The 144,179-nt window shown below is 36.7% G+C and overlaps 1 protein-coding gene across 1 annotated transcript; it reads right to left on the reverse strand.

Moving 5' to 3' along the window:
* Positions 1 to 36,889: 36,889 nt before the first annotated feature.
* Positions 36,890 to 116,988, reverse strand: SYT10 (synaptotagmin 10). The gene is made up of 7 exons (XM_066258092.1): positions 116,337 to 116,988; positions 88,862 to 89,219; positions 71,745 to 72,312; positions 52,882 to 53,002; positions 49,505 to 49,676; positions 45,921 to 46,050; positions 36,890 to 42,873 (listed from the first exon to the last, which is right to left on the reverse strand). The coding sequence occupies exons 1-7, from the start codon at positions 116,485 to 116,487 to the stop codon at positions 42,802 to 42,804; spliced, it is 1,572 nt and encodes a 523-aa protein (XP_066114189.1). The 5' UTR covers positions 116,488 to 116,988; the 3' UTR covers positions 36,890 to 42,801.
* Between the last annotated feature and the right edge of the window lie 27,191 nt (positions 116,989 to 144,179).

The raw sequence follows: 144,179 nt of genomic DNA on the forward strand, positions 1-144,179 counted from the left end.
CCCCTACCAATATGTCACTTGCTACTCAATCATGATAACTGAGTTTGCATCTTATATGCATAGCCAAACAACTTTGTTTGACTTGTCATTTGCTTTTCTGATCTTTTGTTTTTTAAAAAAAAACAAAAAACAAATGCTTTTATTATCACTTCATATTCATCTTGAAATATCCTCTAATTTTTGTGAGCAGTTTATATCACTCAGGCTCTATCAACAACCTGTCAAAAACTTCCAGGTGACTAACAGGAGAAGTATTTGACTTCCATTGATACATACTTAAATCAACAATAAAAAAATGAGATAAGCTAATTATGAGGTAAGGAGGAGAATCCAGAATTCTTCATATGCCTTATTGTCTAGTCAAAAAAAAAAAAAAAAAAAAAAAAAAGACAAGTAAAAAACATAAAAAGGTAAAGAACAGAACCCAATAACTAGAAAAATCTGTAGTTCATGAAGATATACATGTTGATTTTAAATTTATTTGTTATAGTTACCATGAGCCAGGTACTTCTATATACACTGGTACCTTGAGATACAAACAGACAAACATACGAATTTTTTAAGATACGAGCTACAACTTGGTCCATACTTTAGTTCGAGATCTGAGCAAAATTCCGAGATACAAGTCGTGATTCTGGAAGCTGCTGCTAGTTGGTGCGTTAGCGCATGGGTGCAGTATCGGCAGTTTGATATATGAGTTGACTGACTTCTGAGCTCGGTTACAGAACGAATTAAATTCATATCTCAAGATACCACTGTATTAACTTAATTACAAAGTAATTTTTATCACAAATTAACTCATTTATTTCACAAATACTAACTCCATTCTCCTAACAAATCCATTTTACAAATGAGGAAGTTGAGGGATAGAAAAGATGAAAAGTCACAGAATGAGGAAGTGGTAGAGCCAGGATTCAAACCTCCAGAGTCTGTGTTCTTAATCACTAAACTGCAGTCTTTGAGACTTTGTATATAGGGAAACTTCAGTCTCAGTTTATCTTAACAGTCTCTGTTCTTAGCCTTTTAAAAAATGTATAAAGGGGATCAAATCTTACAAGTTCAGGAGGTAGATTCAATCTCTCAGAGCCACAGAGAAGTGAGGTGATTTGTCTAACATTGTCTAACATCTAGGCTGGGATTTGTACTTAGGCCTCTAAATTGTAAAGCAATTTTGAGAACAACTTAAATAATTCAGGATGCAATACAACTCTAGTTACTTAATTTCATCTTTGATCTTTTAGCTAGTCCCATTCCTGGCTATTCTATTCACTGTGGACCACCCATATGAAAAAGAAATTCTTTAAAAGTGGGGTGGGGTTAGAGAGGAGAAGCAGCTATGAGAATTTTGGCCTGAAGAGAATTCTGACAACATTGCCTCATTGGAGGTCCTCTGATACAGTCTATTCCTCTCTAATCTGCTTTGCTGGACTTGCTCATTGAATTGGCAAGACTATACTCAGCTATTCCGCTATAACAATTAAAACTCCCTCGTTCCAGTGGTGCAACACAATGACAATTTTTATTTCTTGCTTATATCACATTGAAGTGAAGGCCGGGCTTCACCTTTGACCAAAATTTCCTGGCAGTGTCCCAGTTTTGATCTTTGGAAGCCGTTTTTAAATTGTATCAGTTTTTGCCACCTTGAAAGGCTAGGAAATATCATAACCAAGTCCTTGCTTCTTTGTAGTTAGTGGTCTTTCCTTTACCTGATGTCTCTTCTCTCACATCTTATTGTAAGAAGCAAGAAGGAACCAGGAGACACTTTTGATACTTTTCCTAAAAATCTACCCAGCTAGACCACTGCTGGAGGTGTTGGAACACAAAGAAACTGAAGGTCATGTGCTTAGGATGGCTGAATAGGTACATAAACACCAACGGCCAAGAAACAGCAAGACCAGTCCGGTCTCTATCTCTGGACTTCTTTAAAATGAGAGAAAAATAGCCCTACATGCAGTTAATTATATAGTATAATTGCTGGATTTTGTTATTTCTGTTACATGCAGCTAAAATCTCATTCTCACTGATAGATAATATTGCTGTCATTTTTATTCTACTTCCAAGCTCTGACTAAAATGGTTTAAGGCAAGGGTCCCCAAACTTTTTACACAGGGGGCCAGTTCACTGTCCCTCAGACTGTTGGAGGGCCGGACTATAAAAAAAACTATGAACAAATCCTTATGCACACTGCACATATCTTATTTTAAAGTAAAAAAATAAAACGGGAACAAATACAATATTTAAAATAAAGAACAAGTAAATTTAAATCAACAAACTAACCAGTATTTCAATGGGAACTATGCTCCTCTCACTGACCACCAATGAAAGAGGTGCCCCTTCTAGAAGTGCGGCGGGGGCTGGATAAATGGCCTCAGGGGGCTGCATGTGGCCCGCGGGCCGTAGTTTGGGGACCCCTGGTCTAAGGTGATATGGTAACAGATTATATTGTCTATTAAATGAGACCTTGACATGGAAAACAAAAGATAAACCTATGTGTTTAACTACTGCTTTGAGTAGATTTATGGGGCAGGTCTCTTAGATGCATAATTCCTCATTTTTGCCGTGACAATAGTTCCCCCTTCCCCTTGGGGGGTATGTTCCAAGACCCACAGCAGAGAGTACTGAACCCTATACACACTATGTTTTCCTGTACATACATATCTATGATAATGTTTAATTTATAAATTGGGCACAGTAAGATATCAACAGTAATAATAAAATAGAGCAATTATAACAATATATTGTAATAAAAGTTATTTGAATGTGGTCTCTCTCTCTCTCTCTCTCTCTCTCTCTCTCTCAGGATGTCTAATTGTACTGTACTCACCTTTCTCCTTGTGATGATGTGAGATGATAAAATGGCGAAACTTCCTGACTCCATGTAAGCACCCTTACTTGTAGCAGACAGTTTGCTGTTACTTCTTTCAGGGGATCCCTTGCTGAAGTCTTTGTGTAGGCTCAGTGCTTCCTGGCTCAACATGTTGTCATCAATAGAACACCGTTTCCGTTCATGTCTTCTACTCCAAATTAATGCCTGCTCTATCTTAACTAAGCACTTTTCATACACTGTGGCTGTAACTTTTGCAGTCTGAGGTAAGAGAGCAAAACTAGCACGAATTTCTTTTTCCTTCTTCACAAGTTTATGTATAGACAGTCCGCTCTTACCATAAAGCTTAGCAGCTTCAGCCTAAGACATTTTTTGTTTCTTTATCAATTCAACAACTTTCACCTTTTCATGTAAAAGAAGCACTACAGCTTCCCCTTGGCAAGAAATTGCCAGCATCACCACTCTGGCACTTTGGGGCCGTTATTAAGTAAACTAAGTGTTACTTGAACACAAGCACTGCAATACCTCCACAGTCGATCTGATAAGCAAGATGGCTGCTGCTAAGTGATAAATGGGCTTGCAGAGCATGTAGAGCTGGAGATGCTATACAAAGGGGTGATTCCTGCTATGTGGAGGGTGGAGTGGAACCTTGTGAGAATCATGCTACACAACTTGGTGTGCAACTTAAACCTTAAGAATTGCTTGTTTCTGGAATTTTCCACTTCATATTTTTAGACAGTGCTTGACTGCAGGTAACAGAAACCACAGAAATAAAAACTGAAGATAATTGGAGATTACAGTAGTTGCAATCTGCCCACAGCTGCTAAATGGGTTCAACGTTACTTAAACATTACCACTTTTTACAAAGTAGAGACAGTGAAACAACTTTAAGTGAAAGGAGGTGTGAGGAATCTCTGTGTGACTAGAAGTTATCTGGTATTTAATGTGTTTCATAGTATAATTCAGTTAACTTTAAGATATTACATTTCTGTCAAAAGTTAAACTCAATATAAACATTTTTTGAAAGGTAAATAGAAAAGAGAAATATATTCAGAACTTATTTTAGGGAGGGCTATATGTTGTCATCTGACTTAAGAATGAGTATTTTGCTAATCATTAAAATAGTCTCAGTATACGTGAGTGGTTACATGTTCTATTCTGTCTGCTCTTGTTGTTTACTTTAATAAAAATCTATTACATAGAAGACTCATTCATACTATAAAAATATACATTTTACATAAACTTTTTTCTACTTGAATTTAAACACACTACTGCAAGACAGTTTTAAATGAGAATGATGAGAAATGAGTAGATTTTTTTGTTGTGATCTTTGTGACAGTGCTGCAATTTAGCTTTCAGAAGCTAAGAGGGAAGAAGCACGTGTGTACACACAACAGAGCAGGTGATGCACAACAGATTCAAGGAAGCATCCAGCATATTGGACGTACACTAGGCAATGGCCAGTGAGATATTAGTCACTGAAAATAGCTGTACTTTAGAGCTTATTCACATCCTATAGTCTGCATATAGACCTTCATATCTGAATAGAAAAAAAATATAAACAGATCTGAACATTAATACTGTTAATGAACATGCTTTAGAGTAGGTGAAGATTTGAGTGTTTGAGGACTTTCCTCTTACGTCCTATGCACCTTGAATAGTAGGTTTAGGCACCGGAAGACTGAATCTGAGGTGATACCTCTAAGCCAGGGGTCGGGAACCTTTTTGGCTGAACGCCACATATTTTAAAATGTAATTCTGTGAGAGCCATACAACAAACCCTGTACGTTAGGCATTATCCGATAAAAATTTGGTGTCCCGGAGGACAGCTGTGATTGGCTCCAGCCACCCGCAACCATGAACATGAGCGATAGGAAATGAATGGATTGTAATACATGAGAATGTTTTCTATTTTTAACGTTATTATTTTTTTATTAAAGATTTGTCTGTGAGGCAGATGCAGCCATCAAAAGAGCCACATCTGACTTGCGAGCCATAGGTTCCTGACCCCTGCTCTAAGATCCTAAAGTAGCTACCCTTTTTTTGGCAGGCTAACCATTCTCATGTTTTCCTATTAGTATTTTTGTAGGCTCAGAGCCCAACAATGGTTGTAATTTTCTTTTTCAATGGAGATGGTCATAGCTTGTATTATCTGAGAAAGGTGTTAGATCTATAGAGCTCACCTGCTCACTTCCTGCAAGTGATTCTTTAAGTCATAGTTTTTTACTGAACATAAAATTTCTATGGAATATTTGGAGGATAAAGCAGATCTTACAGAGAAGTGAGAATAAAATCAATCTATCAAAAAAGTCTGTCTTCAGTAACACTTAGTCTTCTTTTTAAGTTTTGAATTTTTCTGGATGACATACTATTGTTCATCTGTTGTGTCAGCTTTTGATTGACTCAATTTGAATAAATATGTGCAGTGCCTTATTTAGAAATATTTCAGCATAGTCATTAAAAGGTGTATGTTCTCTTGTTTCATAAAAGATAATTTTAAAATTTAAAGGTCATGAGTTTGAAATATTTAAATACTTTTTAAAGGCGCTTTTGCTGTGGGAGGCTTTGGAAAAGGGGCATGTGATGGTTAACTTTATGTGTCAACTAGACTGGACTATAAAGTAACCAGATAATTGGTCAAACATCCTGGGTGTTTCTGTGAGGATGTGTTTGAATGAAATTAACATTTAAATTGGTAGACTGAGTAAAGTATATTGAACCATCTGTCTAATATGGTTGGGCCTCATCCAGTCAGTTGAAGGCTTAAGTATTTTTAAAAAAGGTCAAACCTCTCATGAGTAATAGAGATTCTTTTCTCCCTGATGCCCTTCAGTCTGGGAAATTAGGTTTTTTCCTGCCTTCAGACTTGAACTAAGAATATTAGTTCTTTTGGGATCTCTAGCCTAGTGGCCTTTGGATTGGAACTACACCATTGGCTCTCCTGAGTCTCCAGTGTGCCAACTCACACTGCAGGTCTTGGGACTTGCCAGCCCATAACTGTACGAGCCAATTCCTTGTGAAAATTCTTTTTATATACCTTCTCATTAGTTCTTCTTCTCTGGTGAACCCTAACTAAAACAGGACATTCTATCCTTTGTTGTGTTTGGTTTCATAATTATTCTTGATCACAGGTGATCTGCATGTAGGTATACGGAAGCAGTCATTGTGTATCCTGCCTACATTCACTCAGTTGGACCAGAAGTACATAGTTCTATCTCCTTTAGTTGTGATCTCTGCCTCCAGTATAATCAGCTTCTATTTTGTATTTAGCCTTAAAAAGCTGCTTATATAATCTCTTACTTTCTGTATCTGGTCCTGTACATGCTCTGGAACCTAAGCAACATGGATGTCTTCTGTCTTGCTCATAGGAGACTGGAAACCTGAATGTTCTGTGGCACCATGAGGGTCAGACCTCCTTTCTGTCCAGTTCTGCTTCTTTTCTGACCAACATCACATTCTTACCTTATGGTTAACCTAGAAGTAAGTTTGGAGGCTGGCAAGTAATACGGAGATCTTTCCTGTTTCCCCAACACATGTCTTTTCTTTTTTTAATCAGTATTCTTGTATCCTCCCTCTCATTATAAAGGATTAAGTCATTTTTCTTACTTTTCCCTTGAGTTTAAGCTCTACTAATTTGGATTTGGTTAACACTTAGAGCGCCCCCTTCTTTTTCTATTGAACCAATAATCAGAATGGTAAAGGAATTTATTTCAAAGAAATCTTTACTAATTAAAATGAAAATCTTTAGCACATCAGAATAATATTACTCCCAGATAATACATTCCAACTCATGTGTATCTCTCTCTTGAACTTTAAAAGAATTTATCTATGCTACCCATCTTGGTATTATATGGAAATATGTTTTCGTACTGCTTATTTAACTGTCAAACTATTTTGATGGGAGGCACTATAATTAATGCTCCTTTGGATTTTAGACAATAGCAAAGTACAACATGCTAAAGAAATACAATATTTCTGGATTTGATTAGAGTTTTTTAAACTGCCTTACCTTTCCAGATCTTTTATGAACAAAAAGTTATCAGAGAAATTTAGAAGAAGTTTGAAATAGAGCTCATCTCTGCCTAGATTATGACCATATTTTGCCACAAAATATCTAGAAGAGATTCTCTATGTTCACTCATAATCGAGAATAAAATGATCACTGCCTGCTAAGAAAGATGTTTTAAAATGGACTGTTCAATAAAGATGTTAGAAAAAGAATTCACTACCCTGGTGAACTTAGATGTGGAAAGGAGGACTTGAGGTTAGTTTAAGAGTGGGCAGAAGAGATCTGAATTACTTTGTAAAAAAATAAAAAAGAGTGAGAAGCAGTATAAATTTTCAAGGTGATTCAAGAGAGAAAAGATGATTTGAGATAAAGAAAAAAATTAGATGATTTTAGACTGCAGCACTCCATGAAGTCATCAGTGAAAATATTTGCTGCAGCTGAGTGGTGAACTAAAGATATTTTGAGCAGAGATACTAACCACTCAAGTTGAGGTTCCATGAATGCAAATTTAGTCAAAAAGTATCTTGATAAAAATATACACACTGACACCTTATTAAGTGTGGAAATTGAGGCATAAACTGAGTTTCATGACTTGGCGGAAATAATGTGGGACAAGCATGGTTCATTTGGGCAGTGAAATAATCCATAATTTGAACTGATTAAATAGAAGTAGAGTTTAGCAAAAGATGTAACCTTGGGATATAAGCCCTCCAAAAAACTGCAGAAATCTTGGAAAGAGTTCTGGGATTCTACATGTTATGGATTTGGGAGTTTGAGACAATTTTCTTTAGAACATAAGAAGCATGCGTCCTAATATCTGGGTCATATACAATTAAAGAGTTATGGCCTTCTCTCTTTTATTTGTTCTTTTTGCTGACATTTGAGCTCTTAGTATTCTATCTCAATGGCAACTGTTGCCTCTACAACATAGTGGTGACATTACAACAGTGACATATTTGCCTAAAATAAAACTATATAAATATTTTCCATGTCACATGGGAAAAATTGAGCCTATACCTATAGCTATTCATTAATTTTTTTCAACAATACTTATATCAAAGCAATAATATATCAGGTAAAATCCATTGAAAACAGTCACTGTGCTAAGCCAATAGATGTATTGCTGCTTTGGATTGTCTGCAAACTGATGATATTGATGAGATTCAGGACATGAAAGGACAGAAAGCCAAAAGGTCCATCTTTCAACTCTAAACTAATCTCCTGACATAGTTTTAAGTTTGTTTTGCAGACCTGGAGGAGTGTGAGAGAACCCACTGGCTAAGCCGCCTCCACCTTGTAAAAAACTGCTATTGCTTAAGATCATTTTAATGACTCACTGCAGCTGGACAACTGAAGAAACAAACTACCCTCCTAGGCCTAACTGTCCTGGGACAAAAACCACGCTGCCTCTAGAGAACCAATAAAAACCACCCCCCACCTTGCTCAGTGCCAGCACTGTTCTCTTGGTGCCTGGTTCTTTTCACTCTTGGAAATTAACAAACTCTTCTGTTTCAGCCTTTCCACTGTTTGTGAATTCTTTCACAACCCATGTCTTTGGCCAACATAACAGGACACACTATCCCAAAATATGGAACCTTGAATATTGAATATGTTAACATGAAAACATTTGAGAAATAGCAGGTGCAGAAAGGACTTTCTGACTTTCTATTGAGGCAGGTCACAAGACCCTCAAATGAGAGGTGCCCTTCTTATATCCAAAAGAAAGAAACATCCTATTTCTGAAGATGAAGGGACACCAAGAAGAATCTCACCAGGCCTTGCTTAACTTTCCCCCAGTTAAGAGACCATGGTTCGCCCTGGCCGGTTGGCTCAGCGGTAGAGCGTCAGCCTGGCGTTCGGGGGACCCGGGTTCGATTCCCCGCCAGGGCACATAGAAGAAGTGCCCATTTGCTTCTCCATCCTCCCCCTCCTTCCTCTCTGTCTCTCTCTTCCCCTCCTGCAGCCAGGGCTCCATTGGAGCAAAGATGGCCCGGGCGCTGGGGATGGCTCCTTGGCCTCTGCCCCAGGCGCTAGAGTGGCTCTGGTCATGGCAAAGCGACGCCCCGGAGGGGCAGAGCATCGCCCCCTGGTGGGTAGAGCATCGCCCCTGGTGGGCGTGCTGGGTGGATCCCGGTCAGGCGCATGCGGGAGTCTATCTGACTGTCTCTCCCCGTTTCCAGCTTCAGAAAAATTAAAAAAAAAAAAAAAAGAGAGAGACCATGGTTTATACCCTTCATCTTATATTTCTTCACAGCTTTCCATTGTTCATCGAGCCTAGTATAAAAATGCTCACACAAGCCTATCCCTTAAAAACAGCTCTTGCAGTGGCCCTGGCCAGTTAGGTCAGTGGTAGAGCATTGGCCCTGCATGTGTAAGTCCTGGGTTTGATTACTGGTCAGGGCACACAGGAGAAGCAACATTCTGCTTCTCCACCCCTCCCCTTCCCCCTTCTCTTTCTCTTTCCCTCCCACAGCCAAGGCTCAAATGGTTCAAGTGAGTTGGCTCTAGGCCCTGAAGGTGGCTCAATGGCCTTGCCTCAGGTGCTGAAATGACTTGGTTGCCAAGCAACAGCACAACGGCCCCAGGTAAGCAGAGCATAGTCTGGTAGGGGTTGCCAGGTGGATCCCAATCAGGGCTCATTTGGGAGTCTGTCTCACTGCCTTCCAGCCTCTCATTTTAATAAAAAAAAAAAAAAAAAAAAAAAAAAAAGCTCTTGCAGTATTTTTTTTTTTGAGGTAGGGACTTTGGAAACCATATGTTTCCAGAGGTAGCTGCAAGATGGAAATGGGGTGATCAACACACATTGGACTGATGTGAGCAAGAAATAATCTTTATTAGATTAAACCATTAAGGTTTCAGGGTTTTTTTCTATTTATAGCCTAGCCAATCATGACTAAGTCATGTATGCTAAACCTTATAAAAGATGACACAAAAAGATTTATTAGAAATTAAAAAAATATACTTATGTAAAGGCATTTCCAAACATAAATCAATATTTTTTTACCAGTAGCTTTCCCCCTCCAAATATATTTTATTAGATAAATGATAGTAGATTAATGCCAGAGAAATAATAAGTTATTTTGAAACAGATAGGAGAAGTCTAAATGAATTTAAGAACACTGAATAAGGCAACATTAACTGTTATTATATTTAATTACATGGTAACCATTTTGGGGTTAACAAATTTGAGAAAATAAACCTTTGGCAGTTGGAACAAGTTTTCTTCTTTAAATAAGTCTTTTGAATTAAAAGACAAGAAAAAAAATACTGTTATAGTAGACAGTTACATTGAAAGTGCCAATAAACCAAAGTAGGAATCTGAGGAATACTTCTAAACCGAGTAAAACTAAATGAGTATGTCCTCAATGAAATTTATTATATATAAATTGATGACATTTTAAAATTTTCTCTATAAAATTCACCTGTAGAACCAATAAACTGAAAAAAATTGAGAAAGTGGAAGCAATAAGGCAGCTATCAACTTTAGTACACAGACCACTCTCTTTAAGTGAGCTAATGAATATGTGAGAGTCACACTCAGAGACTGGCAAACAGGAGAAGCTTTAAAATGTCTTTACCAGAAATGATGTCTAATAAACCTCCAAGGGCATTTTACTCAGTGTTCCCACTGGTAGAATATTAGTCTCTGCCAGGAAACTGTAAATTCCTGAGGCTGAGCCTTCATTTTGTTATCCTACAGATCATTGAGAGGACCTTATTAAGTGCCTTATTTAATCTGTATTGCATGGCTTGTTTGTGATTTTTCCCTTTTACTCGGTTATGAATTCCTTGGGGACTAAGTTGTACCATTTCATTTTCATCTTTGTGATCCTCATAGCACTTAACACTATATATCAGTACATAATAAAGTTCGAAAACTGTTCTGTTAAATTTGAGTGCTTTCTCCTCAAGGTAATTTTTTTAAATTAATTTTATTTATTTATTCATTTTAGAGGGGGGAGAGAGAGAGAGAAAGAGAAAGAAAGAGAAGGGGGGGAGGAGCAGGAAGCTTCAACTCCCCTATGTGCCTTGAACGGGCAAGGCCAGGGTTTTGAATTTCTTTTATTTATTCATTTTAGAAAGGAGAGAGAGAGAGAAGAGAGAGAGATAGAGAGATAGAGAGAGAGAAGGGGGGGAGGAGCAGGAAGCATCAACTCCCATATGTGCCTTGACCAGGCAAGCCCAGGGTTTTGAACTGGCAACCTCAGCATTCCAGGTTGATGCTTTATCCACTGTGCTACCACAGGTCAGGCAAGGTAATTTTTTTATAAAACATTTATACTTGGATGGGACTTTTTTTTTTTTTTTTTTGTATTTTCTGAAGTTGGGAATGGGGAGGCAGTCAGACACTTCCGCATGCGCCTGACCGGGATCCCCCCCCCCCCCCCCCGGCATGCCCACCAGGGGGTGATGCTCTGCCCATTTGGGGCATTGCTCTGTTGCAACCAGGGCCATTCTAGTGCCTGAGGCAGAGGCTATGGAGCCATCCTCAGCGCCCGGGCCAACTTTGCTCCAATGGAGCCTTGGCTGCGGGAGGGGAAGAGAGAGAGAGGAAGGAGAGGGGGAGGGGTGGAGAAGCAGATGGCGCTTCTCCTGTGTGCCCTGGCTGGGAATCGAACCCGGGACTCCTGCACGCCAGGCTGACGCTCTACCACTGAGCCAACCGGCCAAGACCTGGATGGGACTTATTTTATCGCAATGATTTACTTTGAAGATTAAGATGACTGTGAATTAAGCTAGAAGACATGGAAAACTTTAAAGTATACCTTCGTTAGGAATTTAACAGGATAATATATCTAGTATAGTATGGAAAAATGAACAGATGATATTTGGTACCTAGTCGTTTTCAGATTGTGTTTTATATGAGAGGATAAGGTCCTATTTGGGGGTGGGACCTTTTTAACAAATGGGGTGGAGGCCTTAAATATCATATGACTTTAAAAGGCCTGTATTTTTTGTATACAAATTTTAACAGTGATCAACATTAGTCTGTATCATTCAATAGAGAATAGTCAAGAAGCTATGCTAAACATTCCACTCCAGTAATTGAGCTTTTTGAATTCTCAAAGAGAAATATATATTCATTTCATTGGTTGCCTAAAGCTGATGTTTGAGGCAGAAAACCTTTCAGCAAAAGGCAGAAAGACAGTGAAGGCATTCTAAAAATTACTAATATTTTATTCTTTTATCTCTATGTCTTAAAAGTGTCAATCTAGCCTGAACAAGTGGTGGCGCAGTGGATAGAGCATTGGACTGGGATATGGAAGGACCTAGGTTCGAGACCCCGAGGTCGCCAGCTTGAGCACGGGCTCAACTGGTTTGAGCAAATGCTCACCAGCTTGGACTCAAGGTCGCTGGCTCGAGCAAGGGGTTACTCCATTTGCTGAAGGCCCGCGGTCAAGGCACATATGAGAAAGCAATCAATGAACAGCTAAGATGTCACAACAAAAAAAACCTGATGATTGATGCTTCTCATCTCTCTCCGTCCTGTCTGTCTATCCCTATCTATCCCTCTCTCTGACTGTCTCTGTAAAAAAAAAAAAAAAAAAAAAAAGTGTCAATATTTAATTCTATAAAGATTTTTCTTTTAATGCCCACCTGTTATATAATATAGGGCTGTTCATATGCATAGAACAAGCTTTTTTTTCTGATTTGGAATCTCTGCTTTAAAAATAGTTACACTCTAACAGTTTTTATAGATCTATAAAGCCTTTCTCAATTTCACTTCAAAATAGATCATTGATCTGTTTGACCATTCTATTAAGATAACATTTTGTCATCACTGGAATTATCAAAATTAGTCGTTGAAGTTGGAGAGGATCAGTATTGAAAATCTTGTCATTCATTGTCTCACTCAAAGACTAGCTATTCTCCTGAGGGTCAGGACAGGCCCAGCCTAGAATAAATTTTCTCAGCATCCAATTGCTCTAAGCTCAGAATAATAGAGGACTTTGGTATTTGAACAAGGAGTACAAATTTTCCCCAAGAGGCCTAACTAATATTACAACTTAAAAGAAACTTTCTTTAACAGTAGCTGTCTGAAGTTAGCAGACATCTCCCCTGAAATATTTCTCTAGTGAACGTCTAGTTATTATGAGGTCCTGTAATATTGGCCACCTTTGTCTTTTAGAAGGACTTCTCTCATATTAAAGTTAGACCTCACTCTACTTTACTGGTGAATAGGGCAGATGTAAATTTTCATCCAAATTGAGACAATTAAGAGTGAAGGGCACACTGTTATTTAATACACAGGAATCCCAGTCATAGACCAGTATTGTCTCAGGAAATACATGGTTGCCACACCAATAGAAATTCTTATATTATGTTTGGTTCTGCAACTACATGAATCAGCTTTTGTTGTTCCTTTTTTAAAAATTTATTTTATTTTTTTCTTCTTTTCCAAGTGAGAGGAGGGGAGATAGAGAGACAGAGTCCAGCAGGCACCCAGACTGGGATCCACCTGAAAACCCCCATCTGGGGCTGATGCTCTGCCCATATGGGGCCATGTTTGCAACCAAGCTATTTTTAGTGCCTGAGGTAGAGCCATCCTCAGCACCCAGGACCAATGTGCTTGAATTAATTGGGTCATGGCTGTGGGAAGAAAAGAGAGAGGGAAAGAAATAGAGAAGGGGGAAGGGGAGGAGTGGAGAAACAGATGGTCACTTCTGTGTGCCCTGACCAGGAATCAAATCTGGGACTTCCACATGCTGGGCTGATGCTCTACCACTGAGCCAACTGGCCAGGACCTGTTGTTTATTTTTTTGATTGTATACCACATTGGGAATTTCTGGACTGTATCAGATTGGGAGTTTCTCAAGGCAAAAAATTATCTTCATTTCATTTTGAAGAAATAGCAGAAAAGTCTGTTTTATTTATTCCACATACATCTGTGTGATAGAAATAAAGGAAAAAATATATATTTGCTTGTGTTTCCCTTTCCCTTTTTCCTCCAGCTACCCAAACTTTTCCTCCCCTTTGCGTCAGGTTTCTGAGGAGAAAGGCTGCCTTGTAGCTTGGTCAGCTAAAAGTCTTTGTTGTGCTTATAAGACCCTAAAAGTGGTGGCTATAGGCAGTGGTGGGATTCAGCCAGTTTGCACTGATTAGGTAGAACTGATACCTAATTTTTTGTTGAGTTTGGTGAACCAGTTGTTAAAATGGCACTTGTCACAATCAAATGTCAAAATAATCTAGAGATGTTTTATCTCAACATATGTACCCTGATTTATCAATGTCACTGCATTAAATTTAATAAATAAATAAAGCAAAAAAAAATGGCACTTGTGATCAGGGTGCTCTCTAAGGTGGGCGACTGGACAGCCGCCCAATGTGGAAATCACAAATTTACATTCTAAAGGAATGGGATCCCACTCCTACAGTGAAAAGATGGTTAAGGATAAATCACACAGCCAGTGATGCTCAGATAAAAGTGAAGACAATTGCTAAGTGAGGATGCTAATCAAGAAGCAATATGGAAATACCTTAAATTAACAGTTTTATTGTTTTTTTGTCAGGTCTTATTTAGTATTTTTTCATTAATATTTTAAAACTCTTATAATCTAGTTTTGTGTACCTCTTTTATTGTTCTTATTTAAGTATTAAATGCATGAAATAATAAACTACCTTTCAGTATATATTTTTTTATAGTTAAAATGGTCATTAGGGCAGGGAACTGGTTTTTAAATTATTTGAGTCCCACCACTGGATATAGGAGTAGGAACATTGGAAGAAGCTGAGAGGCTCTGGCATCACCAGCACAGGAAGTGTCAAAAAGAAATTTAGAGGATCTGAGATTAGAAATCAGGGGCTTAGTTAAATTTTGCAAGTAGGAATGACTTAAGAGATGTAAGTAACTGCTATTTAAAGCAGCACTTAGAAGGAGTTGGGAAAGTTTTAGTGTCTAATATGGAAAGTAATTCCAATACATTTTCAAGTGAACTGTAATAAAGGCCAGCAATATTCTCAGTATTTTATGGAGTTGGACTTCTATATCTTTTGAATGTAATAAGATACCCTAGTTTTATGTGTGTTTTACCTATTAAGCACATATTGAATAGCAGGCAATCTACTTGAAGAGGTGATGTTGAATAAGGTGTATGTAACAGATGATGCTTGTTGAGGGAACAATGAATGCATGAGTAAATGACCCATTTGGAAAATCAGAAAATTTTTCTCCTCTGGACAATTTAAGGGGAAATTACATACATATGGCCCTTTATACCTCAATATTTTAATGTGTGTTTCATTACAACAGAAAATCATGGATGTTATTTGCTCTCTGGATTTTATGGAGTTTTAGAGAGGGTGTGGAGAGACTGGGAATCAGACAGCTGTTATTGCTCTCCCAAGAGTTGTTTATTAACAATGCCTCCTCACATGGATGTGACCCCAGGTTATCATCGCAGAACCATACACCAGGTGCACACCTGTGAGCCCCTTCCTTACCGCCCTGCCATCATCATTTGCAAGAGCATAAGCCCTCCTGTTCATCATAGTCTTTCAAATGTGCTACTTGCAAGAGTGAACTATGAAAATAGTTCCCCAAATTTTTTTCTAGCACAGCATCAACAATAACAACGGTTCCCTTCAAGTCTCAGGCTTTTCTAGCACACATGTACTCTCATTTAGCTATTCTCAACAAGTCCATTACCACTCTCTTCACTTTATCACACCTGCCACCCCCACCCTTCAGCACCCTCTATCGTATTCTCATAAACCTGCTTTTCAGGTTCACAAATAAAATCACTGGTCAAGGAGAAGTCTATACTCACTTCATTCTTCACCCTCTCCTACATGGGTCAGTAGGAGATTGTGTGAGTTCTCTCTACCTTCCTCATGTGTTCATTTCAATCATATATTTTTTTTAGTTCCTACATTTCTACTTTCCATGATCTTGTTGCTTGTTCCCCCACTTTATTTTTTATTTCAATTCTAACTTTGACTCTCTTTTATTTTTCTGTTGTTATGCATCCTTCAGTCTTCAAGAGTAATCTCAACATTTTAATAATTAATTGGTAGTAATTAATTAATACATAGTTAATTTATATTCCTGGGTCCACCAATGTACTGGATCTTGTGAGAGTTTCTTTCAAATCTTAGTAGACTGGGTTGTGGTTCAGGAAACAGCAGGAGGTCTGGACAGATCTGAATTGGTGTGAGCTTCCAAAAATACCAAAAAGGAAATTTTGCAAACTCGTTCCTGACAGGTCAGATCCAAGGTGAAAAACTGCAATTCTTTGTTTCCTATTAAAATTTTGATCCTTATAGTAATATAAATACTTTTTAATTAGGTAGCAGCATTTAACATAGAGAATTCAGCTTCTCATTAAAATATGGAAGATTCTTTTTAAAATATGGATTTATAAGGCAATAACCTGCCGAAACTGAGTAGCTGCTGACCTCTTTAGATGGAGCAGATTATTTGGTCTCCGTCGCACCTGTTTCAATCATTTATGTTCTTTGCCTGGCTCTAGGCATTTGAGTTTTTGACCTCTAATAGACGCTTGGAAGCAGCCTGTGTCAGGAGGTGGCAAACAGGGCCATGGCAGGTGATAATTGCCCTCAAAGAACACATAGAACTTGGAGTCTTTCCACTGTGGCTCTTTCACCTTGTCCCCTGCTGTGTGGTGATATTTTCTTTAAAAATGGCTGATTGGCTGAACTCAAGAATCATTGTGACACATTAATTACAAACCTCTTAAAATGGCTGGGCTAGTGTGGAGTTTGTCATCCTTTTAACTCCAGGGAGTAACAGTTGTGATGGAGGAGAAAGCGTTCTCACATAGACACAGCATTCACACTCGAGGCAAGGGCCCAGTACAGCACGTGGAACTTACACTGGTTATTCAACTGGCAAGGCTTCCATCTACTGTTGCTGGTTTGGCCATTTCCTAAGAGAGGGACCATTAGAGATAAGGGAGAAACCTAGAAGCCATTGTGATTGATCAAAAAAAAAAAAAAAAAAAAAAAAGCGGCTTCATGTTATAATCTTGATTAATTCTCTTCTTTGGATTCCTGTTGCAAATGAGTAATGTCTACACTCCTCATTAGTCGGCCCCACTGCTTCTTGTCCCTGCCCCCAATAGCTCCATTATAATCTTATGTTACTCTAGTTTTTTCAGGCAACAGCTGTAGGTCTCCTGCAGGTTTTGGATGTCTGTATTGAAAGCAGCCCCTTTGGGGAGGTGGAGAACAGGGCCATTTCAGTGTAATAATTGGTCCTGAAAGGACACGGATCCTGACTATCTTCTTCAGGCTCCTCTAGCAGTTAGTCTCTCCACTGCCCAGGGGATGGGTGCACTTTTGCTGTCCACTTTCGTCTTAGCTTTCTTTTGTTCTCTTCTCATATATTAGGTGTCAGCTTAAATGTATGCTATCTTCTAAAAGGTCTTCTTTGATTATCTTATTTAAAGTAGGTGCACTCATTTATTCTTCATCATATCACATTTATTTTTATCTTAGCATTTATCACAATCTGGCATTATATTTTATTTATTTATTTATTTATTTATTTATATTTATTTATTTTTAACGTAAAGAGAAAATGTAGTTTCTTTTTTCTTCTTTTTGTCACCTTCTATCTGGTTTTCTTTGTGCCCTTCCCTTCCCCAACACCCTCCCTCTCCTTCCTCGCCCTCTCCCCACCCCTCCACCCCACTCCCTGTTACCATCACATTCTTATCCATGTCTCTGAGTCTCATTTTTATGTCCCATCTATGCATGGGTTCATATAGTTCTTAGTTTTTTCTGATTTACTTATTTTACTCCATATAATGTTATCAAGGTCCATCCATGTTATTGTAAATGATCCGATGTCATAATTTCTTATGGCTGAGTAGTATTCCATAGTATATATGTACCAAAGTTTTTTAATCCACTCGTCCGAATAAGTGCTGGCGAGGATGTGGAGAAAAGGGAACCCTCCTACACTGCTGGTGGGAATGCAGACTGGTGCAACCTCTGTGGAAAACAGTATGGAGATTCCTCAAAAAATTGAAAATCGAACTGCCTTTGACCCAGCCATCCCACTTTTAGGAATATAACCCAAGGACACCATAGAACGGTTCCAGAAGGAGAAATGCACCCCCATGTTTATAGCAGCATTGTTCACAATAGTGAAGCTCTTTTATTTATTTTTATTGCCTATCTCTCTACCTCAGATATGTATATAAATTCTCTGACCACAGCAACTTTGTGTGTCTTCTTACTGATGTATTCTTAGCACCAAAGTGTTGCATGGCTCCTCACAGTCATTTTGACGAAGATACTATAGATAAATAAATGTGTACCACATGTTGAGTTTTTTTGTTACTTTGTAATTTCTGCCTCCAGTTTCCAGAAACAACTTAAATAATTAGAGAACATTATATTAATTGTTTTCACTCTAGGTATAAACTAAACTGAGAGCACCAGAGTATGGAATAAGAATATAATTTACTATAATTAAATATTGATTTAATTTTCTTAAAGTATGAATCAACAGTGCCATGCACTTCTATTTCTTGTGATATTCTCCCATCATTCCTTTCAAAGGTGATAAGTTTAAAAACAAGAGAGTAAACTTTGAGGATAAGATAGTGTCAGTGCTGTTTAATTTGAAGCATATTTATTTGAGAAGTATGTCACATGAACATTATAATTATCAAACAGGTTTTAATATATGGTTAAAATTATTTTATGTCAATGAACTCTGAGATTATAATAGCCAGTGCTTTATTTTTATACTTTCACTGGCATTTTGCATTCTATAATTCTCAAATAAATTTACCTTTTATAAAACCTAGGCAAGTTGACTTTTAGAGAGGACATTTCAGCTCTGGAAACTCTCACCTTTACATTTTTCTAAAATGAATCCATTCAGCCTCCTCTGAAGGTGTAGACATACTCCATATTGAAGTATAGAGAAGTTTAGGAATCTATTCCAGTTGCATATCTATTCAGTATTGAGTCAGCAGTTGCTGCTTTTAATATAACAAGAAATTCCCCAAGAGGTAGCAGTAAGATTTGCTGCCCCGAGGCCAGAGAACGCAACATTCACAGCAGTCAGGCCCCTGTTTGGCTCTCTGCTCATCTTTCTGGGACTCTCTATTAATCGTCTTCCCCATTATTGTTCTAGATCTTGGTTTTTACTCCAAATTATATTAATTTTCAGCTTCCTCAATCTCCATTTGGACATGCAGTTATGCATATATGATTACTTTTTCAGATTACACATTGATCTACTTTTATTGTGTTTCACATGGTTTTAGTCACTATATCATGCTTTGAATTTCTCTACAAATAACCCTGAATGAAAAATACTAGATATCATTACATCTATATGATGTACTTTCAATTTGAGCCTCATTTAGAAATAGAGCATTGAAGTTTTCAGGTGTCCTTATTTTGATCATGGTGAGTTACTCAGCAGTCAGCTCACCTCTTATTGACTTACCTTTGTTTCTAATTTTCTTAGGTCCACAGAAATGTCATTACCCTTATTTATGCTCACAGCATTGTCCAATACAAGTTTCATAGGGGATCTGAACTAAAATCAGATCAAACACGATTGAACTTCTATCTCATAGCATTTTCCTTCCCTTCATTACTGGTTACCTTTGATTACTAGGTGTAGCAAATCTTTATTTCCTGTAATAGTGCTTGCTGACTATCAAGCTGAGAGGGTTATTTCTGTGATTAAAGTTTTATGGTTTCTTACATCTAAATTCTTTGCTAGAAAGAACATTGAATATTCTCTAGAGCAAAAAAATACAACACAATAATTATTTCTGTGCAGAAATTTACCATTACAAATTCTAAGGCGCGCCCTTTTATTAGTTCTCTTCAGGTGAAATAGAGTCATGCTAATAAGCTGCATAGCTAGAATCTGGCTTGACAATTTGTATTTATAATAATAAAATAATATTTTTGATATAGACAGGATAATATTTTTATCCAGGGTTTCTTCAAGACCAAATACAAAATAAAATTGGGACAATTCAAACAAGAATATATTATATGAAAAATTTAGTCCTATATTATGCTATTTCCAGTCCTATGGTTTATTGATTCTGCTGATATGATCATGTTCCTCAGAATTGCTTTTTAACAAACCAAGGAATTTTTGTGCTATTAAGAATTTGGAGGGGAAATCTTAATTGAATTAAGAATTAACCATTATCAAATCAAAACAGAAAACATTTATTATAATTCTGATATGTGCCTACTTTCATATTGTTTACTATAAAAAAAATACATGGCTTTGTGGCTGTAAATTTTATAATCTTGTCAAGAAAACAACTTGAAAGGGCAATCCAGTATATATATTATCAAGTTTTAGTTTTATAGCATAAAAGCTAAGAGATTTAAAAAAGAATCTGCATGTTGGAATCTTAAAGGGACAGTGAGGGGTGTGAGATTTTGGTTGTCTTTAAATGGAGTATAGGAATGAAATTACTGGATGGGTGAGGATGAAAAACTAGAGGATATAGTAGAGAAAAGGCCAGTTTCCATCAAAGGCTGTGTAAGCTTTTTCCTTCTGGGGCTGTCAATTTTTGTCTAAGCCCCAAATTTCAGTAGACCAACTCTCCACAATAAGCATTGTGATTCCTTTAGAACTCTAGGGTTTTCAGGTTTGCTGTTCATAGAAATGAACAGGCTTGATGAGCTGGTTTATACCAACTGAATTAGCACACGTTTAGTGTTGTTCAATTTTGCCACGTGTGACAGCCATAGCTCTGGAAGTTATTTAGATTTTATTTCAATAATAGGAGGTTAACTGGTAAGGTCACTTTGTGATTCAGAGATAAAAGACAAAATGTTCTGAGCCAGATAATAAACTATAGCAAGACATGTGGCCACAATTGTTTTCAGGTACTAGAATCTGAAATTTATTTTTATGTTGGAGAAAACAACAACATAATTTGGTGAAATATGTCACAGAAAGAATTGACATGTGCTGCTGATGTTTTCTGCATAAATTTAAAGTAGCTGCAAAGAAGAAGGGATTTTAAATATCAAATAGAAATATTAAAGATTTAGTGGCTTCCAGGAAGTTAGGAAAAATGGTTTCAGACTACTTAACATGGAATTTGTTCTCTTTTTGTCAAAATTCAGGAGTTATATAGGTCCTTCCCAGTGCTATGCTGCATATGATAAAGACTGAAAGTAGAAATACAGAGGTACAAAGAGAATGAAAGGAAAGAGAGACAGAAACATACATAGAGACAGAGAGAAAATGAGAGAGAATAAGGTTATGGGAGAGACTGGATGATGAGTAGAATACAGATTCTTAGCTTCTCCCTTTAACCCAATACTTATTGCTATGGACTGAATTATGTCTGCCTCCCCACCACACCAATTAATATATTGAAGCCTTAACTCCCAATGTCACTGTATTTAGAGATAGAGCCTTTAAGGAGGCCATAAGGCAGATCTTTAATCCAATAGGACTAGTGTCTTTATAAGAAGAGGAAAAAACAACAGAAACACCTCTTTCTCTGTGTCCACAAAAGAAAGCTCATATAAAGACACAGTGAGAAAGTGGTTATCTGCAAGCCAGAAAAGGAGACTGACCAGAAACCAAACCTGTTGGCATCTTAACTTGGAGTTTCACCCTTTTGAACTGTAAGGAAATAAATGTCTGCTGCATAAGCCGCCCAGTCTGTGGTATCTTGTTGTGGCAGCCTGAGCAGACCTACGACACTCAGTAGCCAGTGACAAAACAGTATGCTCTGCAGAGTCCAGTACTATTTAGGAAGAGAGGACGGATGAGGGCACCACCTGGAGACTGGCAGCTGCACCCCTTTTCTGTTCCTGATATTGTACTCAGTAGGCACACCTTGGAATTTCAATCTGGGAAGGAAAGCCCATAAGTAGCTGGGAGGTCTTTCTCCATTACATGTACATACTTTTGCTTAGACCTGCTGGGTGAGTATTAAATTCAAGTACAAAACACTGCAATCTGTCCCTTTCCTCCAAACAAAATCTCAAACCAAAAACTCTGTGAACATGAACACATGGATGTGAAGCCTGGCCTCCCTGGGTCTGCCCGTCAGAGGCATGAGGTTGAAAACTGCAAAGAACACGGTACTAACCTGAGATCCAACAGCATGGGCATCCACTTGGGGTGGGAGACCCGCAGCGATGGGGCCAGCAGCCAGGCTTTCTAGTTCCCAAGAGGTGATATGCCTGCACAAATCATGTTTGTTTTTCTTAATATGATGCCATCACTGCATTAGACAGTTTAATATAACCAAGTCTGAATATTTTTTAAAATTTAAAACATATTAATAAAAAGTTACCTCAATGCATATTGAGTTATCCCAATCCTGTTTTGTTAGCACACATGTAATCCAGCTGCCCAAAGTAATACTCACAAGTTGCTTTCAGAATCTCTTCATGTGATTGTTTGTCAGTGGGCTCTGTGTAGTGGGTTCACTCAGCACATGACCCTTATGTTCTGGTGTGGGGACTTTGAGGTCCTGGTGAGGTGCCCATGCTGCTGTGTTCAGGGTGGGTTTCTACTGGCAAAGTTAGGTCGAACAAGTTTATTCTGAAACAAGAGCCACAGCTGCCCCTTCTAATTGTGTACTTTTTACAATGTAAGAAAGTTCTCAAAGATGAAGTCTGAGAGAAAGGAGACAGAGAGCAAGAGGAAGGATAAAGGGAAGTGACGGAGGAAGAATAAAGGGAAGTGAGGGGCCACCTGGGCAAAGTGAACCAGCCATGTCTTCCCACATCCAGTCTGTTGTCCGTGATAAGATAATGGCTCAGTAGTCAACCGGAGATCAGTTTTGCACAAGGTTGCACATTCAGGGAAAACCCTACAGAGCATCTAGATCTACTGAAATGAGCTGCGATCAATATTTGTGTGCATCTAAAGCCAAACTAAAACAACAAGTACAAAATCAAAACAAACAAACAATAAAAACCCAATCTCCACTTCTTCATGTACCCTTTGCTTCCTCACACCAAACAAACAAATAAGCAAACAAACAAAAATCTCACCGTTGAATAATCAAACTGCTTTCTTTCCTATATGGAGAAATGAGGTGAGCGTCGACATTTGTACCTAAGTTGAGGTGACAGAACACTTGAGTTGGCTTCAGTTTTTCCAGCATAATGAATATGTATTAGGCCATTGATCAGCTTGGAAAGATTTTGAACTGCATTCCCCACCCCAAATCAGTTCCAGTGACATTCCCTAAATTAAGGTCTATTACCAATCCAGTCTCCAGCCCTTCTTTCATCCTGGGATACTGTTAAAAGATTCGAGTGAGTCAGTAGTAGTTGGAATATGCTAGGAAGGGGCCAGGCATTACAGCCTTGGCAGACATCACTCCCTGATAGGTGGCACTCAGTTTAGAGTTGGCTGTGGTCCAAGGGAGGTCTTGTAATCAATCAGTAGAGAGTTTAACCAATGGGAATGGGTGGTGGGTGGTGCCCCCTCCATTGTAACTGGGGAGAGGCAGCTTTTCTATAGCTGCCAGGTCCTTGAATAAAGCACTCCCAAGAGTTATCCTTTGCTTTAAAATCTTTCCTTCCTCTCCATATGGTTCATTCATGTCAGGCCACTTCATCCTGGCTCAGCTTCCCAGCGTGCGGCCTAGAAAACCTATTCTCTCTCACAGGGGTCAAGTGGAGGAAAGCTTTGCCTTAATTTGCCTGAGTCTTCTCTGTGCCCCCCAAAAGTATTGGCTTCTGAAACAAAAAAGCCAGAAAGACAATCTTTTTTTCTTCTGTCATATTTCTCCCCTGATAAAATGGTCATAGAAGATCTGTTTTGATTGCAGAAAGCAGAAGAAGAAAGAGGTAAGAAAAATTGAACTCCAGGGAGAAAGGAAAAAGCAACAGCATGTAAACATCTAAAACTATTATCCTACCGTGCTGGTTATGCCACTGGTCAGATGTATGCACATGTGTAAACGGCTATAAGCCCCTTTCTAGGTCATCAAGAAGAAACTCAAGGATCTAATGACCAATAGGAGGAAGTTTAACGATATCACACAAGATTAAACCATGGAAAAAGAAGTAACACCATTAGATCAGTAGCTGTCAATGCTCCTAGGGCGATGTTTTGCATGTCATAGGCCCATCTCATTTAATGAGGAAAGACCAGGGATGCTATTGTTTAACAAAATTCAGAGCAGCCATCATAGGAAAGAACTGTCCAGCATTCTGCATGACTTTTAATTGATCCGCAGAACATCCAGGTAGATAAAAGCCTATGCATAATGATCTCAAACTAGAACTCAACTCTGTTTTACATACCGACGCAAAGCATTGTTTGCATAGCGTTGAAATATATTTAATTTTCCAGAAATGGTGCTACTGAGGGAAGATTATACTACTTTGTTCAGAAATTTGCCAAGAGTCATTAACCATTTGGAGAAAACTTTCCTCCAATGATAAATGCTGTCGTATAGCCTGAGGTCTACATCCAAGCATTTGATATTATATACATTATATACAGTGTGTCTGTAAAGTCATGGTGCAATCTTGACCGGTCACAGGAAAGCAACAAAAGTTGATAGAAATGTGAAATCTGCACCAAATAAAAGGGAAAACCCTCCCAGTTTCTGTAGGATGATGTGGCAGCATGTGCGCATGTGCAGATGATGATGTAACACCGTGTATGCAGCGGAGCAGCCCATGGCCATGCCAGTTGAGATGTGGATGGTACAGAGGAAAGTTCAGTGTGTTCTGTGGCTCGCTAAATTCAAATCCGTGACCAAAGTGCAACATGAATATCGGCACGTTTATAACGAAGTGCCACCACATAGGAATAACATTACTCGGTGGGATAAGCAGTTGAAGGAAACCGGCAGTTTGGTGGAGAAACCCCGTTCTGGTAGGCCATCAGTCAGTGACGAGTCTGTAGAGGCTATACAGGATAGCTACCTAAGGAGCCCTAAAAAATCTGTGCGTGAGCCCACATCGAACTGCACTGAATAGGTATGAAACTAGGAGAGTTTTTCTTTCATTTGGTGCAGATTTCACATTTCTATCGTCTTTTGTTGCTTTCCCGTGACTGGTCAAAAGTGCACCATGACTTTACGGACACACTGTAGTATTGTCATGCCCAAATAATTCCATGTTTAAAGATCATTATTTTATTACAAATAACTTTCCTATCATGTGTTCTTTTATATTACAGTAAATATTTTGTATGCTTAGGGCAGAATCAAGAGAGGTCAGGCACAAGCTCTAGGCTGCCATCTCCTGGTGGAGTCGCATGGGCAATGTTGAATTCTCCCAGCCACAATGTGTATGAAGTATGGGCAACCAGGGTTCTCACTTGAACCACGGCACCCAGAGGTTTTATTGGGGGTCAGTCACATAATTATGGAGCGCCCATATGGCTGACCGTACTTACTCAGTCTTCAGCAACTCCAAGAACGAATTGATATTGTGCGGCTCCAAACCCCATCATAAATTATGTTGTTAACAAAAACTACCTGTTGTGACCCAAAGCCATAGGTAAACAAAGACACTCTTTTCAGGCATAATATTCTAAGGGCTCAACATTTATTCAGAGATTATCTTCTAGGAGCCAGTCAAGGATGAAACCTTTGTTTGGAATGTGCAGGGTTTGCACAAGCTAGGCTTGCTGACTTGATCCTTGACTGCATGCCATGAATTTTATTTCAGAACATGAAATATTTTGTCTGCAAGGGGTTATCAATCACTGCATAGAAACACAGGAAGAGACCGCAAGGTAATAGAACAAAACCTTACACTCTGGGAGGAAAGGGAGCCAACTGCCATGTCAGTCCACCCTGCTTTCAGTCTCCTTAAGGAGTGGAGTGCAGTTTTCAGTACATCAGTCTTTGGAGTTAGGCTTTTGGAATAAAAACCTCGCCCTACTATTTAGAACTTGTGTGATTCAGGGTAGGCTATTGAAGCATTCCACAACTCAGTTTCTTCATCTGTTAAAAAACTAGAGTTGTAAGTGTCCCTACCAAAAACATAGTTTCTGATAAATGGTTCTTGATGAACACTCAGTATCTGTTGGGATTACTAATTTTATTAGCTTTCCTAAGAGACAAAATTGGATGACCAAATTCAGAAAGCAAAGGAGGTTCATGGTCATTTGAAGTTTTCGATGTGATAACTTTTCAGTTTAGGGTTTTAAAGAGCTCTTGCCTTCAGTCTTTCTCCCAATGAATGAAAGGAATACCTGCTCTTTGAGATGAGTTTTGAATTCTGGGGAATGAGAATTCAGGGTGAAGTGTCATTTATCTCCTGAGGTCTGCTTAGTGCTTTGGGTTCAAAAAAAGAGAGCTTAAAAAAAAGACCCTTTTTTCTTTATATCCCTAGATTGCCCCAAATTACTCTCTAAATTATAAATAAGGGAAGGATTCAGTAGCAGCTCAAGTGATAAACATTTGGTTAAAAACTTTCTATTGGTACTGCGCCTTTCAAGAAGCTCAGAACAGAGCCCGCTGATGGCACCCATCACACACGTGACCGTTGATGGACAGCCTGAACTCATAAGACTTTTCTTACTGAGGGTGAACAAGTCACATTTGATAAAAAGATTTTGAAGTGCTTTAGTCATTGCTTTCATGATATAGATACAACTTATATGAGAACAATTCATTTAGTTAAAATGGGTTGCATAAACTAACTTTTATCAAAAACAACTCAGAATAAGGGAATCGGTTTATTGAAAACTGTATCATACCTCAGCTAAAGAGTCTCCATTTATGGTAGAGGAACATACCACTTTATTCAAAGTGAAGTGTCATCAAAGCGGCAAAAAATGAAAAGACATACTTAACATTGGAGAGCTTGCTTTCCAGCTCAGCCCATAGGGCATGAGGGTGGTCCTTGGGGATAAAGTGACTCATGCTCCCAACCATCACTAAAGCTATTAATCTCTCTTCTTACCTTTTTCAGAGACCTAAAATACAATAGAGCTGTTGGATAATGCAATATTTTTTATTTTTATTTTTTGTGACAGAGACAAGAGAGAGAGAGAGACAGAGAGAGGGACAGAGACAGACAGGAAGGGAGAGAGATGAGAAGCATCAATTCTTCGTTGCAGCACCTTAGTTGTTCATTGATTGCTTTTTCATATGTGCCTTGACTGGGGGGCTACAGCAGAGTAAGTGACCCCTTGCTTAAGCCTGTGACCTTGGGCTCAAACCAGCAACCTTGGGCTTCAAGCCAGTGACCTTTGGGCTAAAGCCAGCGATCATGTGGTCATGTCTATGATCCCATGCTCAGGTCAGCAATGCTGTGCTCGAGCTGGTGAGCTCGTGCTCAATCTGGCGACCTTGGGGTTTGGAACCTGGGTCCTCTGCATCCAGCCTGACGCTCTATCCACTGTGCCACTGCCTGGTTAGGTGGATATGCAATTTAGTAAAAGAAATGTTTCCTAGGAGCTTCCCACAACTGTCACTCAAAGAGATCAAGAAAGCTTGCCGCCTGCCCTATCACAAAACTCAGGGCATTTTTCTCAGACTTCAGCAACCCTGGGAAGCTGAGTGCCCACCACCCTCCCGGAACTGCTAAAGTGAAATCTGTTGGTTGGAATTCCTGCGGTTCTCAGGCACTCTGGTCATTCTCAACCGCCCCAAGCTCACATTCTCACAATGCTCTGGGGCTTTTCCATGATCGAGTCGCCCACACCTTTTCCACTCCCCTAAACCCTTTCACCGCGTGTGCCATCTGCTGTTCCTGAACCACGATCAGCAAACTGTTGTAAAGCCTCTGTGTCTGCACGTGTTCGCCTTACCCTGACCTCCTCCTGGTGCATCTTTCAAGCAGCAGTTCTCACCTGCTCACATTCTCCTCCAGCTGTGATCATACGAAGCACTAAAGCCATTATGCCTGACCACCTGCCTGAAATGATGTCATCTCATCCATCTGAGAGTCTTACCTGTATGTGTGCATCCTGTACCTTTTGCCACCCAAAACTGTTCCACCTTAAAATCTCCAATTCAGAAACTCTACTGTAAGGCCACAACTTCTTATATTTCTTGTCAGCATATACAGCCTATTGGGATCATTGCCCTTCTGCCCCCTCATTTTATTAAGATATAATTGACATATAATGTTGTGTAGGTTTGAGATGCATACTGTACTAATGTGACTGATACATGTAGATACTTCAAAATATTTACTACAACAAGGTTCGTTAACATAGCTTTTACGGCACATACCGTAATTACCATTTTGTTATGGTTACGGTTTGAGCATGAAAGCTCTACTTTCATGGCAACTTTCAAGTATATAATACAGTATTGTTAACTATAGTCATCATGCATCACATTAGACCCCTGGAAACTCAACCATCTTATAACCAGAAGTTTGTACCCATTCACCAACATCTTTCAATTCACCAGACCCCTGGCACCGCCCCTACCCCACCCAGCCCCACTAACCACTATTCGACTGTTCCTACAAATAGAGTGTTTTTAGATGCCACATATAAGTGAGTATATCCACATACAGTATTTCTCTTTCTCTGTCTGACTTATTTCACTTAGCATAGTGCCCTGAAGGTCCATCCATGTTGTGGAATCATTGATGTTTATGCTTTCGCCTTTCAGAATCAACATTAACTCATGTAGCTTTCTTGTGCTCTTCAGTAGTTACTTCAGAACTTTCCTCTCTGTCCTTAAAGAGCTTACTTCATTCAAGCTCTCATAAAGTAATTTGGACCACCTGCCATAGACATTTAGATATTTCAGTCACCTCAAACTGAGTATGTAGAAAATATTTTTGAATCTCCCCTCCATCAAAAATGCCCCCTCTCCAGTGCATTCTGTTTCACTCTTGCACCCTTTCAGTCTATTCTCTCAATATCCAAAAAATGTAGATCTGAGACTCTCCTGTCTATAAGCATCCAATTCTCCTACTAGAAAGTCCAAGTGCTTAGTGGTCGTACTACCGCATAAGCTGGTCCTTCCTTGTTGTTTCTCCAGCTTCATCTCGTACTACTCCTCACTCCGCCCATCTTTTTGTCCCATCCAAAGTCAATATCTTTCATTTTTTTAGTGAACTCAGGGCCTTTTCACAGAGGCTTTCTCTGTTTTCTGTCACACCCACCTTACACCTTCTCATTCTCCTCTTCTCAACTACAATATCCCTTCTTCCAAAGAAATCTTCATTTGCCATACTTCAACAGATTAGGTTGGGTCTAACTGTTACACAGTATAAAATAAAAATTGCATGCCTCAAGTAGAATTGTTGATTAAAATCTCTTTCCTACCCTCAGTTTAAGCTCTATAATGGTAGGGTCGGGGTCAACTTTGTATACTCATATAGATTCTCAGTAACATCCATAAAAAATAAGTGAATTAACAACCTTAAATCAGCCTATTTACTACATTTTAAAAACTGAAAAATATATAAAGAACTCATACAACTGAATCACAAAATAAACAAACAAAAAATCCAATTAAAAAATGGGCAGGGGACCTGAGCAGACAAATCTCCCAAGAAAATATACAAATAGCCAACAGATATATGAAAAGATGTTCAACTTCACTAGCTCTTAGGGAAATGCAAAACTACAATGAGATATCACCTCACACCTGTTAGAATGGCTGTTATTATCAAGTCAAGTAAAATTAAGTGTTGGAGAGGCTGTGAGAATAAGGAACCCTCATTCATTGCTGGTCGGAATGTAAACTGGTACATTCACTATAGAAAAGAGTACAGAGGTACCTCAAAATTAAGAGTAGAGTTACCATATGACCCAGCAACCCCTTCTCTGCATATCTACCTGAAAAATTTAAACACATCTATTTTTTTTAACTGAGAGGAGGGGAGATAGAGAGACAGACTCCTGCATGTGCCCTGACCAGGATTCACCCATCAACCCCCATCTGGAGCCAATGCTCTGTCCATCTGGGGGCCATGATCGCAATTGAGCTATTTTTAGCACCTGAGGTGGAGGATTGAGGAAGCCATCCTCAGTACCCAGGCTGATGTTCTCAGAATCAATCGAGCCATGGCTGTAGGAGTAGAATAGTGAGAAAGAGAGAGAGGGGGCAAGGGAGAAGCAGATTGTCACCTCTCCTGTGTGCCATGACCAGGAATCAAATCCAGGACTTCCACATGTAAGGTCAATGCTCTACCACTGAGCCAACTGGCCAGGGTCTGAACACATTTATCTTAAAAGATGTATGCACCCCTATTTTCATTGCAGCATTATTCACAGTGGCCAAGACATAGAAACAACCAAAGTGTCCTTTGATAGATAATTGGATAAGGAAGATGTGGTACATATATACAATGGAATACTACTCAATCACAGAAAAGATGAAATACTGTCATTTGTGACAACATGGATAAATCATGAAAACATCATGCTAGGTGAAATTAGAAAAAGTCAAGAACTATAGGATTTCACTATGTGAGGTATAAAGCTGAAAGTAACAAATGAACAAACAAGGACATACAAATAAAAACACATAGACACAGACAACAATATGGTGGTTACCAGAGAAAAGGGGGTTGGGGGCTAGTTAAGCATAATGGGATCAAATATATGGAGACAGAAGGAGATTTGAATTTGGGTATAAACACATAGTGCAATACACAGTTGATGTTTCATAGTACTGTGCACTTGAAATCTATATAATTTTATTAACCAGTATCCCAACAAATTTAACTTGTGACTTACAAAGGTATAATTTTCTTTCCTCAAAGAAGACATACATAACTACAACTCTTCTGTTTTCTCAATTTCATGCACTGCTTTTGTGGGTCTCTTGCTCCTGTTTTTCCAGCTCATTTCTTGTATTAATCCTATTCCATCAAAATTTTGTGCCTGTACCCCTGAAGCTGAGCATGACTAGAAAAAAACACACACAACCATGCCGACTGCTCCTACTTTAAATTCCACATGCTGGTTAGATTAATTCTGTCCAGCAATCACAGTACATTTTCCCCAGGCTGCTCACCCTCCATTCACCTGGAAGATTTTCTCACCTCTTTTTTCCTCAGACTTTGCAAACTTCCCCTGTGGCCTTTCTTTTCAGCTGACATCCTTGCTTACTTCTCCACTGAGAACACCAGAGCATTCAAAGGAGAACTTCTTCAGGTCCCACCACCACATCTACCAACCTAATGATACCTGTAGCTAAAAGAGCTGACAACACATTGATGCATCAACACTCATACACCTGATTCAAGTGGATGCTTCCACTGGTCATTTGACCTCAGCTCTTCGTGCTCAGATAAATACATTGCTCCAGCAATCTGTCCCCCTTTCTTGTATTGTGTTTTTCTGGTTTATTCTCAACAATACAGAAGTATGATGCTATTTTTCCCATCTGATGAAAAGTTAAAACTTTTCTTGACCCTATTTTTACTGCCAGGCACAGTTCTATTCTTCTGCTCTTCTTAACAGCTGTTGTGTTCAGTCTGAAATTCCTCAGCTTTTTTTTTTTTTTTTTTTTTTTTTTTTTTTTTTTTTTTTTTTTTTTTTTTTACAGAGACAGACAGACAGGAATGGAGAGAGATGAGAAGCATCAATCATCAGTTTTTTGTTGTGACACCTTAGTTGTTCATTGATTGCTTTCTCATATGTGCCTTGACCGTGGGCCTTCAGCAGACCGAGTAATCCCTTGCTCGAGCCAGTGATTCTTGGGTCCAAGCTGGTGAGCTTTGCTCAAACCGGATGAGCCCGTGCTCAAGCTGGTGACCTCGGGGTCAAACCTGGGTCCTCCGCATCCCAGTCCGACACTCTATCCACTGTGCCACTGCTGGTCAGGTGAAATCCCTCAGCTTTGATTTATCTCAACCCCCTGCTTTCCCTCTCCCAGCCAGATGTTGGCCCCACCCTTCTATTGTCTGATTCTCTGACTAGAATTTTATCACCATAAGATCTCAGATTTTGATTCTTTTTGTATTTTTGATCATTGGTAAATTTTACATCTCAAGAAAAATGGCTGACAATGTAGCTGCTCAGTAGATATTTATTGAGTGGACTAATGACTAAAGCATTTGTCTTTTGTTTATCCTTGTTAGAAAATCATTGGCATTTATTGTAAAATGCATTCTCTATGTGAAATGTACTAAAATAAAGAAAGAGGAAACCAATCACACAAAAAGAAGCAATCAGTCACACCAAAATGCACTGTCCTGATACAGTCACAGTTTATTTACTTTTAAACTTTCTATGCACCAAACTGTAGCTGAGATGGCAGTGAGACTGCTCTACTTCCTCTCCTCCAGTGCTGTGTGCTCTCTCTCCTCCCCCACCACCACCCTCACATGGAACTTAGCACCTTTGCAAGTCCCCTAAAGAATATATCTGCTCACACAATGTCATTGTGAACAATAAAGGCTTTATAAAAGAAAGAATGTTAAGGAGGGTGTGGGGAAAACAGCTGTGTTAAGCTTGCTTGCGGGTTTACCAGCTGCCAGCACACTGCCTGATTAGTGTGTGAGCAGGTGGTGGCACCACATGCTTATAGTCTATGTAAGGCTATGGGTGCTTGCCCTCAGGGTGAATGGCGAATTGCAAATTGCGGATTGCCTGCCACCCACGGTGAGGGGCCATTTTGCTGTTTATTTGCCTGAGAAGCTGTTTTCCCCTGCCTGTGTGCTTGTCTGCAGTTGCAAGACTCTATTGAATGGAAATGGCCCAAAGCTTTCTGGCTCCGCAGCTTCTCTACCGTCTGCCTGAATCCAATGTGTACCTGCCTGGCCTTGGCCACCGGCATTATAGAAGGATCACAACAGAATCTTAAAATCTGATCAGGCACTGTGTTCTCTGATGCCCTTTCTGGGCTTTGTTGTCACCATAGTGTCTCTTTGACACCTTTCCCTGTAGTTCCCAGTCTTTTTGGCTCTGCAATTTATCACTTGCCTCCTGTTAAGTTCAAATTCTTTTTTCTTTAATTTTGCAAGAGAATTCAGCTTCGTCTCAATTTTTATGTTGAGACTAATAAATAAAAATTCAAGGAAAAATCAGCAAAACAAAAGATGTTTGTTTTCACTAAACAAAATTTTCCCAAAAAGCACATACAAATGGCTAACAGGCACATGAACAGATGCTCTGTACCACTTATCATCAGGGAAATGCAAATCAGAACCACAATCAGCTATCACCTCTCACCTGTTAGAATGGCTATTATCAAAAAGACAAAAAACAAAACAAAACAAATGTTGGCAAGGATGTGGAGTAAAGGAAACCCACAGATGCTATTGGTGGGAAAATAAATTGTTGCAGCCATTATGAAAAACTGTATGGAGATTCCTCAAAAAATTAAAACTAGAACTGCCATGTAATCCAGCAATTCCACTTCTGGGTATTTATCTGAAGAAAGCAAAAATACTAATTCGATGACATACATGCACTCCCATGATCACTGCAGCACTATTTACCAAAGCCAAGATATGAAAGCAATGATCACTGCAGCACTATTTACCAAAGCCAAGATATGAAAGCAATGATCACTGCAGCACTATTTACCAAAGCCAAGATATGAAAGCAATCTAAATAGAGAATGACTTCAATGAGAAGAATCTGGAGATTTTAAAATCAATTTTCATGATTTATAAAATGCAGACAAGAGGTTTTTTTTTTTTTTAATTTTTATTTATTCATTTTAGAGAAGAGAGAGACAGAGAGAGACAGAGAGGAGAGAGAGACAGGGGGGAGGAGCTGGAAGCATCAACTCCCATATGTGCCTTGACCAGGCAAGCCCAGAGTTTCGAACCGGCGACCTCAGCATTTCCAGGTCGACGCTTTATCCACTGCGCCACCACAGGTCAGGCCCAGACAAGAGGTTTAATGGCCTAAACTACAATAGTGGCAATGGTAAAAGAATTTTAAAATATGCTATGGTGAGCAGGAGCCTCCAGGACTTGAGCATATGCACCAGCTCCTTCTCGTTCTTTCTGTGCTCTTCTTTCGCCAGGCCAGAGTCAAGTCAGTCTCTCAACTACCTTCTTAGCAACTTGATCTGGACACACACCTATCTTACAATTTTTGAAAATATTTATCCCATCCATGGATTTCAGGTATTAACGATGGGAATGATGTTGGTAAAAACAAAACAAAACAAAACAAAAATCCTAGTAACTATTAGTGGCATAGTGGTTTCCATATTATATAAATGACACATATATGAATGAATCGGTAGATCAAGCACAACTGATCTCAATTTATAGGTGAGTAAAGGTCAATAAATTTCATATAATTTTTACCTTGCTGATTTATCTAAAGAGGCACAAAAGCCATTAAGTGCTTCCTTGTTTCACAACATATTTAGTGTGTTCTGCTGAAAAGCATCAGGTAGTAAATTATGAATATAATTTGAGGGCCAAAGACATAGATTTAAGGCCCAGTTCCACTGTCTGCATACCTTGGACTTTCATTTAAACACAATCACCCCATGAATGATAAAACTCACATGCCTCATGTTCAGATTAAGCAATAGCATATGTGAAAATATTTTAAATTTGTATTAGTTTTCTTTGTTTTTTACTTTTTTAAGTGAGAGGAGAAGAGATAGTGAGACACTTCTGCATGTGCCTCAACAGGTATCTACCTGGCAACCCTGCTTGGGGCCAATGCTCAGACCATCTGAGCTATCCTCAGTGCCTGGGTCGGTTCTCAAACCAATCAAGCCACTGGCTGTGGGAGAGGAAGAGGGAGAGAAGGGGGAGAGGGCAGGGGTAGAAGCAAATGGTCTCTTCTGTGTGCCTTGACCAGGAACTGAACCCAGGATGTCCAGATGCTGGGCTGGCACTCTATACACTGAGCCAATTGGCCGAGGCCAAATATTAGTTTTCATATTTCATGACATGTAGAGTCTAGAAGCCTAGATTTTGAATTAAGTTAACCAGATGTTCAAAGCTGTGCTCTATTACCTACATGTATATCCACTTAATTGATCTGAGCCTCAATTTCTCTGTCTTCAAATAGTCATAATCGTACATCACAAGGATTTTGTACAGATGAGGAATAAGGTAAGTAATGAGCACAGTGCTTGGTGCATGGTACATGTTCTGTATGTTTTAGGCAATATGTCCAATTTAAAAAAATCTAATTTTTTATTCTATCTGGAAATTACAGTTTCTTGTTAACAGGACTCTGTAGCTTTCAGTACTGCTTCTCCCTTGTGCTTCACCAACACAAGGTGGTAGGGTATGCATGCTTCTGGAGGCTCTGTTTCCACAGGCCACAGGGTGGTCCAGGACTCCAGGAAGTGTGCAGTTTGGTGGCTTCTTGTGTTCTCAATGTGATTCTTAACTGGTAGTTTTTTTACTTAATGGTGTGAGTTCCCACCAGTGACTCAGGCCTAGCTTCCCACTTAAGGTGAAATTTGTCAAAGGAAAAAATGATCATGAAAATATACACAAGCTAAATAATAAGACTCACTAAATAAATTCACTGTGGGAATTGATTTTGTTCACACAATTTATACTTGTAATTGGAGCTTTGGATAATTTTTTTTATGTGAAGGAAAAGTAGGTTTAAAAAACATGAAAACTGTCCAGTGTCCTATTCGTGGTTACTGTTCAGATTTTTGAGTTAATTTTCTGTAGATATTAATGGACATATCTTCCCTGAGTTCTATATTATTTTATGAGAGTGAATAGAATCAAAACTGTTCAAATATAGCACAAAAATGAATTTTAAACAATAGCATGAATAATGATGTATCCATGAATTGGATGCTTTCAGCTTCTTTCATATACAATGGTGGTGACAGCCTCAAATTACATAGAAAACTGTCAAGATAACAACTCATATTTTTCAAGGTTTGGTTAACTTTTAATTGCATTTTGCTGTATATTTCTCATATATGTATTTTTTCATTTATATATTGTATAAATTGCCTTTACAGATTATAGCCTAATATTGCACCTTTTGCTTTGCAAAATGGAGATCAGTTTGAGATGTGATCATATGAAGAATTTGTCTGCATTAAAAAGAGAAACAATAAAAATCTCTAAAAATCAATTAGGAAAACAATTCCAACAGAAGAATGGGAAAAATATTAAAGAATAAAATTTAAATCGACAATCAATATATATAAAAATGATCAATACCACTAGAAAAAAATTAAAACATTGATACCATTTTTTGTCATGATCAAATTGGCAAATACTCAAACAATAATGCCAAGTATGTATAGAGTAATTGAAAACTCATATATTGTTAGCGGGAACTGCATTTTAAATCAGTGTCAGTATAAATATGTACCCGTCCTAAGAAAATAAGTATAAACACTTATTGGGGAGATATTTAGAAATAGTAACAAGAAGTGGCCATTTGTTTTCAGAAGAAACTTAGATTTCAGTCAGTCTCCTCACTTTTAAATATAAGGACTTAAGCAAGGACGACAAGTCAGATCATTGGCTGCTTTCTCCTGCATTCTATACAGTCTTATTTACTTGTTTCTTTGAGTTGTATTTCATTTAAAACAATGACTCCAGGGACAGAACAACTATCTGGTTTTTTAACAGTTCTAATTTCTTTTGAGTCAGTACTGTATCAAGTGCCTAAAGTTAGTTGCTACAAACATTCCTTATGAAAATATTTTTGAAAATCTGAGGTAGGGGTGGGTGAAGGGGGTGAAATGGGACTGGAGATAGACTTTGCGTGGGGCATGGGGGCACGGTGTGGGGGAGCTGAGGGTGTTATATTAAGTGGGACACTTGAAACCACCTTAACAAAATAAATTAAAAAAAAAAAAAGGATATCTGAGGCAAAACAGAAACAAATTCAGTAGTTGGTATGTCCCAACTACTGGATCACCTGCTAAAAGTATTTATAGGGGCTTTTTCCAGATGATACAATGTAGCTAATATGTATCAATGGTATTTACCTCTTTTAACACTTGACTAATAATTACCACTTAATAGAAATTATCCAGGGCCTTAAATTAATAATTTTGTGGAAAAAATGGTATGTAGTAAGTAAAGTTTTTTAAGATATATGCAATTTTTTGAATTGCTGAAATACTGATGAATGAATTAAACCACTCTCTAATGTAAGTGCCAAAAGAAGATGACTATTAAAGAAGTAGCAACATAAACATCTCAAAATTAAATATGGAAAAAGTATTTTTTTCAGACAAAAATAATTTTTATCACTTTATTTATTTTTCAAAATACATATGAAACAGTAAAATTATATTTCAAGTGCTTTCCATTTTCTTTTACAAAAGTAATCATAAACTTCATAACAGCTTTGAGGTTTCATTGTTACATAATTCATCTGAACCTGACAAATATGTTCACACATTCTAAAGACATTGTAAAAATACTGAAATGTGTAACATCTTTTAAAGGTAGCTGCAAAAACATTTGTTCTCAGCAATACAATTATATGCTGTCAAGTTTCACAAATGGCTGGTTACCATGTACAAAAGCTGAAAACACAAATTTCGAAAGATTTTAAAATTTTCGTTCTATACTACGGAAGTCAAACATACTGATTTGAACAATGGTTACATATTACATCACAAAGTTCAGTTAAAAAGTCACCTTATGAACAATGACTGACAGATACAAAGCAGAATTAAATATGGTGGATCCAAATTATTCAATGTCATGTGAAAAGAGAAGAATTTTCATGGTTGCTGCCAGTTTGGAAAATATCTTGGATATTTATTAGTGAAATCATCACATTTACAATGTGAGGCAGTTCTTTTCTATTTTGACTTCTTCACTTTTCATAATAAAATGAAGGCCTCACTTTATGGTGTTGCATAATTTACACGTATTTTGTAAATGAACCCAATTACATCTTTCAGTTGGAAGGGTCAATAAAAAGTTAATGCAAATAATACAAACTTGGATTGAACTTTTTCTCTCTAAAAATTATAAATGCAAATATTTTTATCTTAAAGTTGGTCTACCAGCTTCTTTTTTAGTAATAGAATTTATGAAGCTATTCACACTGGAAATTACTGTTGTTTTTTTTTAAATGGAAATCTTAGAGGGTGTTTTTAAAGAAAAAACAAATATATAATAAAACCCACAAAACGATCTATATAAGCAGAGTAAACCATGCAATTTTTTAGAGAATGATTCTGTTGCCAGTTTGTACATAGCTTTAGGGATTATAGGATTTTTGTTGTTGTTGCTCACAAACTTTATTCTACAGCAAAATCATAGTCAAACATAATTTGATGTAGTGATGTTCAGACGGGAACAATTTTTTGAAAGACAGAACAAAGACAAAACCCCAATGCATTAACCTTCCAATGTTGAGACTTACTTCTCTTAAGAATTTTTGACTGATTTCTATAACATGCATTGTTTTCCAATACATTGTTACTGAGGGCACAAAAACGTGAAATTGAATAATTGAAATCCACCACCCTGTACAGTGAATAGGGATTCTGTGCATAGGAGATGCAAATCAGAACAAAATTTCCAAAGAAAATGGCAATTTTTACCCTTTCATGACAAGATCAGGCATAGTTTGCTCTTGGAGAGGGTTCTCACGACCTCGGTGAGCATAGAAGTTACTGTCAGTTTGAGATGAGAATATTTCCATATAAATACAATCTGCCTCTCAAGATCTACTGAGGTCACTTCCAGTGCCTCAATATAAATAAAAATAGGATTATTTTAATCAATTCCTCCTTGTAGGAGTATATTTAAATAATTTCAGGCACAAAGATGTCGATCTTTTCCCTTAAACATCTATTTTGTTTTTCAATCATTACATCTAGTATTCAAAATGTTGGCATTCGATAAATCCTAAAATCCTACCTCAAACCTTAATTTAGTGATTTTTTAAAAGTGTTTATAGAATGATATTGTCGTGCCATCAAATAAAATCCTGGTTACTTATCTTCATGATGAACAGGGAAAAAATAAAATCAGTTTTTATTTTCTTGATGAGAAAACACTTAAACTGAATATTAAATGCCACTATTCAAATATACATATTTTTGGCAAACAGTTGATTATCAGTGCATCTTTTATTAAATTACCATTCACTCAAATTAACACAAGATTGAGTAAATGTAGGAAAAGTCTTTTAGAAACAGAAAATTCTTATATTAAAGAGTATTACTGAATAATGCGTTAGAAACAGCATTTAGTTTAATTAGCTGTTTCCCATGTCAAATGCAAACTCACCATTTTCTTTTATATAATGGCTCAGACAAATCATATCCTGAGCCTGGTCACTGAGTAACTATTAAAAATACTGTATCATGGGGTTTTTGGTGTTTTTTTTTTTTTTTTAACACTGTTAGTGGATTTACTTTCCACTAAAAGTTTAAATACAAAGGAGTTTTTGGCTTTATATTCAAATTCAAATATTTTTATTTCAATATGCATTAACACATCTGTTTATCATTTACTTATGTAGATTCTTTAAATTGTTTTATGTTCTGTGCCTTTGTATCATTTCTTATTGGCAGCAATAAATTATTAGCCTAGTAACTATAAAAGTTTAGATCAATTAAGTGCCTTGGAACAACCAGAGTTGCTACAACAAAAAGTTGTGAAAAAAACAGATCTCAGCATTTTCGTTTAGACTTTATTGAGGTTGAATGACTTTCTTAAATCTTTATTAACTCTAGTTTTTCTTTTTATAATTATCAGGTTATTAAATTACCTGGTCATAATCACAACTAAGGTAGCAAAATAATTTCAGATGAAGCTCCATTCCATGAAAATATTCATTGTGAGATAACATCAAGAACCTTTTTTAAAAAGGTAAAGAAATGACCATGCATTCAATGCTAAGTCTTTGGCTCTTTTGATAACTCATTCTGAAATAACTTATATTTCCTTTATGATAGTAAAAGCTGAGAAAAGAATGGAAGTTTAGCTTTTTTTATTTCTGAAACAGTTACTCATTAAAAGAAAGCCTTAAGACGTTGATAGCTCTTTACTAAGTCCACAAAATTTTAAAATAATAAACATAACAGGAGATTAAACAGGTGAAAATGTCAATTAAATATCACAACCAAATAGGTTCAAAGATATTTGCTTTTATCTAAAACCTGAGTCAGTATTGATCAGTTGTGATCTCCCTGTAGTAACTAGAACAACGCACACACTCCTCAAAACTGCGTAAGAAAGTCGGTGCTTGGCTCTGCCTTCCTGTCTCTTGTTTCCTGGCAATAGTCCTGATGAAATTTGTACTCAACTGTGAACGTACTGATGAGTTTTACATGTAAATCAAGTACTACAAACAGGACTAGCCTGAAAAAGAAATATTAAAATTGTCAAGAAAAATATTTTTAAGAAACCAGTGTAAAAAAAAAAAGCATCAACTATTCAGAGTTTTGGGAGATTATGTACTCCACAAATAAGAATGCTCTTTTTATATTCAGTTTCCTCATTCTCCGGATTACTTAGTGAATCAAGTAAAATAAATAAGTAAATAAATAAATAACTTGAAAAGAACACCGGTGTTGTTATGCTAAAGAGACAACATTGGCTCCTTTTTCCTAGACTTAAGTTTGGCAAGTCCCTGAATAAGTCCCTGAAATTAGGTATTCATTATATACTGAAGCTGCAACTTCATAATGTGTCAGTGCTGTCATTAAAATGTGGTGTCCCACACGAACAAGTGGGGGAAATCTATAAGATCACACCTTATTTTAAATATTGAAATGAAACACATTCCATCTGCAATCACAGGTAGAAAGAGAATACGTTATGGTTGGATGCATGTTGTGGCTGTGTAGAGTGAGAATGTGTTGTATTAAAATATGGTAGGATTACATTATATAATGTGCACTATCATTTTAAATAATGCTTTATCAATATGAGTGTAAACCTTTCTTATGTATTGCGTGAAAAATAATTTGTGGTTAATTTTCTCTCCTTAATCTCTTTCACAGGGTTAACAAGTACTCTGGCCTGCTGAGTTTATTCTAATCCCTAGGAAATAATTTTAGAAAATTACATTAAAAACATATTTTAATCTACAATTCCCATATTAAAGTTGCCTGGTTGATTGTTTGCATTTTTTCTTTCTTTCTTTTTTTTCCCCCCATTGCAAGCATTGGCTTTTTCTCTGTATGAGGCAAAAAAAGCATAAGCTTTAAGAATGAATATAAAGTTCTGAAAATACATTTACAGATGGAAACAATTATTATAATCACTTAGGATATATATTACTAATTAATTATAAGCTGTAGCTATAGCTACTAATCAAACAACTATCTCCAAAAATGTCATTTTATTAAGAAGGTAACTTTTGTCTTCCCATTTGACAATTGTTATTTTCTAGTAAAATAAAGAATTCCAAAATGGAAGTGTTCTATTCAGTGATTCAGTCTACAGCAATGATTATTACAGGCTTGATAAGATAATCAGGTATTTCAAACAGGTTTCTTCTTTTATCTTCAATTAGAAAATTTAGCTAGGAATACTAGCTTTCACTAGGATGGTACAGTGTTTGAAAAATTTTAGGGAATTGTTTGGCTTTATAATGTTAAATGTATAAATTACATCTTAATTAACAGTAATGCCATCGTTATGAGAGATGCCAATAAACAACTTTCAAGGCTTTTAAAACTTTTTATTTTTTAATATTTAGAAGTACGGAATTTTACTAAAATAAAAACTTTATAATTGTTGATAAAATTTCTCATTCTGATGAAGGTGTTTTCATAGTCTAAGAACAGAAATTCTCGCCTTTTTATTTTGCTTTGTTTTGGTCTTTTATTTTCCTATCTTGGGAGAAACTTGAAATAACACTATCCACAGTACAAATCTCAAAAGTAAGGTTGAGGTTATTCAACAGAGATACCTTCCAACAGGGTCCAGAAATAAGACAATAAAAAGTTAACTTGATTTAAAAGAAAGTTCTATCCTGTAAAAACATTTGCATAGTTTTCACCACGAGTGGCCTGTCCTTGATCCTTATTTAATTAGGCAAATGTCTTTCCTGAAAGGACGATGGGGTTGGGCCTTCAGAATCATTTTATTTTTATTAAAGGTTGAAATTATATTATTTATGGTATATTTATATAATTTTCTGAAAAATAAGTCATCCTTTCTTTAAGAAAATACCCAGTTTTAACGATTAGCTTCTGATTGGTTTTGAAAAGTCACCATACTGTGTACAACCTTAACAACAATGAGCAGACATTTATTGTACCTTTGGTGTCTGTTAGTATGGTCTATCAGAAATACAAGATCTTCATGATAGCTTCATGTCACAAAATGTACATGTCACAGTACTTGAAAACCTTACAAACACAAAAAATGAATGACTTCTAATTCTAGTTATTTAGGAATACTAATGCTACATTTGAGATTAAGATTATTAGAATTTTTAAAATATCAGTTAAACAGTACAACAGATGTGTGAACTAATGCAACATTAAGACAATATAAAATGGTAGCCCAAATGGCTCAACCTCCATTTTCCAGCTACTAAATATTACTTCTTAAATTTATATTCAAAATGGTTCTTTAAATTACAGCTTTATCTGTATGTTATAAACAACAAGCTTGAGAGACAGTATCTTGGGGTTAGCAGAGCCAAACCTCATCAAGAAAATAATTTGCTTAGAATGAAATATATTATCAGAAAAGTAACGTGAATTTGATTGCACAAGGATTTAATGCTGTGTGAAGTAAGTTCAAAATTTCCATTAAAGGTTATACAGAAATATGTGCATACCAAGAAACGAACATAGTTGTAACAAAATCAAAACCATACACATGTGACCTGTGCTACTTTATACAATAGCAGCATAAACAATATTAAATTCTAGGTATTATTTTTGAAAATGTATTTCTTTGCTTATGCAAAGAATTAAAACTTAATACACACTTTTTGTGCTAATAGGCATAGAACAAGAACAACAAAATGCCTTATGGAAGTAAAGACTATCTGTTTTCAAGTAAAATATATCAAGATGTCCAAAGTTAATAAACAGACAAAAATAAGTAAATAAAAAATTACATATTAAGTTTGTTTATAACTAGGATATATTTTAAATGAGGAAATCAAACCTTCTACTTTTTTCTGATCTGATGAGTCCTCCTGGGTCCCTACTACAATGGTCTTATTTTGGAGGCTTTACGGTGTGGAAGGTGGTTTGGGAGATGAACAAGATCCTTGACTGTCAAAACTGGTCGCCCTGCCAGGTAACTGAAAGACAATAATTTCATAATGTATAATCTAGTATAAAAAAATAATACAATGGATCATAATTGCTTTTTTAAATAGTGAATAGTCACTCATGATATGCAAGTCTCTGAAGAGAAAATATATATATAACTACCCTGTACTTCAGAACTCACCTTCTCAGGTAGCATGAGAGAACACAAATATCTCATAGAGATGTAGGCAGAGTGTGGTACAAAGATGGTATGCAGAGCAGCAACGTGTAGATAGCTACTCATGACTGCAGTTCCATTTCACATTCTGTGCTAGGCTTTCAGTTCTTATTGTAAAACAACTACTGATTTATTACAGTGGGGCGCAATTGGTAGATAAATGCAGTAAGAGGTTCTAGACATAACAGACCGTGCTTTACTTGTTCTAAAGCAGGAAGTAACTTTTATAGGAGCAATTAATGAGATGACAGGGACTAAGATTGGCAAAAGAGAGCTACAAGGGATAAAGATTAATTTCTCATGGTCCCTAAATATTATGTACATTTAATAAGTTTAGTTACAACAGAATAAATTCTCAATTATCTACGTAGAAGTAACCCGATTTTCTAAATGATGCTTTAGTTTCTGTACCACCAATTTACCCAGCTCTCAAATTATTCCTTTGTCAGTTTAATCCTTCTTCTGGCAACAAAACACCTAATTTCATACTCATCACTTTCCCACAGTGCAAAATGTAGCCAGTTCTTAGGTTTCTAGTCCGTATGTTCTGTTTGACCATTGAATGTAAGCGCAGGAGTTGGACAAAACAAGCTGTTTGCTGGAGAAAGTGCATTTACATAATCTTTTAGTCCACTTGTGGTTTGCTACTCTACTGCTAGAAGAATATCTAAGATCTTCTTCTGATGTCCATATTGTAATGTTTCTTCCTATATATCCTATAATGACTGACAGAAACACATGCCTAGTCCATCATTTCCCTTTATCAGATAAATGTATAGCATAATGCTCATTAAACAGTCATATGTAATTATAATATACCCTGGGTCATATAACACATGCCTTTCATTAGCTCTTGTTCACATCATGTCATTTCTCCCTACATAGTTTCTGTGAAGTCTGAGGGGCCTGATTTCCATTTCCATTAAGTATGGAGCATGGCAGCTGTAGACGGAGGTGGTGGTCTTCCTGGGATTACACAGCCACGGGAGCAAGGATTAGAACCCATGTGCCCCTTCAGTGTGGTGCTCTGCCCGCAAATTTTACTCTTATGTCTAGATTCTTAAAACTAATATTTACTTTTCAAACCTTAAATAAAAACAAAGATGAGAATCAAGAAAGGATCATAAATGTATAGTAAGCACTACAGTATACTTTATACTTCAGACAATATACACTATTGAAATATAACACAAGCTCTGGCCAGTTAATTCAGTTGGTTAGAGCATCATCCCAAAAAGACAAGGTTGCAGGTTCAAACCCCAGTCAGGGCACACACCGGAGGCAACCAATGAATGTACGACTGGGTGGAACAACAAATGAATTCTTCCCTTACCCCCCACCCTGCCCCCTTTCCCTTCCTCTCTCTGTCTCTAAAAAAAAAAAAAAAAAAAAAAAAAAATTAAGCCCTGGCTAAATAGCTGGGATGGTTGGAGAATTGTCCCAGAGTGTGAAGGTTGTAGGTTTGATTCCCCCATCAGGACACATACAGGACCAGCTCGATGTTTCCGTCTCTCTCCCTCCACCCCCACTACCAAAAACAAGAAATAAAAGACAGCCTTTCTTAGACTTGTTGAGCTATTTAAGAATGTACTTGTCTGTATTTCTGAAACCACCATAGGGGAAAGCACTGGGTACCTGGGTACCTGTGCGTGTGCATGTGTTCTGTCTCTGAAATGATGAAGTGAGGTAAATAGTTGTAACGCACACATATATAAACAGATTCTATAATGATTGTTCACCTCTGTTGTCTGAGCATGAAATGTTCACACCGCATTCATCTAGTTTTCTCTGTGTCCTGAGACACAGCGGAGGACACATTTTTATAATTAAGCTGAGACTAGAACCTGGGCCTACGCACATTTAGTAGGAATTACACTGTGCCTAGTGTCAGAACAAGAAGCAGAATCTTGTCATGGAGATGTGGCAATATATCATTCACTTACTATGTGGTTATGATAGCTATTCTTTTCACCGAATTGCAAAAATTCCATCATTGACCACAAATTCTTTTGTCAACATGCCTTATCTCTCAATTAACCGGGTTATATGAATGACTAACTTTATGACTCTTCAAGAGGCTGTAACCACTGTTATTCCATTTAGTGTTTTGAGTAGACTGACAATTTCCAGTAGACTCTTAGAAACTGGTATTAATATTTCTTCTGATAATACAACTTAATATATTCAGAGCTAACATTGTGTCATACTTAATGCCAAGCACTCAATATTTGGCATTTTACTGATATTTCCTCTACAAATTTACTACTATGACAGAGTAACAGCAGAACCTAGATTAAAGTCATCTGCCCCAAGTTTCTTCAGTATGTAGTCACACAGCACCGCCTGGCTCTGATCGTGCTGATGCCTCGATATTTTAAAAATCTGTAAGCACTTTTACTTCCTGGCCCAAGTTGGGGTAGATATACCTGTCCTCTTACCTAGATGAGTTGTAGTAGTTGATAATGCCTCTATTAAGGGATTCTGGGGAAGTTTAGGTCAAGTGGTTATTTTCACAACAGAGAAGCACCAACATTCAGTTTCCAGTTAGTAATGAATGTACTCAATTGCGCCACCATTCATTGATACAAGTTTTTAGGTTACACAAAGAAAATAACCGACTTGCAGGAATATGAAACACAGAAAGCTTAGTGATATTTGAAACCGAACAAGGCATCTGAACTCTGAATATCAGAAGATAGAATCTGTGGAGCAAAAGCAAGAGCAGTATCTGTTTTAAAATAACTTTTTTTAAATAGGTGAATATATAAAACAACAGAATATTGTTATCAGACAGCATATTTAAGCAAAAGAGATAAAAAAAAAAAAAGAGAGTAGGTATCTGGGAATCACAGAGCTCACCTCCAGCAAGGGGTGCCAATGCGTTATTGGTTTTCGGTGATAGGCCAGCATTTCGTTCCAGTGGTCTCGCCCAAGACCCTCAGCATCTAGTCCTGTCCTACACACACCTATGACTTCATTGTGTCCTACCCTGCAATTCAGAGAATATTACACTTTCATTCTAATATTTAAAGATACATGGAGTTTCACACATCTTAGCAGAATTTTAAACATATGATTAAAACAGATTTTGTGACAGGTTTTAAATGACTTTTCAGATCAAACTACTTCAGATCGAGTAAAAAAACCCCTTAAGTCAACTAAAATTTACCAAATAGTATCAGCATTTAAAAATGAATTTGTAGGCCCTGGCCGGGTAGCTCAGTTGGTTAGATCATTGTCCTGATATGACAAGGTTGCGGGTTCAATCTCTGTTTAAGGCACATACAAGAAGCAACCAATGAATAAAACAAATGGAACAACAAATCAATATTCCTTTCTCTCTCCTTCTCTTCCTCTCTCTCTCTCTCTCAAATCAATAAAAAATAATGAAGCTGTACAAGTACACACATAAAACATTTTAGTGCTCTGTAACTTGAGTACATTTCACAATAATAAATACAGTGTGAATGAGAGATGCTAACTCATTCTTACCTATATGATGTACTTCTTTCTTAGAAGCAATTCTATTAACTTTATGTGATGTAAATCAAAATCTTCCTCTTCCCACAAGGCTTAATGGTCTTTAATGACACTTAGACTTCTCACCAAGAGCTCTTTCTTATATAAATGATTACATTTAATTGACTTGGAATGATATGTCAGTAAATGTTATGCTTGTACTCTAATTAAACAGGGCAGGGCTATGCATGTTCAGGACCACACATCTGATTTTTTCATTGTATAGCACCAGAGCATATTGAACAACATTCCTATTTTCCATCCATGTCCTGTTTTTATAGGAACAAATCAAAAATAATAATGACAATGAGTATTTTTGGAGCTTATCATATACCAGACATTATTCTAAGAAATTTAAATATACTGATTCACGTAATCCTCACACCATGAAAAATGAGTAACATTATCATCATCCCATTTTACAGAGACAGAAAGTAAGCACCCAGGAGTCCAGGGACCTCCCTGCTTTTCGATCTTAGTAAGAGGCAGAGGCAGGATTTGAATCGACTCAAGGACACAAATGGTTAAGGTGCTTCTCAAGAATGTAGCCTGACCAGGCGGTGGTGCAAAGGACAGAGCGCGTTGGACTGGGATGCAGAGGACTCAGGTTCCAGACCCTGAGGTCGCCAGCTTGAGTGCGGGCTCATCTGGTTTGAGCAAAAAGCTCACCGGCTTGGACCCAAGGGCTCTGGCTCGAACAAGGGGTTACTTGGTCTGCTGAAAGCCCGCGGTCAAGGCACATACGAGAAACCAATCAATGAACAACTAAGGTGTCGCAACAAAAAACTAATGATTGATGCTTCTCATCTCTCTCCCTTCCTGTCTGTCTGTCCCTATCTATCCCTCTCTCTGATGCTCTCTCTGTCTTTGTGTAAAAAAAAAAAAAAAAAAAAAAAAAAAAGAATGTAGTGTAATATAAAGCATTTCAAAGGTTATTTTGACAGATGTCTCTAAGGAGACTTTGAGATGACTTTAGGACATTTCATTACTTTCTTCCTGTCACTGATATAGATTTGTATGTTTACTATCCTTTCCCTCAATATTAAGTGTTCCAAACAAGCATACTTTTAAAAGTAAGTTTCTTTAATCTTTCGGTTTTATATGTTGTCAGGATCCATTTCCCTAAACTTGCCTGGGTGGCCCGTGCTCAGCTGACTCTACCTGCAGCCACTGCTCTGAGGAGTCAATAGGAGTCACTTTTTGTCAAGCAGGACAAGGGCTTTTAGTTTGGAATTCCAACTAATTCAAGATCTCTCTCTCTCTCTCTCTCTCTAAAATGATAGCTTTTTTTTTTATATGAATTGTGATATAATTTAATTTTAAATACACTGCTCACAAAAATTAGCGGATATTTTATCCCTTCATATTCATTTTGAAATATCCTCTAATTTTTGTGAACAGTATAGAAGAAACCTATCATTTCATTTTTCACTGCTTCATTTTGCTAGTTCTGAGCCAGAGGATTGCTCTGGCTAATAATAATCAATAGAGAAATATTAATTTCTCTAGGTTATAGGGTCCTGGTTACTACCATTTTCATGATACTATAAAATGGATATTCTTTTAAAATATCTGTATATGTGTGTTCTGTTCCACTTGTGTTATTAGAACAAAATAAATGTAGTAAGACACTATGTGCTCATAATTTTGTAGGTTAAATAGGCAGTATTCGCTTCTAAAAGGTTTATAAATATAAAAAGCAAAACAATAAAAAGAAATACAGATTAAGGGCCAAAGAAGAGATATGAACATTTACAGTGGGACAAGAGTTCAAGGGAAGAAGAGGTTGGTTAGCCAGAAAGACACAGAAGTGGTGACTTGAGCAGGGCTGTATGGCATGGGGGAATGAGACCACAGCGCAAGGTGATCCTCCAGACACGGGAAGGGTGGGCAGGTACAGGTAGGAGCTGCGGCAGGAAGAACCTTCAGAGCTGTACCTGGGAGCCTGCAATTTATTTCAGGAAAGAAGTGACTCCAGGTGTGCAAGCCGGAAGAGCTGTCCACAAAGCACTGTCTTAAGATTGATGTGAAAGCTGCAAGGCTGTGTTCCCATGGCCGCTATTCGCTTTCTCCTCTTAGTGTTCGCAGTTCCATATCACACTAAGGTTTTACAAATGGGAAAAGTGCACACCCAAGAGATTCCATAACTTTCCCTTTCACACAGCTAGTTAATGACTGAGCTCTGGTAAGAACCATAATAATCATATTCCAGCCCAGTTGGGAAAATACACTCTTGATTTTAATCTCTGCGGTTACTGTACAAAGGCTTCACAATAGTGCTTTCTGTCATGTGCTCCACACTGCTTTTGCACCCATTCATTCCCCAGCCCTAACACGTCCCGTCCTCAACTTAAGAGTAACACTTCTTGGCTCAGCGGTAGAGCGTCGGCCTAGCGTGCGGAGGACCCGGGTTCGATTGCCGGCCAGGGCACATAGGAGAAGCGCCCATTTGCTTCTCCACCCCTCCGCCGCGCTTTCCTCTCTGTCTCTCTCTTCCCCTCCCGCAGCCAAGGCTCCATTGGAGCAAAGATGGCCTGGGCGCTGGGGATGGCTCCTTGGCCTCTGCCCCAGGCGCTAGAGTGGCTCTGGTCGCAACATGGTGACGCCCAGGATGGGCAGAGCATCGCCCCATGGTGGGCGTGCTGGGTGGATCCCGGTCGGGCGCATGCGGGAGTCTGTCTGACTGTCTCTCCCTGTTTCCAGCTTCAGAAAAAAAAAAAAAAAAAAAAAAAAAAAAAAAGAAAAAAAAAGAGTAACACTTCTTTGGAGAATAATAATAATAAAAAAATATTAAAAGTGGGAAAAATGAGTTTTGAATGAATAATTTTTCCCTCTTCTAATTGACATTAAAACTGCTATAGAGGAATTTGGTTTGCATATGACTACATGTAGCTGTTCCTTAAGGAGCAGATAGATGTACGTACCTGTCGTAATCCATGACGGCGATGGAGAGGCTGACCTGCTCCACATTCTCTGGAGGGATGTCAAAAATAATGGCCTCATTGTACACAGGGTTCAGAGTGTTTTTCTTTGTAGTAGTTTTCCTCTTTTTTAATCTTCGACCCTCACACATCAGAGACACTTTGACATAAGGATCTAGAAGTGGGAAGGTAATTTTGTTAAAATAAAAGGAATAGTATAAATAAAATTATAACTAATTGTTACTAAGAAGAGTGGTATACTAAGCTCTTAATATTATCAGTTTTAAATTCAAATGATGACCAGGTGGTGGCGCATTGAATAGAGTGTTGAACTGGGATGTGGAGGACCCAGGTTTGAGACCCCGAGGTCACCAGCTTGAGTGGGGGTTCATCTGGTTTGAGCAAGGCTCACCAGCTTGAGCCCAAGGTCACTGGCTTGAGCAAGGGGTCACTCGGTCTGCTGTTGCCCCATGGTCAAGGCACATATGAAAAAGCAATCAATGAATAACTAAAGTGCCGTAATGAAAAATTGATGCTTCTCATCTCTTTCCCGTCCTATCTGTCTGTCTCTATCTGTCCCTCTCTCTGAATCTCTCTCTATGTCTCTGTCAAAAAAAAAAAAAAAAAAAAAAAGAATTCATAAATTCAAATGACTTATTTGGGGATAGTAGTCTCTTTAAGACTTTAGTTTAAATGAAAGCATTTATCTTGAATGAACTAGAAGAGAATTAACTTGCTCTCACTGTTTTTAATACAACAAAACTCACTAGTTTATCAAGAGCCAGTTCAGAGCTTTAATGAGCTTTTAGTCACAGTTATTTGAGGACACATTTTGTTAGAAATGATGATTTCTAGGGAATGTCACCCTAACAAGAATAATTGTATTCAAGTTAATTTCTTTCAAAGTAATTTCAAATAACAATACTAAAACTTGTGAGAGAGTAATATTATATCTAGACAAGCATATGTAATCACAATGAGAAGAAATAAGAAAGCAAGAACTACATTTGAATTTTCTTTAATTGCTGGAAAGGGACTAAAATTAGAGGTCTCATTTTACAGTCCTTGTGTTAGTGCTCGATAAGGAACTCTGAAAGAATGATCACTGCAAATAATTATTAAACGCTCAACAGCATACAACAAAAAAGTCATTACGTGCCTTAAAGATGGCCACAAGGAAGCTTTCTGTTATGACATTATTTGTATGACACCAACTGGAAAGAGAAAAATTTAGTTGGGCTATATTTTTATGGGCCAAAGGGATCAAATAACCATTAACAAGTTCTGCCCAGCTGTCTCTACCTCCTTACTCCTGCCACCTGAGTAGAACCACTGTTACTGTAGTCTAGGAAGTTATATAGCAGCATACAAGTTTCTCAAACTGCTTTACATTTTTATAAAAAGGAGGCATGGCTTCGGGAGGGGGTGCTGGCACTAGAGTGAGCATGGTAGGTGGTTCAAACAACCGGTTTCTAAGCTCTATCTTTATTTTTTATTTTCTGGTCATCACCCAACTCTAGCACCACTTTTCCTCTCTTCCCATCAATACAGTAATAAATATGATTTCTTTAGAATAGGCCAAAATGGTGGCAGTATTAATTTTAGTTGAGCAAATGAATGCTTTTAGAGCTCTAGAAAAAAAAAATCTGTGTATTTCATAAACATCTCCTCTGAGGGGCAAAAACATACTGTGCTGCTAGCACGAGGGCATGTAGAAAAAAACAAGGTGAAAGAGCAATCTTCAATGGCTATTTTCCATTTGTTTTTACATTTTTCAATAATAGGAAGTATGTTTTAAGGAAGAAGCTCAATTTGTGATCCACTTTTATGTACAAGCCCTCGGCCTAGGCCCCTCGTTAACACTGAGAACAAGGCCTGGTTTATCCTTCAATGCCCCCCTCGTGTCTCTGATGACATTTCTTTACTCATGACAAGGATAATTTACCGGCTCCTTAGTTGATTCACAAGCCTTTTGTGAGAATTAATGAGGTGGTGTTCTCAAAGCATGTACTCCTCCATAGAAAGCTTCACATAAATAAAAAGTAATCTTGTACTTAATTACAACTTTGATGCTGTTTGCTTGTCTCAAAATTTGATCTCTTTTGATACATGGTAGAAAGAATAGAATAAGCAATAATTTGCAGAGTACACTGTTTATCTTAAGTTCTTCCACATTTGTTGACCCAAGAATTTTTCTTGAGTTATTTAAAAATAAATGTGGAATTTACTTGCTTTTTCCCATCTTTTTATATATAAACAAACTGTATATGGCAAATTAAAAATAAATGAATAGGTAAATCATGACATAATTCAAGAATCAAGATGCTAGAGGAAGACGTCAAGTGAGAAGCCTCCCTCCCATCTGTCTCCATACCGCTCCATCCCTACCTCTGTGTATCACTCCAGTATTTATTTATGCAAATATTAGCAATATAAATATATATCCTAAAAATTCCCATTCTTAAACAGAAAGGAACATGATATCCATCTTTATATTTGCATCTCATTTTTTTTTCTTTTTTTAGCAAGAGATAGAAAGACTGGGACAGACAGGAAGGGAGAGAGACAAGAAGCATCAATTCTTTGTTGCGGCTCCTTAGTTGTCCATTGATTGCGTTCTCATATGTGCCTTGATGTGGGGGAGGGAGCTCCAGCTGAGTGAGTGACTCTTTGCTCAAGCCTGTGACCTTGGACTCAAGCCAGCGGCCAAAGGGTCATGTCTATGATCCCACACTCAAGCCAGTGACCCCGCGCAGATGAGATCCACGCTCAAGCCAGCATGCTCAGGGCTTTGAACCTGGGTCTTCAGCATCTCAGGCTGATGCTCTATCTACTAAGCCACCGCCTGGGTCAGGCTACACCTCATTTTTAATGTTCACTTAGTAAATCCTGTACCTCTTTCCATACTAGAATTTAGACTTCCCTCATTCTTTTTGTAATGAGATTTTAGGGGGTATTTTTGTTTTTGAGGACCACAAATTGTTAACTTGCCCCATATCATCCTTTACTACTGTCATCAAATGGTCCTTACAGACTAATGCAAGTTTAAAGTGCATGGCTTAATGTCCAAGAATCTCCTTTTATAAGCAAGTGATTAGCCAAAAGTGGACAGTAAATTACATATTTTTCAGAAAGCACTGAATCAGTAGAGAAATAAATAAAAATAAAAATTTAAGTTCAAAGTCAATCTATTTGGTATCACCTTTTAAAAATATTGTAATGGTAATTTAAATAAAAGCTGGTAATCTCTCTTTCTACTTTTATAGTACTCCATTACAGACAAATGAACTCAGCAATTCAATTGTTACATATAATTTTGGATATGTAGAATACTTGATTTGGGAATGTGTCCTTGGCTCCCTAGCCAGCTGTGTGCATACCTGATGCGCCAGTGATATCCATCGCCTTCAGATTCCTGCACTTGATGACTGTCAGTGTCATTCGTCCAGCAGTTGGCAAATAACAGAGGGAAAACATGATTTCACCCAGGTCTACGCTTTCCTAGAAAGGCAATTGGTAATGTTAGAAATTTCAAGCAAAATGTAATTGAAGTGGTAGAGTAAAAAAATCACTTAGAGTATTTGAATGCCATTTTAATTTGTTTTATTGAGGATACAAGTAACATTGTAAGAAAGCTGTTCCAAGGGGAGGAAGAAAAGAGAATATATCCCAGGTGCTTACCTGACACCTCCACTTGTATTTCTAATAGGAATCTCAAACTCAACATAGCGGAACCCAGACTGCTGATTCCACTCATTCCCCATCATCATCTCAAACCAATTCCTCTGTCAGTCTTTCCAAAACCAGCCAATGGTATCATAATTCACCCAAAGGGCGGGGCCAAAAACCTAACAGTCACTTTTATTCTTATCTCTCCCTCAGGCCTACATCCAACCCATGTCTTATCTACACTATCTACAAAATGCATCCCAAATTGCTGACGTTCTTTTCAACCATATTACTACCATTCAAGCCACTATCGCCTCTAGCAAGGATTATTTCATTAGTCTCTAAAACTGATCTCCTGTTTCAGCAGTTAAACTTTATACAGTGGCCAAAGTGATTATTTATGAATGCAAGTCAAATTATTTCACTCTCCTGCTTAAAACCATCGAAGGGCTCATAACTATCCTGCAGTAGAATTCAAATTATTTGCCCTGGCATATAAGTGGGGTAACTATAAATCTTGCTATATCTGGGAAATTCTGGGTTTACACCTCTTGTCCTGGTGTAATTATTTAAAATATCCCCTTTAGTTCTTAAGCATGTTTTTGTTTGGACAATGCATTACGAGGTTGTACATGTAAGGCTCTGTGTGACCTGGGCCATACTTCTCTCTCTAACCTATCTCTTGCCTCTCCCTTCAGCTTACTCTGATGCAGAAATAAAAGTCTTTTTTCAGTTATTCAAAAACTGAAGTTTGTTCTTGCTTTTGATCTTGCAGTTTCTTTTTCTTTTTTTTAATCTTAACGTGGCTGACTCTTTCTCACCATGCAGGACTCAGCTCAAACAGCATCTCTCCAGTAAGGCCTTCCCCGTTCCTAGCCAGTACTCACTCTTCTCACAGATCCTTCCTACTTTTCTCCATAGTGGTTACCATCACCAGAAATTATCCCTTAAATTCACTTCTTGTTTCCTAACTCTTATAAGGTCTGAAAGAGCAGGGTTGTTTGTCTTATTTTTTCATCCTACTAGAATGGCTGGTGAATAGCTAGCTCTCAGTGCATGTTTTGAAGGAATGAAAAGATTACTGATTAACCTGGATAAAAAATGACCTACTTAGTTTCATAAATAAACTGCCACAGTGCCCTATATAGATATATTTGCTGTCCTTGGTGCATTGTGGACAAATGAAAATGAGTATGAGCAATGCACATTTAGGATGCTTGTCAAAAAGTCATTCCCAGGATTTAATCAAATTATTCCTGGTAAGACAATCTGTAGTAGATTTAACTGGGGGGAGGGGGGAGATAGGTTGCTATGCCTTCAGGTTAAAGAACTAGGGTTCTTAAAAATTCTTCCTGACAAGCTATTAACATTTACTGGACATATTTTCAGGTCCTGATTTATGTATTCCCATTTCTCTATTCATGGTCTAAAAGTAGTAAAGCCTAGTAATTAACAGCATAAATTTTGAGTCAGTTAAACTTGGATTTTCACTCCTGTTTTCTGCTTCTCAGCTATAAGATCCCCAAAAATGTAATTAAGTTCTGAATCCTTGAAACTTCATTTTCAAACTGAAGAAAACACCCACATCACAGGGGAATTTAATCATTAAATAAGGTACTCTAAACAAAGTCCAAGGTATTTGACAGTATCTGGCATATGATAAAAGATGCTATTTGTTGCTGTATTGCTATCACATGGAAGCACTGCCTTACACATACCAGGTGCTCAGTAAATACTGAATAAATTTTAAAAATTAGTTAAGCAAGGCAATTATTATTTTTTGAAAAGAATTAGTAAAAATAAATATTTTATAAGAAAGGTGTACCCAACCAGGTCTCCTCTGTGCTGTTGGATTGCTCCAGACCCAAAATAGTGAGCAAGACCCAAGAGGACAGGCCTGAGGGAAAACAGGAAGATACAGCCTCCTGCCAGGGATTGGTACTTTCACCACCAAGCAATTATTACTATTTGCTGGGCCCACCATGGGTGCTGTAGACACTAAGACAGACACAGCATGATTCTGCCCTTGAAGATCTCAGTTGAAAAGGAAGAGTAGTCTGTACAGGGGCTAAGCAAGTTAGTCTGAACTCTATCGTTATCTGATGATTCTCTTCTTGTTCTCTTTCTATTATATCTTTTTTTCCCAAATGTTTCTTTAGGCTTAGTCAATAGTCCTGAGGCTTCTGTCTGGCAGCCTTTCCCGCTTCCCTCACCGGGTAGTTCTCCTTCCAGAAACTGTCAATTACTGTCAGCATTTTGTTGTCAGCTGGTAAAAATTATGAATGCAGAGTAAGATGCCATGTCCCACCAAGAAAGACAGTATGGGAGTGGTGATGGAGGAGGAGCTAGAACAGAATAAAAGACATGGTCTCAGAGATTAAATGCTTAGAATCCAACAGGAAATGCACAGCAGAAAAACTGGCAAAAAGTGCGCAGACAGAGATATCTAAAGGGGCTAGTAACAGAGAAGGGTTAAAGTCAGTTTAGGCCCCGGGCACAGAAGAAAAAAGTGTCAAGTTGGCGTTTTGCGGGGCCCTTCATAAGACACGGCCCAGGACATGTGTCTGGTGCAACGGCTGTTAAATCCGCCTCTGGTTAGTAAACAAATGTTTTCATGTGTCTGACTGACATGGTTTTACTTCTACACATTAAGGAATCCGTGGGAGTAATTTTGTACTTCTCTAGATAGATCACATGCTTACTAACTGGAACAAAGAAAGTTCATCACGTTTGGTCTCATTGCACAAAGATCCTTTGTATGGATCCAGTTGCAGCATAATTTTGACTATCTGTTATTAACAAGTATCGGTAAATATAAAGAGGCTAGTGAGGACTTGACCTAAGTACTAAATGAAAAACAAAAAGCATGATTAAAGGGCATCTATGAATAGCTCTGTAACGACAAACTAGATGGCATTTTGCCTAGTACAGTGGTAAGAAATCTACTTAAATATTTAAACTACATATAGTCAGGAGTTTTCAAAAAAATTAGAATGAACTAGGTAGAATATTCATTTATAGTATGCATCCATAATAATTGCACAAAAGTTTCTTTCTTTAGTAGACTAGATTTTTCTTCAGGAAGTAGAGATGTGGAAGAACTAAAAGTGTCTGTGCACTGAGAAGGGCCGAACACTCTCTATGGTAAATAACCAGTATTCTCCAACTTTTAAAATCTGCAAGCAATCTAAGAGAAATGAACTTCATGAAGGAAAATGGCTATAGGACCTTTAAAAGGGTCACACAGTAGATGTAACAGCAGAACTCTAGGTTTTGGTTAAGTGCTCTGAGCTAGTGTCCACTGATTCTCAGTGCCCACCACCGAGTTGTCCTGTGTGGATGGCCCAATTCCAGGGAGCAGGTCAAGTTCTTTTTTTTTTTTTTTTTTAATTTTTTAAATTTTTTATTTATTCATTTTAGAGAGGAGAGAGAGAGAGAGAGGAGAGACAGAAAGAGAGAAGGGAGGGAGGAGGTAGAAGCATCAACTCCCATATGTGCCTTGACCAGGCAAGCCCAGGTTTTGAACCGGCGACCTCAGAATTTCCAGGTCGACGCTTTATCCACTGCGCCACCACAGGTCAGGCGCAGGTCAAGTTCTAATTGCTGCCTCTTCTCTATCTGCCCCAGACCACTGTGGCTTAGAAGGCCACACTCAGCCCCAGCAATCCCAACCCTCTGGTGCCTGTGGAGCAAAGAACCAGGAAATAAGCTGAAAGGTCTCTGAACAGCTAGCATAAACATAACAAAGTTATGCAGTAAAATTCTCTTATTTAATGAGGCTACATCATTTCATATTCAACACCCATTTACTACTATTTTAACAAGAATGTTGGCTTAGTACAGCAATCTACATCCGGATAAAACTCACATGAAATGTGGAGAATGGGGAAATTAAGAACAGTAGGTCTAGTGCAGGCAGAAATAAATGCTAACTGCAAGGACACCAGACACGTAAAAGAGAAGCAAATATTCTCAAAGAAATAGCAATCTAGATCACTCTGTATCATGTGGAACTAACAATAATGACGCAGCAACTTAAAAACAACAGTTTGTTACAGACCTGAAAAGTAATTATTATTCAAAATGACGACTCTGAGTACTCAAGCTAAGGAAAAATGTCCTATATGCTCTGTTGAAGAAGGTTGAGATGCGTACACTGTTTTTGAGTTATTTTTATCCAAAGTCCTTAAAATCTTTAATGTGGTAATTTTGGCTTAAAATGAGAAAGGCTTTCTGTTTCTGAAAAATTTATTTATGGGTAATCTCATTTACTGCAATTTGATATAAGTATGAACTTCTTATATTAACCTTTAAAACACTCTGGTATCTTTGAGCAAATAATCATTTGCAAGATGGCTATAAAGTCTAGGATACAGTGACTGTTCTATGAAATTTCAGATAAGAAGACCTTTATTTCATTCTCATACACACTACTGTATTTGGTTGAACATTTGAGATGGCAGTCTTCTGATTGGGTCAGGGACTGTACATTTGATTTTTTTTCATCCTGGCTCCACGGACAGAGCTCGGGGTCATTTTTGGTGATTGGCTATCATCAACCTCACAAATATAGTCCCAGTTATAAGTGGGGTTTTTTTTCATGTACTATCTCTCCAAAATAAAAATAAAAGCTATTGGAAAGATAAATTGATATACAAATAGTTGCACTGCATATCCTACTTCAGGACTAACTGAACTAACAGTAAGATCAAACTATCACAACTGAGTGTCAGAGACCATAAAGGCTCCATACCCGAGGGTGCAATAACTAAGGGAAGCATTCCTGGAGAGAAATAAGCATCACATCGGGGTTTGCAAAACTAAACAGATGAGCTTTACAAGGAAGGAGATGAATAATGTTGTACATGAGTACTTTGGTTAATGGTGGTAACAAAATAAAATTTGAAAAATGTTTCTTTTGAGAAGGCTAGATTAGGATGGAAAAAGATAGAAGAGAGAGACTGTTGAAGTAAATATGTGTGGTAAGGTGTTGGCTGGAGAAATGTTTGAATTTAGTAATATATTAGAAAGTAAGTCATCAAGATTTATTGAAGAAACCTTTAAGCAAACAATTGGTTGCCATGGTGGCAACGGCCATCACATCCATTTAACAGCCTAAATGCCACTTACATTCTACTTTTCCTCTATGGCTTTCCACACGCTGTGAAGCAGTTACTAGATCAAACAAGCTTTTTCATTAACTTACTAGTCCTTGACCTATCTGCTCATAAAATGAAGCTCCAGTGAATTGGAGACCCAGAAGGGTCTGCTGGATTCAAACCACTGTAAAATGTTTATTTCTCTCTGATGCACAACTCCTACTCAACTAAAATAAATCATGGAATTTAACCTTGAGCAATCCACTTAACCTCACTTGATCTCTGTTTTTTTGGTGTAATATAAGTGTGTTCAAAGATATGATCAAATTTATTTTTAGCTCTGTACGCTTGTAATTATAAGCACGGGTAAAATGAAGACTAACTAGTACATACAGTTCAGGCATGTTTGGGAATGTAGGGACAGGCCTTCTTTTGCTCTGCTTGCAATAGAGCTGGGGCCTCAGTGGAATGACCACAAAGGCTCAATCGGTACCAATAACTTTCAAGTTCAAGAACAAGTGGTCATAAAAAGTGGCTATGACTTTGATTTCCAGACAATGTGCTAGATAAAGAAGGATGTAATCCTTATGTCAGAGAGCATCAGGGTTGATCTGATTGGGGATCGTGTGGAAAGACCATACGGATAATCAATGTGCATTGTCATTTATATCATCTCCTGGCTCTGCTAAAAATGTCCAGGGGATAGGATTGTTTTTGACTCTCTGATATGTGCTAAACACATGGCCTAAAACAGAACACCCCCCCCCTCCACATGACACATGTGGTTTCTAAGAATCTGGTCCCTAGTTGTTTGTCAACCTTCATCTTAACAAATATCTCGTGATATTGCTGCAACTTCAAAACTCTAGCTATATCAAATGCCTTGTCAATCTCTAAACATTTGTTCGTTTGTTAGCATGCTTGTGTTTATTGAGAGCATCTGAAATGCCAGGCAATGTTCTAGTCATTGGGAGAACACTGATGACCGAAAAAAATTATTCTCCCTGAAGGGTTTATTGTGTGATTTTAGATAACTCATATAATCTCTCAGAACATCACATAATTAATTAGGGTAAAAGCTAAAAGAAAACATAATTCTGCATACTTTTATATTTACATGCTATTTTTTTTTTATCCAGTGTTGTACATGTTTATTAGAGAAATTCCTGGGTTTTAATTAAAGGAACGGAGGTGAAAAGTACTTGATTCTTCTCATGAAGATCTAGGAGGACTTCAGAAGTGCATGACATTTAATCTGAACCTTGAAAAATGAGTCAAAGGAAAGGGAATTAAAAATAAAGGGAGATGCATATTAAGAGGCTTGGAGGATTGGAATGGCCAACAAGAACCGGAAGGCCAAAGAGAGACCACTGGCTATGAGAATCCCAGAGTATAATTTAAATGACAGCACACTGGCCCTATGCTAATGACTCCTCCTTAGAATACTTACTCAGATTTTCTCTGCAGTCAGGGTGAGAGCCATTTTCATAGCTAATAATAATTTCCTGGAGTTGCATATAGATGGAGAAGGAATAATATAAAAAAAGATATTATATATCACGGGCCCAGTTTGTAACCTGACACATAATAGATGCTCTTGTTTAAAACAATTTTTCTGGGGTCAGTGACTGGTATAAGGTTAATGCTTAATAAATAGTTTGTTGAGTGAATAAGTGAATGAATAAATCATAAAAGCATCATGCCTGGTCATAACTTCCAGGGACAATTATTCGAAGGAGTGAAGACTACTCAGTAAGCAGGGAACAAGTAAGCAAACTGCAACACTGTCTATGGGGGTTGTGGGCTTTGTGAGTAGAACCCCTAGAACAGTGCAAGGGCATGTCCATGTACGGTGGCCCTGAGAATACAATAAACTACAGTCATAACAGTTTTGAGCCCTTTAAAGATATACTTAGGGTTTAGGGAGTTAAAGTTAGAGGAGACTTATCTATTTGTTTTTGTGAACTTCATTTCTCCACAGATCCCTCTAGTCTAGTGTGATCTGAGAAACTGTTTGCTGTAGTTCCATAGCACACTGGAATTTCAGAGTCAAGTGTACCCCCAACATGTATAAACTACTTTGTTCCTTTCCACATCTGGCCATCTCCTCCAGCCCACCAGCAGAAGCAGTCTAGCAACTCTGGGAGGAAAACGAGAAGAAAGCGGAAGCTGTTTGGTAGAATACAGTCGGAAAATGTCATTAACATTGTAACCCTTCCTCAGTTTCTAAGCCCCCTTCCTCCTTTCTTTCAAAGAACTACAGTTTTCACACAGTACTTCCATCCTGCCCTTTCACCTCCTGGCTGATTCTGATTAAATCAGATTTCATTGTGTTCCATGAGGGTGGGGCAGGAACAGGCCAAGGAGCGTTTTATCACAAAACCTAGTTAAGATTCCTGGATTTTTTAATCATATTTTTCATTATTGATTTTTTTCCTACCATCTCTACTTGAGGCCAGAGAAAATGCTCACCAGGTCCCCTCAAGTAGGACCTGCTTGTATTTCTGCAAGAAGGAAGTGCATTTTGCATTTAGCATATAATACTAAGAACTGTCCTTGGCTATGGTACAAAGTCCTGGGGAAATTTTTCTGAACTCAGGGCAGTAAAGGGCAGAGAACATGGCAGTGTTAGAGATGGGGTAATTATAAATCTCATAAAGCATTATGTCATTCATAGTCACAGCCCAGAGCTACTACTGCCAGGATGCTATTTCATAGTGCCGTGTGGCTGCTCTGTGGGAGAACCATTTTCAGCTCCCAGTCAAGTGGGAAATATTTCTGCCTGCTGGAACAGTTTAGCTCTTCCCTGTCTTACACAGCTGCAGACTTAGCTACCAGGGGCCGTGAAGGGCTCAGGTTGTAGAGACAGAGCTGAGGCCTTGAAACAGCCTCTCCTGGCTTGAACAAATCTGCATAATAAGGAGCCTGAAGCAAAGAGGGGATAGGGCAATACAACAGCAACCTAGGACATAAGAATAGGACCCAAATTTGAACTCTTCCCTTCATCATAGTGGATAAAAGATATCTTAAGCTTCTTGGTGAGTGGAGACTTATTGTCAAACTTAAATCATTATTTATAGATGGGGGCATAAAAAACTGGTGTAATAAACTGTATGTAGCTCTCCTTAGCGAGTTTGATGCTTTTGAATATCTTTCCAAAAACCCTAATTAAAGGAATCCCTCTCAGTGTTGCTGCATGTAAAACCTGGATTGGAAGAACTTGGCCTTACTATTCTCAAGTCTACCTGAGATTGGTGCACATGGTTTCATCCCTGCTCCTCAAAGTCTATTCCGAGATCTTATTGATACTGAGTAGCCAGAGATCTTATTGATACTGTCAGTATGGCTCACTTATAATCCAAAGCCATCAACAGTCTCAAGAATCACTCAGAATAAAAGTCAAAGCTCTTTCCACGGAGCTCTAGATGACGTGACCCTCAGCTGTCTCTCTGATTCCTTTTCCTCCCCCTCTCTTCAGAGGTCGTATCTGACCGCTCTATCTGGAGTGTCCCTGCCCTCTGCCATTTCCTACTCCTCGCTCTGCCTCATGTTTCTTAAAGCACTTGCATTCACTGGACATAGTATATATTTCTTTTGTTATTATGTCTCTTCTTTTTCATAAAGTAGAATGAATGTGGACATTTTGAGTCCTATGGCATCCAGAAGAGTGTCTGGTAAACAGAAAAACTAAATAGAAGTTGGCTGAATTCGTAGATTTAAAGTGCTTATTTTACAAGTGGTCAGGGCAGGTAACCAGCCTCTATTACAATTAGTCATTATTTTACTCTGCTTGGGCAAGATATAACAATTACTTCTCGCGATATAACTATTATAGATCACAAGTTAAAACATTTGCAGTCTACTGGGTATGATAATGATGAACATGGCGTAATTTTCTGCTTTTATTATCCATGTTATTCTGTAGGTGCCTGCTTTACTTACCATAGGGTGTGGGGTTGTGCACAGAGTTTTTACATTTAAAAATACTACAAAAAACTTCAATAAAAATGATGTTCGGTTAATAAGATCTTTGATTTAGTGAGTTTATGGATAGACCTCATACAATATATGCCATGGCATATTCTTTTACAACACTGTTATATTTTATTCAATTTAAAGTTGAGTTAAAGAGTACAGAATAAGTATCTCTCATTCATTTAAAAATATTAAGAATATACTTTTAAGAAGTTTAAATATCAGGGTAAGAAATTTAAAATTTAAAAGAAATTGGGATATTAGTAATCAAGTGGGTAGTAAATAGTTGTTTTTATATGCAAGATTATGACACTTGGCAACCATAAATTTACAGGTACTTCTCATTATTTCACTTTATTTTCAAAATATTCCTACGGGGTTGATATTATAAACCACTTTTTTTTTTTTTATAAATGAAGTAACAAGTTCACAAATATTAAGCAACTTACTCAAAGCTAGAAGGTAGCAGCGCCAGGATTCTAACTGAAGTACAAGCACTTCCCTTCCTATGGTTTTCTGTTTTTCCTTCTGTGGCTTTTCCCAATGGAAATAGTGCTTCAAATGTTACAGGCCAGAAAAGCAAAGTTAAAATTGTTTTCATGGTCTTACATGTCAAAGCTAGCAGATGAAAAATGTTTGAAAGATTTTTTTTAGAAATTAGAAAATCAGTTACCTGATTTATAAGAAACTTTTTAATGCAGTCTGTTATGGGGGAGAATATTTGGAACATTCATATTTAAAATTCAACTATATACTCTTTACACTATACAAGAGCATGCTAACAATTAATGATTAACCTAGTTAAATGAAAGAGAGAAAGGGACAACTTTAACTCAACAGTACCTCTAGAAATATATTCAACTCCTAAAACTTGCAATAGACATGTTACTAACACATTATGAGGCTAAAGAACTTATCTCCTACAACATACAAGCTCTAAAATACCACAAAACGCAAATGACACAGTTAAAATATATCTCAAATGTTTTTGAGATTTAATTTGAGAAAAACAAATTGCCTAAAAATTTCCTGAAATAACATTGATTCCAACTCATCTTTGGAATGGTGCCAAGAGTTATTGCTTAGTTCCTCATGAGTTTAGATAAAAGTTGTTAACAAGATAGATTGTATAAGATTATAAGTTGTAAAGATGCACTACATAAGTGCATGCACAGGCTGATCAAGGATATAGAGGAGGAAGTGGACAGTGAAAAGGGAAGAGTCAGATCAGGCAGGAGATGAGGGCATGCTAGGTGACATTACATCATAAAGAGAAAAGTTATCTACCGGTACTCACAGAATTATAGCATATAGTAACTAAATTACTCCTCACACAAAACTTTCTAACCTAAATAGAAAACGTAACCTCAAGGTAGCTCCTGTCATAGTAATAGGTCAGCCATTTTTAACACCAAGGTCTCTATTCCTATTTAATATGTAAACTACATCAACAACCAAAAACATATCCTGATGACATCATTCTGCTTATACTTTGCAGTTAACACATAGTGAGTATTTACAAATGTCTGGCTCTGTGCTAAGTAGTTATCTTATTTAGTTTATTCAACAAAGTACAGTTGACCTTCTTGCCTTCTCATACTTCCCATTGTACAGATAAAATAACAAAGGCTTAAAGAGATTTAGTAACTTTCTCAAAGCTATATGGATAAGTGACTCAAGTAGGGCTGCAAAGGCTGTTCAGTTTGCCCCGGAGCCTAGGGGTGAGAATGAGAGAGAGAGAGAGAGAGAGAGAGAGGAGCGGGGTAGGGGGTGGGGGAGTGGGACTAAGGGGTGAAGAAGAGGTTAGATGGCAGTTATAGTCTTTGTCAGTAGAACAATGAAGAAATTTAGATGGTAAATTATGTATATGCAAAGAATTTAGGAAAAAATCATCTTGCTTTTTGAAACATACATATATAGATTAAAATATGGTTAGCTTTGACTACCAATTTTTTAATGATATTTTTTCAATTAATCAAAATATCACATTGTGCTTCCCCAACTATTCTACGTTTATTTAAAAAGTATGGCATCACTGTTGAATTAAGTCTAAAACTGATGGCACAAGCAGAAGTTTCAGAATGCTTCATTTTGATTTTTTGTTTGGTGAAATAGAACACTGTAATCCATACTACAGAAAGCTACTGAAAAAACTCATATTAAAAAGGCTAATACAATCATTGTTGTAGGGTATTTTAAAGCCAATTTATCTTCAATCTTTAACTGAAATGCAAAGTATAGTCAAAACAGACAAAATGGACACAGAAGCCTTATACTCTGTATGTATGTAGATGCATGTGAATTAACTTTAAAAATAATAAAATAAACTATGGGTCTGACCAGTGGATAGAGTGTCGGACTGGGATGCAGAAGACCCAGATTCGAAACCTTGAGGTCACTGGCTTGAATGAGGGCTCATCTGGTTTGAGCACAGCTCACCAGCTTGAACCCAAGGTTGCTGGCTTGAGCAAGAGGTCACTTGGTCTGCTGTAGCCCCCCGGTCAAGGCTCATATTAGAAAGCAATCAATGAACAACTAAGGTGCCGCAACAGAGAATTGATGCTTCTCATCTCTCTCTCTTCCTTTCTGTCTGTCCCTGTCTCTCTGTCTGTCTGTCTGTCTCTCTCTCTCTCTCTCTCTCTCTCACACACACACACACACACACACACATACACACACACAAAGAAAACCTGTGGTAACTTACCAAATACCAAATATTTGTGAGATAATAAGTTTCTTTTAACAGTTGGGTCTGAGTTGAGCAGGTGCTAATGTCAAGAAGAATTAGGCTTTGGGAACTATCATAATTTTGTGATATGGTAGACTCTATTATTTTAAATTTAGTACAAATTTAATTTTATATTGCAACATAGATGCTTCCTATCCATTCTTACAAAATAACTATAAAAGACCTTACAGATAGGTTAATGGGATTTATTTGCATCATTTGAGCTAATAATTAGTGGCAGCCCATTAGCAGATGTGATACCATGACACTCCAGGGTCAGGTTTACAGCAGAGAAGAAATATAAAATTAGAATGCTCACCGAGGGACAGATGTGGTCAATCTGCAGGCCGCTGGCTACAATACTGCCTGCTGCACCTGGAAGGTCTAGCGAAACAGTCCCTGACCAAACAGCTTATTCCCTACTTCCATGCATTCCACCCCACTTTGTCCTTAGAACAAGGCTGGAATTTTGTCCCTTTTTAAAATGTTATTGGCTAACCCATTATTCCATAGTTAACAAACTTTATGAGAAAGTTCACAGATAGCTAAATGCAAAAATACATAGTATTATTCTAATCCTGAGATAGATCCAAAATGGTTGGGGAAGAATTAAAAATATTGACAGAAATAAGAAAACAAAACTTTTTTGAAGTTTAGAGAAATTTTAGTAATATGTAAAGAACATTACTTTAAACCAAAACTCAGCTAGTACATTTAGCACTCTGAACGGTTGGTACAATGAACACAACAGTTTCTTTGTATTTGTCATGTCAAGGTCTACTCTTTCAGACAATATTTGACAGATCCTCAGTTAGAAGGTAGCAGAGTCAAGCACTTTCTAGTTGTAAATAAGGTGAAGTGGTTATGCATATATATCTCCTTTTCTTGTGAGAATTCGTAAGTGTCTAAAACATAGTGCTAAAAAATGTTCATTGAATAGATGAGTTAATAAATAAATAGGCAAGCCCTACTGGTGATGGCACGGTGAATAGAGCATTGTCCTGGGATGCTGAGGTCCCAGGTTCAAAACCCCAACATCACCAGCTTGAGCATGGGCTCGCCAGCTTCAGTGCAGGGCTGCTGGCTTAGAGTGTGATAATTAACATGATCCCATGGTTGCTGGCTTGAGCACAAAGGTCGCTGGCTTGAAGCCCAAGGTCACTGGCTTGAGAAAGGGGTCACTGGCTCAGCTGGAGCCCCTTGGTCAAGGCACATATGAGAAGCAATCAGTGAACAACTAAAGTGCTGCAACTATAATTTGATGATTCTCATCTCTCTTCCTTCCTGTCTGTCTAAGAAAATAAATATATAAGTAAATAAACAAATAGGCAAAGTGAGGTTACTTATATTCAAAAAAGAGCTTTTCTTTATCTACTTGTATTTTCAATGGCTTGTAGAGTGCATTAGAAAACTACATAAATATTCAAAATATTAGTCTTTATAATGATTGACTTTAAAAAACTTAATATTTTGAATATTATACAAAGCAAATGTTGCAAATCATTTCTTTTCCATATTTATTTCATTTTTACCATTTTGCCAATTAGTAACTAATATTATTAAATTTTTGTATCTTTACATAGATATATTTATATATATAACTAAATATACAGTAAATAAATATTTCTCCTACCCATTACAGACATAGTGGTTCAAAGAGATTTTTTCCTACATTGGAGACACTCCTGTTAGTGTAAGAGATGAGTGGTTTGCCATATTTGTGATACATAGTAAGATAATCCTAAAATGAAAAATATTTTTTGTACAGAATAAAGATACATACATCTTTATAATTTCTTTTGTCATTTAATTTAAAATAAAAAATCTGATAAAAATATAAATTCTTCTTGTATAGAAATAATTTATTAGTAATGAGATTATAAATATACAATAGAATGTGACTCATTTCAATTTGATAGAATTTTTGATAATAAATTAAAAATATTCTTTGTTTATTTTACTTATGAATTTGTGCCATACACTGAATAATTTTTAAAAAAATTTGTCAATGGGAAGTAGTTAATGTTCACAAATATAACTAAATGTACACTTATTAATTTGTAATCAGTAGGGTACATCACTGCACTGCTTTATTCCTCCTGGCAGAGGGAGATTTGTACTTGCACATATTCTTACACTTGACCTTCTATGAAAATTTTGTGTTAATTTATTTTAAAAGTATTTATTGATTAACCACTGAGTGCTCATATATGCCATGAGGGATGCAAGAGATACATAAAAAAATTGCTTCTTCCAAAAACTCAGAGTCAAGTGGTTGACATAAGACATAATACTTTTAGAATGTTGAAATAAGCACAACAGAAAAATCTTCCATTAGCATACATTAGCTTCTTTCCATCTCTATTGCTACTAGCCTCAATCAGACATCATTTAATCTCATCTACCCAGCTATGTTAGATTCCTAACCTGACCTCTATATTCCACAATCCTTCACTCCTATCTACCATATATACCAAGATGCCGAGGCTCTAGTAGTTCCACTCCCCTGATAAAAACAAAATAAATATAAACCTCTGGCATTGAGTGTCCTATTGATTGCAGTTTAAATATCACATTCATCTTGGGGTTCCCTTTAGTCCCTTCTGGCATTGAAAGTCCTATTGATTGTACTTTAAATATCACATTCTACTTTGGGTTTCCTTTAGTCTCTTCTGACATAGTCTTGCTCACAAGTCGTCTTTTTTTCCCCCCTGAAAACATTCTAGCTTTGATTTATTTTCTTTTTTGTTCCTCTAAATTTTTATTTATTGATTATTAGAGAGGAAGAAAGAGAGAGACAGAAACATCGCCCTGATCCTATAGTGCCCTGACTGGGGATCAAACCCCACAACCTTTGTGTAATAGGACGATGCTCTAACCAACTGAGCTATCCAGGCAGGGTGATTTATTTTCTTTACCTCACATTGTTTTCTCTTCAGGGAACATTCATCTTCTTTTTTTCATAATTTTACCATCATCCAAAGGTGATTTTAAATACTATTTTCATCTGAGATACCAACAGTGTGTGTGTGTGTGTGTGTGTGTGTGTGTGTGTACAAGACCACATTGTGGAGCTTATCAGGAAATGATTATACAGTATTATTTATACTAGTTTTTATTTCTACTTTGTACAAAGTATAAACTTTTTACATAGAATGTTCTCAGCAAATATTTATGTAATCAAATTTAAGCTATTTGAATAAAATGCTATAGAAAAAATTAATTTAACCTAATAAACTGGCCTAGAAAAAATTTTTTGAATAAGGCTTTGGGCAGGCCTTTGGGTATATGAAAAAAAATGTGACAAATTCTTTGATGAAAACCTGTTGGAATGAGACACATAAAATAATTTAAAATAATAATATCATAAAAAACAGCTACTCTGATTCTCACAAACTTCTATTTTCAACAGTTAAATTATTGGTGTGAAGAAAAAAAAGGAAGTCCAAGGCATTGGTACCAATATAATAGTAAAGCAGGACTTGATACTGAAGTGATTCATTACAAATTAAAGATAGATCAATTATTTCTTTACAAATTGATGACAGCTGTTTTTTCCCAACTATAATTTGATTAAGCTGGAAATTTGCAATTATATAAAGGCATTCTTAAAACACCCATGATATGATTATTTCGAATAAAAACAAATTATAAGAATAGCTTTTCAACATTTATGCTTAACTACATAGTTATTTATACTATCATCAGTGTCTCCTAATACAAAAAATAGCTAATATTTTAATTCAAATATAAATTCTTTTATATCTATGTTTATCAGCTGGATTACTTTTGTAGATTTCTACATGATTTGGATGAGTGAGGGCATATGAGTATATTTTTTTCTTTCCTTTTTCCTTCTTCTTTGTAGAAAAGTCTCTAATTTTAGTATAAAATTATTCAAAGTTAAAGAAGTGTCTGTCTTATGAGATTTTTCTCTGCTTAATCCCTTTACCTTTTTCACCTAGGCCCCCAAACCTCATCCTCTCTGACAGCTGTCAGCTTGCTCTTCATATCTATGAGTCTGTTTCCATTTTGTTAAGTTTTTTTTTTTTTTCAGTATAGGGATTACAGCATAGGGATTATGGTGAGGAGAGGTAGATGAGTCTGAAAAGTCAAGTCTGAAAACAGGCTTGACTTGGGATGGTAAACATACAATACAGTATACTGATGGTATATTAAAGAATTATACACCTGAAACCTATATAATTTTATTAACCAGTCACCCCAATAAATTCAATAAAAAGTTAAGAAAAATAAAAAGGCTTCAACACAACAAATAAAGTTTAAAAAGTATTTAGTTTTCATTACTATCTTCTTAATAAAAAATCCATACACAATATCTAGAATACTGTGTAGCTCAACTATCCAGTTAAAGAGAAATGTCTTTGACGAGAATAATATAATAATACATTTCACTATCTGCCTACTTACTTTTATATACAGAATATTGAACTGAAAATGTCTAAAGGTGTGGTATATAGAATAAAGGCACTCTAAGATAGCCATGTCCTGATTCACAGAATCTGTAAATATGCTACCTGCATGGCAAAGGGAACTGTGCAGATGTATTAAGACTATAAACCTTGATTTATAAGAATAGTTAAATTATAAGAATAGTTTTTCAACATTTATGCTTAATTACATAGTTATTTATAATTCTGAGATTATACTAGATTACCCACACAGGCACTCAAAATATTTGTTGAATGAATTAAAGAGGAAATGATATAAGATTGAGGAATGAAGATAAATAACCTAACAATTAATTATTATATGCATTTGTAGAATTCTAGGTGTCATTTTTTTAAAATAGTAAAAATCATGGCTCACCATTTTTTCCACTGTAGGAATATAAGTAATAAGGTAAAAAACAATATGAAATCAAAAGAGCAACAATACTTTTAAAATATGTTCCAGTTTCAAATTTTCTTCTTTGTTCCCTAATATATATCACAATGGAGACCATAAAATAAAAATACAACTTAAAATGTTGTCATTAGGTAATGAAATAAACTGGCAGTATACATTTTATTTTATTCTTTTAGGTGAGAGGGGAGGAGATAGTGAGGCAGAATCCTGCAAGTGCCCCAAACATGATCCACCCAGCAAGCCCCATCTAGGGCTGATGCTCAAGTACCAAGCTATTTTCAGCACCTGAGACTGATGTGCTCCCAATAAAGCTATCCTTAGCATTCAGGGTCATGCTTGAACCAATTGACCTACTGTTTGCAGGAAGGGAAAAGGGAGGAAAGGAAGATATAAACAGGGAAGAAGTAGATGGTTCTTCTGTGTGCCCCGACCAGAAATCAAACCTGGCATGTCCATATGCCAGACTGATGCTCTATCCACTGAGCAACCAGCTAGGGCCTATATTTTAAAATTAACATATCCATATAAGTTGTAGTGAAAATATAATGACCCCAAATACAGATTTTAATAAATGAAATATCAGTAAGTAAAAAAGATACAAAATAAACTATTTTGAATTTCTTTTTAAGAAGAATGCCTTGTTTATATTCATAATGTCTATATTCTAAACTTATAGTGAAAGTTAGACAAAAGATGGTAAATACATCAAAACAACTTGGTGGTTAAAAATTAAATGCCTCCATTTAAAAACCAACAAATCCAAACAATTCATCAGTCTAATCCTAAAGGCCCCATTCTCTAACTCCACTTCTGTAATTCTGTCCTGGAAAAATAATTTTGAATTTAAAAAAACATATTTATGTATAAAAGAACACAAATAATTTTAAGTATATCAAAATTTGTGCCTAACTCAGATGTTCATCAATAAAAAAATGATTAGGTAAATGGATCGTATGTTTAAATATTATGCACTAAAACAAATATAGCATGAAAGAAGTGAAAAAAAATTTAAACTGAGTTTAATCTCAGTAATTTTAAACATTCATAGAAAAAAATTGAAATTATGTCAAATATTATATATAACTGGTAGCATTAGAGAGTATTTTAATTTTACGCTGTTTTCCAAATTTTTAACACTAGTTATTTTATAAACAGAAAAAAGCATTTTGTAGTTAAAAGTTCTAATGTAAAAAATGACTTTTTTATCATTCAGCATTTCAAATAGTGTAATTGTGTCTATTCCATAAAAGCTTCTGAAGAAATGGGCTGTTTTATTATTTATTTATTTATTTATTCATTCATTTTAGAGAGGAGAGGGAGAGACAGAGAGAGAGAGAGAGAGAGGAGAGAAACAGAGAGAGAGAAAGGGGGAAGAGCTGGAAGCATCAACTCCCATATGTGCCTTGACTAGGCAAGCCCAGGGTTTCAAACCGGTGACCTTAGCATTTCCAGGTCGACGCTTTATCCACTGCGCCACCACAGGTCAGGTGAAACGGGCTGTTTTAGCTCAAACCAAGAACTATTATTCAAAATAGTATCAAAGTACATTTTATGTTTGATCTGAGGGAAAAAATCATCTTAAATAATATAATCAATATTAACTATAAAGTAATTGAGTGCTAGGAAAAGCTGAGAAATAAACATTTTTACCAGAGGAAAAAACCTACTATTTTTAGTAACTTACAAGAGCTCTTTTTTGTTTTTTCATTTACCCAATCAAAATGTTACCTATATACTGTTAGCTACCTGAGTTATTACTATTGTGTGCAATTAAGACCTACCTTTCCTGGTTCTTACCACATAAACTCCATAACCTTGTAAACTTATTTCAATAGACAATACTTTGTTTTATATACCACAAAAGGACAAAATAAAACAATATATTGGTAGAACTTTTACTTACTGTGGTAGCACAGTGAATGTCTTTCCATACTGTGGCTTCCCTGGAGAGATCAGAGATATCAAACAAATTGTCAAGAATCACTTCTCCAATCATGTCATGTCTAGAAAATCTGTCAAAGTCATATACACTGAAATGTAGTTTTCTGTTGCTTAGTTGATCATACGCTACAGGAAATTGAAAGGTTTCATCAAATACAGGATTTAAAGTCTTTCTGTGCACGCGGGTCTGAAATTTCTTCTTTCTGTCTGGAAGAAGATACATCTTCACATAAGGGTCAGAAGTTCCTGTGAAGTCTTTAGCAGGGAGATCTAAGGCTTTGATAATTTTAACAACCAGAAGTTCATTTTCATAATCATACTGGAGGGTAAAGTTAAATTTTCCACAGGTTTTCACATCCTCTTTCCTGTTGCCCTCAGAGTCGACTGATTTCTGTTTGTAGAGCTCCGGTTTTATTCTCCCAATGCTGGTGGTTGTTTCTCCTCTTTGTAAAACAGGTTCTGTGCCCATGCTAAAATCAACACTGGAAACCTGCATTTGCCTTGGTAGGTGTCTCCTGAAGGAATTGTGTCTGCAAACACACACATGCACACAAGATCATTTAGGTAGACTTGTGGTAACAAAACAGTAGCATATGAACTGTCACCCACCCCCAGGATAGTTAAAGCATTATATCTATATTGATAGATCACACACACACACACACACACACACACACACACACTTTTAAAAAACCACAAATGCGATATTTAAATAAAGTCTCCTAAAATTATAAACATTTGAAATACACACATGTAAATATTTATGAGCTTTTGAAATTTTGTACTCTCAATCATAAGCATTAATTAAATGCAGCTATAAAGAACACAATTAGCAAAAAAGTTCAATATTTCACAAAATACTATAAATTTTCAATCACCTGGGCATATCTAGAGGTAAGTATTATGTAGACAAGCTATACAGATAGCTGGTTTCTTTTTATATGGACATTTATGTCATGGATTTCATATTTTGGTGATTACGCCATTAAAATTAAAACATAACTCCCTGTTTTCTTATAGTGTGTTAATTATTTTTAACATTTAAGATAACTAAATGAATATTTACTTTTAAAATATGTATATATATAGTTGTGACAGCCCAAATGAGCACATTTTCTTTTTTTTCAACAGGGAGTGGGCTTCAGAAATTCTAAGGATTAAAAAAACGCAGACTTCCAAAATTTGGGACCAACATAATAAAGTGTTTAAAATTCAAACTGACTTTCCTATAATTACTGTTACTATTCATCTAGTCAACATTTCCAGAACATTAGCTACATAAGCTTTCTAGGGTCCTGCAAATGTGATTTACATTAAGATCTGCTTCTCTTATACTTCCCACATGATTTCTGGCATGAGTATGTCACCCTGTGTCTCCTCAAAACTTAGTTCCAGATCTTTTGTTCTTTTCTTTCCTCATTCTGTCCATAGACTAATCATCAGTTTTTAGACTATAATTATTATCTTAAATCTGGTGTTTCCCTAGAAATATCCCAGATACATAAATTTCCAGTCCCATGTCTCTATTATCTCTGAGAAAGATTTCTAAATGTATGTCCTAATTTTGCCCCAATCTTAAGCAAACTCATTATTTTCTCCTTTTTGCTCTTAAACTAGTTCTCTCTTCCATAGTCTCCAACAATAGTGTTAACACTTCTATCAGTCACTTATGTTAGGAAATCTGCCATATGCTTTGAATAACCTTTCCTTTACCCATGGGATTTACTCAATTTTCTAAATCCTGTTAATGTTTGCTGTGAAACACTTCATATAATTGTCCACTCTGTTCCATTTCCTTTGCTAATCAGTCCAGATCCTCATCACCTTATGTTTGCTTTCTGGAGTAGCCCTCAGGTGACTTTCCTTCTTTCAGCTCTCCCCCACACTTAATATCTACCCAGCACTTACTCCAAAATCTTTTACTCATCTATGTTGTCTAATTACATCAGGTCTACATCTTTTATAGCACTAATACCGACGACACTGCTTAACACATGATCCATTGATACACACATAAGGACTGATTCAAGAGGAAGAAAAAATTGGTAAATATCCTGAGTAAGATACCTAGCCATGATACCATTTGAGAATGAAAGGAACTGAGAATGTTAAATCCAGAAAGAAAAGAAAAAAGTGGGGGCAGAGAGCAAAGATGGGATTAATGCTGGGCTGCCTTCTATTATCTGAAGACCTGTCATGACAGAATTAACAGGGTTTATGGAAGTTATAGGTAGCCAGAATTCAGCTTGATATAAGGAAATGTTTAAACATATCCAGAGCTGTCCAAAATGGAGAGGTGATGAACTTATCCAAACGAGAAGTGTAGAAGCAAAGGTTAGATGTGGAAGAAAACATATCTGTCTCAGGTGAGATGCTAGACCTCTGTTTTATAACACTTAATTTCTATGGTGCTCTGTCATTTGGTGGTTCTTTAGTAATTTTATGGGTCTAACTATTCAAGATATCATTACTCTATGTATTAATAAAACAGAGTTATTTTTAAAATCAAAATTATTTGAGGTGTTTTAAGTTCACTCATATTTAAACAGCTTATTATCTATAACTGAACTGAAACACTGAACAATTAATTAAACACCATAAAAATGCTAAAGTTGTACTGAAACGATTTCAACCTGTCTATAGTCCCCTTTTACACAAATAAGAAAGACAATCCAAGGCCCTGGCCGGCTGGCTCAGTGGTAGAGCGTCGGCCCAGTGTGTGGAAGTCGCACATTCGATTCCCGTTCAGGGCACACAGGAGAAGCACCTGCTTTTCCACCCTTCCCCCTCTCCTTCCTCTCTGTCTCTCTCTTCCCCTCATACAGCCAAGGCTCCACTGAAGCAAAGTGGGCCCAGGCGCTGAGGATGGCTCCATGGCCTTTGCCTCAGGTGTTAGAATGGCTCTGGCTACAACAGAGCAACACCTCAGATAGGCAGAACATTGCCCCCTAGTGGGCATGCCGGGTGGGTCCTGGTCAGGCGCATGTGGGAGTCTGTCTCTCTGCTTGTCCACTTCTTACTTCGGAAAAATACAAAAAAAAGAAAAAATGACAAACCAAAAGGGGATGTGCAAGTGTTAGTAACTCTTTGTCTTTCACTGTATTATAGACTTCTCACAAAGCTTTTTAAAAGAAACTATATTTGAGCACATATGTTGCAAATTAAGATAATGGTTGAGACTGGTAAACGGTGGAAGAGTAGCACAGGGAAATACCCTCCAGCACTGTGGATGGTCTGCTTATTCTCTTTGCCTGAGAGAGGCCTTCAGTGGGCAGTGGTAGTGGATGATATGGGAGAAAGAAGAAGGCCTATGGAAAAAATGAGAGTCCAATATTTAGAATGGAGAAAATAATATCCAATGAGAATCTGGAATGAAATAAAAGAAGATTAATAAAACAGGAAAAAAATTAAAAAAAACTTCATTTTCAGATTTTGCCAGTCAAGGTTACAGGATAGAGCAAAAGTAGGTTTACAGTTGTCATATGAAAATAATACAATTTTAATAAATAGTAATACAAGAATACACTCTGTTTTGTGTACTCACAACTGTAAACCCACTTTTGCCCCACCCTGTACTGAGTGCTTACTATGTGGGGGGGTAAAGTTGTAAATTCTTTATCAACTTACTTGATCCTCATGTAATCCATAAGTCACTTACCACTTGCGCCTCAGTGGGGGGAACATAATGGTAATACCTTATAGATAACATGATACGAAGTGAAATAAGTAAATCAGAAAAAACCAGGAACTGCATTATTCCATACGTAGGTGGAACATAAAAGTGAAACTAAGAGACATTGATAAGAGTGTGGTGGTTACGGGGGGGGGGGGGGGGGGGGGGAGGGCAAAGGGAGAGGGAAAGGGGGAGGGGGAGGGGCACAAAGAAAACTAGATAGAAAGTGACAGAGGATAATCTGACTTTGGGTGATGGGTATGCAACATAATTGAATGACAAGATAACCTGGACTTGTTATCTTTGAATATATGTATCCTGATTTATTGATGTCACCCCATTAAAAAAATAAAATTATTTTAAAAAATAAAAAAAATAAAGTCATCTAGCTAAGCAGGTGCTGGAATGGAAATTTCACCAATTTGAGGCAGTCTAGGTCTAGTGGTTATACCTTTAACCATTAATACTGTACTGTCATAAGGGTTGATATCCCATTTGATTAAAATATTTCAAAATTAATCAATTTAAGTAACTATATAAAATAATTAACAATATTTATATATATTTTTATGTAAGTTTTTCCACTTACACATTATATATGATGTAAATGTTTACTTCACTAAGGTCCAAAGTTTACTGAGTTAAAATAACTAGAGTTTTTTTTTATAACTATTTTAAACATTTTTGGTTAGTTATCATAAATTGAAAGAAAGCAAAAATGTTTAATTTATAAGTTATAATCAGACATGTACCAAATTTTTATTAATTCTACCAGTTTTTAGTTTTTATTTGATAACAAACAACTTGTTTTGAAAATACTAAATAGCAAAGTGAAATCTGTAAGGTAATTTATGCTCTATTACACATTCAAAACTGATTAAGAATTGAAAATTTATTTCTATGTAAAGAAACAGTAAGACTATTCCATCTCATATGAGGGAATTAGCTTCTAAGTAAAGTCATACTAAATTTAAGACCCAATATTTTATTTTCTGTATCTAAGTAAATATCTATCTATCTATCTATCTATCATATATATATATATATACATACAGATATACATACATATAGTCTTTACTGACTTAAAGCCTGAAATGACCTGTTTCAGATGGATTCCATTTAAATGCATTTTTGAAAATAAGAATAATTAAAAAAGGAATACAGGTAGTATATATTGTTGTGAATTGTTAAAAAGGTATAGTATAATCCAGTTTACATAGTCCTAAGAGATTTAGAATATTTTATTAAATAATCTAAATATTTCTATCAAAATCACTTTTACTTATGCAATAACTTTTTTATTTTTGTGAGCAAAAATATTCAAAAGTTATTTCCTCATTTTTTATAGGTTGATTCCATAACTTCACACTCACTTATACTTTTCAATAGAATGAAATATTAATAGTCTATCCTCTTTCTAAAAATCAGTAATTTCTTTCTTATGCCTCTGAATATAATTGTGTAGTTGTAAAGAGCCCCTTCTAACCGGAATCAGGGTAGTAACATTTTTTTGTTCTAGTAAGTCAGTGCCCTAATTATAGGGTAAAGGTCCTTATTCTAAGTCACAGTTTAGCTAGTTAGCTAACAGAAGCTTTAATTATTACAATGTTAAACTATCACCATGACAACAAAGATCTTTTTTTTCTCCTTTGGAGGGACCATGAGATGTGGCTAGTCTTACACAATATTCAACCAGTTCAAGAACAGGCCATTTGATTATGTCTGATCCCACTCTTACCCTTCAAATCTAGAAAAGTGTCACCCAAGCACACTTCCAGATGGAGAAGGAAAAACTTCCCTCCCTTCCCTGGGACATCTGACAGTAGCTAGGTACAGTCAGTATTGCCGAATGCATGCCTCTCTGATCTCTCAACTTTCTAGCTCAGACTTTCTTTTATCCAACTTAACCTTCCCAACTCAACAGAATCTCCATAGATTTTATTACCATTTCATAATCACTAATTCCTTGATATAATTTTTCCCTCTTTACCAAGTTTCCACCCCATGATTAATCACTAAAGCCACTCTTACACATATGTTCCCACTTCCCTGTTATGCTTTTTCTTAGTTCTACAGCAAAACCACTAGTTGAATTCAGTTCTCCATCACCACACCTGTACATGTCCAAGTGAAAATGACTGCAGTAAAACACAACACAGTTCTCATTGCTTCACTTTAAATTTAAGACCACATTCCTCATGTAGGCGCTAATGCTGCACAGCAATCCATTCTCTCTCAAATCTTCCAGATTGTCAAGAAGACTATTACATACCTTCTTGCCTTTCTTGACACCTTTATCAACTTCTTCATTCCCAGTCTCAATTAATGATATTTTCCACTTCACTAAGAAAACGGAAGCGAAGAGCAGGAACCTTCCAGAGACCCACAATACTTCATCAACCCTATCAGAATCTGTACTCATATATTTTGCCTTCCAGTTGATATTAAGTATCCATGCTCCCATGTAAAGCCAATCCCTCCACTTGTAGACTAATTTCCATTTTCTCGCATGTAACCTTCAAAACTGCCCTTCTCTGATTCTTGTATGATTAATTCCCTCTCTTTATTGGATCATTACACTGGGGAACAAAATTTTTGTTGCATCCACAAAAACACTTGTTTTTACCTAATTCGAGTGTGCTGATCTCAAATCTGACATTAGTTTTTCTCTGTAAGCTACAGTTTTTTGCAATTCAAGATTTTAGGTTTTCATCTTATTGTAAAATTTTCAACATTTAGTTTAACATAATGAAGTAAATGTCTTCTTGGGCATCATCTTTGTGAAAATATAATTTATATAATGCAGTAAATACACTAATACACTAAAAGATATGATTGCATCAGAATTTGTCTACAATTTCGAAATAGAACATATTAAAAGACTTATTTTAATCATAAAATTTGCGCAAAACTTATTTAAATTCTATTCAGAAAAAAATTTGCGTTTATAGCTCTTGCGTTTGTGTACTTGTTGAGGACAATCTCGTTTGATGCTCCATCAGTAGTCTGCTCATCACTAACAGCTTCAAGATTTTCAGGAAACTTATCAAGGTGACTGTTCAGGAAGTGAATCTTAATGCTCATGTTACATCCAATGTCATGGAAAGCCAACAGCATCCTTTGAACCAGGAGTTCATACTTTTCTGCTTTTTTGTTGTCAAGGAAGTTCTTTTTAACTGCCACAAAAGACTGCCACACTGCTTTCTCCTCCTTATTGATCTTCCTGGAAAATTCATTGTCATGTATGAGGGTTCAAATTTGAGGTCCATCGAATACACCTGCTTTTATCTTCTCAAAAAGACAAGGCAGAGGAAGCAGAAATAATATGTTGAAAGCATTCACTTTCTCTATTCAAAGCCTGAACAAACTGCATCATTAAGCCAAGTTTGATGTGAAGTGGGGAGAAAATGATCCTGTCTCGATTAACTACAGGTTCATTCACAATATTTTGCATCCCTACTTCCAGAGCTTCACGTTTCAGCCACTCCTTCTGTGTCCAGTGTTTCTCCCGAGCTCGACTGTCCCACAAACACAGAAAGCAAGGATACTTTGTGAAACCTCTCTGTTGTCCTAGCAGGAAACTTACCATTTTAAGATCCACACAAATGATCCAGTTATGCTCCTCATACTTTAGATAGTCGAGGACAATTTTTATGTCATTCTTACTAAGTCATTCAATTCAAGTTTGCTAAACTGCTGAGGGGTTAATGACTACTTGGCATCAGAAGAAGACCCTTCAGATTCTACAACCATTTCCTCATGCATCTTATCAAAATATACTTGATCACCATGTTCACTTTCTTCGTCCTTAGAAGAAATAAAACCATTGAAAACTGGAATCGGGAGTGACTAAGAGTGTGGGATAGGTCATAATGCTGAAGGAATATTAGGATATGCAATCATATGCCGTTTTTTCTTGCGGGTGCCCTTTGTATGGATCAGACAGAAATAACAGTCACTGCTGTGGTCCTTAGGTTCACGCCAAACCATGAGAATACCAAAAGGCATTCCTTTGCATTTCCTTTTGTCCAGTCACAAAGCATTTCCTCACAATCATAACACACAATATGAGGAGCCCAATTCTTGTCTTGATTGCCAAGGGGAACTTGAAAATAGGCAATATATGCACGTGTCACAAATGATGAAATATTGCGTCTTTGATGTTGAAGTGTGTAACAGCCACGTATATAACAGAAGGTGTCGGGACTATTCTTACATTTACGCCTACTCAAAGAAGCCATGATTCAATCTTAAAACAAAATAAGAGGCTGTTTTTATCAGAAAATAATTTTTTACATTTAAAAACAACTACAATTATGTTAAAGTGATGTTTTTAAAACATTAATTGCCTTGTGGTTATGTTCAATCCAAGAGTCATTGCCCTTTAACTCCAATTTAAAAACCAATGCATGCCATTTACTTTAACAAAAAGAAATTAAAATTGCATAAAAACTAGAGCATGCACCAAAAAAAAAGGATTTCAGATTTGGAATCAGCAATCCAGAAATATATAGAAACAGTTCTAAAACGTTATGCAACAGAAAATGGGAAAAAAATTGTTCCCCAGTGTTACCATCAGCATAAGTTCTTTCTCCTATCTTCGAGGAAACTTCTATTCATCTTACTTTCCCTCTTTGTACTGCTCTGTTTCTCTAACACATTTGCAGCAAACTCCTTGAAAGAATTGAGGACGGTATGTTCACTGTCCAATTTATCTCCTCCCATTCTATTTAAAACCAGTCTAATTAGCTTTTCACATGCCCGACTCCAACATAACCCATCTTGAGAATGTCAACAATGTCTCCCCCACATTGCAAAACTCACAGCTCAATCCACAGTTCTCCTCCCACCTGACTGTAGCAGAGCCCCTCCTGGTTGTTCACAGTCTTTTCACATGGTTTCTAGGTTACTGCCTCCTGGTTTTCTTCCTATTTCACCAGTCTGTTCTTCTCAGTCTTCTATGTTCTTCTTAATCTCTTAAGAATAGACTACCTTAGAGATTCATCTCTGGTTTTCTATTTTTATTATCCACACTTACCTCTTTGACGATACCATCTCCTGGTTCTGGACACCATCTACATGTGTACCCCAAATTTGCATATGTATCACAGATTCTCTCCAGAACTCAAGTTATTGCCTACTCAACTTCCCCACTTGGGTTTCTAAAAGAATCCTGAAACTCAACAGGTCTAGATCTTCTGTTCCTGCCTCTCAAATTTACCCCATTCACAGTCTTGCTATCTCGACTTGATCTTTCCTGATGTTCAGGCCAGGGCCTTGGCGTCCTCCTTGACTTTCTTTTTATTATGTACCACAGTCAATCTGTCAAGATATTCTGTTTGTTCTACCTTCACACTATATCCTAAATCCAGCCAGTCCTCATCATCATTAACTACCATCACCTCTGGCCTGGATTACTGCCTCCTTAATGGTCTTTTGACTTCTTGTGTCTCTTTAAATGTCTATTATCAAAACAACGAACTCATCTTTTCAAAGCATAAGTCAGATCAAATCATGCCATCCCTCTGATTAAAAACCCTAGAGTGGCTTCTCATGTTGCTCAGAGTAAAAACCAAGAAAGGTTTAGCTTCTGCTACCTCTCTGATTTTAACCCTGACATTCCGCACCCTGCTGTCTCTGCTATAGCCACATCGGCCCCTTGCTGCAGCTGGGACACAGATGGCAGGTTCTGGTGTCAGGACCTTTTCAGAGGCTGCCTCCTCTTCATGGAGAGCTATCCCCAGATACCCTCCCAGCTCTTCAAGTGTTGCTGAAATATGTCTTACCTTCTCAACAAACTCTATCCTGGCTCCTATATTTTAAATGGTAAGGCTTCCCCCCCCCCATTTAGACCTACCAATCTCTTTATTTTGCACTATTATTTTTTATAGAACTTATTACCTTCTAATACATCATGTAATTTACTTAGTTATGCTGTCTGCTTATTTTTCACAAGAATGTGGGTGGCGATTTTTGACAATTTTTTTCCCTAATATACTGCAAATGTTTAGAAAAAAAATGCTTAGCATGTAACAAGTGTTCAATAAATACAATTAAATTGATAAATTGTTTTCTCCCTTAAAATTCAGCCATATACAATCTATTAATAATAAAACCTGTTTGAAGAGAAAACTGTTACCCTCTCAATTATGTAATATAGTGATTAAAATGCATTTAAGTAAGTTTTCTTTATTCTGTTCAAAAAATTTACCAGCAACCTGTAATTTAATAGCAATTAACAAAACAAATGTTCAGTTATTCTGACAGTACTTGCCCCTCACCTTTCTCCATATTAAAAAAAGGTATAAAAATCATAACAACAGGTGATAAGCAATTGTTTTTGTTCTAATATATATTTAAAAGAATGTTATGAATTAGGTTGGAAAATATATCTTGATAGTTTTGAATCTACAAATAAATTTCTGAGAACATACTGAATAATATAAGAAAAGAAGAAATACAAAGTGAAGCCTTAAATTAAAAAAAATCTCAGTGATAACTGGACAAAATAATAGGTCCAAGAACATTCTACTTAGTATTACTAGATCTCCAGAGGGTCTTTGATCTTAACTACGTATTTTAGCTCTAATTCCTACGCTCAGTGTGTCATTTTGTCCTTCTCTTACCTGGAAGTATGCTGCTGGCTATCATCAGCCTCCTTTCCGGTGAGCTCAGCTAGGTTTTGGAGAAAGATGTTTTAGTCTTCCAACTGCGTTCACCTAACACCCTGGGTGACAACTTTTCTGTACCTCCACATTCCGTTGAACATACAGCAAAAAGAGTATTAAAATTTCATTTTCCACTCTGTGACCCTTTTACTTGATTGCCTTCTTTATAATGGTGGAATCAGTAGTAGTCATTTTTTTTATTATGAATTTCATACTAACATATACTGGAACTCAGAAAATGTCTTTTGGACTTTGTATGAAAATAATTTACCCTAAGATTCCTGTGAATAATTGGATCAAACTTCCTGAGCACTGTTTGTACTATGAACAAGAAGGGCCCTATCAATTTAAAATTATAGCTTTTTTTTTTTTTTTTTTTTTTTTTAAAGAGGAGATAATATTTATCAGTGCCAGGAAGCAAACTCTCCAAGTTTGAACCTATTTTATAAGGTTTTGTTGCTGACCTTGGCTTAAAGAGCCATCACATGTCAGAAAAGAAGCTAGCGCATACACCAAATGCATATGCTTCATGAAGGGGATTGCTTAACCGCATCAAGCATTTGCACAGCATAATTCATAAAACTACACTTCCAGGAGATAGATCTCAGTCTCTCCCATTGTTCTGGACAAGCGCTGCTTCTTCGTAGCCTGGTTAACAACGTGCCTTTTAAGCTCTCCTGTGGTGTACCACCTCACTTTCCATTCCTTACAGGGTCCTGGATTGGGTCACTGCAACTTTTGCTACCTTTCTAAAGAGAAATTTAATTTTAAAAAGCCTCTTAAAGAAAACTATGCAATCCAGTTTTACATATTTTTACATAATCTTTCACTTCTCTTGTACATTGAGTATTCTCTCTGACGTTATGTGTGATGACTTGAAGAATTACTTTTCTAAGCAACCGAAGCTAACTGTAAATCCATCAGCACATATAAGTCAATGATTTCTTTCCATGTACATTTTCCTGCTTTTGTTCACTGGATCTGCCTTTAGATTTCCTAATTATATATTTTCAGGAGGTATATACTTAGAATCCTAACAGTGGCCAACCTATATTAATTCCTCATCCTCAACAAACTATTTTGCCACTTACTATTCACTTCGTCTTTACCGCACTAATGAATGCCCAGAAAATTGGTCCTCATACTTATGCCTGGGAGGATAGCATCATTAACCTCTTTCTAATATTATCACAGTTCTATCACCACCTAATGCTGCTTTTAAAGGAGCAAAGTGAAGTGGAGAGATATCAATCAAGCAAAAACATTCACATGATGCTTGTTACATACCTACACAGCGATGGAGATTAGATGGCACAACCTGTTCTCTGAGAATTTAGGATCTAGTCTGGCAAACAGAGCTCAATATTAAGACAATAAGGAATTAATTGTTACCTTGCAACTATGGCTTTAAAAAATAAAGGCTAATACTTTATAATTGGGCAGAAAAAGTAGACTCTCGGATGCTCTTTCTTTAAAGATCTTACAGTAAATAAAAAAAGAGGTCATTCTAGACCAGGGGTCGGGAACCTATGGCTCGCGAGCCAGATGTGGCTTTTTCGATGGCTGCATCTGGCTCACAGACAAATCTTTAATAAAAAAAAATAATGACATTAAAAATATAAAACATTCTCATGTATTACAATCCATTCATTTCCTACGGCTCATGTTCATGGTTGCGGGTGGCTGGAGCCAATCACAGCTGTCCTCCGGGACAACACCAAATTTTTTATTGAATAATGCATAACATACATGGGTCATTGCATGGCTCTCAGGGAATTACGTTTTAAAATATGTGGTGTTCATGGCTCTCTCAGCCAAAAAGGTTCCCAACCCCTGTTCCAGACTGAGGCAGAGAGTTGAGGTCTAAAGAACGATGACAAAACAACCAGGTACCCTTCTCCTTGGCAACCATAAAAGAGCCATTTTGAATAGATAAGATGAAGTCATCACATTCATTTGTTAATGATATATATTTTGTATTCAACAAATATGTGAGAGCCCAGCTATGAGCTAGAGCCCAGAACTTCTATCTGCACAGTCGCTATGCCAAAGGACACGATCCCCCCCCCAAGTGGGAGCACATGCGCAGTTGCTCCCAGAGTTATAGAACCTGCTGCCTTATCTATAGTTTACTTCAGCGGAAGCGGGTCAGGCATGTGTAAATTCTACTGCACTGTATAACACTGGCCTTGGGAAATGAAGTGCTAGCAGCTTCTGTAACTTTTTCTCCCCCATGTTGACTCCTTGTGCATTCTTTTTCCTCAGCACCACCGCACCTCCCAGGGGACCTCTTGACCCTGACATCTGAGTTCCTATAGTGCTTAGTCTAGGTGCTAGAAGCAGTGCAGAAATTAATTTGGCAGATTTTTCTGCCTAAAAAAGCAGTGCAGAGATATATATGTGGAGGTATGTGGAACCACCAAAAATACTATAATGGTAGCTTGGTATCATCAAGCTTTTAAAAACTTTGGACTAAACTTGAAAAGACGTAAGTGTCAATTTTTTTTAATAAGGGATCTTAGATTCTTCCTTTACAACTTTTCCCAGGTTTCTGTCTTTTTTGTTGTTGCTATGTTCTGATTTTTATTATGCTTTAAATATATATTATTTAGTTACAAAACAGATGTTGTCTTCTATAGTCTGTCCTAGGAACTCTGGCCAAATTAACTTTCCTAAAACATAGTTCTTTATTCAAGGGAGTCTTCTGCTACAAATATTTTTGACTGAACCGACTTTGAACATTTTGGCTATGATTTAAGGCAGGGGTCCCCAAACTACGGCCCACGGGCCGCATGCGGCCCCCTGAGGCCATTTATCTGGCCCGCGCGACACTTCCAGAAGGAGCACTTCTTTCATTGGTGATCAGTGAGAGGAGCATAGTTCCCACTGAAATACTGGTCAGTTTGTTGATTTAAATTTACTTGTTCTTTATTTTAAATATTGTATTTGTTCCCGTTTTGTTTTTTTTACTTTAAAATAAGATATGTGCAGTGTGCATAGGGATTTGTTCATAGTTTTTTTTATAGTCCGGCCCTCCAACAGTCTGAGAGACAGTGAACTGCACCCCTGTGTAAAAAGTTTGGGGACCCCTGATTTAAGGTTTCCTCATATTTTAATTCCAGTTGACTTTATCTTCCATTATTCCTCCAGTGAATTCTATATTCTGACTAAGGTAATTTACCTGCTGTTTTCTTAGATTTCTTCTATGTCTTTTCCATAAAATGTTTCCATTTGGGATACATAACACCTCCTATTTATATAAATTCCTGGTTTCCTTTAGCCCCAGGTTACTAGTTGGCTCTCTCCCATGCCTCAACTAGAAATAACTTTCCTATTCTCTGAATTCTGCATTCTTTACTACACAGTTTGCATTTTGTAATTCTATATTGAAGTTGGTATTAAGTATTTTATCTTTGCATTATGTTGCTAATATTTTCCAGCTCTCTTGAGTTTGCGGAGTGGAAAGAGTATGTAGAATACAATGATTATTCCCAGAAGTAAATATGTACTAAATAAGCCTATTGGATAAATGAAAAATCAATGAAGATGAATGCTAGAAGAATGTGTAATGAAGAAACCCACCAAGGTCTGCTGGGTTGTTGGGTCGCCCAACAGACTGATGGGATCAAATGTCCAGGGACTTAAAAAAAGGAAGATGAGAACTTGAAAATGTGGCAGCTTCCAGCAATGCTATTAACTTCTGAACAAATCAGGTTGTTAAGTGTAAAGACAATTAAAACTCGAAAGAGTATGATGTTTGTCTTCTATTGCCTGAGCCAAATAAAGAAGAGTCCCAACAATGACTGGAGCTTGAGTTTCCTAATAAGGTGAGGAAACCAAGTATTAAAGTTAAATTCATTTTGTATGTGTATTTGTGAGTTGCTTTTGCTACATTTCAGTGAAAAGCTAGTATCTGAGCAGAATAATCCGATTTATAATAATGTACCATTGATCTCTGTGTCTAAGTGGGCTGCATAATGAACTTAGCGACTTCCTCTTCCTCTCTACATAAAGGTAATTTCTAGTATGATAAAGTAATTAATGTAGATTAGGGTTTTTGAGAACTAGATATAATCAAGTTTTCTGCAAGAAATTCATCCTGAGGCCAAACAAATTAAAATCATGACTCTAGTCATTCATGATAAACACATATAACTCCATATTTCTTAGTTAAATGAGCAGAATGATATCCTCATTCTCCATCCTCCAAACTACGGTCCTCGGCAACTTATAAACAACATCTTTGCAAAAAACTCCATTTGCTTAGCTTTATTGCTTAAAATGTATTTCATCAATCTGGATGAATTTGAATCCTAACTCTTCACCAGCTGCATGAGTTTGGGCAAATTTTAAAATCTCTCTGGGCTTCAGTTAACTCACAAGTAATGGGGATAATTAATAACACTTACTTCATGTTGGCTGATGGAGGATTTGCAGGAACGTGCCTAGCAAAGTGACTAAATTGAAAATAATCAAAATTATATTTTCTTTATTTACCAGCTACTCATATAAACAAGGAGATTCAAAGAGGCAGATGAAATAATGTTGAAGTTCTAGCAAAACTATGAACTTATATTCTACTTCTTCTCTTGGAAAATATGAGATATGTACAATCCAATATTTATGTTTTTTAAAATTGAGAGACAAAGCGCTTTTTCCTGATTTACTCAGTTTGCATAATTACTGAGAAATCTCAGGCTAGAATAGTGTGTCTTCACTCCTATTTTATATTGTTTCTAGGAACCAGTTCTGTATCTAAGACCAAGTCTTCACACATGGGTTCTCAGTATATATTCTTTCAATCCATCCTAGCTAGGAATAATCAGATAAGCTGTCTCTTTACTTTTAACAGATAACAGTTTGAAGATAGTATTTTGTTTTTCCGAGCCTTCCAAAAAGAACATTTGGGCAGAGAAAGTCAAGAAATTTTCATAGCTACCTCAATTTGTTTACATGAATTGAGCCTCCTTATACAGGGTGCACTTATCAACTAAAAGAGTTGAGTAATTCTGAAGGCTAATAAGTTGGTATCTACTCACAGCTGTTGTTAGTATTTTAAATTTTGGGGGGTAATTTAATAGAATATTTTAACCCTGAAGTAACTGAGTGTCATAATGCTTTATTAAATATAAAATTTGGTCACATTGTGCAGCAATGATAGTAGTGATAATCAAGTAACTACATGAGATAATTTTAAAGCAGTTCTTTTCTATAGATATTTTAAAAAGTGGCACATGGGATAATTATTTTACAATTAAATAACCATAATAAATAAATTTGCATTAACATATACTGGGTCATATTAGAGAAAAATCATAAAAACATTTAAAATACCCTTAAATACCACTATTCAAAAAACTTGTCAAAATAATAACTGAATATGAGGCATACCACAGTTATAGAATTTAAATAGAAAGGCATAACATGGAAAAGATACCCATATATATTCTCCTTACCCCAAAGTTCCTTAACCCCCAAGTAATAATTATTTTTACTTATACTCTTGGAATTTATTTCAGGAAGAAGAGGATTTATTGATAGATGCAATTCTTTTTACTTTATAAAAGATATATTGAATATATCCTTTCAATTCTATTAGCAAACATGACCCATGCCAGATTTTTCAATGTGATAGATTTCTAAACACACAAAAATATGTCACATCAAAAGCATCGATGTACCTTCGATTTAGAGAGGTAGGAATATATGATCAGGAAGTCAGTTAATTAGCAACTTACCTCCCAATACAATTAATTACCCTGCCCTAGGTTAAAATTAGTTGCTACTTCAGGGAAAAAAGAAAAACTATTATTATCATGTATTCATTTTAGGATTGAAGACCATACTTAGTAGGAAAAAAACTCCCCACAAGAATCTCTTTTTCTTTTACAGTTAACACAATCTGAAATACGCTATAGCAAATTAATTTCATTCAAGCTAATTGTTGCTGATTTTTCCAGGTTGAGGTAAAATGCAAGGAGGTCTCCATCTTCCTTCTGTCCATGTATAACCCTTGGCATGTATGCTCCTGCTACTCAAAAAAGCTCTTGTGGAGCCTGACCTGTGGTGGCGCAGTGGATAAAGCGTCGACCTGGAAATGCTGGGGTCGCCGGTTCAAAACCCTGGGCTTGCCTGGTCAAGGCACACATGGGAGTTGATGCTTCCAGCTCCTCCCCCCTGTCTCTCTCTCTTCTGTCTCTCTCTCTCTCCCTTCTGTCTCTCTCTTTCTCCCTCTCTCTCCTCTCTAAATTGAAAAAAAAAAAAATTAAAAAAAAAAAAAAAAAAAAAAAAAAGCTCTTGTGGAACTTACCCTACTCTGCCTAGTATAAGAGTTTGGTCTATGTAAGTTCAAAGGAGCAATGAAATTTACCAGCAGTTCCATGTTTATGGAGTTGGTGCTAAACAACTGTACACTAAAAAAACATTAATCTCTATTATAAGGCTTTGATTGTGAACCTCTAGATGATTTCATGTCTCTTTTCTCAATATTAATTGAAACTAAATTGAAAGGTTGTACATAGCTATTATCAACTAATGATATTTCCAGGAAAAGAGTCAATAATAATCTGTCCTATCCACTCCCTCTTTATTAAATTATGTTTCCTATTTATTTCTCATTTCTTCTGTTGATGTTTTTTCCTCCTTTCCCACCTCAGTTTTTCTCTCTTATAAAATCACACAACACACACACGACACATACACACACAACACACTTTTGTATGTTTCATCTCTCCTTACCGGGAGGAAGATGTAGGCTCCGTAGTTTGCCTCTGCACACGTGCATGTTTAATTAGATGTTCTTTCAAAGCAGTTTGGACTTCAGCTGGGATGTCGGGGGATGTGTGGCTGATTTTTATGGCAGGTTCAATAGCTTTCAGGGCGGGCTTTCCATTTTCCTTCACCTCTTTTTTCTCTTCAGTCTCAAACACTTCAGTAGGAGCATTTGCAGTGCTCTGGGGAAGGGGGCTGATGTTGGAAGGCAGGGGTTTGCTCTTCCAGCAAGGCCAGCACAACTTCCAGAAGACAAAAAGGGAGACAACCAACAAGGCCAGCCCACAGAAGCTGACAACAACTGCTAACAAGCTGACCGAAATATCTGGAAAAAATTACAAGGTAAATAAATATTAGTTCATTGACACATAGATAACAGAGCAAAAATGGTGAGGTAGTTTTACCACTATAATGATTAATAACAGCTTCCTCATTTAAAATTTCAAAATTCTAAGTTATCTTGGTAGGGAGAAAAAAAAATAGTAACTATGTCAGATAATTATCAAAGGAGATATTTGAAAAAATCCATCCCAGGAGAAGTTTCCAGTTGTGTACCAGAAGAGCATAATATACAGTACATCTATTATTTCCAAAGTTGCTACAAGGGGTCCAAGAGTTTGCAAAATGAAGGTTGGCAACTTGAAAGCTGTTGTGAAGTGATGAAGCTTAAGGAACTCAGAAAAATGCATGTGCAGCAAAAGCTTCTCTTTGCTTCATCTTTGACCTAAAGATGGATGTGCAGTCTCTAAGCAGGGAATAATGTTAAATGTTTGTATAAACTCTTCACATTGTGTAAGTTAGAATAACACATTACTAACAATGTATGCATTTATTTGCTTTATAAAAAGCATTTATTAAATTTATTGAGGTGACACTGGTTAATAAAAGTATGTGGATTTCAAGCATACAATTCTATAATAAATTGTCTGTGTGTTACATTGTGTGTTCCTTTTTAAAATTTCTATTAACTTTAATTTATTGTGCTAACATGGATTCATGTGTCCCACTCAATCGCACCCCCATGTTCCCCATTACACCCTCTTTGCCCCCCTCCCCTCAACTCCCTCCCCCTTTCCTCTGGGATTTGCTGTCCTGTTATCTGTATCTCTGTTATGTATATATAATTCCACTAATCCCTTGAGAGGATGGGATCACAGAATGTATGCATTTTTAACTGTGTTTTCAAACTCCATAGTTTGATAACCTTGTATGTTCCTAATTTCCAAAGCCCAAAATTAATAATTTGTTATTTAAGTAGCTCTAAAATATTCTTGTTTCAAAATAATTACAAAGTTAATATATAGTTATTATGTAAAATGATTCAAAGGAATATAGTAAAAGAAGTTAAGTTCCAGTAAATAAGTAAATGGGAGAGAAGTAACAAATCTAATGCAGAAGAACTGCAAACATTTTTAAGTGGATATTTTGCTACCAAGGAAGTGGAGCACATGTCCTCACATAGAGAAACTTCTTTCCAAAAAAATACAGCATGGAAAGGGGTACAAGAGGGGTAACTTTGCAGTGGAGAACCCTCCTCAGGTGTCCAAGGTGAACATTAAGAGTGATGAATCATATTGACAGTATGTGCCACTGATTTAATATGATGAAAATGACACTGTATCTCTGTGGTCTTATTCCCACAAACCTATAATCCGAATCTTATTGTGAGAAAAATTTAAGACGGTGTGCAGTAGAAAAGCATTCTACAAAATACCTGACCAGTACTCTTCAAAACTGTCAAGGTCATCAAAAATAAATAAAGTCTAAGAAACTGTCAAAGTCCAGAAGATACTAAGGTAACATGACAACTAAGTGCAGTGTGGGAGCCCAGACGGAAGCATGGAATACAAAATGAATATTTGGTAAAAACTAAGAAATTTTAAATAAAGTATAGATTTCAGTTAACAATGCATCAATCCTGGTTAATTAATTGTATCAAATATACTATACTAACGTAAAATGTTAATTAAAACTTGTACTATCTTCCCAATTTTTTCTGCACATCTGAAACTGTTCTAAAAAGATACATTTTACAAAAGTAAACATCTGTCCACCTGATTCCATTTTCATATCCCTTACATAACTAATGCTAGCAGTCTGGTGTTCTAGCACTCAAAGTTCTGAAAACCAAAAAGACTTCCCATAAAGGAAAATTCTTCTAGATTCAAATAACTTCACACTTTCTTTTACAACTCTATTTGGCCTCTGTGTCAAATATGAATTCAATTTCTTTTGTTTACTTTAAATAAAAATGTTAGAAATATGTTATAGGCTGAATTCTCTCTGTTCCTCTATTCCATCCAATGCATATGTTGAAGTCTTAACCCCCACTATCTCAGGATGTAACTGTCTGTGGAGATAGGGCCTTTAAATTAGTAGTTCAGGAAGAGGGTCATATGGATGGGCCTTAATCCAATACGACTGGTGTCTTCCTAAAGAGAGGAGATAAGGACAAAAACACTCACAGAGGGAAGACCATGGGAAGACACAAGGAGAAGGTGGCCCTTCACAAGCCAGGATGAGAGACCTCAGAAGGAATCAACCCTCCTGATACCTTCATGTCAGACTTGTCACTTCCACAACTTAAGGAAATAAGTTTATGCTGTTCAAGCCACTAACTGTGTGGAACTTGTTACAGCAGCCTTAGCAAACCAATACATAGTGAACCTTATTTCCTTTAACTACCATTGTAAATCAAGGTCTTCCCTTCCCTGGAAGTAACCACTGATGCTGGCTGGGTGTGTATCTGTCCAGCCCAAGTACTAATAAACAAGAATATCTCTTAGAAACATAGAATTGTTTAATATACTTCATTACATAAATGGTTTACTGCATACTTCTTCAATTTGCTTTATTTTTTTTCTTTATTCAGCAATACTTGAGGTCTCACTTCATGTCACATAGCACTCCATAATACTACATCGTGATGGCTATTTAGTTCATGCTCCATGTTTTTCTGTTACAACATAGCTACAATGAGCATCCTTCACCCTATTCCTTGTGCTTTTTTGTGACTGTTTCTCTAAGGTAAATATCTAGAAATAGAATTGCAGGGCCATAGGTTATGCACATATTAAGTTTTACTAGGTATTTCTAAAATGACCCCGAGTGGCTATAACAAAAACACCATAGGAGTTTGCCAGTTCCTACAATCTCAGATAAACATTGCTGCACTTTCTTTTTAATGATCTGATGGGGAAATTATACCTTGTCTTAATTTAGACTTCTCTGATTGATAAGATAAAGTGGTTCTTTGTAAACTCCCAATAGTAGCTAATGGAAACCCATTCAGAAATTGAAATAATTCCAAGTTTTTATTGCTAATTATAAGGATAAAAGTGAATTCTGACAGGCTATAATACAGAGACATTAATATTTTCCCTCACTTCTTAGTTGCTTACCGAAAAGACCTGTTAAGTATATTTCCTATTTATATTCCATTGGTGGGGAATGTGTGATCATATTTTATATTTGTACTTCACTTTATTTTTACTTTTTATTTCCATTAGCAACATACTTATGAAAAAGAGAAAAAGAATAAAGTTAATGTGCTTCCTAAATATTGACTATGGTTTTAAAATGGAGGAATAAATATTACAATACTGGCTTTATAATCTTCATGTATTTTCAGCGCCATTTATATTATATTTTTATGGATATTTTAACTCAATTAACTTTTCCAACAGTCTAACTTCTACCCAGTGGGAGCCAAAACCAAGATATAAGAAAACTGCAGGACAATATGAGGTCAGGGGATGGAAGAAAGTAGTTTTCAGTTTATAACTGAAAATTTCTCCTTCTTACTAATGAGGGTCAGGCATTAGAGAACTTTTATTACTCAATACACAAGGATTTTATGAAATTCTTTTATGCCACAGTTCCTTAGTGATAGGCTTTGGCATTCATAAGGTTGTTCTCATCTTAGAAAAAAGCCCTCTGGAAATCTCGGACTCCAGTTCCATCATACCTATTGCTGCCAATTTTCTTTCTAAAATCAATATCTGCTTCTATCATTTGGAGGACCATAAAACATTTCAACCAAGCCACTTTTGAAAGTAAAAGGTGGTGGTATCAGTAAATCTAGGGTAGTGTGAAGAAACAAAGTCATGTCTAGCCACTGAGACATAGTCCACCTAACTTTCTTAGCCTACCATCCTTCTAGGTCACCTAAGCCATCTGGGGCCAATCCAAACTTTGCATGGCATTCCACAGCATCCTTGTGATGTGACTCCTGGCTATTGATCAGCTTCATTTTTCTGCCACTCTCCTACCTCTGCTCCTTACTCTGACTACACCATTGCCTCTCTCATGATTTGGTTCAGGTATTTTCTCTTCCTGTTTGGCTGCCTGACAAATTTCTATTCATCCTTCCATAATGAGATACAAGGTACCTCTTCCCTGAAGTCTTCTCTGCCTCTTCTATTCCTACAGGCTTTTAAGGCACACCCACCACTATAATACAGTGTGTCTGTAAAGTCATTGTGCACTTTTGACCAGTCACAGGAAAGCAACAAAAGATGATAGAAATGTGAAATCTGCACCAAATAAAAGGAAAATCCTCCCAGTTTCTGTAAGATGATGTGGCAGCATGTGCACATGCGCAGATGATGATGTAACACCATGTATACAGCGGAGCAGCCCATGGCCATGCCAGTCGAGATGTGGACGGTACAGAGGAAAGTTCAGTGTGTTCTGTGGCTTGCTAAATTCAAATCCGTAACTAAAGTGCAACATGAATACCGGCACATTTATAATGAAGCACCACCACATAGGAATAACATTACTCCGTGGGATAAGCAGTTGAAAGAAACCAGCAGTTTGGTGGAGAAACCCCGTTCTGGTAGGCCATCAGTCAGTGATGAGTCTTTAGAGGCTATATGGGATAGTTACCTAAGGAGCCCTAAAAATTCTGTACTGTGAGCCCACATCAAACTGCCCTGAATAGGTATGAAACTGGGAGAGTTTTCCTTTTATTTTGTGCAGATTTCACATTTCTATCGTCTTTTGTTGTTTTCCTGTGACTGGTCAAAAGTGCACCATGACTTTATGGACACACTGTACTAAAATTGTAATAACTGATTGGCCCATAATCCTTTATCCCACACTCTTGGAACATGATGTGTTTCAAAAATTAGTATTATTTTCTTTTGGATATTACAAAGGTAATATGGTACACATTATCTGGGATAATATCCAGTAATAAAACCCACTAATATATCTATGATGAAATGTATAAATTAGTTAACACCAAGTGGGACCATTCAAGACTATAAGTACAAATATTGATTGACTTACGACCTATGCAACTTACGACCATTCAATTTTACAACCACAATTGCTAGCCACGACTGCTCCATGTCTGGCAGAGCAAGCGTTGCCCAGCTGGGCGTACGACAGTGTGGACCAGCTTCCGGCAGCACTACCATCTCCGCGTGCACCATTTCAACTGTTATCCCAGACTCGGTACAGCAATTCGTGTTTTGTGTCTTGGATATTTTTCATCAAACCCTTTACAAGATGTCTACCAAGAGGAAATTATCTTTGCAAATATTAAACCAGTTGTACTGGTTATGCAGTGTTTTACTTAAACCTGACGATTGTAAAAATAAGAAACAAAATGGTGTAGAGATGATACAAATGAACAAAGAAAATTATGATATATAACAATGAAAGAAAATTATGATAAAGTATGACTTAAAGATTTTTATAACATCATTTCACAGTACTGTACATATAGCCTACTCAACTTATGACCAAACCGTGTTACAACCAGTCTGTTGGAACCAATCGTGGTCGTAAGTCGAGCACTAGCTGTAGTCTAATGCCAATTTAGGTGAGGCACTAATACCAAGTTGTCATCATTTATACAATAATGTTCAGTTTCCGGGTTTTGAGGTTTCATAACTGTGGATAAGGAACTGTGGATCTGAACTTACTTTGCTTTCCCAAATGTTCCCCTACTGCTAATACACTCACTCCTTGATCTGCCAGAACAAAATCCAAATCTATTCACCCTTTTATTTTTATACTGTAGCATATATCACATAGTCCAAAATGTTTATGGAGCTACTTATATTTTGGGAGTTGTCTAAAATGACGTCCAATTGTCTGTGAATTCCAAGGTGGCTGAATGACTTAACGTTGACTGATTTGGAGGGACTATGCAGATTAACTAGGAAGGCAGAAAACAGCTTGTACTGTGGAACAATTTAGATATAGATTCAAATGTCAGCTCGATCATTATATGACTTTGGGAGAATTGTTCAGATTTTAGGAATCTCAGTAAAATAGGGATATTTATTTCATAGAAATGTTGTGAGGTTTAAATCCGAAAATGTATCTATAGTATTTAACATTGAAATTTGCATAATATGTACAGCAGTGGGTTGCTATTATTATCAACTATCTTTCTTTAAACAAGAGTACTGAGGGGAAAAGACAAAAAGGTATGGATTAGGTATGAATTGAATGGTAGGTCACATTAGTAAAGAAGAGAAGAGACTCATCTTCTGATAACTTGTACTGAAGAATGAATTTTTTTTATAACGGAAACCAACATTTCTAAGTAAGTGTTAATGTTCAGGAAGCTCATCAATAACATTCCATTTCCCTGCATATTTGTGCACAGCACAAGTGAGAGACAGACACAGTATTCAAGCCAGTAAGCAATTAAAATACTCGGGAATATCACCTTAGATCTATCAGAAAGTGGATTTGCTAATACATCACTGTTTAATACTTAGATCTTTATAACATGATTTTTTCAACAAAATTTCTTTAACAAAATATCTGACCATCAAAAAATTATTGGAGGGGCCCTGGCTGGGTGGCTCCATTACCTGGTGTGCCAGAGGTCATGGGTTTGATCCCTGGTCAGGGCACATAGAAGAGGCAATCAACGAGTACACAACTAAATGGAACTAAATGAAACAATGAGTTGATGTTTCTCTCTCTCCCTCCCTCTTTCTATCTCTCTCAAATCATTGGAAATTAAAAAAAAAGATTATGGAAGGATTTATAAAGTCATCAGGCAGTGGTGCAGTGGATAGAGTGTCGGACTGGGATGCGGAGGACCCAGGTTCGAAACCCCAAGGTCCTCGGCTTGAGTTTGGGTTCATCTGGTTTGAGCAAGGCTCACCAGCTTGAGCCCAAGGTCACTGGCTTGAGCAAGGAGTCACTGGCTCTGCTGTAGCCCCCGGTCAAGGCACATATGAGAAAGCAATCAATGAACTACTAAGGTGCTGCAACAAAGAATTGATGCTTCTCATCTCTCACCCTTCTTGTCTGTCTCTATCTGTCCTTCTCTCTGTCTCTCTCTGTCTCTGTCACACACAAAAAAATGAATGTTATGAGTTTAGACTTAGTGCAAAGGAAAACAAGTAGCCCCAGTAACATCTGTAAGTCAGTTACTGAAATGGTTGGGCATACATTTTATAAATAACACTCTGGCTAGGGGCAAAATAAGAGTGTAAACCAGAAGGCAAGAAACTAGTTAATAGATTACAATAGTTACCTACAAGAGAGATTATAGTGGCTTCAAATGAGGGTTTCTGAAATGGGAAAAATGATCAGATTCCAGAGATAATTGGGAAGTCAAAGCTGTAGTAAGAGTTTGAAGACTGAAGGACAAGAATGTGACACATTGGGAGACAAACAGATTGATTAGGTAAGGAAGAGCATGACTTCAGCTTTGCCTTACTGAGTTTAAAGTACTTGTGGTCCCTGGCCGGTTGGCTCAGTGGTGGAGCATTGGCCTGGCGTGCAGAAGTCCTGGGTTCGATTCCCGGCCAGGGCACACAGGAGAGGCGCCCATCTGCTTCTCCACCCCTTCCCCTCTCCTTCCTCTCTGTCTCTCTCTTCCCCTCCCGCAGCCGAGGCTCCATTGGAGCAAAGATGGCCCGGGTGCTGGGGATGGCTCCTTGGCCTCTGCCCCAGGCGCTAGAGTGGCTCTGGTCGCAACAGAGCAACGCCCGGAGGGGCAGAGCATTGCCCCCTGGTGGGCAGAGCGTCGCCTCCTGGTGGGTGTGCCGGGTGGATCCCAGTCGAGCGCATGCGGGAGTCTGTCTGACTGTCTCTCTCTGTTTCCAGCTTCAGAAAAATACAAAAAAAAAAAAAAAAAGTACTTGTGGTTGTGCAAATAGAAATTCTGAGCGAACTGTTAATCATACACGACTGCAACTCAAGATAAAACTGAAGAACTTCCTTCAGTAGTGGAATCTGAATCCATGAAAGAGAAGACAAACTCCTCCACAAAATCCTGAGTACACCAATATTTAAAGAAATATACCCTTAAAGGAATAAAAAGCCTGCATGTATAAAAGACTGATAAAGAGCGGGAACATTAAAAAAAAGTCAGGGCAATGTGTTTTCATAAAAGCCTGGAAAAGACTATTTTGACAGTTGACAAGTAACCATTAACAGTAGCTCCTTAGTGAATTCCATGAGACTAGTGAAATAAAGGTTGTGTTAGATGAATGTGGTTTATTAATGAATGGGAGAAAGTGCATTCTATGAGAGCAGATAACTCCTTCAGGAAACGAATTTTAGGCAAAGAGGAGAGTACGAGCAACAACCAGAGAAGCACATGGAGTTGATAAAGGAGTTTTATTAGGATAGGCAATACATAATTATGTTTTAAAACTTATGGAATGAGTAGACAAAAAGAGACAGAAACTTAAGCAGAGTGAAAAATAATGAAGTCTCATAAAAGATGAAAATGGATGGGGTCTGCGGCAAAGGCACACGGACTGGATCACTTCTTCCTTTGTAAGAAAGGGAGGGTGGTTCTGGAAGAAAAGAAGTTTATGGGTCTTTGGGTAGGAATTCAAGTAAATTCCTGTTTGTATTTTCTCTCCAAATTGGGAGTTAGGGTCAACTGCCAATTATTTGGGATTATTTGGGAATAGTTTGGGATATTTAAGTAGAGTGGGGATAGTTTGAAATAAAAACTATAGAGAGCAAAAGAAAACTAAATAAGAAAAAAATAGGATGACTGATCATAATTGAGGCTTCTTTTGAAATTTGATACTAATAGAAATTTGACACTATTAGTATCACTATTAGTATCAAAGCTTACACCAGGAGTCTCAAACTCGCGGCCCACAGAACAATTTTGTGCGGCCCACAGACTAATCCACGAAGTTCAAAATATTTTGGATAAAATTAAATAAGCCTAGGGGCCTACTTGTATTTTTCATTTCTCTAGCATCCTAGCTAGATATTAGCTTAGTTAACAGCAGTTGTGATGTGAACTACAGTTTCTGGTCGTTTTGTGAAACTGAGTAAACTGCATGTACGATTGTGCTTGTTGTACTGATTTTTTTTTTGTTTTCAACTGCAGTGAGAAAAGTGTTGCGTAACAGTTGCCTTTTGTAGACCTAGTGCGGCCCGCCAAACGGCTGTGATCTTGCTCTGCGGCCCACATGCTGAGTTGAGTTTGAGACCCCTGGCTTACACGAAGCTTTCGTGTAAGGATAGAGAAACAGATGGATTTGTCCAAGAATAAGGTTCCTCACTCCCTCCTCGGCAAAAGGTGATAAACCACAAAGCAGAAAGTGATTGCAATGAGGAAGGATGCATCATAGGGAATCCACAAAGAAGTAGAATGGTTTTGTTTTAAATTTTCTAAATGACAGAGATGAAACCATTGGAGCTTTTGGTTGGGGGTTGAGATATCTGAATTTATAATTCTAAGATAGCCTTTTCCAGTATAATAGCACATACTTATAAAATGATCATAAAAGGAAAGAGATCATGTGGGGAAGATTAGAAGATCACTGGAGGAAAAGGCCAACCACTGGGAACCCAGGGCAGTAAGGATGAATGGCTTGCCTTTTCCACATAGACTAGGAAGTTGCTTATTGCAATGGGCCAACCTGATGAGTAAGATTCTCTAGTTCAAATATTTAATGTCTTTGGATAATCAAAAATAATCCATTATATAACATCCATTCTATTTATATTCTGGTAAAACTAAAAGTTAATAAAATTTATTTAAAAATTAGATTAAATGCTAAGATAATTAGGCTTAAAATTGCTCAAACTCTGGTTTGATTACATACATATGCATAACCATTGTTCTACCACTATTTATCTGTCTGACTGTATAGCTCTGATTTATTTATTTTGTATAGAAATTGTACTCTTTTGTCATGTCATAATATCATCAAATAATTGACAGAGTTCGGAAAAACTGAGAAAAGCCCACTCTCATCCAAAAATAGAGTAAGCCTAAAAATGCCAATTCCTCAGAAACTTTTAGGAAATTTACTTTACTAAAAGTCTGTATAACCAGATCATAACATTTACATGGTCCTAGTCACTATGGCTTGTGACAACTGTTAGGTCTAATAACCTACTACTCATGCGGATGGCTCTTACCACACAGTAAAGCATAGACAAATATAGACAAATTGGCATGCTCTGAATTCTCACTTACCACTGCCTAAGTTGATACTTTTATCTGTGTTTTATGCATCTTGGTTTTTTTTAATCTTAATTTTCAAAATGCTAGTAAATTTTCAAAATGTACAGAAAGTGATTTCTCATAATTAATCATAAATTATAATTTAGTTCCCGGCTATTCCAAGCCTTTAGTTTCTTTGGTGGTTCCCTATTTCTGCCTGACCACAGACCATATTTATGGCATCATTCTGTAGAGAAAGAGGAGGAGTAAAACTTAAATCAAAGTAGGAATCCTATTCAAAAAAAAGCTGAAGCAAGCTGCTTCAGGGAAGTTGAGGCAAACTGCCTTTAGCATGAAAATTTGGAATTATTTTTGAAGTTAACTTATTTATACTATTTATATAATGTTATTATTATAATAGGGCATAGTGATTTAAACAAGATGAAGTTTCTTTTTACTCATATAGCTAGCTGTCCCAGCACAAGCAGGCCAGGGCAGGGGGTACATTAGCTTCAATATGTCTGGAATCCTGATTTCTTCTATATTTTTGTGTTGCTAACCAAAGGGTTTTGCTCTCTCCTTAGAGTCCAAGATGGCATGCCACCATGTCCTCATTCTAGGCAGCTGGATGGAGGAAGAATAATAAGAGAAAAAGGATGATGGGAGAATGTCCTTTCATTTTAAGGGCACAATCTGGAAGAAGTGCACATCACTGCTGCTAACGTTCTAATGGGCAGAAGTCGCTTGGCTGCACCAAACCACAAGAGAGGCTGAGAAAAGTCCTTTTAAGTTTTTTTTTTTTTAATTTTAATTTAATGCTGCCACATACCACTTAAAAAGAAAGAATTTCAATCTGTGAAACAGAAGGGGAAAGTAAACACTGGGAGACAACTAGCAGTCTCTTCCTGATCTGATACTTAATCACTCAACATATGTATCCTTGCAACAAAGCCTCTTAGTTTCCATTTTAATTATAATGATTATTACCTTTCTTTTGAATATTTTTCAAGTTATTTTATTTTTTATTATTAATTTTAATGGGGTGACATTGATAAACCAGGGTACATATGTTCAGAGAAAACATCTCCAGGTTATTTTGACATTTGATTATGTTGCATACACATCACCCAAAGTCAAACTGTCTTCCGTCACCTTCTATCTGGTTTTCTTTGTGCCCCTCCCCTCCCCCCCCAACCACCACACTCTTGACCATGTCTCTGAGTTTCTATTTTATATCCCACCTATGAATGGAATCATATAGTTCTTAGTTTTTTTTTATTTACTTATTTCACTCAATATAATGTTATCAAGGTCCATCCATTTTGTTGTAAATGATCCGATGTAATCATTTCTTATGGCTGAGTAGTATTCCGTAGTATATATGTACCACATCTTCTTTATCCAATCATATATTGAAGGGCTTTTTGGTTGTTTCCATGTCTTGGCCACTGTGAACAATGCTGCAATGAACATGGGTCTGCACGTGTCTTTACGTACCAATGTTTTTGAGTTCTGGGGGTATATACCCAGTAAAGAGATTGCTGGGTCATATGGTAGTTCTATCTTTAATTTTTTGAGGTACCACCATACTTTCTTTCATAATCGTTGTACTACTTTACATTCCCACCAACAGTGGTTGAGGGTTCCTTTTTCTCCACAACCTCTCTAACACCTGTTATTACCTGTCTTGTTAATAATAGCTAATCTAACAGGTGTGAGGTGGTATCTCATTGTAGTTTTGATTTGCATTTCTCTAATACCTAATGAAGATGAACATCTTTTCATATATCTGTTGGCCATTTGTATTTCTTCCTGGGAGAAGTATCTATTCATGTCCTCTTCCCATTTTCTTTTTTTGGATTTTTTGTTGTTGAGTTTTATAAGTTCTTTGTATATTTTGGATATTAGGTCCTTATCTGAAAATATCATCTCCCATTTAGTTGGCTGTCTTTATCTTTTTTTTTTTTTTTTTTTTTTTTTTTTTTTTTTTTATGTAGGTGGAAACAGGGAGAGACAGTCAGACACACTACCGCATGCGCCCGACCAGGATCCACCTGGCACGCCCACCAGGGGGTGATGCTCTGCCCACCAGGGGGTGATGCTCTGCCCCTCCGGGGCAACCCTCTGTTGTGACCAGAGCTACTCTAGCGCCTGGGGCAGAGGCCAAGGAGCCATCCCCAGCGCCCGGGCCATCCTTGCTCCAATGGAGCCTCGCTGAGGGAGGGGAAGAGAGAGACAGAGAGGAAGGAGAGGGGGAGGGGTGGAGAAGCAGATGGGCACTTCTCCTGTGTGCCCTGGCCGGGAATCGAACCTGGGACTTCCGCATGCCAGGCCGACGCTCTACCACTGAGCCAATCGGCCAGGGCCTGGCTGTCTTTATCTTTTGTTGTCATTTTCTCTTGCTGTGCAAAAGCTTCTTAGTCTGATGCAGTCTTATTCGTTTATCTTTACCTTCACTCCCCTTCCCTTTGGAGTCAAATTCATAAAGTACTCTTTATAACCAAGGTCCATGAGTTTTAGTACCTATGTTTTCTTTTATGTAATTTATTGTTTCAGGTCTTATATTTAGGTCTTTGATCTATTTTGAATTAATTTTAGAACAAGGGGACAAACTGTAGTCATGTTTCATTCTTTTGCATGTGGCTTTCCAGTTTTCCCAGCATCATTTGTTGAAGAGGCTTTCTTTTCTCCATTGTGTGTTGTTGGCCCCTTTATCAAAAATTATTTGACTATATAGATGTGGTTTTATTTCTGGGCTTTCTATTCTGTTCCATTGGTCTGAGTGTCTATTTTTCTACCATTACCATGTTGTTTTGATTGTCATGGCTCTATAATATAATTTGAAGTCAGGTATTGTAATGCCCCCAGCTTCGTTCTTTTTCCTTAGGATTACTTTGGCTATTTGGGTTTTTTTATAGTTCCATATAAATCTGATGATTTTTAATTCCATTTCTTTAAAAAATACCATTGGAATTCTGATGGGAATTGCATTGAATTTGTATATAGCTTTGGGTAATATAGCCATTTTGACTATATTTATTCTTCCTATCCAGGAGCAAGGAGTACTTTTCCATTTCATTGTATCTTTTTTGATTTCCCTTAACAATGCTTTGTAGTTTTCATTATATAGGTCCTTTATGTTCTTTGTTATGTTTATTCCTAGGTATTTTATTTTTTGTTGTTGCAACCATGAAGGGGATTGTTTTTTTTTTTTAGTTTGTTTTCTGATGTTTCATTGTTGGCATATAAGAAGGCAATGGACTTTTGTATATTAATTTTGTATCCTGCAAACTTACTGTATTGGTTTATTGTTTCCAGTAATCTTTTTGTGGAGTCTTTGGGTTTTCGATGTATAGAATCATATCATCTGCAAAAAGTGAAACCTTTACTTCTTCTTTTCCAATATGAATGACTTTTAATTCTTTTTCTTGTCTGATTGCTCTGGCTAGAACTTCCAGCACTATGTTAAATAAAAGTAGAGAGAATGGACAACCTTGTCTTGTTCCTAATTTTAGGGGAAAAGTCCTCAGTTTTATGCCATTTAATATGATGATAGATGATGGTTTATCATAAATGGCCTTTATTATGTTGAGATATTTTCCTTCTATACCCATTTTTTGAGTGTTTTAAACATAAAATTGTGTTGTATTTTATCGAATGCCTTTTCTGTATCTATTGATAGAATCATGTGGGTTTTTTTCTTTGTTTTATTGATATGCTGTATTACATTAACCATTTTATGTATGCTGAAACATCCTTGTGATTCTGGGATGAATTCCACTTGATCATGATGATTTTTTTTTTTTTTTTTTTTTTTACAGAGACAGAGTCAGAGAGGGATAGATAGGGACAGACAGACAGGAATGGAGAGAGATGAGAAGCATCAATCATTAGTTTTTCATTGTGACACCTTAGTTGTTCATTGATTGCTTTCTCATATGTGCCTTAACAATGGGGCTACAGCAGACCAGGTAACCCCTTGTTTGAACCAGCAACCTTGGGTCCAAGCTGGTAAGCTTTGCTCAAACCAGATGAGCCCGTGCTCAAGCTGGCGACCTCGGGGTCTTGAACCTGGGTCCTCCACATCCCAGTTCAATGCTCTAACCACTGCGCCACCACCTGGTCAGGCACAAATTACTTTTTTAATGTGTTATTGTATTCGATTTGCTGGTATTTTATTATTTTAACATCTGTATTCATTAGAGATATTGGTGTGTAGTTTTCTTTTTTTGTGTTGTCCTTGCCAGGTTTCGGTATGAAGGTTATGTTGGCCTCATAAAATGTGTTTGGAAGTATTGCTTCTTCTTCAATTTTTGGAAGACTTTGAGTAGAATAGGAACCAAGTCTTTGAATGTTTGATAGAATTCACTAGTATAGCCATCTAGCCCTGGACTTTGATTTTTGGGGAAGTTTTTGATAGTTGTTTCTATTTCCTCCCTGCTTATGGGTCTGTGTAGGCTTTCTGCTTCATCATGGTTCAGACTAGGAAGATTGTATTGTTCTAGAATTTATCATTTCTTCTAGATTGTTAAATTTGGTGGCAAATAGTTTTTTTATAGTGTTCTACAATAATTCTTTGTATATCTATGATATCTGTGGTGATTTCTCCTCTTTCATTTTGGATTTTGTTTATTTGAGTCCTTTATCTTTTTTCCTTGGTGAGTCTTGCCAAGGGTTTGTCAATTTTGTTGATCTTTTCAAAGAACCAGCTCTTTGTTTTATTAATTTTCTATTGTTTTTCTGTTTTCTATTTCATTTATTTCTGCTCTGATTTTTATTATTTCCTTTCTTCTGCTGGTTTTAGGATGCCTTTGTTCTTCTTTTTCTAGTTCCTTAAGGTGTGAAGTTAAGTGGTTTACTGGGGCTCACTCTTGTTTGTTCATGTAGGCCTGTAGTGATATGAACATCCCTCTTATTACTGCTTTTGCTTCATCCCAGAGATTCTGATATGTTGTATTGTTATTTTTGTTTTTCTGTATGTAACTTTTGATCTTTGCTTTTATTTTTTCTTTGACCCACTCATTTTTTAAAAGTATGTTGTTTAGTTTCCACATTTTTGTGGGTTTGTTTACCTCCTTTTTGCAGTTGAATTCTAGTTTCAAGGCTTTATGATCAGAGAATAGGCTTGGTATAATCTCAATCTTTCTGAATTTGTTGATGTTATTTCTGTGGCCCAATATATGGTGAGTTCTTGAAAATGTTCCATATACACTTTGGGATGAAATGTCCTATAGATGTCTATCATATCCAATTGTTCTGGTGTTTCATTTAAGGCCAATATTTCTTTATTGATTTTCTGTTTGGATGAACGATTTAGAGCCATCAGCGGTGTACTGAAGTCTCCAAGTATGATTGTATTTTTGTCGGTTTTTGTTTTTAGGTCAGTCAGTAGCTGTCTTATATATTTTGATATTCCTTGGTTTGATGCATATATATTAAGGAGTGTTATGTCTTCTTGATTCAATGTCCCCATTATCATTATGAAATGACCATTTTTATATCTGATTACCTTTTCTGTCTTGTAATTAGCATTGTTAGATATGAGTATTGCTATACCTGCTTTTTTTTGGATGTTATTTGCTTGGAGTATTGTTTCCAGCCTTTCACTTTGAATTGACTTTTATCCTTGTAGCTTAGATGTGTTTCTTGTAGGCAGCATACAGTTGGATTTTCTTTTTTAATCTATTCTGCTACTCTGTGTCTTTTTATTGGTGAATTCAATCCATTTATATTTAGTGTAATTATTGACACTTGAGGGTTTCCTATTGCCATTTTATATATTGCTTTCTGTTAGTTTTCTATTTGTTTGATTCTTCTCTTTTGTTTTTCTACCATTTGTTTTTGTTTGGTTGTAATCCATACTTCTTTCCTCTGTTACTTCTTTTTTCAGGTCATGTACTTCTGTGGTGGTTTTTTCAGGGTGGTTACCATTAACTAATGGAATGGGTACCAATCATGTTCATTGCAGTACATTATCTCATGAGTGCTTCTGCACTCCATCCTCCTTTGCTACTATTAGTCTTCATCCTCTCCCCTTTTTTTTGTTGTCACAGATTAAATTTGATTTTATTGTGTTCTTGATGGAGCTTTCACTTGTGGTTTTGTTTTGTTTTGTTCTTTGTATCTGGTCGAAAACTTCCTTTAATATTTCCTGAAGTGGGGGTTTTCTGGTGATAAATTCCCCAATCTTTTCTCTGTCTCTGAATGTTTTTCTTTCTCCTTCATATTTGAAGGATAGCTTTGATGGGTATAGTATTCTTGGCTGGAAGTTCCTTTCTTTCAGAACTTGAATATTAGGGTCCACTCTCTTCTAGCTTGTAGAGTTTCTGCTGAGAAATCTGATGATAATCTAATAGGCCTTCCTTTATATGTCGTATCCTTCTTTTCCCTGGCTGCCTTGAGAATTTTTTCTTTGTCATTGGTTTGTGCCAATTTCATTATGATGTGCCTTGGAGTAGGTTTGTTAGGGTTAAGATAACTCATTGTTCTGCTTGCTTCTTGAATTTGAGGCTTTAGTTCTTTCCACAGGCTTGGGAAGTTCTCGTCTATTATTTGTTTGAATATGTTCTCCATTCCATTTTCTCTCTCTTCTCCTTCTGATATATCTATTATTCTTAAGTTGCTCTTTTTGATGGAGTCAGACAATTCCTAAAGGGCTTTCTCATTTTTTTAAATTCATGAGTTTCTCTCCTCTTCTCTCTGTTGTGCCTCTAGTTGCCTGTCTTCTCTGTCACTAATTCTCTCCTCTATTTGGCCTGTTCCATTAGCTAAGCTTGTTGTTACCTTGTTTTTCAGTTCATAAATTGTGTTTTTCATCTCTGTTTGATTCATTTTCATTGTTTCAATATCCTTGGTGATATATTCTTTCTGTTCATTAAATTGTTTTTTGAGCTCCCTAAATTGCCTTTCTGTGCTTTCTTGTATATCCCTGAGTACTTTTTAGGATTTCTATTTTAAATTCTCTGTCATTTAACTCCAAGATTTCTAAGCTATTGAAATTTTTTTCTATAGGTTTTTCCTCATCTATCTGTGCTGCATCTCTGTCTTTTGTATCCATGATATTTGATTCCTTTTTCCTTAATGGCATTTGAGGGTGGTTTTGTTAATAACACTAATAAGAATTGATAAGGAATAAAATAAAAAAATAAAAATTAAAAATATAAAATTAAAAAAAAATTTTTTGAGAAAATACAGTGAAAAACTGAAAATTATATTGTACTAAATGGAACAAAAACTACATAGAATGGAGGGCCTGAGTTAGGAGAAGTACAAAGAGGAAAAAAACGAGGTAAGGACCCACAAATTGCTACTAGGAAAAAATTTGGATCAAGAATATAATAACTTGTTTGTAAATGACAGTCGGATGACAGCTATAGTGTAAGAGAAAAGAAGAAAAAAAGAAAAAAATACAGTGAAAAATAAAAATTCTATTGTATTAAGTGGAACAAACTACATAGAATGGAGAGCCGGAGTTGGGGGAATGCTAATGAGGTAAAAAACATAGTAAAAAGCACACAAAATGCCACAAAGAAAAAATCTGAATCCAAAATAAAACAATTTGTGAGTGAGGATCGAATGAGAAGAAAAGTGAAAGAGAAAAAAAGAAACCAAAAGAGAGGGAGAAAAAAAAAGGAGTTAAGGTTTTTAAGGTTTTTGGAATGTAATCCTCATAGAGAGGGAAAAAAAAGAATGGAACATGTAACACCTATGGGTGATGAAGTTCAAAATGAAAAGAAAAGAATAAAATGGAAAGAGGATAAAATGACGATGGTGGAAGAAAAAAAAGATAAAAAATGAAGGAGAAAACAAATGGAAAAAGTTATAAAGACTGTGCATTTTTCCTGATTTTGAGAAGTTATCTTCTTCTTTTTTCTTTCTTCTCTTTTTGGCCAGTGGCACTGTACCCCAGGTTCTGTCCCTGTGGCACTCTTAGGTAGAGATTTGCAGTTGATGTGTCGGTATGTCGATGACATGAACTAGGCCTCAGTCCCGTTGGCAGTCGGGACTTGTTAGCATTTTCAGGCTTCAACAATGGGAGAGTCTGTTTTCCCGGAGCCTCTCCCCTCTTTTGAATTTTAATAAATGATTAAAAAACTTTATAGTAATATCATATTTGATTTTAAAATGCATACTTTTAAACATTTCATTTTCTGAAATCAGAATGAATCTTAGTATCAATGGCTCGTTACAATCATAAGTAGCCAGGAAGTAATGATGTCAGAGTTTTCTCCATCTTGTATGCACCAGAGGAAAAGCATCACCATTGAAAGTCATACAATGAATCTCAGTGGCTTGGAGGAAAATAATGAAGAGAAGAGTGAAGCATATCTTTAATGCTTTAAACCAAACTTTTGATGGGATTGAGTGGGGGAAAACAGCGTGTCACATGAGTCTGGCAACATTGCCCACGTATAACATAATTGTATCTTTCATGAATTATTTTAAGGAAAAAATGTATTACTAATATTCTTGATGGTATACAGTCCCATAATGAGTGAAATAACAATGCATCACCAATTCTGAATCAAAAAGCCATTCAGAAGAATCAGACTCAGAACTTTAAAGTTACTTTAATCCACTTATTTGTTTTCCTTTTTACATTTGTAAAAGAGTGATATATGATTTTTAAAATCTATGTCTAAGTTTTGTTTGTTTTTTTGTATTTTTCTGAAGTGAGAAGCAGGCGGGTAGAGAGACTCCCACATGGCCATCTGGGACGTTGATCCACTGCAACCGAAGCCATTCTGGCACCTGAGGCAGAGGCTATGGAACCATCCTCAGCGCCCGGGCCAACTTTGCTCCAATGGAGCCTTGGCTGCGGGAGGGGAAGAGAGAGACAAAGAGAAAGGAGAGGAGGAAGGGTGGAGAAGCAGATGGGTGCTTCTCTTGTGTGCCCTGATCAGGTATTGAACCCGGGACATCCACACACTGGGCTGATGCTTTACCACTGAGCCAACCAGCCAGGGCTCTAATTAAGTTTTAAAAGTGGTCTTTCTATAAGTATAAAATGAAAATGAAAATTCCATACTGTAAGAAAGTTTCAAGTCCTTAACTGGCAGTATTCTTTTTTTTCCTTGGTACTATATAAAATAATAATGCATCTCATAATCAATAGTATCTTGGATTCAATCGAATGTGGTGTCCCAATATGGCATTCAAATATTCAACTTTATAACAAAAGCTTTATGTATGCTCATTACTGAGTAAATGATTTATAACCTTTATTAACTATATATTTAAATTAACTTGCACAACTATGCCTAGCATTTAATTAATGACAGCAGCAAATTTTACTATTTGGAACAGTGGCTTCCACATAGTAAGTGCTCAGTTAATAGTTTTTGAATAAAAGCATAATGTTAAAACCACCTCTCATATACATTAACAAATCACACTGAATGACAGTAAGCTTTGTATTATTATATCAATTATTCCTATAAATTTATGATTTATGAAACAGAACTATGGGAATAATAAAGACTGGAAGAGAAAGCAACAGTACTTGTTGTTCAATTAAAATAATTCTGCCATATGAACAAATTGACATTTACAAGATTTTAAAAATTGACTGTAATTGTTCTCTATTCAATAATGAAATGTTACACAGTAGATCATAACACACTTCAGGTTCTACCTGAATAAAAAAAAATAGTTATTAGTATCAGATGTTCCCACCCCAACTACCCCAGGATGATTCTACCATTCTAGCTCTGTGGCCATCAGAGCACAACATCAATTATATGTAGTGTTTTATTTTCTAATAGTCTGCATAAGGTCATGTTAACGTCAGTTCTCACAGCTTCAGTGGCCACTTAGGATATTTAAAGTTATGAGAAAAAAAAAACTATTGTATAAAATAATAATAAGCCTTCTCTTCAGTCAGGGATTCTGCTTCTAAACTTAGCTGTGTTGGGTATTCCACCAACAAAGGAAATTGATATTATACAATTTAGAAATAAGAAAAATAATTTATTGACCTTTAATAATAACACTCCCTATCAGGAGGTCTAGTTTCCTTTGATACATTCGTTCTAATTATACTTTGGAACCTTTAAATAGACAACTCTCAGTTCTTTTCCACTGTAATATTTTACTGTCAATGCTGAATTTAATAATAATATGAATGGTTAATTACCATAGAACAAATGAAATTTTAATAAATTTTTTAAAATTAAAAATTAACAAAGACAATTTAACTGGTAATTTAATATCTGCTTCATTTTGGGTTTTTTAGGAACTATATTTATAATTATATGAGTTCAAAGTTGTGCATTTAAAACACTAAAATCTTTTACAAGATTTTACTGGTGAAATAAATCAATTATATTTGCAAAGAATATGAGTAAAGAGTTATATACACTTAAGTGCATATGTATGCATATACTTAAGTAAATGAAATGATGAACATTGTATCTTATATCTGGATGACAGAAAATCTAGTAAAAACAAAGATTGGGTTTGGGTCATAATTGCACAGGGAGAAATCTTATTGATACCTTACGATATACCACTAATTCCAGCCAACAGTACAATAATAATGAAGAGCCTATCTTTACAAACATTGGTTCCAGTCCCCTTTAGCACCATAAATGCTCCCAGGGTCTCTTCTTATTCCTAATTTTTGTTGAATGTAGGCTTTAAGGAACCCTGGTTTCTTATCCCAGCTCAATCACTAACTAGTTGTGATTTGAGGGGAAGTTGTTAATTTTTCCTGCATTAGTTTTCACAATTACAAAATAATGATTTCTAGTTCTAACTGGAATGACTAACAGCAATTTAAATAATAAATATTTTCCAAGCTACTTTCTAGTTAAGCAAACCAACAGGCTTTTCTTTCACCATTGTAAATGGATATATTACACAGACATTTCCACTTTACTAAACTTCAATAAATTCAATATATTTATCATATGATACAAATTTAGCCATGGCATTCATTGCTTTTTTCATGAGTACGTTGCTCATTATAGTCTAGCTTTTAAATGCCTCGCATACTCTAATTTCTGTTAATATCATAAACTAAAACATTTTGATGCTTATCTACATAGGATCTGTATCAAAAACTAGAGATACAAATATATACAATTTATTTACAGAAGTGATTTGGAGATTATTAAATACTACCCATAATTTTATATGTAAAGAAATTGAGGATAAATTGATTGATTTAATTATTTATTCTTTCATTTATTCAATAAATATTTATTGAGATTCTATCAGAAACCAGATTTTTCTAGGCACTGGAGATAAAAAGGTCAACAAGTAACTGCCTTGGAAGAGCTTACATTCTATTTGACTTAATGTGCACATCATTAGTACAATAAAATGTAAATCACAAAGAACACAATTATATTATCAAGTATAGATCATTTTAACCCTTTGAGTAGTATTTTCATGCTCGCTGATCCCCAGGAGTGAGTTTTTTCAAAAATGAAATTAGTTTCAGTTATAGTTTTATTAACTTAAAATAATGTTTGTCTGATAACCAATTTATGGAACCAAGAAGAACATACATTTGCCTATTTTTAATGTTGCCTTACACATTTTTAAAATAAATCTATTGTACTCTGGATGTTCAGGAGGCATGAGGACATACATAAACATTTGTACAACTCAAAGGGTTAATTGGCATTGGAAAGTGTATTAAACATTTATAATGTTCATTTCCTGCCAGAATTTTGTACAATAAAAACTTGTAATAATTCCAGATATACCCCCAAAATGACCATTTTTCATAAAACAAAATTAGAATGATGATTTGGTTTTTAAAAAAATGTGATTAAAATAAAATGGATAGCTATATATTTTGTATATAAAATCACTCTGGCCCTAGCTCAGCAGTAGAGTGTTGGCCCGGCATGTGGAAGTCCCAGGATCGATTCCCGGCCCCGGCACACAGGAGAAGCGCTCATCTGCTTCTCCACCCTTCCCCCTCTCCTTTCTCTCTGACTCTCTCTTCCCCTCTCACAGCCAAGGCTCCATCGGAGCAAAGTTGGCCAGGGCGCTGAGGATGGCTCCATGGCCTCTGCCTCAGGAGCTAGAATGGCTCTATTGAAATGGAGCAATGCCCCAGAGCAGCTGCGCATCACCCCCTGGTGGGCATGCTGAGTGGATCCCGGTGGGGAGCATGCGGGAGTCTGTCTCTCTGCCTCCAGCTTCATACTTCAGAAAAATACAAAAAAAAAATCATTTTCATAAGAATCAGATTTCAGAGTTTCACTGCTCATATAAAGAGGAAATACAGATCTTAATTTTTTCCAAGAGAAAATATCCTACTTATACTGCCAAAATATTGATGTTTCAGAATTAAGAAAATTAGATGCTTGCTGAGACCTGTTTGGCCTTTTGAAGGTAGTCATTCATTTCCCATAGAGAACACGAGACCAAGCACAACATGTACTGATGAACAGGCAAAAAAGAGATCAGAAATAGTAGAACCTGGTCTTTCTTCAGTGGAAAGACAATGGGGATGAAGGAAAAAACCCTCTTATACTTCCTTCTTCAAATAATCTATACTTCTGAATTCACTGTGGTTTTAGTTGTTCTTTTTCAAACTCACAAATCTCAAGGAAAATTTTCCACTATGTTTCTAAACTGTAATTATTACTTTTTTTAAGTGAGAGGAGGGGAGATAGAGAGATAGAGTCCTGCATGAGCCCCAACTGGGATCCACTCAGCATCTCTGTCTGAGGCCAATGCTTGGACCAACTGAGCTATCTTCAGCACCTAAAGCCACACTTGGTTGTGGGGCTGACACTTAAACCAATCTAGTGACTAGCTGTGAGAGGGGAAGAGAGAGAGAAGGGGGAGAGGAAGGGGAAGAGAAGTTGATGGTCAATTCTTTTTTTTTTTTAATTAATTTATTTTTTTTTACAGAGACAGAGAGAGAGTCAGAGTGAGGGATAGACAGGGACAAACAGACAGGAATGGAGAGATGAGAAGCATCAATCACTAGTTTTTCATTGCGCATTGCGACACCCCAGTGGTTCATTGATTGCTTTCTCATATGTGCCTTGACCGCGGGCCTTCAGCAGACCGAATAACCCCTTGCTCCAGCCAGAGACCTTGGGTTCAAGCTGGTGAGCTTTTTGCTCAAGCCAGATGAGCCTGTGCTCAAACTGGCAACCTCAGGGTCTCGAACCTGAGTCCTCTGCATCCCAGTCTGATGCTCTATCCACTGCGCCACCGCCTGGTCAGGCGATGGTCAATTCTTATGTGTATCCTGAGTGGGGATTAAACCCGGAATGTCCACATGCTAGGCCGACGCTGTATCCACTGAGTCAACCAGCCAGGGCCCTAAATTGTAATTCTTTATATAATCATTAGAATGTTTAAAACTCAGCAGTATAGTGATATAAAAATTATAAATAATCATTACTTTGTGTCTGCAGAGAAAACCTATGAAGTCCCCTTATTCATTTTAAGGTTGTATAATAAAACTTAAAATGTCTTAATCAGAGGAAAATCATAATGTAATTTAAAATCTTTTATGTACCTATCTTTTCTTAATAAGTCATTTCAATGAAATTCTTTGCCATTTTCCTACTCAGCCCCACATCTAAGAAACTGAAGAACATACATGTGAATTTAGAAGAATTTATTTAGACTTTTATTTTAGAATTTGATTCTCAAATTAAAAGTGTACAAATTCAAAATTAAAACACTAATGTATTAAATGTTTATTTAAAATATTTAAATTAAATTAGATCCGTACAACTGTGATATGATTGTGTTTATGAGTTTAATTAGCTATTATATATGAGGTCTTTCAAATAATGTAGTTTCCTAAAACTTCCTAAGCATTTGCATATGGAGCAGCAATAGAGACTGAGTGGAAATGAACCCAAATCCAGTTCAAAAACTATAATGTATATTTCATCAATGTATATCTGAAAAATAACATTTGAGACCAATAAGTTGTTTTGTATTTTTTTCTAAGTATTCTCATATTAAATCATACTACGTATCAAGATGAATTAGTGGATAGTAGATTTCTTTAAGGGGAGGGAGAGAATGAGTGGTATGAAGACTATGAAAATCTGATTTTCTAAAAATTATACATTATGAACTTTCTAGTGTCCTAGTGATATCTTTAACACACTATTCCAAAAGAGTGAATTAACCAGTGTAGGCAGCTGAACACAGTCTAAGTTTTCACAAATTTTACTGAAATATGGCATTGGTCAACTATTGGTAGACCTTCAAGGTCAATATCGCTGCTGCTGCTGTTATGGTAGAGGACAGTGATGCTTGCTCTTTATTGGCACTTTAAAAACCAGCAGAATAATGTCTTATATATATGTGATTCATAACTTCTTTAATGTAGATTGACTTTAATTGAGATTACCTCAATTTCTCTCCCTCTACCCCTATGTGAGGGAATCTAAAAATATACACAATCTGGAAGCCTGCAATTGTCACTGAATCCTTACAGTAACTGACACCATCTGGGCAATGCTGATTAACATTCAAAGTAAATAACCAATCAATGTCGATGTCCTCCTACCAATAAGTGTGAGTGGAAGGATCACCTTCTGAAAGTATTATTTTGGGACATATGATAAAAGGGCACAAATGTTTAAGTTATAAGAAAATCTATTTTAAAACACGTGAAGCTGAGTGGCTAATTAATATAATTAAATATTTGGTAAACAAAATTAGAATCCACTTCATAGCTATCTCTTGATATTTGGAATTTACTTGCCAATTAAAGTATTTAACTTCTGTCACATAGATTTACAAATGGAAAGTGTAATAAAATCTTGTGCAGCTTTATATCTCATACACAGCCTAGTAGAGTATCTCCTCTAGTGATAGCCACTTAATATATATTCATAGGTCAAATCAAATACATTTGAGTATATATTTTCTCTCAAAGGTAAAAATGTCCATGTATTTGTTTTAAAATAATGCCCCCCGTTTTTGTTCTCAAGGTAAAGTCCAAAAGGAATCAGGATGACAATTACTTTTGTAGTACTTAGGGTAGGATCAGAAACCTTTCTAGGATTCATATACAGCACTGGGTTTTACCTTAAGCTGATAGAGTGGCACATTTATAAAGATTTAGAAGCTCAGTACTATCTGATTTCCTACCTTCACAATTTTTCTGCATTACCAGCCAATTCAGGCCCCAGGAAACCACTACTAGGTGTATGATCACAAAGGGGGGGAGGAGGAGGAGAAATTAGTATTTTTCTCCTGAACAGCAACTGTTAAATGGCCAAAACTCAGGTCTTTAAACTTAAATATTCTTGTTTCTTCCGCTGTACCCCCTTCTCTGAGTCTTATCTTTAGCTCGTGAATCACTAAAGACATTACAGAAGACCTTATCCAATATCACCACAGAGGACTTCAGGATCACACTATTCTATTTATTTCGTGTGTACTAACCATACACATGACATGCATATATGTGATGTTCACCAGTTCCTTCCTTTAATAGATGAGGAATTTAATAACTACTAAACAAATAGAAAAGACTTCCGCTGTGATTATACACTCACAAAAAATCTAAGATTCCAGCATGTAGACAGCAGCAATTATATATATCATTCTGCTCCGCGGTCCAAGGAGCAGCACCTCCTCAGGTTCTGCCAAGTGCACACTTAAGTCTCTCTTGTCCGGTTACCTGCGATCAGAGAATTCGACCCCTTCTCCCACGCGCAGGTATTCCATTTAAATAATGGTATGTAAAAGCTAAACCAGATGTATTCCCACCCCCATTCCCTCTCCCTTTGTTTTTGGTGGTTCGCAGTGGTGGTGGTGGTGGTGGTGGTGGTGGTGGTGGTGGTGTGTGGGGGAGGGGAGGAGGGGAGCTTTGGAGGGATCACTAAGTGTGCCCTCCTGGCTCCTTTCCAGCACGCAGGGCTCTTAGCGGTCCAGCTCTTGTTGCCCTGGCTACCCGCAAAGCACAAAGCTGGGCCAGGAGACTCACATGACTGGAAAGCAAAGGGGAAGAAACAAGACCCAAGAGGAACGGCAACCTTTCAGCCCGATACCCCAAAACCGTAACCGGCGTTTATCTCCCACAGCAACAAGTGATTCTCACAGGTCACTCCTGATACCCCGAGGACCACAACCTCGGAGTCCATCTCTCCCGTGTCACTGGCACAACAGGCTGCACAAACCACTGCGCGGTCGTTAAAACCCTTGCCCCTAAGCGTGACCAAAACAGGGGTTCTGAGACAGTCCCTTCCTCCTTCCCTCCCTCTTGAGAGAAATCTGCCACCTGAGATTTCTTCCTCGAGATTTCTGACAGCCGATGTTCTCCCTCATCTCACCCCATTTCTTTCCAAGTTTCCCGAAGGAAGATGCCTGTATGTTGAGGTGTGTATGAGAACGTGTGTAGAAAGGCTATATAATCTTTTCCCCCTCTTCCATTTACTTTATATGTGTCTTGAGCCTTAGTTGAAGCCTAACGGGCGATCAATAATCCCTGCTGTTTGCCCACGCTGTAACGAAGCCCTAGAAAAATCATATTAAAGGGCTCTGGAAACTGTCAAGTGCTCAACAGGTTGCAGCTGTGGGTTACCCCCTCCGGGATCCTCGCTGCCTTCCGAGGCCAAGGCACCCCTTAGTGCAAAACAGTTCTTTGCGTCCAAGCATGGGTTGTCTCGCCCGACCCCTTCCCCGCGGCCCGCGATCCACGGGACAAGGGAGGGCAGCCCGAGTCCCACAGGCGAGCGGCCCCCGCGTCGCCGCCCGCGCTAGCCGCTCCACTCCCGGAGCAAGACGCGAGGCGTGGGAGTGCGCGGCGACGGGGTGCGAAAGCCAGGGAGCGGGACCGCGGGCCGGGAGCAGCCCAGAGAAGTGGAAGGAGCCGGGAGGGCGCAGATGGGAGGCAGCACCCGAACAGCCCGCGCTCCAGGTAGCCAGCTGCTGAGTGGGAGGATGGAGCAAGGTAGGAAGGCGCAGCGTCCTAAAGCTGCCCCAGCGCCGCGCGGGAAGCGCCGGACTGGGAGCCAGGGGTGAGCGCGCGGGGCCCGGGGGAGCGCGCGACGCGAGCGGGGCGAGACGCGAGCGGGGCGGCCGCGTTACCTGTGCTGCCTCCGCCCTGGCTGCCCCGGTCCGGGGGGAAGATGCCCGAGCACTTCTCCCACTCCACCTGGCCCGCGAAGCACAGCTCGGTGACGATGTGCAGCGCCTTCTGGCACAGGCTGCTCACTCCGTCCTCCTTGTGGAAACTCATCGTTTAGCTTCTTTTTCGCCAGTTGGCTGTCCCCTCCCCTTTCCGTGACCTCTAGGCAGGCTCCGCTGGCGCCCTAAGCCATATCCCGCCCGCGGGGACTTGGGCGGAAAGCGCGCGGCTGACAGACGGCAACTCTTAGGAGCCCCAAGTTGGCCCCATGGCGGGAGCGCAGGGCACAAGGGAAGGCGGAGAGGCTGGGCGGGCACCCCCGCGATGCGGCGGCGGCGAGGTTCGCGCCAACTCCCGGCCGCGCGCGCGAGCCGAGGCGAGCTGTCGAGAGAGCCCCGGCATGGAGTGCAGAGAGAGGGGGAGACGGAATCAAGCCGAGCCCTCTACTCGCAGGAACGCCCCCCTCCCCTTCCCGGCGCTTTTGTGTTTCTGGCGGGCGCTGTCGGCGGCGCGTCCAATCGCAGCTCGGCGCGGCCCGGACGACTAGCGGCGGACGCGCAGCGCCCCTGCGCCGTCACCTGAGGCTGGGGTGGGCTCCCGAGGGCGCGGCCGGGCGCCGGTGCCCGGCCTCCTGCCTGGGGCCGCGAGTGCTAATCTGGGGCGCCCCGGGGCGGAGCCATCTTTATTTTCTCTGTACTTTTCCCAGACTAAGCCCCCCACCGCAACTGCCTTTTCCTTTCAACTTTATACAGAGGTGTGCTGTTGTCTGTGCTCTCTCGGCTCCTGCTTTAATAAAACGTCATTCCAACTGAAGACAAATAGAAAAAGTTAAAATTTAAAAATGTATAAATGAATAATCAAACCAGACGTCCAAAAAAAGAATAAAGCATTAAAAAAAAGATTTCTGACGATGTTTTGACACAATATTTAATCCGAGACGTCTTTTTATTACTAGCAGTGAAATTCACCATAAGGTGCACTTTTTAGCCAGTTCAGTTTTCCTTTGTGCAAATACAGTGACGAGGCAAATTTAAATTGATTGCTTTTGATTTTTTGAAAGCCCTCTTAGGCGATCGCAAAATGAAATACTCTATGTTATTTTTCTTAATTGCCAGGATTTTGTCGATTAATCCAGAATTGGCAAGTGAGGATGCACAACGTGACTCCCTTTGTCACTTTTGCAAGTGATTTAAATACTGAACTGACAAGGCATGGATGTTCAGGGGTTAAATTCAAACCAGTCACATATATCTGCTTGACCTTGAAGAACTTGCTTTCAGATCTTTATCTCAGTCTGTAAAATGAGAGGCTCCAACTTTCTAGCTCTTGTAATTTTTAATGCAAACAGTGCGAATTACTTACGGAACTAAAGCTACAGTCTAGGCAGGCAGACCCATGTAAAACAACCTGCAATGCCAGGTTGTGCTTTATGTTTCCTGTAGGAACAAACTGTTGTTTGGAAGAACCACATGAGTACCTATGCTATTTACAGACTCTATTGCTTAAGTGGAGTAATGCAGAAGGTCTAATATGATCCTCTTATGTTTGATTTTTGTGTTAAATATTAACAACATATTCTGAAAATAACTTTCCTGGTGTATGTTTGCGCTGTTCCTGGCTACTCTTACTACTCTTTCTACAAAAAGCAGAGTTAATTTCATGTGGCTATTCATTCATTTTTCTGAGTTTATTTGAAATATTTTTGCTTTCATCTAAAATTAATACTGTAAGGTTTGATATTTTCTCCCTTTGTTCTTTAGAACATCTCACAGCTCATTAGCAGGTGGTTCAACCCAGTTTTTCTTATCACTTGTTAACAGCTCAGGTAAAAGTTTTGGAAAAAGTAAAACTGCATTCGAGGTAATTCTCCACCCCCCACCCCCACCCCATGATGAAGCATAAGTTGACAAGATTTTTGATTCACAATCTTTAATAATAATAATAATAAATACACTGCCAATTATTTCACCTAGCAAAAGCCTAAAAAGTAAGCCACACGATACAGGTTTCCCTGCCCACACTTTGAAGTTGCTAAAACAATAAATAAAGGGAGAGCATGTTAGATTTATATTCCCTGAGCACCATTTGCTGTATGAAGTGCTATATGAGGCATTGATAGTCAGAGCTTCCTTCTGAATGACTACATTCAGTGGAGAAATAATTGATTTGGAAGGGAAGAGCCTAAGAGAGTTCCCTTGTGAGCTAATCTAGCTTCGAGTGGTAATTTTGAAGGTTCAACACTCATTTTCCTACTTGCTTAATCCTTTTCCAATTCTTTCTTCCCTTCCCATGCCCCTTTTAAAATCTGCAGGGAAGGGAGTTATCTCCTTAAACCCCTAGGGTAAGGAGAATTCCTGAGACTATAATTTCAAATATTACATAATCCTCAAGACAAGAACTAAAAAGGTAGGTAAATGAGGAAGCCTCAAAAAACAGCAGAACTTGGTCTGGATGACGATCAGAGATTTTAACTTACTTTAGATCATCCATACCTTTCTTCTCTCTGTTCTATAGCTAGCTCAGCTTCATAAAAGGCCAATTCTAATTTCTTATACACACTTTGGCTTGCTCCTATGCCTTATTTCAGAAATACAACTGGTGATGATGATGACTAGATTTCTGATTTGCATGAATGGGTTTATTAGTGTTGCTACTGAAAAGTTCAGTTCTGCAATAACTTCAGATCTTTTAGTCAGCCTGATTCCTTACTCTGAAGGTTAGGTGTCTTCTGTTTTTCCATTGTCTTCACTGTGTTCATTCAGTGAGCATTTCAAATAGAGACTTAGTTTTGAGTTCTTTAATTTTGAGAAATTCTATTGATTTATTCTTTCAATAATTCTCTGCCTTCCATTTTTCTGAGTAGTCCCTCCCTGAAACTCATTGAGTTGGATATTTGACTGCCAGGATTGAATCTCCAATTTGTGTTTTCCTTCTATTTTCATCTCTATCACTCCATTCTCCCTGTATTCTAATTTGAGGGCGCTGTCTTTGACTTTTTCTTTTGAGCTTTCTATTACTAATATTATTACAATATCAGCTATTAGCTATTATAGTTTTAAAATATGCATACTTTTTGTTTACTGATTTTTTGTTACTTATTTTATGGATGCACAGTCTGTGCTTATTTCTCTAACTATATTAATAATGTATTTTTAATTTCCCTTCCCTGCTTCTGTCTTGTGTCTTTTTTTCTCTGAATAAATTTCTTTTCAGGTTTTTTGGTTTAGCTGTTGTTCTTCATGTCATAGGACTGTCTCAGGCGTTTGCTGATATAAATGATTAAATATAAATGCTCTCTATTTACATTTAAGAGCAATCAAGTATGGAGTTGAAGGTGCATTAGCAAGGTTTATAACTGGTGAGTGGGCTTCACTGAAGGGTGATTCACGGTATTTTGAATTGGAGCACTCTCAAATATCTAAGTGAGATGATATAATCCTTCATTAGGGATGTGGGTTTGGGGTTATAATCTGTCTGCTTTTTACTTAACCCTCCATTTTTGTTCTGGGGCCTCATTCTTTCCTCTTGTAGTTTTGGTGTCTTGGGTTGGAGCCTTTCTAGTTTAATATTTTCAGAGATAAACTCTTATATTTGCAAGTTTAGAGAAAGGTAATCACCTGACCAAGGAGTTGTGTGGGTGGAGACTTGAGCCTCAAGATAACTGTAAGAATTGCATCAACTCCTACCGCTTCTTTCAGCCTCTCACCTTTCCCCACCTTCTGCAGAATCAGTACAGGGGACCCCATTTCTGGCTCTGTGTGGTGAAGCACTCGCTTCTCATGCTCTCTCCCTCTGGACGGTTACCTCCCTCTGCTCAGTAGTTTCTGCTCCTTCACCTGCTTTCGTTTTCTAAACCCACTGACATCTTTTGGCCTTTTGCAATCTCCTTTTTGATTTTTTTTTTTGTCGTGTTATGTTTATAGCTTTTTATTGCTATAAATGTTGTCATTTCAGTGTAATTTCAGGAGGGAAAGGAACACATGCATGTCTCCAAGCCATCATTCTGATCGTGTCACTTCCAGTGCCTTTGCATTGTGCTTTGGGTATTTCGAATATCGTGAATGTGGCCTGTAGAAGCCCATCTTGGCCTGGCCTCTGCCTGTTTTCTTTGTCTTTTCTGAATTCTTTGACTTTGAATTTTCTTTTTATTCTCTATTTCTTTTTTTGTAACACAGATAATTTAAATAGAATAATTTGATAAACTCTGGTAGGTAGAGAACGTATCTTGGCTCTGTTCTTTTCCAAGTGACTTGTTCTGTGCCACCAGTAATAGTCACAAAATAAATATTTGCTGAATGAGTAATTTGTTAACCCTGGTTTCCTTCTAGTTGTCAGCAATAAAAGCCTTTACTTGTTTCAGTAATACCAGGGTATAGTAGGACTAATGAAAGGTTCTTCGCAGGGAAGTAGGAGAGGAGTTAGGAGGAAGAGTGAATGATAGTAGTGTAACATGTCCTTCATGAAGGAAGAATATGGTCATTTATATCTTAGGAATAAACACTAACTTTTGAGCACCTGCTTTGTGTCAGGTCTGTTATATTATTTTATACATGTAATTTAATAATGATAATTCATATTTGCTACTACTTTTCAATGCGATTACCTTTAAATTCTTGCCATTATTTTGAATACATTTTTTTTTAAAAATGCACTAAAAAACTGTGAGTGATATGGTTATATATATATTTGCTATGTAAAACTAAGTACTGTAAGCTAATTGTTATAATCACTCAGGTACTAAATTATTTAGGACAGTAACAGGCATGGTTCTAAGCTTTTTACATGTATTAACTCATTTAATTCTCATACGGAACTTATGAGATAGGTACTATTATTTTCCCATTCTACAGGTTTAAAACCTGAGTCGCAGAGAACTGAAGTAGTCTTTATTAGGTCCTAGAGCCATTGGTAGTAGAGCCTGTATTTGGAATAAGGCCTTAAGGTTGTAGAAGTTAGGCTCTTAGCTATTGCAGGATGCTGCTGCTTCTCATCTAACCTCATGAGATGCTTATACAGTAGGCAGAATGAGATTGAAGGGCTATTCAGACAGGCAGCTGTACTCAACAAAAATATGTCCTGATAAAAGTATGGCCTTTACCTAAAACAATTGAGAACCACAAAATCCTTAAAAAGGAACAATACACCTTTCTCAAGGGGCAAGAAGTGATGAATAACCTCATGCAGCATACCACTAAACTCCCTAAAATTCTTTCTGAGACAGTGTTGTCCAATTTCTGTTCATTGAAGAGGTGGTTCCAGTTGTTTTAAAACATATTGGAATATCTCTATAGTACTATCCCCCTTTGAAAAAGTTATTTTTAAATATATGAGAAGTTAACATACAATATTCTATTTCAGGTATACAACATATGGTTTGATATTTACATGTATTACAAAATTATCCCCATGATAAATCTAGTACTATCTGTTACCATATAAAGTTATTATAGTATTTTTTTTTCTTTTCCAAGTTGAGAGGAGGGGAGATAGAGAGATAGACTACCACATGTGCTTGGACCAGGATCCACCCGGTGACCCCCGTCTGGGGCCAATGCTCTGTCCATCTGAGGCCGTGCTGGCAACTGAGCTATTTTTAGCATCTGAAGTGGAGGCTCCATGGAGCCATCCTCAGTACCCAGGGCTGATCTGCTGGAACTAATCAAGCCATGGCTGCAGGAGGAGAAGAGAGAGAAAGAGGAGGGGAAGGGGTGGAGAAGCAGATGGTCACTTCTCCTGTGTGCTCTGCCTGGGAATTCAATGCAGGACATCCACACACTGGGCCAATGCTCTACCACTGAGCTAACTGGCCAGGGCTATAGTATTATTGACTATATTCCCTATATGGTATATTATATCTCCATGACTTATTTTATAACTGAAAATTGTACCTTTTTCTTGTTTGTTTATATGTTTACAATCTACCTTCCCCATACTAGAGTCCAAACTCCGTGGAAGCCTGATCTCTGACTCTTTCACCCACTGCATATCCAGAACTGAGAACAATGATGGGTAGAGTAGGACTAAAACAACAATTTAGCTTTTTAGTGACTAAATGAAACTGTATAATATTGTGTAGGTAGGTTCTGTCTGGGACTGACAAGTTTGAAATAGAAGATTAGGTGTGCTGTACCAACTTTTAAATATCAGAAAATTATTATTTTTTAAGATTTTTTAAATAGATTTTTAGAGAGAAGGGCAGAAGAGAGGGAGAGGGAGAAAAAAGGGAGAGAAGCAGGAAGCATTTACTTGCAGTAGTTGCTTCCTGTATATGCTTTGACTGGGAAAACCCAGGGATTTGAACCGGCAACCTCAGCATTTCAGGTCGACACTTTATCCACTGTGCCACCACTGATCAGGCAAATATCAGAACATTTAAACATTACTAGATTATTTTGAGAATTTCCACAGTGAGAATATATTGATCAAATATTTTGTAAATCACTGTGATTAGAATTTATTCGTTCATCAAACAAATATTTGTGCAATTTATACAGGATAAAATAAGCAGTATGTAAATTCTCACAATGTTTGAATTCCAAGTTCTGTTCTTGCAAGAAAGCTGGAATAAAAAACAGTAATTCTAACTTGGTAGACTACAACCAGTTTTCTTAATATCAAGTACTCTTCCCATCAGAAAAGATGATGAAATTTTGTTCTAAATTTAAGAGCAGAAATAGAGTAAATGGAGTAAGTTCCAGGAAAGCAGCTTTGGATTAATATCAGAAATGACTGTCTAAGAATGGCTTTTATTCTCACACAACTTTTCAATTTCAATTTGTTGAGTCAGTTTTCTGCAGAAGCATTTATAATATTCTTGGCTCCAAACATGAAAGGTTAAGTACTAGAACATAGAATGTGCCTATAAATAAGCACTATATTGTTTTTATGAATAGTTGTTTATATAGGGTTACCTCTATTTTCCATACTGCTACATTTGCAAAAATATTTTTGGAATTTCTTCTTCTGGAATTAACTTCAAAGTTAATTCACATGCTATCAGGAAAACCCAAAGAACTTCAGGATAACACCAACATTTTAAAACCTAAATCGTATAAGTGTAATTTGATTAAATATTTTATTTATCAATCTTGAATACTGGAGGATAAATACAGGAATGGGCAAAAGTAGGCTTACAGTTGTGAGTATATGAAGCAGAGTTTATTCTTGTATTATTATCTATAAATTGTTGCATTATTTATTTGTATTACAACTGCAAACCTACTTTTGCTTACCCCTGTATTGACTTTAAAAACAAGTAGATAAAAACCCTTTATTATAAAAAACATTCAATAAAATAGGAATAGAAGGTGACTTCCTTAGCTTGATAATGGGCATCTATGAGAATACCACAGCTAACATGTTACTAATGGTGAAAGATTGAAAGCTTTCCTCTTAAAATTAAAGAAAGGTAAGAATGCCCACTCTTAATTGCCATTTCCAGTCAACATTTTAAGTTCTAGCCAGAGAAATTAGGCAAGAAAATGAAGTAAAAGGTATCTATATTGGAAAGAAAGAAGCATAACTATTTCTGCAGAGAATATAATTTTGAAAGTCTGAAGGAATCCTTATCAAAATTATTACAGCTAATAAATGAGTTCAAGTTTGCAGGATACAAGACCAGTATTTTAGAAACAGTGTTACTGTACATTAGCAATTTCAAAATTAAATTAAATAAACAGTTCTATTTATAATAGCAGGAAAATAATAAAATACTTAAGAATACAGTTAATGAATAAAGTGCAAGATTAGAACCCTGAAAACTACAAAATATTGTTGAAAGAAAGAAGACCTTGATCAATGAAAAGTATCTCATGTTCATGAGTTAAAAAAATCTATCTGCAGATGGCCCTGGCTGGATAGCTCAGTGGTAGAACATTGGCCCAGTACTTCTTAATATCAAGTACTCTTCCCATCAGAAAAGATGATGAAATTTTGTTCTAAATTTAAGAGCAGAAATGGAGTAAGTTCTAGGAAAGCAGCTTTGGATTAATATCAGAAATGACTGTCTAAGAATGGCTTTTATTCTCACACAACTTTTCAATTTCAATTTGTTGAGTCAGTTTTCTGCAGAAGCAGAAAGTGGAAGTCCCGGGTTTGATTCCCAGCCAGGGCACACAGGAGAAGTGCCCATCTGCTTCTCCACCCTTCCCCCTCTCCTTCCACTTTATCTCTCTCTTTCCCTCCCACAGCCAAGGCTCCATTGGAACAAAGTTGGCCCGGGCCACTGAGGATGGCTCCATGGCCTCCACCTCAGGCCCTAGAATGGCTCCGGCCAAAACAGAGCAACGCCCCAGATGGGCACATCATCGTCCCCTGGTGGGCATGCCTAGTGGATTCCGGTCCGATGCGTGTGGGAGTCTGTCTGCCACCCTGCTTCTAACTTCAGAAAAATAAAAAAAAATAAAAAAATTATCTGCAGATATAATGCCATTCTTCTAAAAATCACTGCTGCCTTTTTTTTTTTTTTTTTTGCATAAATTGTTGGAATGAGCCTATAATGTTTATGGAAATATAAGGCACTCAGAATAACCAAAATAATCTTGGAAAGATGAAGAAAGTTGGAGACACAACTTCTCATTTTTAAACTTACTGCAGAGTTCTACGGTAATTCAGACTGAGGTACTAGTATAATGATGTTGTCAATGGAATAGAATTGAGAGACCAGAAATAAACCCTTACACTTATTTACAATTAATTTTTAACAAGGGTAGCAACATAATTAGATTGGGAAAGAATATTCTTTTACAACAGATGGATCTGGGACAACTGGTATCCACATACAAAAGAATGAAGGTGGACCTTTTTTCATATCATCACAAATTAACTGACAATGGATTATGGACCTAAAGATAAGAAATAACATTACATACCTTTTAGAAGAAAACATAGTAAATTAACATTGTGTTAGAAAATGATCTCTTAGATATGACATCAAAAGCTCAATTAATTAAAGAAAAACAGATAAGTTAAACTTCATGATAACTTGTGCTTCAAAGGAAACAAACCATTAAGAAATTGAAAAGGCAACCCATGCATTTGGAGAAAATATTTCAAAACATACATATAATAAGGGACTTTTAAACAAAAAATATAAAAACTTTTATGTCAACAATGAAAAGGCAGATTCCCTGACATAAAATGGATCAAGGATTTTTATAGATATTTCCAAAGATATTAAGCAAATGGTCAATAGCATACAAAAAGTTATTCAACTACATTAGTTGTTAGGGAAATTTCAATTAAAACTGCAATGATATACCACTTCAAATTAAGTAAGACAGTTATTACTAAGAAGACAAACATAGCATGTCTTGGAGAGAATATGGACTAATAGAACTTTCATACATTTCTGGTAGAAATATAAATGATGCAGTCATTTTGGAAAGCAGTTTGAAAATTCCTACTAGGTGTCTGTCTACTACTTCATTACTCAGTATCTACCCAAGAAAATTGGAAACATGTTTACACAAAGAAATTGTACACTGATGTTCACAGCAGGTTTATTCCTAGTAGCCAATAAATTGTAACCTCCATCAGTTGATAAAGGAGAAAGAAAAGGTGGTATATCCATACAGTGAAATATTTTTGGCAATAAAAAGAAGTAAATTATTGATATTGATATATGGATTAACCATGAGAAGATTGTCTCAAAATGAAAGAAGCTTGTTACAAAAGACCACATACAGTGTGATACTGTTTATATGAAATGTCCAGAACTCAAATACTTAGAGAAAATAGACTAGTGGCTTCCAGGGCCTGGGTGGAAGGAGAATGGCTGCTAACAGAGATGGGGTTGCTTTGTGGAGTGAGGAAAATGTTCCAGAATCAAGTAGTGGTGTTGTTTGCATAACTTGGTAAATAGACTAAAACCCACTGAATTACAAACTTTAAAAAGGTGACTATTTTGGTATGTGAATTATAACTCACTGAATTTATTTTTTATTTTTATTTTTTTATTGATTGATTGATTTTAGTGGGAGAGAGAGAGAGAGAAAGAGACAGGAACATCAATCTGTGCCTGACTGGGGAATTGAACTGGCAACCTCTGTGCTTTGGGAGGATTCTCTAACCAACCGAGCTGTCTGCCCAGGGCTCACTGAATTTATTTTTAAAGCTAATTTATCACCATAAGGCTCATTTAACTTTTCAATGCCATATATATATATATATATATATATATATATATATATATATATACACACACACACACACACACACACATATATATATATATTTATAAAATAAAAATTTCTTTTAGTGAATTTGAATTGTAAAAATTGAAATAGGACAAATATATACTGAATAGACACCATTAAAAATTTAACATATATGTATGCAAGAAAGGTTAATAACAATATTAACAATAACATCTTAATAAAATATCTCTTACAAATTAATTAAAACAAAATCCAAATTTTAATAATGAATTAAGAAACCATATTTTTCAAAAATGTACATATGACAAATCTTTATTATATGCAGTTTAAGTGTCTGTTTGTCACCGATAGCTTATTGGTTGCTTGCATAACTGTACTAGCCAAAGGGGTGAAGTTGCCATGGCTGAATGCAAATTGAGCGGGTCAGGGGGAAGGTGAACATTTGTTTGCATTGGCAATCATCTGCTTTTGAAACAATTTAAGGCTGAACGCAAATTGAGCGTGTCAGGGGGAAGGTGAACATTTGTTTGCATTGGCAATCACCTGTTTTACATAAAAAGTACGTCTTAACGTAATTTCTTTTAAGAATGCCTCCTAGAAAATACAGCACTGAAGAGGAGAGAAAAGGAGCTAAAGCTGCACAAAAATGGCTTTCTCGACAAAAAGAAACCACTGAGCAGAGGAAGACAAGACTTGCTTCAGTCACAGAGCAAATGTGTCTTTCTCGGCAAAATGAGACTGACGAGCATAGAGAAACAGGCTTGCCTCAGATGCAAGACAAAAAAGCCTGTCTCGACAAAATGAGTCCCTTGAACAAAGGCAGGAGAGAAATGCAAAAAAATGACAGAGTAATGCTGACCAAAATGCAAAAAGGATTAAAACAGTTTCAAACGCAGAAACTTTAATTTTTGAGCATTCCTCTGGTGACATGAATATTAAATGTGAACACTGTCAGTCCTTAAACTTCAAGTTAGAAACTAATCGATTTGACTATGGCAAGAAAGGATTTTCTCAATGTTGCAAGTACGGAAACATTGTAGTTCCACTAATTGAGAATTATACACCACTCTTGAATAAATTATTGACTGATCAGCATCCAAATAGCAAACAGTACATGGATAATATTCGATCCATTAATAGTTCGTTTGCTTTTGGGTCCATGGGAAACAAACCAATTGACTTGCCTGGACCAGGACTTTATTGCTTTCGACTTCATGGTCAAGTTTACCACCAAACTGGAACTTTGCATCCTTCTGATGGGAAAAGAAAGTTTGCTCACTGGTCAAGAGTTCGTGAAAGAACAGACATAAAATTAAAAATAATTGATGGTCCTCTGCAAGGTGAGCTTAAAAATGATGGAAAGATCTACACAAAAAATGTTGTGTACAAAGAGATCTTTGACATGTGAATTAACATTTTATTATTTAAATCACCTTTATTTATTGAGCTAGCGGTGGCTCTTAAGAAATGTACCGCCAGTGGTTTCCTTCATTTCACTCTACTTTAAGCAATTAAGCAAGTAGAAGGGGGAAACCCCATGGGGCACTAAGCAAAGGGACGTCCTCGCCGCCTGCCCTGGGTAATTCAGTTTGAATTAGCAGACACCTTTGCACAAATCATTTTAATTACAATTTATAATGTCTAGAACAGCGGTCATTTCGTATGACCGCTGGGCTTTCTAGTAACCATATAAGCATAATCTCATTAATAGTCAATATAACTACAAAATTTAACAATATGATAATCCTTTTAAAAACTGATAAGACCTAGTTAGCATAAGCCAGATTTAGGTGAAACTGGGTAATTGTTTGCATTGCTTGTTAGAAAATAAATTGATACAATATTTTTCTCTAAACTATTTAACAGTGGTACAGTTTTGCATACTTAGAAATCCACTTTTAATAATTTATCCTAAAGAAAACATCAAAATATCATAAATGGGTTTATTGATTTAGCAACAAAAATACTCCTTGAAACATTATTTATAATATTAATATTAGAACAATCTGCATTTTCAAAATGGGGGTTTTATTAAATCAATTATGATATATTTGTAAAATTGAACACCATTCAGTTATTTAATAAAAATAATTAGATTATAGAAAAGTTGGTACAAATGAATTCATTTCTAAATACTATAGTAATAAAAAGCAACAAAATGCTCACAGTGGTTATATTAGATATTGGGATGAGTGGCTATGATTGCTGGTGCTCATCATTTTTTTCAACCTCTTCCCCAATGCTTTTCTATATGGTAGAGACTAGAAAATTAGAAATTTCATTTCTTAGACTCCTCTGTAGTTTCTGTTCTGTATCTAATTAGCATCCATGAGCCGTATGTCACTGCAGGAGGTTTGGATGGTGCAAGTATGGCAGAAGCTACACTTTTGTCATGCCTGCCATTTCTGCTGGCAAGCATAGTCATAGAAGCATTTGAATTTTTGCTGCAGCATCATCAGAGGCCCCAATGTCAAGTCACTTGCAATGTGATTGTCATGAAGCTGTACATGGAACATTCATTTTGCTGTTGTGTGTATAGCAGGCCTAGGGTACCGTGTGGAGCAAGTGTCTGTCCTGGCAGTGATGGCAGATTTTGAATCCTAATTTCTAATCTTTGAAGAATCAGTAGTTCCCTATAGTATAGCTGTGGGATTCACTTCTGAAATCACAACCTCCCATCTGTCTCTTCACTCTTTACAGAAGTTCTGCAAGCCTTTTAGTACTTAGTAAAGTCTTTGGTTTACATTGGCAGAAGGGATTCTGTTCTTCACAAATGAACACTGAACACTGATACAACTGGATTATTTTTATTTTTGTTCTTTAGCTTATATGCATTATCTAAATGTCCTACAATAATCATGTATTATTATTGTACTATAAATCTATATAATAATAATAGTAATGATAATGTTACTAATGTCTGAGATAAATCTAAAGCTTACAAAGGGGCTTCTTTTAAGATTACAATTACAATTTTTTAAAATTAAATTATTGGGGTGACATTGGTTAATAAGCTTATATAAGTTTCAAATGTATTGGAACAAAGTATTATCATTTAGTAATTAAGAGCTGGGGCTCTGGAAACATTGTGGGTTTAAATAAATCCCAGCACTGCCACTTCTTCCCTAAGCATTCTTAAGCAATAACCCTTCCAAAACTTCAGAGGATATGACAATTTATGGTGTGAACATTAGATGAGATAATTACGTAAAGCAAAGATCTCAATGCTTAATATTTTAAAGGATTCAGTAAATGGCAACAGCCTTGTTGTCTCCCTTAAAATTTCATAGAGCTGATGTCTCCTGATCATGATCATAAGAACATTCATGTATGTATTCCTGAAATGCTCTTCTTTGAACTGAATTATATTATACCACATCAAAATAAACCTAGATAAATGTCCTAATCTCATTTAAATTAGATGTCAGAAACATGGAAACATTAAGTGAAAATATTTCTTCATGTGAACTGAAAAATATTTCTTCCTTATCATTGACATTACTGAAGATAGCAATTGCTACTTTGAATTTAGTGACTGTCGGGTTCTTTCAGTTCACTGAATTGTTTTAAATTGAAACAAGAACCAGCCTAGTGTTCAAAATACAGAAGAGCATCAATGATAATTAAGGAGTCTGTGCTTCCATAGATACACATCATAACTTTTAGCAGAGTAAATAGCAAATGAGGGCACACAATGAATTTCTTAGGAATTTAAAATAAGAATATGCATTTGATCTGTTTTAAACTCAAGTATCCAGAGTATGCCGAGTAAATGTTACCGTTAAATATACACCTAAATATTGTATGATTACAGATAGATCTCAGAAACTCAACTGTCAATGTCTCAACCTTGTTTAATAGAGCTAATGGTTTCTACTGATGTGTTGATAGTTGTAGTTACGTTTTTCTTTTGTTATGTGACATTGCCTAAGAAGAGGACTGCAATAAGTGGCCATTGGAAATGGAAAACCATCTTTTATGGGGTTCAGACTTACCACCTTGGTTTAACTGGCTTATGCACTAAACAATTGAGCTGATCTGCTAAGTATTAATTAGGAGTAAATCATGATGCCACTACAAGTTACTTTGAATGTATAATTCCTGTATTAATAATGTTTGAGATAAATCTAAAGTTTACAAAGGGGCTTCTTTTAAGATTACAATTAAATTTTTTAATTAAATTATTGGGGTGACATTGGTTAATAAGCTTATATAAGTTTCAAATGCATTGGAACAAAGTATTATCACAGTAATTAAGAACTTGAGCTCTGAAACACTGATGTCATGAGGATTATTCCTTGAGACATGTGCTCCTAAGTTGTAGGCAGCTATTTGAAACTCCTTTTTGCTTTAACTGATGAGAATGAGGTTAGGGATTCCTTCTTCACTTACAAGCTTTTCTTACAAATAAGTGTTTGGCATTAATTTTTTAAAGTGATAACTTGTTAACAAGTACTAGAACTATGTTCATTCATTCATTCAGCTTATATTTATTGAGACCTACTATTTATTGAGTGTTCTAGGTGCTGGAGATATAGCAGTGAACAAAATAAACAAGGAATATAAATTGTACAGCCACTTTGGAAAATAGTTTGGAAGTTTCTCAAAATGTTTAAGATAGGGTAACCATATGACCAGAAGTTCCACTCCTAGGAATCTACACAACAGAGGTAAAAACATATGTTCACTCACCAAAACTTGTACACTGGAATTTGTAGCATCGTTATTTTTATGTTTTAGGAATATCTATCAACTAATAAGTGGATAAACAAATGTGGTGTTTCCCTATACTGTAATAGTTTACATTGAGTATTGAATTTTAGGACTTGAAGAAATGCATTTACTATTCTATTATCTATCTATCTATCCTACTGGCACTATTTCTATATTAGAATCCTGATGTACACATTATTTGATACCAAAAGTGGTTCTAGAAAAAGAGAATTTTAGGATGAGTTTTTAAACTTGTTCCTAGATTTTCTCAAATCGGTTCTCTAATCTCGTCAGATTTAAGGACATAGATGATTCTATTTGGAGTGGTAAAGGGAACATTGGTAGTCCATGGCCTGATTGTGGCTATAGAGAAATGCAAAATATGGCTGTTGGATATGCCAAATCAAAAACTTCCTAAAGGCAAGCTTCTTGGGAACTTGCACTTGATAACTTAGAACATTTTGGTTAAACTAAGGAGTATAATGAGATTGACTGATTGTTCCTAACTATACAGGGGAAAGTAAGAAAGATTAAGGATGAACTCAGGATTTCAAATTCCCAGCTCAATTTCACATACATGATCTGAAAGTTCCTGTGTGTCTGCCCTGACAGAAACCCTTAACTTCTATAGTTATAGGGTTGAGGTTTCTGAAAGCTAAACTCAGAGTTTCAAGTTGGATTACAACATAAGTAGAATTCCCAATTTTGCAGATGTTCTCTATTAAAGTAAAAGAACTGATTAGGAAGGAGTGAAATTCTGAATATTGGAATGGGGACATATGGGAAGATATCAATGAAGTTTAGTACATTGAGTTCCTACGTTATGCTGAGGCTCCTTTGGCTATAGAGGCAGCCCTTTGCATTGCTGCCTGCAGGTGTTTTTTCTGCCTTTCCTGAAGAACCTCCCGTGATGTAGTTGCCTTATGGGACACCACTGATGTTCCTCAGGCATGCTCCCACATGCCTTTGCTTCTAGATCTCTAACTACATGCTAGTCTAAGCAGGACCCAAAGGGTAAGGTACAAAGTGTGACTACAAGGAGAATGACTAGACAGCAAAACAACTGCATGGTTTCTCCAATTTATGTGGACAGAAATCTGGGGAATATGTGTGGAAATGCACATTAAGGGTGCAGAATAATAGTGAGAGGAATGTAAATTTAGATCAGGCCAAATCTATTGAAAAGGTTCACAAAGCACTGATTCTGGATTTAATATTTTAGTTTAAGGGGTTAGAAAGGGCTCTAGCAGTTTGCTTATTTGATTGGTTGAAATTTGGACCAAAATATGGCATACACCATTTAGTGACTAAATGGTGATGAAATACCAGAATTGCCTTGTTATACCTTGTCATACTATAGAGCAGGGGTCCCCAAACTTTTTACTCAGGGGGCTAGTTCTCAGACCGTTGGAGGGCCGCCACATACAGTGCTCCTCTCACTGACCTCCAGTGAAAGAGGTGCCCCTTCCAGAAGTGCACGGGGGCTGGATAAATGGCCTTAGGGGGCCACATGTGGCCCACGGGCCGTAGTTTGGGGACGCCTGCTATAGAGAATGGATTATCATGTAAGACCTGTTCAATTACCAAGGCAAGTGGTAGGGCATACCTTTCACCATGACAGTGAGAAATAAATCTGTGATAAGAGCTTCAGCATCCTTGAAAAGCTCTGTGTTTGTTATTCGCAGGAGGCCAGAGTAGGAATTGCTGTGATTGAACTGTGACTCCCTACATGCAAGGGAGATAATTGGATCCTGGGGTGGCAGGGGCTAAATGATGACACTTAATCACCAAAGGCAAGGTGAAAGTGGTTAATGTAATTAAGAGTAGAGTCAAATTACTAATCATAACAGTCTGATTTCAAGAAACCTGTAGTGTTGGCTAGTTGATCATGATGATCCTAGAAAAAAAAAATAGATGGGCAGTACTAAATTCTGAATTAATATGTATTAATAGGAGAATTCTAGGATGAATGAACAGAAAATTAACTTGAATCACCATAACAGAACATACTGACTCCTCAATCAGTTCCTAGGCTTGCATGAGTTTATAGACCCAGGCCCCTGGAATGAAGAGGGAACTTGGTACTCTTGAGTAAGGCCTTCACTACACTGCTAAAAACGTATTCTGTTACTTTACCTCATCCTTCCCCATAGAGACCTGTAGATTTTTACCAGGGCAACTGTGCTTTGGGGAAGAAGAAATAATCAGACTTTTGGAGGATTATTGGACTGACTAATTCTGGGAGATCTAAAATGTTACTGAGTTCTACCAATAAGAGTAGCTGCTTTTGCAGTTCAGGTGTTCAGTTGCATTTTAGCTCAGATCTCACAGTAATTCCTTTAAATAATCTTGTGGTTATTTCCCTATTATTAGAATGTATAATTGGGATAGAAGTACTTAGTAACTGGCAGAATCCCGTATTATTCCCCTATTACAATAGGAAAGGCTGAGAGGAGGCCACTAGACCTGCTTCTATGTAAGAAAATAGTAAACCAAAAGCAACATCCCATTCCTGGAGAAATCACAGACCATAGTGTCACCACTGAGAACTTGAAAGATTCAGAGATGGTGATTCCTACCACATCACTATTCACTTATTTGGTCTGTGCAGAAAGAAGCAGATGTAGCTTCTTCTGTGCATGTGTATGCACACACACATCTCTAATTCTCCCTATAGTGCTTCAATATATTTATTATCAAATTATGGAATTAGAAATAGAAGAACAGAGAGGTTATGCAACTTATCCTTTGCCCAAAGTTACCCAACTAGGAAGTATTGTGGCTAGAATATAAATCTGATTTATTTGGACTCTAAAACATGTGAAGTTTTCATTATATGAACAATAGTTCCGTTTTCTAAGACTAATAGATAGGTGTAGTTTTTCTTGGGAAATCTGCTTTGCTTGATTGAGTGAGAAAGCATAAGAGTCACTGTTACAATCCACTCAGGGAATGCCTCTTCTTTGTTACCTTGATTTCTGTTCAGACTTTCTATAATTCGGGCTGTCCTCCCATCCCCAGAGTGGGCACACTCAAGCTGTTAACAGAGTCAAAATTCAACTTATTCTTTTATATTATACTCTTATTTGTTATCAGAAGGAGTAAAGGTCATGGTGCTTCTAATGACATTGTACTGAAAGGCCAGAGCAAGCCACGAGAAAGGACATAGCAGACATTTTTTGCTTTTATGTCAGAAATAATAGGAAATGAATTAGATGCACATCAAGTTTTACCTGACTTTCTAAGCAATGACTCTGAGGTTGGGGCACGCAAACATCATAGTTTATATTGTCTAGTTACTGAATTTTAGGGCTTGAAGAAATGCATTTGCTATTCTACAAGGCTATAAAATATATATTTCTAAGATTCCTACTTCTTATTTGATCATTAAATAAAAATTAAAATAGCCCATAGAATAAATTTATTTAAATTCATGCATGTATTTGCATGTGGAATCCCAAAAGAGGGTAGAGATGATAACTTTGCTTAATAAAATGGGTACAGATATATAAAAATAAGGCTATATAGATATTTACATTAACATTCGTAAATGAATTAGCAGGATGCATCCATGGACATTAATCATTGATCTGCAGGACTTTCTCTCTCCAAGGGGAGATTTCAGAAACCTGCATTTTAACAAAGTCTCACAGGTGGCTTTAAATTCATGTTGAGGGTGGAAAAATACAGAGGTAAGAAAAAAGAGACTTTAAAATTTGCATCAGTTTTACTGAATTGATTGACTTTCCTACCCTACTCCTTTTTTTGTAAATCAAATCCTCCATTTCACACATACATTTTTAATCTTTTTCTTTAGATTAATTTTTGCCATAACTTTATTTTTGGACTACCTATTTGACTCCACCCTCCCAGGCTAGCAGGAACATATTCTTTAATTCTTTCTGTCTTCTTCTTTTGCTTACAAACTTTGTAAAACCTTGCATATATCAGTTCTGGCATGGTGCATCTATTTTTTTAATTGATTCTCAAATTTATATATATTGAGTTTACAAATAGGTTAGCCCAGATTGTTTTCTTTGAGAACAAATACAAATAGCTTATCTTCCATTAGCTGAATTGTGGAAGAGCATCAGAAATCAGTTGTGTAGAGCCATCAAATTGAAAAAACGTAGCCATTCTGAACATTCTAATTTTAAACATGTATATAATTATTTTTGCATTGTATTTCAAGTTGAAAAAACACACTCATTCTGAATTTTCTCATTTTAAATGTGCATATAATTATTTTTGCATTATATTTTTATTTGTTGTGGTTAACAAAAATCAAACAAGGGTAACATCTCTCTTTCTCTCTCTTTTGTAATGTGAATGTTGGTAAATAGAAAAAACTGTGTTTGTGCAATTTTCTAATCACCATTTGAATGGCACTATAAACAAACATGGAATTAAAAAATTTAAAAATATTGAGCTTATTTTATTTGATTGAAATGAAATGTAGAAGAAAAGAATGATCTGTTATGCTAGTCTGTGCAGTGTGACATTACTATTCCTCAGATAGGCTTTCCATATCTTCTGGGGAGCAGCATAATTCTTTTGAGGAGAATTTAGATGAATTTAGAATTTAGGCTATTACTTATAGCCTAAGAATACTAAGATATTCAACTTTGGTCTAACCTGGTAAAAATTTTTAAAAATGATTATATGAAATAAAATGGAGGCCTTGCCCCACTAGCTCAGCTGTAGAGTGTCAGCCAGGCATGTAGAAGTCCTGGGTTTGATTCCTGGCCAGGGCACACGGGAGAAGTGCCCATCTGCTTCTCCACCCTTCCCTCTCTTCTTTCTCTCTATCTCTCTCTTCCCCTCCTGCAGCCAAGGCTCCATTGGAGCAAAGTTAGTCTAGGCACTGAGGATGGCTCCATGATCTCTGCCTCAGGTGCTAGAATGGCTCTGGTTGTACCAGAGCAACACCCTGGATGGGCGGAGCATTTCCCCCTAGTGGGCATGCCAGGTGGATTCTGGTGGAGTGCATGCAGGAGTCTGTCTCTCTGCCTCCTCACTTATCACTTCAGAAAAATACAAATAAAATAAAATGTAAATACTTTAAATTTTTTCTTTAATGTTTATATACCATACTCTTGAATTCCAATAAAATGTACTGGAATAGATAGAATGCTATTCCTTTAAAAGACACTTGATTAAGAAATTTCAGTGCTTTTAAATTCTACTGAATAGATTTTCAAAAACAATGTCATTGTGAGGGTAAGTGTGAAACATAATTTGATTATTTTGTAGTATTTAAAGATTTAGAAAAACTTGTCAATCATCTAGATTTTATAGGGAATATGTTCTATAACTACCATATTTCCCCACATATAAGACACTCCCATGTATAAGACACACCTTAATTTTAGGGTCTAAAATTTGTAAAAAAAAATGTATTACATACAGTTATTGAACTCAAGTTTTATTCATTATAAAATTCATACAGCTCCTCATCACTGTCAAAACCCCCATCCATTAGCTTGTCCTCATCTGTGTCTGATGACAAATCACTGTCTTCATATATTGCCTCATTCTCAGTTCTGTGTATGGAATTTGAAATGCCAAAACCACTGTATAAGACACACTTAGTTTTTAGACCCCAAATTTTCAAAAAAAATGGTGCATCTTATAATGGGGAAATATGGTAAGTTATGAATGCAAATAAGATAATTCTATTTGTAATTCATAAATTCTGTCATAATTGGTCACAGTCTTGTATAAAACATTTAAAAATACATTTTAAGAAATATAACAGAGAAAATAGCAGAATAAGGAGGTTACCCAACTGAAACAATGATTAAGCTGGCAAAAACTGACAGAAGGAAATTTTTCTGAACTCTAGAATCTAGTGAAAAACAGTGACTAGGAAAGTGGTTAATGAAAGAAAAGACTACTGATTTTCAGCATTTAAGAAAATCTCTGTCAGGGCATTGGCTGTCTGTCTACTGAGATAATGGAACAGAGAATTCAGTTACTACACAAAATAAGAACAACAATTTTTACTAAAATAGTTTGGAGACATCACTAAATAAAGGGATAACTGAAGCTCTTAATAAGCAATAGCAGCAAACATTGGAAAGGGAGAAGAATCTCATTTTCAGAGATCCAATATTACAATGTTCAAAATTATAGTTTTTTAACAAAAAAATTACAAGGTAAACAAAACAACAGAAAAGTCTGACCCATTCATAGAAGAAAAAACAAACAAACAAAAAACCCCAAAACAATGGATAGTAATCATAACTGAAGAAGTTTAGACATTGAACTTACTAGACAAAACTTGAAATAAACTATTCTAAATTTATTTAAAGAGCTAAAAGAAACCATCAACAAAGAGCTAAATGAAATCAGGTGACCAATGTCTCATGAAATAGAGAATATCAATAATGGCATAGAAATTATAAAAAGGAACAAAATAGAAAATTTTGAGCTGAAAAAAATACAACTAGCTGAAATAAAAGATTCTGTAAAAGGGATAAAAATGCATATTTGAGTAGGCAGAAGAAAATATTAATAAACTCAGATATAAGACAATGAAATTACCCGCTTTAAGTAATAGGGAAAAAATAAAGTGAAATAAATAGATCCTAAGGAAACTGTTTGACACTATCAATTGTACTAACATAGAATTATGGGAGCCCCCAGAAAGAGAGGAGAGAATTAAATAGGAAGAAAGAAAATATGAAGAAATATGGCTGGAAAACCTAACAATTTTGAGGAAATACATGAATCTACAAATCCAAGAAGTCCATCAAACTCCAATAGGATCAAGTTAAAGAGATTCACACTGAAATACATTATAATTAAAGTGTCTAAAGTCAAAGATAAAGAGAGAATCTTGAAAGTAGCAAGAAAGGAGTTACACATCACCTACAGCTGATCCTCAATAAGAATAATAACTGATACCCCATTAGAAATCATGTAGTAAGAAAACAGTGGGACAAAAAGAGTTATCAACCAAAAATTTTATATCCAGGAAAACTATCCTTCAAAAATGAAAGAATAATTAAGATATTTAGAGAGAGAAAAAAGCTGTAGATCTGCCCTTTAAAGGAAATTTTTTATGATATAATGAAATGGTATTAGACAATAATTTAAAGGCATACACAGCAATAAGGAACTCCTTCCCAAACTTTTAATAAAGTGAATAAATGAATTCATCAAAATTGCTTTGTGTAGTTGTGTTTCAACAATCTTATCCCTGAAACCAGTATAAAATAAAATTGAAAGAAAAAATTTAAAAAACAAAAAATAAAAACTAAATACATAAAAAGTTCCATTTCTATCAAAATCAATTAACAATTTGAAAAGTAAATTGAGAAAATGATTTCATTTACATTACCTAAAAATTTGAATACCTACAAATAAATATAATATTCTGTACCAACTATACTTAAGTAAAAAATAAAGAAAAAAATACCAATAAATATATTTAACCAAGAAGTTGAAAGGCCTGCATATTGAAAACTGCAAGACATTAATGAATGAAATTGAAGAAGACACAAATAAATTGAAATATTTCTTATGCTATGAGTTGGGAAAAATAATGTTATTAAAATATCTATGCCACCCAAAACAATCTACAGATCCATTGCAATCCTAGTAAAATTCCAATGGCATTTTTCTAAGAAATAGAACAAATCTTCAAATATTTGTGAATCTCCCTTTCCACTAGCCAAAGCAATTTTGAGGAAGAAGAAGAAACCCATTTTAAATTAGATTACAAAGCTATAGTCATTAACACAGTATGGTTCTGGCATAAAAACAGATACATAGTTCAATGAAACAGAATAGACAGTCCCAAGATAAACCCATAAATATATAGTCAATTAGTTTATAACACAGGAGAGAAGAATGTATAGTGGGGAGATGAAAGTCTCTTCAATAAATATAGTTGGGCCCTGGCCGGTTGGCACAGTGGTAGAGCGTTGGCCTGGTATGCAGAAGTCCCGGGTTCGATTCCCGGCCAGGGCACACAGGAGAAGCGCCCATCTGCTTCTCCACCCCTCCCCTTCTCCTTCCTCTCTGTCTCTCTCTTCCCCTCCCGCGGCCAAGGTTCCATTGGAGCAAAGATGGCCCGGGCGCTGGGGATGGCTCCTTGGCCTCTGCCCCAGGCGCTAGAGTGGCTCTGGTCGCAACAGAGCAACGCCCCAGAGGGGCAGAGCATCGCCCCCTGGTGGGCAGAGCGTAGGCCCTGGTGGGCGTGCCAGGTGGATCCCGGTTGGGCGCATGCGGGAGTCTGTCTGACTGTCTCTCCCCATTTCCAGCTTCAGAAAAATACAAAAAAAAAATTATATATATATATATATATATATATATATATATATATATATATATATATAGTTGGGAAAACTGGATAGTGACATGCTAAAGAATGAAACTGGACCACTATCTTATACCATACATAAAAAAAAAAATCTTACAATGATTAAAGACTTGAATGTAAGACCTGAAACCATAAAACTCCTCAAAGAAAATGTAAGGGCAAGCTTCTTGACATTGGTCCTGGAGATGATCTTTTGAATTTGACACCAAAAGCAAAAGCAAAAATAAATAAGTGGGCCACATCAAATGTAAAGGCTTCTGCACAGCAAAAGGAACCATCAGTGAAATAAAAAGGCAACCTACAGAATGGGAGAAAATATTTGCATATCATATATCTGACACAGGGCTAATATCCAAATTATAGAAATAACTCATAAAACTCAATAGCAAAAATAACCACAACTGATTAAAAAATGGGCAGAGAATCTGAGCAGACATTTTTCTAAAGAATATAAGTGGCCAACAGGTACATGCAATGATGCTCAACATCACTAATCATCCAGGGAAATACAAGTCAAAACTGCAATGTGATTAACACTTTATACCTATTAAAATGGCTATTATCAAAAGACAGGAAATAACATGTTCTTTCAAGGATGTAGGAAAGGGAAATGCTGGTGTACTGTGGGTGGGACTGTAATTGGTGCTACTACTATGGAAAACAATATGAAAGACCCTCAGAAAATTTAAAATACAATCTAGCAATTTTACTTCTGGGTATTTATCCAAACAAAATGAAAACACTAACTATTATTGCAGCACTATTTACATTAGTCAAGATATGGAAACAACCTAAGTGCCCTTCAGTGGATAAATGAGTGAAGAATATTTTATATTATACAATGGAATATTATTCAGCCTTAAAAAGGAATGAAATATTGTCATTTGTGACAACATGAATGGACCTTGAGGGAAATATGATAAGTGAAATAAGTCAGAAAGAAAGATATATACCATACAATCTTTATTAAATATGAAATCAAAAAAAGAAGAAAGAGAAGGAGAAGAGGAAGAAAAAAGGAGGAGAAGAAAGAGGACGAGGAGAAGGAAGAAGAAGAGGAAGAAGGAGAAAGAGAAGGAAGAAGAGGAGGAAGGGGAGAAGAAGAAGAAGGAAGAGAAGGAGGAGGAGGAAGGAGAAGAAGAAGGAGGAGGAGGAGGAGGAGGAGGAGAAGAAGGAGGAGGAGGAGGAGGAGGAGGAGAAGAAGAAGAAGAAGAAGAAGAAGAAGAAGAAGAAGAAGAAGAAGAAGAAGAAGAAGAAGAAGAAGAGGAAGAAGAAGAAGAAAAAGAAAAAGAAGAAGGAGAAAAAGAAGTAGAAGAGAAGGAAGGGGAGGAGGAGGAGGAGGAGGAAGAGGAGGAGACATGCTCTTAGATGCAAGGAACAGATTGGTGGTTACTGAAGGTAGGCTTGTGGTTAGGGGAGTAATGGTGAATGGATCAATAAAGAAAGAAAAACAAATAAAAAATATATAATTGGGGCCCTGGTCAGTTGACTCAGTGGATAAAATATTTTCCTGGCACACTGAAGTCCTGGGTTTGATCCCTGGTCAGGGCACATATCAGAAGTAATCACCGAGCACATGACTAAATGGAACAACTAAATGGAACAATGAGTTGATGCTTCTCTCTTTCTCTCTCTCTCTCTCTCTCAATCTCTCTTCAAAAAGAAGAAAAAAGATATATAACTTGGGGAAAATGAAGGCATAGGACTTATGATATGGTCTTGTTGAAATAATTATATGAAATAATTCATGTTATATATATAAGACAGTGCTTGGCACATATTAATCACTCAATAACCATTATATTATTATCCACTGGAATAAAAGTATATTATGAACACTATTTATCTTTTTTTTTTATAAAAAGTATCTTTTTATAACAAACATGTCTTGTCTTTTAAAATCTAATCTAATTTGTGCTTTATTCTATACTACTTTTATAGTTACACAAACAGTAAAACAGTAATCTTGGGAGGATAATCTGCATATCATCTGCTGATGACTCATAATACATACTACAATATAAATAAAACTTGAGAACAGAATATGTGAATGAAGTCAACATAAAAGTTTATTTTATATAGTTCCATCTATATAAAAGGATAAAAATAGGTAAACCTATAGAGGCGAAAAGCACATTGGTTATTGCCCAGAGCTGAGGCAAAGGGGCAATGGGAAGTGCCCACTTAATGAGATCAGGGTATTCTTTTGGGGTGATAAAAATATCTTGGACCTAGCTAGAGTTACAACAACATTGTCAATGTATAAATGCATTTTTAGTGGTCTACTTTATATTGAGTAAATTCTACCTCAATAAGAAAATAAAGAACCCACTACATTCCACTAACTTAAAAAACTGATGGGATGAAACCCAAAGTATACTAGTCAGGATCCAATAAAAGGACAGAAACCACAGAGTTATTTAACAGTGAAAATTTAATATGAAGAAATACAGTACTAATTATAGTGGATTACCTACTAATGGGAAAAGAGAACTCTGAAGAATGCAAGAAGAGCAGATATAAGGAGAAGGCCTTTTTTTGTTGTTGTTTGTTTTTGTTGTTTGTTTTGCTTTTCTTTTGCTGAGACAGAACATCTGAGGAAGGAACCAAACAGGGAAGAACCTTCCTCCAAGGCTGGGACCCTGATCTTATTACAGAGGTTGTAGCAGTGGCCCATAGGATGGTGAATACATTCGCTAAGGCTCTGCACTGTGAGCTCACTGGTAATCTGCAAGGGGGACAAACTGGGAAGCTGCCTTCCGGGGGAAGCTGCTCACAGTGAAGCGCTGCTGGCTGTGTATGCTGCAGGAATTTACTAAAAGGGGCACCCTGAAACCAAGAAGCAGACATCCTTCCTCCTGCTGGGTCCCGTCAGTACTCTGCACTACCAAACTTAACATTGTGCCAGCTAGCAAAGGAGAAATGCTTACAGGGTCATATTGTGATTTCCATTAGTGCATAGCAAGAAATAAAAGAGTATTTTTACTGAGAAACAACAAATGGATAACTATCGTAAAATTATTTTAGCAAAGTAAGTTTGAAAAGTTAGATAAACTATTAAAAAGCATTTTACACAAAGTAGGTAAAAAGTTAGGTAAAATATTCCTTTATTTTTTTTTAATTTTTTTTTATCTATTCATTTTAGAGAGGAGAGGGAGAGACAGAGAGAGAGAAGGGGGGGAGGAGCTGGAAGCATCAACTCCCATATGTGCCTTGACCAGGCAAGCCCAGGGTTTCGAACCAGCAACCTCAGCATTTCCAGGTTGACGCTTTATCCACTGCGCCACCACAGGTCAGGCTAGGTAAAATATTAACAAAGCACATTCTTTAACTTTGGCAATAGCCTCCACTATTGATTCATGAGGCATGTAATAATCATTATGTGATTACTTAGTTGTATTCTGGGTTTGTGTTGTTACCTCTATTGAAAAGATGTATATCTTGGAGGGAGAGAGAAATGTTCAGTTTGTTTTCAAAAATAGATATATAAAATTATTATGTTCAACTGACAGTATTAGATTAAAAAAAGTAACAATGAATTTTAAAATGTCACCAATGAAGACATGCTTGTTGATTAAAAAGGGCATGATCTGCCATTTAGACACTCAGATGCTAATCATTGTTTTAAGTACAGTTTGTACCAGGTAGCTGTATAACAAGGAAGGTGATAACTAGCTGTACTGGAATACACACTAAAATAAATATTTCTAAATTGTTAAAAAACCCAATTATGATTAAGTTGAATAGCCAGAACATTGAGTATGATAACAAATAGCTGATAGGACAAAATGATAACATTCCTATCATAAAATAATAATTTTTTTCTATCATCTTCAGAGCAAATTATAATCTATCAGAAATAAATTATTGGAGTAAAGTGTTTTAAGGATATTATTTTATGGGATAAGAATTTTCATCTCAACTTTGATGTTTGTTTTTGAAAAATGGGCTTCACTTCAATATTTATATAGCAGCAGGGGGCCATTATCTTGTGACAACATTTCATTGCATTGACATTATCTGTTAATTATCTTTGCCACCACTAATTTTGAGCCTGGTGTGCTGTATATGCTGGCTCTTACCAGTTGTATAATTGCTCTTTTCTTTCTCATTGATGAGTCTGGAAAATATACACTTAATTCCAAGTGAAACTCAGACAAAGGTTATCCTTTGCACAAAGCTTTGTGGAGGCACTATGATCATACAGAGCGGTTCAAAAATAATCTTCAGGTAGTCCAAATTGCCTCTGATATGCACTGTGTTGGTATGACCGTAATGGCCCCTACAGTTTCTCTCTCCTGAATACGTTCATCCCTTTCAAATAACATAGTCTTTACGTAAATGTCTCTCACTACATGAATATCTTGTAGAGGTATTTAATAGGCATTTATTCAGTAAAAGAATACTTACTCATAGCTCCTTGTAAGGTGTTGGAATACATGGGAGTCAGAAAGACCAGAGAAACAGGCTTTATTGAAAGGAAGAAAGGAACCCTGCCAAGCACTTCTCCCAGGGAGAAGAGCACTGAAAACAGACTGAGGTAAAACTTTATAGAGTTGGGGATAGCCTCGAGCAAGGGTGTGATGGTATGTTCGGCTTTCTGG

Source organism: Saccopteryx bilineata, chromosome 2 (genome assembly GCF_036850765.1).
Source record: "Saccopteryx bilineata isolate mSacBil1 chromosome 2, mSacBil1_pri_phased_curated, whole genome shotgun sequence".
Classification (NCBI taxonomy): Eukaryota; Metazoa; Chordata; class Mammalia; order Chiroptera; family Emballonuridae; genus Saccopteryx; species Saccopteryx bilineata.

Excerpts from the sequence above, each read along its gene's own strand:
- SYT10 (XM_066258092.1), bottom strand. The coding sequence starts at position 116,487 with ATGAGTTTCCACAAGGAGGACGGAGTGAGCAGCCTGTGCCAGAAGGCG. Across the intron at positions 89,220-116,336 it reads CCAGGGCGGAGGCAGCACAG|ATATTTCGGTCAGCTTGTTA; the intron begins GTAACGCGGCCG and ends AATTTTTTCCAG. Across the intron at positions 46,051-49,504 it reads GCCGTCATGGATTACGACAG|GGTAGGACACAATGAAGTCA; the intron begins GTACGTACATCT and ends TCTGAATTGCAG.